At 41.4% G+C, this 144,179-nt stretch overlaps 2 protein-coding genes and 1 pseudogene across 4 annotated transcripts; 1 reads left to right on the top strand and 2 right to left on the bottom strand.

The window, feature by feature from the left end:
• Window positions 1–29,415: 29,415 nt before the first annotated feature.
• Window positions 29,416–30,919, bottom strand: LOC111174680 (G2/mitotic-specific cyclin-B1 pseudogene; annotated as a pseudogene).
• Window positions 30,920–37,877: 6,958 nt separating this feature from the next.
• KCNAB1 (potassium voltage-gated channel subfamily A regulatory beta subunit 1) lies at window positions 37,878–113,516 on the top strand. The gene is made up of 11 exons (XM_022573785.2): window positions 37,878–39,262; window positions 41,428–41,472; window positions 45,054–45,098; window positions 47,280–47,323; window positions 54,632–54,718; window positions 90,951–91,036; window positions 91,701–91,821; window positions 92,911–93,005; window positions 100,395–100,515; window positions 105,785–105,873; window positions 111,000–113,516. The coding sequence occupies exons 1-11, from the start codon at window positions 39,198–39,200 to the stop codon at window positions 111,087–111,089; spliced, it is 888 nt and encodes a 295-aa protein (XP_022429493.1). The 5' UTR covers window positions 37,878–39,197; the 3' UTR covers window positions 111,090–113,516.
• Window positions 113,125–128,513, bottom strand: SSR3 (signal sequence receptor subunit 3). Of its 3 annotated transcripts, XR_016393099.1 has the most exons (6): window positions 128,198–128,513; window positions 126,864–126,990; window positions 123,016–123,114; window positions 118,295–118,426; window positions 117,058–117,230; window positions 113,125–116,971 (listed from the first exon to the last, which is right to left on the bottom strand). XR_016393099.1 is itself a non-coding variant. In XM_022573798.3 (5 exons), exons 1-5 carry the CDS (start codon window positions 128,328–128,330, stop codon window positions 117,164–117,166), a joined length of 558 nt encoding a protein of 185 aa, XP_022429506.1. In that variant the 5' UTR covers window positions 128,331–128,513; the 3' UTR covers window positions 116,978–117,163. The 3 variants fall into 3 exon arrangements, 2 of the variants coding, with proteins under 2 accessions (XP_022429506.1, XP_089767091.1); XM_022573798.3 differs by lacking the exon at window positions 113,125–116,971 and having other exon boundaries at window positions 116,978–117,230; XM_089910965.1 differs by lacking the exons at window positions 113,125–116,971; window positions 128,198–128,513 and adding an exon at window positions 127,938–128,091 and having other exon boundaries at window positions 116,978–117,230.
• Between the last annotated feature and the right edge of the window lie 15,666 nt (window positions 128,514–144,179).

Genomic DNA, 144,179 nt, shown 5'->3' with positions numbered 1-144,179 from the left:
CTAGTTGTGGCATGTGGGTTCCAGAGGGCGCCAGCTCAGTAGTTGTGGTGCACAGGCTTAGTTGCTCCGTGGCACGTGGGATCTTAGTTCCCGACCAGGGATCGAACCCACATCCCCTGCTTTGGAAGGCAGATTCTTAACCACTGGACCACCAGGGAAGTCCCTGTGTAGTGTTTTGTTTTGTTTTTTTTTTTAATATATCAGCCATAAAAAGAAATGAAATTGAGTTATTTGTAGTGAGGTGGATGGACCTGGAGTCTGTCATACAGGGTGAAGTAAGTCAGAAAGAGAAAAACAAATACCGTATGCTAACACATATATATGGAATCTAAAAGAAAAAAAAAAAATGGTTCTGAAGAACCTAGGGGCAGGATATGAGTAAAGACGCACATGTAGAGAATGGACTTGAGGACACAGGGAGGGGGAAGGGTAAGCTGGGACGAAGTGAGAGAGTGGCATGGACATATATATACTACCAAATGTAAAATAGATAGGTAGTGGGAAGCAGCCACATAGCACAGGGAAATCAGCTCGGTGCTTTGTGACCACCTAGAGGGATGGGATAGGGAGGGTGGGAGGAAGACTCAAGAGGGAGGAGATATAGGGATATATGTATGTGTATAGCTGATTCACTTTGTTGTACAGCAGAAACTAACACACCATTGTAAAGCAATTATACTCCAATAAAGATGTTAAGTATATATATATATAATTTAGTTTAAATAGCCTAAAGAATTATTTTGTATTTGTTCTTTTAATAATCCCTATCCATCAAGTTGCCCTCAAGGAACTCACATTCTAGAAGGAGAGAGACAATACATTTGTAAGCAAATTAATGAAGAAGATCATTAGGTCTGAAAAGCTATGTTTTGTGGGGACACTTTGTTGTTGTGCTGAGCCTAAGCACATTTTGGGCTTTCTAGTGCCCAAATGGAGATGAAAGAGTCTCTTCCCCAAACCACAGGCCTGCATCTGAGGCTCTGCCTCTACCATGGCTCTAGTCAGGAGCAACATCATCAAAAATGAGATTTATACACCTGAAACTAACACAACATTGTAAATCAACTGTATTTCAATTAAAAAAAAATTTAAGTGAGATTTAATACTCCCAGTTAAAATTCACCTGATGAAATGACCATGTGTTGCTTTATTTTTATTCTAGGAATCTTGGAAAATCAGGACTCAGAGTTTCTTGCTTGGGTCTTGGTAAGTACTCAGGGTATCATGTGGGGGTGGGCTGGGAGGTGGGAGATTGGGAAGGATACCAGGGAATGACTGGGGTGTAGGTCAGGACCCAGTCTCAGGTGAGAAGGGACTTCGTGACCAACATTGCCTCATTTCTCCTTCTGAGCCTTTCCTGCCCCACACAGTCCTCCCCTTCTCAGACTCAAGGAGCCACTGTGATCATGATGCCTTATGGGGGCCCATTAAGCAAAAAGAAACCTGATATTAAAGCACATCTTAGAGGAAGGGACTCCTCTGTTATTCCCATTTAGCAAGTGTGAAGAACCTCATGGCATGTATTTGTATGCTGACCTCACCTGCAGCATCATATGAATTTTTTTCTATCCTTATCTTCCCTTTGCCTAATTTTCTCACTTTTTTCTATATTTTAATGTATTTTATGTACTTTTATAATGTACCTTAAATGTTTTAGGGACAAAGTTTTATATATACATTTCCCCCCAGAAGCTGTAAATATTTAAAGAATAGTAAGTAGAGATGGCAATTTTAATATCATAAGAATGAATCTGAAATGGTAAAATCTGAGTGTGAGACTTGGGGTAGCATACAGCTTCCAGACATCCCCCAGACAAGGGAAAAGGCAGCCTTGGTGTTCAGGCAATTCAACATCATCAGAACTATTTCTGTAACCTAAGAGAGTCTAGACCAGGATGGTAGCTGAGGAAGTAGTGAGAAATGGTCAGATTATAGCTATGTTTTGAAGGTCAAGCCTGGCAGATCTTCTGTTGGACTCTATTTGGGATGCAAGAGAAAAGAGAAGAGTCAAAGATGACTGTAAGGGTTTTTTTTGCCTGAGAAACAGAAAAGATGGAGTTGCCAGTAAGTGAGATGTGGAAGAATGAAGGAAGAGAGACTTAGGAAGGAGGGAGAGCCAATTGATATGGGACATATTAGACATCCAAGAAAAGAGGTATATAGGCTAATGGATATATGAATCTAGAGTTTAGAAGAGAGGATGTGAGCTGGATGTAGGATGACTTGAGAGTCACCAACACGTAGAAACTGTTTAAGCCATGAGACTGAATAAGAATATTAAGGGAGTGAGCATAGATATTACAGAAAGCAAAAGCACGTGGTCTGTGACCTGGGAAGTCCATTAAGAAGTTGGGGAAATGAGGAAGAGCCAACAAAGAACATTGAAAACAAGCAGTGGGTATGGAGGAGGAGAACCAGGAGACCAGGGAGTCCTAAGAATCCAGCGTTTCAAGAGGGATGGAGACCAGCCCTGTCAAATGCTGCTCATAGGTCAAGCAAGATGAGGGCCAAGAATTGATCGTTCAATTTAGCAACATGGAAGTCACTGATGACTTTGAAAAGATCGGTTTTGGTGGAGTCAGGGGCTCATGCATGATCGGAATAGGTTTAAGAGAGCATGGAAAGAGAAACACTGGTGGCTGCTCTTTTGATGACTATTTTTATAAAGAGAAGCCTAGAAATGGAATGGAAGCTGGACAGGCAAGTGTGGTCAGAGAGGGTACCTTTACACACAAAAGAAATGACAGTATATTTACATACTGATTAAGAAATTCTTTTGAGAAGGAAAAAAATGGTTAAGATAAGTAGAGAAGAAAAATACCTGGAATGATTTCTTGAGGACACAAGAGGAAAGTAACAAAGAAGGCAGAGTACATGGGCTTTGAGACTGGTAGGTGGGTTGATGGGGTGGCAGTGGCGGTATCTTTAGACATTATCTTCTACTGCTTCTGTATTCTCAGTGAAATCAGAAGCAAGGCCATCAGCTGTTAGTGAGGATGAAAGGGAGGTGTTGAAGGTTTGAGGAGAGAGAGGATGATGAGAGCAGAAGAGTGAATGGGCCAAGGGGATGGATCAAAGTGGCCAGACAGCATTAAGGATCTGCTTGAGCTTCATGCTGATAAATTTGAAGTGAGACCATCTCTATGGCTGTGTGTTTTTCCTCCAGTCTTGTTCAACCATGCAGGTCCAGGTGGGGTTTTTCAAGGGCATAAGATAAGAAGAGAGGCAGAGATGCTGAGAGTTTATGCAGAGGGGTGATTGTAATGGTGGACTTTGGGGTTGAAGCTGAGCAGGGAGGAAAATGAGGACTGAAGCCAGGAAAATGAGGAGGCAGAGGGACAGTGAAAAGTGGGCAGGATCAGTGAATTGTACCTCCAGAGGCCCAAAGGATTGTTGGAGTAAGATCAGCAGAGATAGTAAGTTGGAAGAATAGAAAGTGGTGGTTTGAAAGGGGGATGCTTGAAACTGCGGTCATGGGGGGTTCAGCTATTGGTAATGACAAAGCCTAAGGCATGTCCATTGGGGGAGAGTGGCTGAGGTTGTGCTGAGTGCAAGATCAGTAGACCAGAAGAAAGATAAAGGTTCAGGGAAGGATTACTTTGGGGGTCATTGAAATCACTAAAACATATGGCAAAACTAATATTGGAGAGAGTGACAGTGAACCAGAGCTAAAATTTTCAGATGAGAGGGATTGACTAGGGATGGGTGCGTGACTACAACATGAGGGGACTGATGATGTGAGATCCAAAGCTAGTTGGGGGGAGGAATTGGGAGGAGGGTTTCTTGAACCCTGTTGAATGGAAGTGTGGAGACCAGGGAAGGGATGGTAGTGAAAGAATAAAAGATAGTGGCAACAAAAAATAAATAAAAGACAGTGGCAACAAGTTCTGCCTCCTTTTACAGTATTGCAGAAACATTGAAGGCTAGTGATGCCTGAGTTTTTCTGATTCTTCTTAATGATATGATTTGGGAGGTGAGGGTGGCCTTTGCTCCCCATAAGACTAAGGGAATTTGACATTTGCTTAATTTATGGCTTTGATTTTGTTACCACTTACTTGTATTTGAAAGACCCTGTAGATTCATTATCAGGGATATTCTAACCTTAGCTTTTTTTGAGAGTGCTTAATGGTAAATAACTATTCACTATTTATTATTGAAAGAGATTAAGAAATATAGCAATTTAAGAAAATATGAATTAAGAAATATGGTAATCATACACAATTATCTCATAGAATCAGTATCTATGGTGGAAAATAATTTCATCAAAAGTACTGAGAAAATCAACCAAAAGCCCTAAGACTATAAAAAATTCAGGTGCCTATGAAGTGCCACATGTAAATGAGTCTCCAGAGGGCAGACTACAGTTTTTTAAAACTGTGTGTGAGCTGTAGCTATTTTGGTGAACTTTGAAACAGACTTGATTCAGGAGCAGAAAGTCCTGATTTAACCTTCAAGTTTTTTCTAAGAGCTTGAATGCTTGTGATTAGACACTGCATGAAAAATTAGGAGGAAACAAGGAAGTTCATGGGATTGACTGGCTTCATTCAAAACAGGTAACAAAGCTTGAATAAGTATTCTTTGAGAACTTTTCTGAGCTACCTCTGTAAACCATAGGAGACCAAAAAAAATCATAGAAAGGAATAATGCACCAGGCTTAGATAATTTGTCAGGCTCTGCAGACCTCAGCTCTCAAGTCCAGGTGGAGCTGGGTTTACTGTTATAGGCTTGGGATATCAGTTCAGATACAGCCCGTGTTCAGCTGAGGCTTTGAAAATTAAGTATTAAATATTCCAAGCAATCACACGACTACAGATGTCTTTTATTGAAGTACCTTAAAGGTCATATTAAAGCTAACAATTCTGACTTTCTTCTCCACCAGAGAAGGACAGGCTGGGAATTTCTTGCCCTGCCAAGCTTCCTTTTGATAAACTAAGAGCATATGTAAATGGGAGCAGAAAGGTGAAATAACCCAAGGACGAACTGAAGATACATCTAAAGGAACACAGTTCTGCTAACAAAAGAATAGGGGAAAAAAATAAAGTGGAAACCTGCCTGTGGGCTGCTGTGGCTGGACTGATTTATTAATACACTGACCACTGCTATCAAGACCCAAAGTCAAAGAAACTGATGGGAAGGGAGAAAATCCACCAAAGAGTGATTGAACATCATCTCAGTCTAGTGGGAAGTGGGATCATCTTCTGAGAGAGGAAGAGAGAATTTATGTATTCATTCATTCATTCACTCATTCATTCTCAGCAAACATTTAGGAAGCCAGGCATCATGCTGGTTGCAGGGGATATCCAGATGAAAGAAGCAAGGGCCCTGCTCTCAAACTGCTCACAGCATAGTAGGAGTCAGGCACACAAAAATAGTGCATTGGACGGATGCCATGATGGAGAGTACAGGATGAATCAAGCATGAGGAAGGTCTTTTGGGGCATCTGGAGCAGCTTCACAGGGGAAGTGCTGCTTGAGTTGAGACTTGAAGGGAGTCATTAAGTAGAGAAAGAGGGCGAAGGATGCAAGACAGAGGAGGCAACACGAGCAATGGCCTGGAGGGAGACCCATGGAGCAGGAGGTACTGTGGGAAACACTAGTGTATGTGCAGCATATTTCGAATGCAGGGTATTAGGGAACCACAAGAACCGAGCCTGGAAGGAAAGCTAGGCCTGATCAGGAGGGCCATTGTTTGCCTTGCTAAGGCATTGAGCTCTAGTCCTCTAGGTCTCTGGTGTTCCTCCAAGTCCTACATCCCCAAGGTCTCAGGGAATACTCGGGGGATGAGGCACGGACAGGGCTCCACCTCTCCCTGCCCTCCTCCTTCCATTGCCACCACTTCCATCAATGTAGCTCCACTTTTTCTAAATGAAAATATAAATATGACTTTTAGTGTAAATTTAAATGTAAAATTTTAATGTAGTATGTCATAAATGACTTCATGTTTTACAACAGGAGTAGGTTCACAGCAAAATTGAGCAGAAAGTGCAGAAATTTCCCCGTACCTCATATGCACACAACTTCCCCCACTATCAACAACCCACATCAGAGTAGTACATTTGTTACAGTCCTGCACTGACACACCATTATCACCCAAAGACTATAGTTTACATTGGGTATATGTATAACTTTGGTGTTTTACATTCTATGGGTTTGGACAAATGTAATGACAGGTATCTGCCATTATAGTATCATACAGAGTAGTTTCACTGCCCTTAAAATCCTCTGTGCTCTGCCTATTTATTTCTCTCTGACCCCTAACACCTGGCATCCACTGATCCTTTTACTGTTTTCATAGTTTCGCATTTTCCAGAATTTCATATAGTATGGACATCCTACAGTATCTAGCCTTTGCAATTGGCTTCTTTTACTTAGTAATATGCATTTAAGTTTCCTCCGTGTCTTTTCATGGTTTGATAGCTCATTTCTTTTTAGTGCTTCATATTACATTTTGAAGGAAAATAAGCATCCTTCTTCCAAAAAAAAAAAGAGTTTTAAAACCCTGCTCCAGCTTGTGAAAAGCCATTGAAAAACTTGGATCAGGAGTAGGACATGATAAGATGTATTAGAATTGTTTTCCGGCAATGATGTGAAGGCTAGATTAGAGGGGAAAAGGGTTGAGACTGGAGTCAAGATGATGAGATAGTGATATTAAAGATGTACAGGAAGAGGGTGATTTTTTAGGAAGAAAAATAAACAGGACTCAGTGACCTTGGGATGCAGAATGAGAGGTCTACCTGAGCAGGGGAGGGTGCCCCAGTTCCTGGGTTGGGTGTGTAGATGGATGGGCTGAAATCTCAGAAGAAGGAGATGCAGGAGGGAGCAGTAAGAGGAAGGAGAATGGAGGAGAAGCAGGAGCAGTGTTGGGAAGAGGAGACCCGAGAGCCTGCCAGCTTCAGCCTCAGATATCCAGGGGGCACGGGGAGGGCTGGAGAGAGCTCCAGCTGGAAATAAAGACCCAGGAAGTTCTAACAAGGCTGAACCCATGGTTGTCACTGAGGTCACCTGCAAATACAGAGGACTGAGGTATTTGGACAGGTTTAGGACACCTGCCTTTTGGAGTCTGTCAGATTCCATGCTCCCAGAGATCACCTCTGTTTTTTCTACACCCCTATCGTACTGTCAGCAGATCACAGTATCTAGCAAGTAGTAGGTGTACAAATATAGTTATTGAATGTATGACTGGGTACGTGGATCAATCTCTAAGGAATGACAAAATGCACAGTGGGTAATAGTGAAGATCCAGGGAAAGTCAGAAATCATGAAATGTTGCGGTCCAGCCAACCTGGTTCTTTGGCTTTCTCCAGTAACGTATCAACACAGAAACTGAGAAGGCCAAGTGGAGGTGAGAAGAGGGGATAGAGAGAGGCCCAGCATCGAGGGTTATCCCCAACGTGAGTCAGGGACCAGGGGCTCTACTCTATACACAGTGACACGAGTCTAGGCTGGATTGGGGCTCAGGGTATGCAGCAGGGCTCTCACTGCTGCAGATGGAAGGGGCATCTACCCACACACATTAGGAGCAGGGGCCGCTTCTGATTCATGCCACTGGAGGTGACACCCCACAGCAGGCAGCTGCTCCTACAGGTGCTCAAAAGGGGCAGACTTTACCCTGTGCCACTCACTGTGGGATGTACGTGCTTCCCTCCACATAAGAGGCTTGCAGGAGGAAAGGCATGTGATTGTTAATTTTATGTCAACTGTGACTGTGCCACAGGGTGCCTGAATTGGTCAGACGTTATTCTGGGCGTGTCGTGAGGATGACTTTGGATGTAATGAACATTTGAATTCATAGACTATGTAACGCAGATTGCCTTCCCTAATGTGGGTGATGGGCCTCCTTCAGTCAGCTGAAGGCCTGAATAATGCAAAAAGGCTGAGCCCCCTCGAATAAGAGGGGACTCCTCCTGCCTGACTGCTTTGAGCTATAACATCAGATTTTCCTGACCCTTGGACTCAAAATGAAACATTATCTCTTCCTGGGTCCTGCTGGCTTTTGGACTAGAACTTACACACCATCGGCTCTTTTGGTCCTCAGGCCTTCAGACTCGGACTGAATCTATACATGGGTTATCGTGGGTCCTGAACTGCAGATGACAGATCTTGGGACTTCTCAGCCTTCACAATCATGGGACACAATTCTTTACAATAAATCAATCTCTCTCTCTCTCTTTCTCTCTCTCTCTCTCTCCTCTCTCTCTCTCTCTCTATATATATATATACTTAATTTCTCTCTATGTAAATATATTTTATTATATATTATAATTATATATAAGTATAAAATATATTTATATATATATAAATATATAATAACAAATTTTATAAGAAATTATAAGGTTCTATTTCTCTGGAGAACCCTAACTAATAAAAGCATTTTGCTACATTTGTAAAACATTGCACAGGTATATGTGGCAAAGCAAACAGTCAGGTATTTCTAGGGAGTGAGCAAGGTTATGGGAAGGTGGGAGGAGCACAGATCAGGGGGTATGTGGTCACTTGCTCATTTTTCAGCTGAGCACATATGGATCCTCATGTAGAAGACCATCATCCCCAAAGGAGTCCTCCTGGGCTGTTCACTGGTCATGAGGGCATGTTACGTGTTCCTGCCAGACAGGGCTGGGTCTGGATCTAGCAGTGAAGAAGGGAAGGAACACCCTGTGCCTTTGGTGCCTGATTTCCATAAACCTCAAGGCGGTAGTTCCCAAGTAGAGCAAACTGACTCCACGATCATCATGTCCTGTGTTCATTCAGGCAGGCCTTTCACACTTCATCCTTGAAGGAATGAAGTCATAAAGTAAAATATTTAACACCTTGGAGACACTGAGTCTTTCAAGAGGTGTTGCTTCCCAACTCTGGCTGCACAGCAGAATTACCTGTGGTGCTTTTTACAAAGCAGATAACCAGTCTCCACCCAGACCTTTTGAATAAGAGTCTCCCAAGGCACAGGTGTTTTAAAAAGACTGTCCCGATGATTCTGAGGCATAGTGGTAGGGTTGGAACCCGTTGTCCTCACCAGGTGGAAGGAGATGGCAACATGTGTGGACTGGTATCTGGTGAGCCAGGTGCTGGCTGCGTTTCTATCCTGGCTGCTGCCTCCAGGCCCAGGCCCTGGAGCTGGCTGAGGCATCTCCACCTGAACTGCGGTCACCAAGAGGAAAACCTGCCCAGCTCAGAGTTGTCCTCGGGGTTCTCTGGAGCCAGTGTCCTGGGAAGGCTCCTGGGGTGGGCAGATTGAGCTCACCTCCCCTTCCATTCAGCGCCTGCCACCTGGGCCTGTCTGCCTTGTGCCCTGCCCTAGCCGAGGGAACCTTCTAGAGCAAAAGCAGTGAATCTTATGATTAAACTGTGTGGGCTTCTTCTTAATGTGTTGCATATGTGCAGAATGTACTCCTGGCTCATCTCCCTCTGCCTTAGAGATGCTCTCACTGCACTAAATATTTTGACACTGGGAAAACATGACATTAAATGTTTAACATGAATGATATTATTTTTGACACCCTTTGTGACTCTCATTCTTGTTGCTAAACCCAGTGTAAACTAGCCATCTCTCCTATTATTATAATAACATAACAACGACAACATTAAGTATTTATAAAATGCCTCTGAGACACGAGAAACAATTTTAAAAGGGCAATTTCTTCTCTCAGAACGTTTACCAATTTTTTTGCTTAACACAGAGAGAACTATCTTAAGACCAGGATACCCACAGAATTTAAATCGTGCATGAATATTAAACATATAACAAGAGAATTATAGGCTTGTCACTTTTCCTGGAACGTCTACCTTGAATAAATGCCATGGTGCATACACATTAAAAATGAAGAGGCATTTATATTTTTATAAAATTGTTTTAGAATATTTCTTCCTCATTTTCTACTTTGATGGATAAAATCCATCTTCAGAATTGCTGACAGCTTGGTTGCCCTCTGAATTATCAGTGGCTGCCGGCCATGTGCCATTGCTTCCCTCATAGAGGGTGTCAGGAGCTGAGACACAGCTGGGTGACAAACGGACAGCCGGATGCCCCGCACATTGTCAGAGTTGGGTTCAGGGAAGAACTGGAGAAGAGGAAGCAGAAGAGTCTACACAACCTCAAGTGTACATACACACACACACACACACACCCCCTAATCTCCCTCAGTGCAGTTATAAAAGGATGAGTAGTCCTCATTTGTTAATCTGTGATCCAAAAGTGAAACAAGTAGTTGCAAAACCATCAGATAGTGGGGGAGAAAAGGTTTTCCCCAGACCCAGATATGGGCAATGTGTTGGAAGTGATGACAGTTTGTAAACATGGTCTCACAGCTGTGAGAGGAATTAGTCTTTGCAGTCATCCCCGCCTTTACAGATGAGAAAAACAGAGGCAGGAAGAGGGGACATGTCTCGTTCAAGGCCAGTGGTAGAGACGACAAAGCCCGCATCTCCTGCCCCTCCACCAGCCGCCTGTTCCCCGCCATCCCCCGCCTCCAGTCTCCATGGGCCCACAGCCACTGCCCTCTGCACCTCTCTCCTCCTTGAGAAGTGAACAGCTGGACCAGGCATGTAAGGCCCCCTCCAGCTCTATCAGCCGTAATATGGGCAACAGTCAAGTTCACTAAGACTCCAGGGTGGCAGCTGGGTGAAAGTGCCTTTACTCTACTTTAGAACTAGAAAATGTCAGAGCCTAAACAACTCCTGGCATCGCTCTCCAGAGTAGGGTAGACAAAGATCCGTCCAAGCTCCACAGGCAGAATGGGGGCCAGAATCTGTGACCCTGGTGCATGATCAGGTGAGCTGTCCCCGTAAGAGATTTCAAAGTGAGAAGGCAGCTGAGTGCAAACCTTTTGTTTCTGTGTGGATGCCCTGAATGACTTTCCCTCCTGTGCATCCCTGAAGACCTAAAGACCTCATGAAGTCCTGCCATAGCTCCTATACTCAAAGAAAAAACATACCTGTGTATATGCAAGTGTATTCATATTGTTTACCCAGACTGTGCCCCATACACACTCTACATTTATGAAGAGTACATTTATAAGATTATTTTCCTATACCCCCTTATTTTTTTTAAATCCAGGGATCGAACCCGTGCCCCCTGCATTGGAAGGGCAGAGTCTTAACTACTGGACTGCCAGGGAACTCCCTCCTATACCCTTTGCAATATAAAAACCAAAATGAAAGTTTCAATTTCAATCAACCATGCAATTGAGCTACTCCAATAGTGAGGCTAAAACATGAGGGAACCCGATGGGGTGCTGTCCTCTCGTATGGTTGGGGCCATGCCTCTGGTGTGCTTGGCTTAAGTGAGGCAGGGCCGTGGGGAGCCATTCCTGGAGGGCAGTATAAATGCCTGAGGGGTAGGCTGCTGTGGGTTAACACACTGAGGGGAAATGTATGGAGATTTGTATGTAGGCCTTTGAGGCCTCAGCTGGATGAAGTTAGGAATAAAATCCCAGTTATTTTTAGCACTACTAAACCAACCAGGAGCCTTCTAGAGTCAGTGAACAGAAAACCCAGTTTGAAGCAAAGCGAAAGCATCAGCTTAAGCAGAAACAGAAATTTTTAGTCTCATAGGGACAGTGGACCCAAATGGCTTGATCCAGGGATCAGACTATGAGCTCTGCAAGCTGGAGGCTTGTCCATTCTCAGGCTGCCCTCAGAGTGACAAGATGGCTGCACATGCTCCAAGCCGTATATCCCATTGGCTCTGACTGCCTTATATATCCATCTGTGAATCAGTCACTGAAGAACTGCCGGCAATCAAGAACCACCCCTGAAGCTGGGGAAGGGTTTAAATCCACCCCAACCACAGAATGCAGATTCCTAAAGGAAATTTAAAGCACTCTTGCTTAAAGTGCCCTGAGTTTCTCTGCTCTGAGTTAAGAAGAAAAGATATCCCTGGATCCTGAAAGCCCTTCCCCCACTTATTTTAGCTTATCTGAACCTTTTCTGTGTCTTTGGTAGCCAAGGTTTAAAATCAAAATTCTCCCAGCCCTTTCTGTAGCATGAGGTATGCTCACAGTTTGCTGAGTCAGCTCATGCTTACCTTCTGCTTCCTCAGTTTGCCTAATGGGCAGAATTTTCCTCAGCAGGATAAACATGTAGCTTTGCCTTTTTAATACTTCCCCATCATGTTGAAGGATCAGTGAGACCTGAGTCTCATTTGCAAATAAAAGCTTCATCCTAACACCTGGAATATGCAAAGGAGGACCTCCAGGAGAGCAATGCAGAAAATACCATCAATGCTCACTTTATATCTGACTGCTAATTAAAATGAGAGGAGGAGGAGGAGGTTACCCAACATGCAGTTACAGAAAATGGGTGATGAGGTAATGAGCTGTAACTAAATTAGCACTGACAATCTAACCACGGGGATTTCTTCAGGCTGAAGAGAAGGAAACAGGAGATGAAGGTCCTGGCTTGGCTCTGCTTGCAATTACTAGAAACAAGTTTTCTGGGGGAACTTGTCATGTTTCTTCTTAGTCTCTTACTCTACCTTCCTTCCCGTTTCTCCACACTCTGCTCTATGCCACCCTTTCCTTTGGCCCTTTCTGAGCAGAAACTGTAGCCCAACTCAGCCAACCTGCTTTCAGTGGTGATACTTAACTGCTTCTGGCTGAAGACAGAAGGCAAGACTGGCCCTGAGACTCATTTCTAGGGGTGACCCTCTGTCTGGCTTTGTTACCTGTCACACCATTCCAGTCACCCTTCCTTCCAGCGCCTTTCTGGGAGGGCTGGTTGGCTGCCCTGGTCCTGCTGGTGGATGGGCTGCCTCTGATGCCACCCATGTCTCAGTTTGAGCTCTTAGAGGGTAGAAACTGAGGCTGATTCCATCATCCCTGGAAAGCACGGGATCAGCACTCCTCTCCTTCATTTGTGTGTCCAAAGATTTCACAAGATGTGCCAGACGGCATGCTGGGGAAACAGGAGAAAAAACACTCCAGAGCACCAGTGGCCACCCTCACACAGCCCACAAACGGGGAGGCGGGGAGGGGGCAGTGACCTGATTCCCAGGCAAAATGAGATCCTTGGGCTGTGTGCCCCCAGAGGACACCTTGCATTTATGTTTGCTGGTGATAGCTTATTAGTCTGACTTATTACCTGCTTGATTATCAGTTCAGAACACATGCCTAGATCAGAGAAGCTGCTTATATATACTCATTTATAGAATGAATGAATGAATGAATGAATCACAGTGTGACCAGGGCTCTGAGAGAAATATGAGGTGCATGTGAACACATATGAGGGCTGCCTAAGAGGAGATCATGGAAGGATTCCTGGGGCAAGAAATATCTGAGCTGAGTATGAAAGGATGAATAGGGTAGGATAGAGCCAGGTCAAAGAGAAAACAAGGAAAAAAGCAGTTTAACAATAATAGAGGTAGAGAGACAGAGAGATAGAGGTATAGGACACAGAAATGGCACAGGTGATGAAGCAACCACCTCTTCTGGGGAATGAGGAAGGTGCTGATAGGGGCGGTGGGGTTTTGAAGGATGGATAGGAATCTGTCAGGTGGATAAGGAAAAAAAGCCACAGGCATTCCTTTTAAAGAAATTTCCTACTTACCCTTCACTCAGATCTAGGTTTGATGGTTACTTTCCTGACATCCACGTCTAGACAGAGGCTTCCTGTTAGTTCTCATCACAGCCCCTCTTACCAGGATGTGGTATTTTTCTGTCTTCCCCACTGGACTGGGAGCTCCAGGAAAAAGACACCGTTATTATTATTTGCCATTTTGACCCCACCATCTGGCATGGCTCTGAAAAATTATGGGGCTCAATAAGTATTTTCTAAATGAATTGATAAATAAATTTCAGGAAGAGAAGCCTGGGAGTCTAAACCGGCATGGCCTGGAGAAGGAACTATGTGGGAGAGAAAATGATGAGAGATGACTTTGGGAAGATTATGAATAACGTTGGAAGCCATGCCACGAAGCTTGGAATGTATCTGTTTTGTGATGAGGAGTCGCTGAAATACTTCACTCCAGGTGTTGCTTGGCCAGATGCATTTTAGGAAGCTCACTCTGGGCACTGTGGTCACACCGCAGACAGCAAATTCAAGAGGACTGGGAATAGAGGCAAGGAGACAGGCTGCAAACGACTCAAATATTCTCACTTTTACAGAAGATTAAATGTAACAGTCAGTTAATTGCCCACTAACTGTCAGCCCAGTTGATCACACTGTGAGCGTATACACAGATCCTGCGCAGAATATGTAGGGGGACTGTGAGGTAAATGAGGCTTGACCAAATTAGCAAAAGACTGGTAAAATACAAAAGGAAGTGTTTTTAAAAGCATAAAATATCTGAAGTAAAGAACTAACATAGGTGTCAGTGTAGTAAATTACAAAGTTTCAGAGATTGGGTTAAAAAAAAAAAGTTCCTAGATACCTTCTTTAAGGAAGAGGATGGAGATAAATGGAAAATTTTTAAACAGGCAAATAAAAATCAGACAAATATGAACCAAAAGTAAGTGAAATGTGGGTGTAAAATTAATGAAATAAAGTGGGGGGTGGGATGGATGGGAAGATTGGGATTTATATATATACACTACTATGTATAAAATAGATAGCTAATGAGAACCTACTGTATAGCACAGGGAACTCTACTCAGTGCTCTGTGATGACCTAAATCGGAAGAAACTCCAAGGAAGAGGGGTTATATGTATACGTATAGCTGATTCACTTTGCTGTACAGCAGAAACTAACACAACATTGTAAAGCAACTCTACTCCAATAAAAAAAAAAAAGTAGAATTCAAGCAAAAAGAAGATGCAGTAATGAGAGATGATAATCAATGGAGTGAGGGCCCTGAGAAGGAGCAAGGAGATGGGATCAGCAGAGAAACAGCCTTGGAAGGAAAAGGGACATTCTTCCACAGGGACAGGAATAAAGGAGGAAAGGATGGGTGTTGTCTTATTCTGTGCTCCCTTACCTCAGAAGCCAGTGTTGAGCACACACCCACCTGAGGGTGAGGGAGGTGGGCTGTTCTCATACCAGAGGCAGCTGGAAGCCCACATGGAAATGGGCAGTCACATCTGATAGTTTGATAGCTTTGGTAGCAGGAAGTAGAGGGGTTTACATTTTATTTCTTTTATGTTCTCTGTGAAGCAGGAGGCAGGTTTATCTGGTGACATTAAAGAAGGAGGAGGTAGGACTGAGGTTGAGAAAAGCAGGGCAGGTTTGAAATCCAAACGGGGTGGGGGGAATGATTAAAAAGCAGAGGACTGGTGGGCTCTCTGTGTAGTTACTGTAGGTCAAGAATTTACGATGCATGTTTCTCTGCAGTCCGTGATTTTCTCCAACACAGCTCAGCATCTTGGTTACAGGTGATGAGCAGCCGGACAGTCAGACTCATCCAGGTGTGAACTTTTGCCAGGCAGGTGAAGTGAAGGAACAGTGAAGTAATGGAGCTGAGAATAGGGCAAGAGAATCTTCTAAATGGTGAACCACGTCATCCAGCTAGCCTAAGCTCCCTGGTTAAGGAAGGAATTGAAGTCAGAATAGATAGACTGGAGGAAGGTAAAGAGTTTGAGGACAACGTGTGTGGGAATGTACCTACACAAAATCTGCAAGAGTGACAGCTTGTAGCATGCGAGGGCTTATGACCTGGTCATTAATGCATATATTTGGAATACAAATGAGGCACACCTCCACCCAAGTTCTCTTGTTTGCAAGTTCAGTTCTATTTTTCATGGCACTGTTGTGGTCTTCTGTTTCCACTCCATCAACCTTTACTATGGTTTCTTCTGATAATCATTGCCTACATTTTCTGAAACTGAGTTTTATACTTGAGAGTTTGCAAATTCCAGGGTGTGCTAAATGTAGTTTCAGTACCAGTGTGACTTTAAAAAGACTGGGCACTTTATTCGACACTTTAGTGGCTGCTGTGTTGCCCTTCCAGTTGAGCCACTGGAGACAGACATGAGGAAAAGACAGTGGACTCTCAACTACCTCTGATAAGAGAGGGGACAGTGACACAGAAAACTGAACATGCATTTACGTTTGTCTTTGGAGTGAACTTTGTATTTCTTTTGAATACGGGTGCCATAGACATGAAAACCTGTTAGTGAAAAATCAAGAGTTGTCTTAGAGGTAATAAAACATGTAGGAACAGTATAATGATCTCATAGCCCATCTCTGACTAGGCTTCAGCGAAGCTTTCAACTTTCCATAATGAAGTAATCATTCTATATGGCACCAGTGGGAGAAATTCCACCCTGACCCCATCAAACTGATGTGTCTAACTTGTACCCTATTCTGTTAGGATTGGTGGCCCTTGTAATCTTGTCCCAGAAAACAAGACTGCTGATGCTCTTTTTTATTCCACCCTTTTTTATTTCCACTAAGCTATTTTTGCTGCAGTCATTTACTGCCCCTGGGATTTTTGCAGAAGATTAATAGTACTAATAAAATGAAGGGCAAAGTGCCAAAGAGAGCATTTTGAAAGAATAGTCTGTAACCCTTTATGTGGTCAGGGCTAAAGACCCTAAAAAGGCAACTTCCACCTTCTTTGTTGAATTGTTCTTCAGCCTCTGGGCCCAGTACGTAATGTCTCTCTCCCTACCACTCTGGGGCTTCCCATCAAACTGGGAGCTTGCAGAGGGATTAAGTTCATTCAATGACATCCTGACTGCTGCCTAGACCAGTTTTCAACTCTGGCTACCAGTACAGTTGCATGGGAGCTTTTAAAAAATACCTGTGCCTGGGCACTTCCTCAGATCAACCAGACTACAATATCTGGGGTGGGGCAGGGTATCAGCTCCCAAGTGGTCCTACTAACTGGGCCAGAGTTGAGGATAGCTGGCCGGCTCGCCACCTGAGTTACTTGCTCATCAGATGGCTGGGTCCACCATGGAGGCTTTGAGCACTTCAGAGATTTGGATTCCCAGGCAGCATGCAGGAGGCACAACCAGAGAACAAGACGGATGCCACTTCTGGTGCCCAATGAAGAAACAAGTACCATGTGGGGTGTTTGTCTTTCATCTAGCTTTAGTCCAATTGCAACTCAGAATTTAGCAGCATTTTTGACGTTTTAGTCCATTCATCACTCTCCGTGTGTCACTTCAGAATGATCTGTAATAAATAATAAATCTTCCTGAGCTTTGTTGAGACGACTAGACTGTTAGAATTGGTGCATTCCACTGTTGACTTTGGCTTTCACTGCCATCTCAGGAAAAGTCATTTATCTTCCTATGGAACTTCTGCTGCTTCAAATAGTATCTCTCGGGAAGATAAGAAGGAAAGTAACATTTAGTGAGCACCTGTTGTATGCTCGGTACTGTACTAGACACTTGGCATGTACTACTGAAATTGTTGAGGGTGTGGACTGTGGAGTCACTCTGCCTGGGCTCACATCCCGGCTCAACCACCCCCTCCCCCTCCCCAGCAAATAAACTCAAATCAGAGTGGTCATGAGTTCCAAATGAGATCATGTCTATAAAGTGTGTAGCACAGCGCCTGGCACAACGTAAGTTCTCCAAAAAGTGTTCATCGTTGTCTCGTTTAGTTCTCACAGCAATACTGGAGTAGGTATCAGTGTCTATTTTAGAGATGAACCAGGTCTCAAAGGTGAACCTATTTAGCCACAGACATAATGAACCTCAGGTGTATCTGAAAGAAAATGAAAATACCTACCCTTCATGATTTTTTGAAAAATAAGAGATGATTTTAGAATGTGTTGCATAGGACATGTGAGATAGTTGATCTGCAAAACTCAAATCTATGCTAGGTGTTGGAGAGGCAGTGATGAACAAGACAGAGAGATCCCCTGTCCTTGGGGAGGGTAGGCTGAGCTCTCCACCCAGCCTTCAGGAATCATGAGGGGTTGTACACACCCAACTTTTTGGTAGCACACTCTTCACTGCCGTTAGGTACTCTTTTTCTTTCCTAGTTAACAGCAGGTTCTGATTTCTTCATAGTGAGTGATCCTTAAGGTTCTTGACTAACCACAAAATGATCAAAGATGGAGAGTCACCAGGTTATCTTTGCTGCCCCAGCAGTCCCTTCTGGGCACACCCTCCCTTGCTTCCCCAATTCAGGGCCCCTGGTGCTAGCAGAAGAAGAAATAGATGCCATCACTGCTTTAAGATGGCAAAGGCAAGTGTTATTTCTACCATAATGACTCCCTAGATCCAGGCCAAGCTGCCAGCCACCCTTCAGAATGTTCTTTCACTGTGTATATCAGTGTGGTGGCTGATGGGTACCCAGGTCACAAACTCATATAAAGGCCACAGATGGATTTATTCATATTTACTCATTTCCAAGCAATGAATTAATGAAAAGAAAATCAGCAGGCAATTAAAGAGTTTATTGAGCACCACTTCTCTGAGGATCACTTCTTCTCTGCTGTTCTTGAATTCATTCATTCAAACACTCAATAAGCCCCTCCTATGTACCAGGTTTTATGTAGTCTCTGGGGATACAGAGATTATCCCAAGATGTTAGTAGTTTTGAAAATGTCTCAAGAAGGGCTGTCCTCTGTGTTTGAGAACAATCCAAAGTATTGTTGACATAGCAGTATATTTTTTATATTTTTGATGCCTCTGGTTTTCTACATTTAACTTTCTATATAGCATGTTAGGAAATTTCATTCCAACCTGTAAAATCGGACTATGTGCTTATAATACTGCCATTGCCTCAGTGCCAAAGCCTGGGGGCTCCAGTGTCCAGATGAGGCTGCCAGGAGCTGTTCTGGGCTTCTTCCATACCCCAATTAAGCTTTCAGTATAATATAAAATATCATTTCAAAGGTGAGTGACTCTATGTAGAATTTGAATTAAACGGGATCTCCTAAAACTAAAGATATACCAACATGGTTTTATGATTTAGTATTGCTCTGTTTTCTTCAACATGATAAATTTCTACATACATTTACTGAAAGAGGAAGACCTTTGTAGCTTAGTTAGAAATAGAGAAAGAGTGCATAAAAAATTTCATGCATAGTTCTATGGAAAATGCTAAAATACCTCCTAATTTTAATCTATAATGTTGTTTTCCTAATTTTCCATTAGGAAAACGACATTATAGATTAAAAAGAAAAAGCTGAAATCATTAACAGCTACAGATAAAATAAGCTAATCTTTGTATGTAAATATATAAATCCACAGGGAAACATGGGAATTGGGTTAATTTGAGTGTAATAGGGTTGGGAACTTTTAAAAATCTTTAGGTTTTTGCTAAATTATCCCTTATATATTTCCTCAGTTTTAATTTCTCTACATTTCAAAAACTTCTAAGTCAAAAAGTATGTGAAGCACTTTGTATTCCAACTTTGAGTTTTCATTAGTGATATTTAATACAATAAACATCATGAAACTCACAGCACAAGAGGGAGAATTTGAAAGGACTGTTAAAAATTTTTTTCATTCTTTTTCACAATATATTATCCCTATCTTGTTTTCACTAAGTAAGTTTCTTTGCCTCGCCATGGAATTAAAATTTATTTCCCAGTATATCTTGATAGTCCTATGAGCACAAACTGTTTTTTACGTACAGCTACACCAGAGTTATTCAAAATTATTACTGTTTGGGGGAGAATAACTCACTGAACTATCAAAGAAATATATCCCTGCACAAAGATAAAGATTTGCCGTGAACTTTTTAAAGATAAAAGTAAGTGTAAAGGAGGTCACCTTGACTTTCAAACTTCTTGACAGTAGTGTTTTTCCAGAGAGTTCTTATTCATAGTAACTTACTATGGAAAGACAAGAGATAAAGCCAAAAATAAAAATATGTATTTGAGCACATACTGTGTTTCAGGTCCCATGTTAGGAGTTCACAGAAAAAGAAAAAAATATATATGTATATATATACTTTCAACCTTAATGATAGATTCCATTTTAGAATAAGATATTGAAAATATCTGAATTTGTTTAAAAAAAACAGAAGTTGCCATTTAGTCCTAGTATCCCATAGTGTCTAATTTTATTCCAACAGTGTTATTTCACTTATGTTAAATATTCTGTACATTTCTTTTTTTTAATTGAAGTATAGTTGACTTACAATATTATATTAGTTTTGGGTGTACAACATAGGGATTCAATATTTTTATAGATTATACTCCATTTAAAGTCATTATAAAATATTGGCCGTAGTCCCTGTGCTATACAATATATCTGTGTAGCTTATTTATTACATACATAATGGTTTGTACCTCTTAATCCCCTACCCCTCTCTTGCCCCTCCTTTTTCTCCCCTCCCCACTGGTAACCACTAGTTGGTTCTCTATATCTGTGAGTCTGTTTCTGTTCTGTTATATTCATTTGTTTGTTTTATTTTTTAGATTCCACATGTAAGTGATAAAATACAGTATTTGTCTTTCTCTGTCCTACTTATTTCATTCAACGCAATGCCCTCCAAGTCTATCCATGTTACTGCAGATGGCAAAATTTCATTCTTTTTTATGGCTGAGTAGTACTCCATTTGTGTGTGTATGTGTGTGTGTACACACACACACACACCACATCTTCTTTATCCATTCATCTGTTGATGGACACTTAGGTTACTTCCATATCTTGGCTCTTGTGAATAATGCTGCTGTGAACATTGGGGTGCATATATTTTTCTGAATTAGTGTTTTCATTTTCTTTGGATATATACCCAGGAGTGGAATTGATGGTTCATATAGTAGTTCTATTTCCAGTTTTTTGAGGAGCCTACATGCTGTTTTCCACAGTGGATGTACCAATTTACATTTTCACCAACAGTGTGTTAGGGTTCTCTTTTCTCCACATCCTTGCCAACGTTTTTTATTTATTGTCCTTTGGCAGTAGTCATTCAGACAGGTGTGAAGTGTGAAGTGGTATCTCATTGTGGTTTGGATTTGCATTTCCCTGATGATTAGTAATGCTCAGCATCTTTTCATGTGCCTGTTGGCTATCTGTATATCTTCTTTGGGAAAATATTCAGGTCTCCTGCCCATTTTGTAGTCAGGTTATTTGTTTTTCAGGGTTTTTTTTATAGTGAGTTGTATGAACTGTTTATATATTTTGGATATTAACCCCGTATCGGTCATATCATTTGCAAATATTTTTTCCCATTCTGTAGGTTTTTTCGTTTTGTTGATGGTTTCCTTTGCTGTGCAAAAGCTTTTAAGTTTAATTAGGTTCCGTTGTTTATTTTTCCTTTTGTTTCCTTTGCCTGAGGAGACAGATCCAAGAAAACATTGCTAAGACTTATGTCAAAGAGTGTTCTGCCTATGCTTTCTTCTAGGAGTTTTATGGCTTCTGGTCTTACATTTAGGTCTTTAATCCATTTTGAATCTATTTTTTTATGTGGCGTGAGAAAATGTTCTGATTTTGTTCTTTTACATGTCCAGCTGTCCAGTTTTCCCAGCACCACTATTCTGTTCATTTCTTATAGGAGTGCTTCCAAAGAACAAAATGAATAAGGCACCTTAATGATGCATGCTGGTTATAAGTGCCCTGGAAACTTTGTTGTAAGAAATAATTTTCAACATGTAAATATTAGTACGATAAAACATGAGAAATTTGACCAAGAAACTTAGGACAAAGTATTAACAAAATATAAACAGTGCCTCTGCCTCTTTTTCATGTTCAGGAAATAGGAAGAGTTGTAATTTGTTAGAATCCTTGTTTATCAATGGATTTCCCAGTAAAGCAATACGGATTTTTTTTTTAAACTTTTGCTTCTTATTATAAAAGTAGTAATATTCATTCCAATATTGTGGGCAGAAAATTAAAACACCCTAGGAAGAAAAACTCATCAAAGAATTTTTTGGCTTTATTTAAACTTTTCATAACAGGCTAATGGTGCTAAATCAACCAATTCAGGAGTCACACCTACATGAGGAAATGTAAGAAGCTTTAGCCATGGATTTACATTACTATGTATCATTAATTCTAACATCTAAATTTGGGCAGTGGGTCATTCATTGCTTTCTGGGGGAAGATTTAAGGCAGTGAAATTTCATTCCTATGCTATGTGCGCAGCAGCTCCTCAGGGGACTGTCAACCCTGGCATTCTGCTTTATAGAACGAAACTGCCTCTTCTAAACTTCTCCCCCAATCCTTCATCCTACTTCTGTTACTACACTGCCTTGTCTTTAAACTTTACTGATCAGATTAATGGAGAACCAGAACAAAGTGGCTCCAGGTAGATTTGCCCTGAAACAAATCTTAAGACAAAATGGAGCTAGCAGTATCCCTCGGAATTAAAAGTACATAAAACTTTAAGTCAAAGAAAGAAGGAAAATATCAAATATTTGTACATTCTCTATAAGGATCACGAAGGATGTAATGTCAGTCCTAGACGCTTAACCCTCAAAACCGCCAGCCTTCAGACAAGTATTAGAAGAAGGTCCACAGGCTTTTCTGGAAGACCCAGCCAGCCAGCTCTACGTTGGCCTTGCCTAATCTAAGACCAGGCTCCCCTCTGCCACTGCCTTGCCCACCGGTACACTCTGCTCCTTCATACACCCAAGAATACACCCAAGAATTCCTTCAATGACAGGTACATCTCATTATGACTCCACTCTCAGTCCTGGCTCTTAAGGGTTTGAGAGCTTAAAGCCCAGGATGGCTCTGTGCATGAGGTCTCATGGGAAGACAAGATAAAACCTGTCCTCAGGTGGAAATGGGAGAATCTGGGAGCAGGGAGGTGGCCCAGAGGAGTGGCCTATTCTTCATCCATAGACAAGGAAGTTTGTGGGCAGAAACAGATGTAAAGCTTATCATAAGGAAGGTTCAGTCAGGAGGCATTTGGCAGAGGGAAGAAAGTGCGAAGATTCATGAAAGCAAGATATTGTTACAAGCATTCGGAGCACACGCTAGGCCATACCATTTTGGCTGGAGCAGAGTATGTGGGGGAGATGGGGAGGCATCATTACCAGAAAACAGCACGAGGGAGGAGACCACGGCCATGGAGATCCCACCACTAACCACCTGTGGAAAGTCATTTCTCTACCACTTCACTTCCTCATCTTTATATACATGGAATCCTTCAGCTCTTGCAGAGCTGCCAGTGAATGAGTATACTACTTGCACTTCCCTTGCCTGAGAGCCCACTTTTATTCTGCATGGCCTTTACCACTTCCTTGCCTAGTTGCATTGCTATTTCAAGCTCTTTTATAAAGTGCAGGTGTGAAAGCAGCCCTTCATTGCCCCCCTCCCTGCCCAGAGTTTAAATAGTATTATTGGCTCTTGCAAGAAAAGGTAACCAAAGTAAAACAGTAAAGGCTAGGCTGTTATCACTCCTGTTATCTCAGGCCAGATGCTCATTAGCAATACACTAGTAGCCAAAAAACGAGAGACCAGACTGCAGCTTGGATCCAAAAATAAGTGCCAGGCTCGGTGGAAAACAAATACAAACCAGATATAAGAAAGAATGCTTTGTCTGTACCATTTGAAAAAGATAGAGCCTTGAGCTATGTCCCACATGCCCAGACATAGGTCTACATCCAGTTCATCTACAGTGGCCACAATGGGGTTGCTCAGAATGTTGTTTTGCTACTTAGCCACTCACTCTGCTGCATCCCCAGCAGGAGGACAGCTCCATTCCATGCCCTTCAAGAGGGCACCAAGGGCAATAAGCCAATTTCTTCACCTCTGTCACCTGTCTGTACATCTCAATACCATTTTCTGAGACTTTCTCTCAGGCCAGATTTCTAGGTATCTGCTTTCTGTTTGTTTTGTTTTGATCCTGCATCAATATGAACATTAAGGTAACTGTGCAACTCTCCTATCTTACTGAAAGAACAGCAATCTTTCCATACCATACTGTGATTAAGAGTGTGACATTGGTTAAATCCTGGCTCCAACTCCACCAATTACTAGTTACTTGGACTCTGGGCAAGTAACTTAACCTCTGAAAATGGAAATGGTGAAGTAACAGCTGAGTATAAGAATTAGAAAGGCAAGTCAGAGTGTAAAGAAAAGGAAGAGGTACTAAAATATCAGTATGTGAAGAATCTAGAACTGTGGTCCTCCAGTTAGTCTTCGACAAAAGAGGCAAGAGCATACAATGGGGAAAAGAGAGTCTCTTCAGCAAGTGATGTTGGGAAAGTTGGACAGCCACATGTAAATCAATGAAGCTAGAACACACCCTCACACCATATACAAAAATAAATTCAAAATGGCTTAAAGACTTAAATATAAGACAATACACTATAAAACTCCTGGAAGAGAACATAGGCAAAACATTTTCTGACATAAATCGTACCAATGTTTTTAGGTCAGTCTCCCAGGGCAATAGAAATAAAAGCAAAAATAAACAAATGGGACCTAATCAAACCTATAAGACTTTGCACAGCAAAGGAAACCATAAACAAAATGAAAGGACATTCTACGGACTGGGAGAAATATTTGCAGATGAAGTGACCAACAAGGGCTTAATTTCCAAAATATACAAACAGCTCCTACAATGCAATAACAACAACAACAAAACAAACAACCCAATCGAAAAATGGGCAGAAGAACTAAGTAGACATTTCTCCAAAGAAGACATACAGTTGGACAATAGGCACATGAAAAGATGCTCATCATTGCTAATTATTAGAGAAATGCGAATCAAAACTACAACAAGGTACCACCTCCCACCAGTCAGAATGGCCATCATTAAAAAGTCTACAAATAATAAATGCTGGAGAGGGTGTTGAGAAAAGGGAACCCTCTTACACTGTTGGTGGGAATGTAAATTGGTGCACCCACTATGGAAAACAGTATGGAGTTTCCTCAAAAAACTAAAAATAGAGTTGCCATATGATCTAGCAATCCCACTCCTGGGCATATACCCAGACAAAACTATAATTAAAAAAGATGCATGCACCCCTATCTTCATAGCAGCACTGTTGACAATAGCCAAGACATGGAAACAACCTAAATGTCCATCAACAGATGAATGGATAAAGAAGATGTGATATAGATAGGTAGATAGATATAGATATAGATACATATATATATATACACACACAATGGACTATTACTCAACCATTTAAAAGAATGACATAATGCCATTTGCAGCAACATGGTAGCACCTAGAGATTATCATACTAAGCAAAATAAATCAGAAAAAGACAAATACCATATGATACCACTTATATGTGGAATCTAAAATACGACAGAAATGAACATATCTACAAAACAGAAACAGACTCACAGACATAGAGAACAGACTTGTGGTTGCCAAGGAAGGGGGTTGTGGGAGGGAAGGATTAGGAGTTTGGGATTAGCAGATGCAAGCTACTATATATAGGATGAATAAACAAGATCCTGCTACATAGCACAGGGAACTATATTCAATATCCTGAGATAAACCATAATGGAAAAGAGTATGAAAAAATATATATGTGTATAACGGAGTCACTTTGCTGTACAGCAGAAAGTAACACAACATTGTAAATCAACTATACTTCAATAAAATTAAAAAAAAAATAGAACTACGGTCCTCAACCCTGGCTGCAATTAGGATTATCTGAAGATCTTTTAAGAATTCTGATGCTGGGGGTCCTGTTCCCAGAGATTCTGATTTAACTGGTCTGATGAGAGGGACCAGGTCATTGAAAGCTCCCCACTATATTCAAATGTGCAGCCAGGCTTGAAAACCTCTGATCCAATGTAGTGAATCAGGGAAACAACCAACATGTTCTCATGGTAGAGACATTTCTCACAGGGCTGGATGCCCGAGTTTTTTTGTTTTGTTTATTTTCCTTACTTTTTTGTCTGTGTCGGGTCTTAGTTGCGGCACACAGGATCTTCGTTGAGGCACGTGGGATCTTTTGTCGCAGCTCACAGGCTTCTCTCTAGTTGTGGCGCGCGGGCTCCAGGGCGCATGGGCTCTGTAGTTTGCAGCACGCGGGCTCTCTTGTTGAGGTGCACGAGATCAATAGTTGTGGAGCACAGGTTTGGTTGCCCTGTGGCATGTGGGATCTCAGTTCCCCGACCAGGGATCGAACCCACATCCCTTGCATTGGAAGGCGGATTCTTTACCACTGGACTACCAGGGGGAAGTCCCTGGACACCCAAATTTTTAAAGTGTTTATTTACTGATTCAGCGAATGATTATTAAACACCTACTATGTGCCAGGCTTCACTTCAGTGGCTAGAATTAAAGATTTAGATTAAACCTGGTCCCTCCCCTCAGGAGATGCAGTCCGGTGAACAAGTCATATGTGAAAAAAAAATTATGTAGTTACAATGTGATATGGTTGGTGTGGTAATAATGCTTTGTTCAAAGTGGTAGAATGGTATGAGTTCTTCACCCTTCAAAGCCCAGCCACAGAATCACAAAATCATAGAGATGAAGGAAGCTTAAGGTCCCTAATTTTGTGTGAGGAAACTTGAAATCAAGAAGTTGAGACTTCCCTAGGGTCATAGAGTTAATGGAACAGAGACCTACAGGAGAGGAAGTGTTAAGGAACTGGTCCAGCAGCACTGGACTCTGAGGCTGAAGTTCTGGGTCCTGAGGAATAAGTAGGATTTGGATGTAAGGTCATGGGGAAGAGTTCCATTCTCAGAAGACTCAGCCCAGAGCTAAGAGGGGAAGTGCACACAGTGCACTTGGAATGTGCAAGGAATGCCCTGGCCCTGGTGTCAGGTAGTGACCAACAGCTTAGTACTTCGTCCTCCAAGTCAATACTGATTTGGGCTACACTCTGTTTCCTGCTTTCCATGGAAATTGGGGGGGATGCTCTACACTCTGTTTCCTGCTTTCCATGAAATTTGGGGGGATGCTCCCACCCCCAGTTCTACCTCTCTCTGAGAATAATTCTATTAAAATGAGATGGTGAACACATTAATTTTGTGCAGTGTGTAGTCTAAGTTCACTGAGATCTGGGGTTTGAATCTCCAACCTTAAATTCTTCAGTGATGTAACAGATGAATAACTCTAAACACCAGTAGATTAAATACCTCTCGATCATTTGGTCAGCCTTGACTACATTAACCTGGAGTCAATGTGTGCTCTATTTACCAAACTTAAAAATTGTTAAATCCAGAGTGAAGTGTGTTGAATTGGCTCTCTATTCTCCCCCGGTTCTGACCTTGATGTTGTACTTGAAGTCTCACCTTCTCTCACACCCTACATCCTTTTAATCAGCAAATCTTATTGCCTCTCCTTCAAAATCTATCAGAAACTCAAGCACTTCTGACCATCCTCACTACCACCACCTCAGACCAAACCACTGTCATGTCTCACCTGGATTTACCACGACAGCCTCCTCACTGGTGCTGGTGCTTCAGCCTCAGCCTCAGAGGTGTGCCGTCAACACCACAGCAGAGGTTCCTTTTCAAAGAGTGTCAGACTGTGTCACTTCTCTATTTAAAACTCCTCTCCAAGGTCCTTCTTATGATTGATATCACCCCATACAATCTGTTCCCCATTACCCCTCAGACCTCATCTTCTCTTCTCTGGCCACACTGGCTTCCTCATTGACCTTGAACATGCCAAGTAAGCCCCCTCCACATTGTTTTCCCCATTTTCCCCGTTGAAACGTTCTTCCCCAAGGTAACTGCATGGCAAGCTCCTTTACTTTCTTTGGGTCTTTTCTCAAAAGCCACTTTCATTGTGAACCTTATCTGGCCACCCCATCTAAAATCTCAGCCCCATCCCCTGGCATTTTACCTACTGTAGCCCACCTTATAAACATGACTTTCTTTAACACTCATCAATCAACTGCATTTTATATTTTATTTATTGATGAAATTAACATTCATAAATAAACACTATGTATTTATCTTATTTTTCTTATTATTTATTATTTCTTATTATTTTGTCTTTCCTCTTAAATCTGCTCCATGAGGGGAGAAACAATTTTCTCACTGTTGTATCCTGATAATTTAAGTACAAGGCCTGGCACATGGTAGTCTCAAATAAATACTTGTTTAATGAAAGAATGAAGAAAAGTTAACTGTGGCATAATAAATATTATAATTGCATTTTTATATTGCCTTCTTGATAGTTATAAAAAATATATCCAAAACATAAACAAGTCAAAATACAGTATAGAAAAAGAAGTCACCAAATCTATAAACCTAAAATGATCCAAACCCTAATTGAGGGACATTCTATCAAGTACTTGATCAGTGCTCTTCAAAAGTGTCAGACAAGGAAAGACTGAGGACTGTCACAGATCAGAGGGCACTAAGGAGACGTGAACATGAAATGCAATGTTGGGTCCTGCCTAGGATCCTGGAACAGAAAAAAAGGACAATGAAATTCAAAACAAAGTCTGTAGTTTAGTTAACTAGTACTGTACTAGTGTTCATTTCCTGGTTTTGATAATTGCACTGTGGTGATGTGAGATGTTAGAGGGCCAGGGAGGTAGCCTACCTGCACAAACATTATTACTTATGAATATCTAAATATGTCTTCATACAGGCAAGGGGATCATTTAAATGATATGCATGTTTCCTTATGCTTAGCAGTTACCCGGTAAACCACCACCAAGGTAATTAAGTAACCAAGATAGGTATGTGTGTGTGTGTCAGGGTAGTTTTCTTTTTCTTTTTATGTTTCACCGATCATTTTCTATGCCCTGGTAGGTGTATGCCAAGGGCCTCAAACAGAGGTTTTCAAAGCATATATTACTTGGTACATGAAGGAGTTTCAACAGAAGACACAATAACAGTTCAAAGTTCTCTTTATACTCCCTCTGCTTTTAAAAGGTTAGAAATAACAAGTGTCAGTTAAGTAAAATGATCTTCTAAATGGCATCCCACTAATTTGAGATTTCACAGTGAAATAATCACATGCCATCCTGTGTCTCAAGCAGGCGTGTTCTCATTAGAGGGAGAAAAACGATCAAGAAAACTGCCACCAAAGGTTTTTGAGAATTGTATTAATTAATAAACCACGTTACATCTTGTGGAGGGGGGTAGTAGAGATAAAATCGTACAAGCAGAGTTCCCTTGTCTGGAAAGCTGCCACTTGATCCCTCTTCATCCTGAAGGAATATGTCCCATTTTTAAGTGGCAACTCATCCTCATGGGTGGCGGTGGACCCTGCCTACACTGTGCCCTCACCCCCCCACCCCCAGGCCTTCCAGCCAGGGAGAAGGACCTTCCACCTGCCCTTCTCCAGGAGGGGGCACTGCTGCGTGGGTACCAGAGGATGAGGAGAAACACATCAATCTCATAGGGACTAGAACTGAAGACTATTGATGAGTATTTTTCATGTTTCTATAAATCAAAATAAATGTTTATTTGGTGGGAGACTATCCCAGTGTTTTGTACATTAATGATAGTCAAAAAGCCAATTCAATTCAATTTAACCAGATAATTACCAACCATCTACTAAGGACTCACTTTCATTCTAGGGCTGTGGAGGTAAGAAGATAAATAAAACCCTAACCCTCAGATAGCTTACTCTCTAGTAAAGGATATAAAGTTTGTAAACAAGTAACTATAAAAAGATATAAATAACAAATGTCTAAAGGGCCAGGGATGTATCCTACCTAAACAAAGTAAGCTGAATGGAAGAATGACAAAATCCCCAAAAGGAACCAAACTCTTCATTTTTACTACATTATGGTGTAGGCATATAACTTAATGTAAATATATATGATAGCCATACTCTTTTTTTTTTAGTAAAAAGGACTACAACTTTATTAAAAGTAAATAAATGTAACATATAATGTGTACAGATGGCACATGGTGCCAATTTTATTTGCAGATTTTATAGTATTCCAAAGTTTGCAAGTTACACCTTTGCCACAGCCTTGGCTAAATCTTGAACTAGTGCAGAATTCAGCTGTGCTAGAGTGCTGATCTTAGTGTGCTTAGACGCGGCATACTTGTTCTTGATAGTCATGTGCTTTGTAAGCCCACGATTCACCATGACTATATTCTTAGCCAGGTGTTGCATAACAACAAGAAGGGATTCTTCAGTGTATGACAGGTAATGCTGTAGAGTTGGTGTCCATTCACCATTATTAAGAATTTTCAGTGCTAAGCAAAAAGCTCCCGCTGCAACCTGAGAAGGAGGAAAGTGCACCATATGGTAGTTCAACATAGTTAGTTCCATCAGATACTTGGCCAAAGTATGTAGCTCAACATCAACCTCTCCAATCTTAGATGCTCTCCGAAGGGAACGCAGGGGTAGAGGGCGACCCAGACTAAAATTTAAAGCTCTTAGAATCTTCATTTCCATCTGTCTGATTTGGTACTTAGTGTAAGTGTTGTCAGTCACAAAGGCAAAGTCACCAATTTCTGGAGGGTACATTTCCTCGTATTTGCTTGCAATAAACATGGCAGTGACACCAACCAGCTGCAGCATCTTCTCGGGCACACAATTATCCTGCATGAACCGATCAATAATGGAAACAGTCATGTACATGATCTCCTGGAGTAACCTGAATTTCATTTGAACCTGCACTAGCCAGTCAATTAGGATGGCTCTCATGTTTCCAGTCACTTCATGACCCAGTAGGTATTTTGGTCTGACTGCTTGCTCTTCCTCAAGTTGTCTCAGATAAGCATAGATATCTTTTACATCTTCACTACAAAGGTTTGGATCCTCTCCATCTTCTGCATCCACATCACTCACTGTAAGAATTACATCAGAGAAAGCCTGACACACATATTCTCCTGCAGGGGCACAGCCAGGTGTTTCCATGGGGCTTGGAGAGGGAGTATCAACCAAAATAGGCTCAGGGGGAAGTTTCTGTTCTTTAACAGGCTCGGGTTCTGGCTCTGGCTCCAGATCCGGCTCCAGCTGGGGCTTCAGCGCAGGTACAGGTGTCTTTTCCAGAGGTTTTGGTAGTTTTTTAGCAATAACTTTTCCAGCAGCTAAAGTTTTTGCTTCCTTTTTCAGGGGCAGTTTGGCCTGTGGCTCTTCACTGACTCTGTTACCGATGTCCCCACGAGCTGTTCTTGGCCTCAGCCCGGGCTTAGAGGCTGCAACAGTGGCCACAGGCACTCACTTTGCGCCTGCCATACTGACCTTCACCTTGTTTTCAGCATTAATGTTCAGTTCCTGGTGATCCAGAGCACCATGGCTTCCTCTGCACCAGGCAGTAGCTCAGTGGGGAGAAGCAGAGCACGGGAGACCCCAACCAGCCAGGGATCTTGAACCCACCACAGGCCAACAGCCATTCCTCTGCAGCACTGATATCCATATTCTATTTTATATTTAAACTTTTAATCTAAAACTGAAAAAGAAAAGCATTTATTATTATTATTATCATTACTTTATAATTCATTACTGCTTTGACCTGACATCAGAAACCTAATGTCTTTTCTAATGTACCAAAATGTCAGTCAGGCCCTGTGGTTTGCTCTGTGATGTATGGTATGCAGCCTTAAATATGTAAACTGGGGTTGGTAAGTAGTTTTTTCAGATTAATTTTGGAATAAAACTGTTCCTAAACATAAGCTCTTCCCAATGTGGATAGGAAGATTATTTCCTCCAAGATGAGTGTACAGTCCCAGCTTTCAGTGTTGTCATAGTCTTCAATACCATTTTGTAGTACAGTTTGATAACTTCATAGCCCTGTGTCTGTACTATCAAAAATCAATTAAGAAAGGTAAGCTAAATAATACCAGTTTATTTTCCTAAAGCATGCAATCCTGTATTCAAAAGCCCCATTTCAGAGAATAAATTTCAGGCTACCACTTTCATATCTGGAAACTGACTGCAATGTTGGAAGATGAACCAAATTATTCTTTAACAAATGAATTTTCCAAAGACTTTGTTGTCAGTGCTGAGAGAAGCAAATGAGACATTTGTGCAAATACTTCTGAATGCCCCAATAGAAAAATATTCACAAGGTGTCGATGAGGCATAATGTCAGCAAGAAGCTTGGGACTTTGAGCCAATCTTTGCTGCTAAGTGGAAATGGGACTATCTCCTTTGATGACATGAACAGTTAAAAAAAATTCTCTCCAACATCACAGCACAAGTAAACCAGCAAATTCATTAAGCAAACACTGACCTGATTTTGCTCCAAGATGTAGAAGAATAGCTGATTCATGATATTAATTAGTGAATCCATGGCCTGTTTCGTTTTAGCCCAAAGCAATTTCTGATGAATGAGGAAATTAATGGATTTATGCATAGTGCCCCTACAAAATACTGTCACCTCTGATCTGTCACTTGATGGGTCCAAGGTCAGCCCCACCCTTTGTGAGAGCCTGATCTGTAGTAACACTAAAATTTGGAACAGTGCCTTCTATATCCAATGGTCTGAGACCCTTCTCATCACAAAGTAATTTTGCCTTGCAGAGACTTCTTGTTCAAAAATTCTTTGACCCCTCCAAGATTCTCAAAACATCGCAGATAAATATAGCTAACAGTGTGCTGTTATTTATATCTGTGTGCTCATTTGCTGCAATGGAAGACGCCACCAATAATTTAACTTATCCTGAAAGCTCTCAGCTGTATTTATTTAAATTAATTAATGTATTGGCTGTGTTGGGTCTTCGTTTCTGTGCGAGAGCTATGTCTAGTTGTGGCAAGCGGGGGCCACTCTTCATCGCAGTGCGCGGGCCTCTCACTGTCGCGGTCTCTCTTGTTGCAGAGCACAGGCTCCAGACGCGCAGGCTCAGTAGTTGTGGCTCACGGGCCTAGTTGCTCCGTGGCATGTGGGATCTTCCCAGACCAGGGCTCAAACCCGTGTCCCCTGCATTGGCAGGCAGATTCTCAACCACTGCGCCACCAGTGAAACGCTCAGCCGTATTTTTAACATGCTGAGCGACAATGTTTCTGATTATACGAACATTTGCAAGTGCTTGTTTATGCTCTGGACACAATTTCTGCTACATTCAAAAGAAACTCTTTTATAAAAGTGTTGTCTGTAAAAAGGTTTAGATGCTGAGGCAATTTTTTCACTTAATAGAGAACTGCATTTCACAGCAGATCATTTGTTTTATTCTCATTCAAAACAAATGCTGCCATTTCTTCAGTCCATTAAGTTTCCCAACGCCCATCTTTTCTGTATACCAGTCATGGCTTGTTTAATTATAGTGCCTTAAGTTGTAATTTTTCTGTTATAAATATTTTTTGTTTGGATATTCTTCACATCCACCAAAAAAAAGTGCACCCCTATTTTTTCTTGAAATACTAAACTTTGTCTTTTAGGAGATGCACAAGTCCATTTTTCTCTAAATTTTACAATAAGAAAAATAGCAGTAAACACGTGGTACTAAATAACAACTGCCAATTAATTTCAGTGTTGGAAATACAAAGGAAAGTGTGTGACCTTTGACTAAACAGGGAGGGTATAGCCCTTCCACAGAGGGCATTGACCCTCAGATTTAGGGGATGTCTGCCGTGTGGGGCCACTGATCTCTGTTGTTAAGAGAAGCTAGAAATCAGACTTTTAAAAGAAATATCTACTAAGATTAAGGAGATTAATCTCTTAAGTTATCAAAATGTTGGTAACTTATTCCAAGTTTATTAAAATATCAAGTGGGTCAACATTGTTCTTGCCAAGCAAAACAAGTCTGCAAGCTGAGTGCAATCTGTAAGCCACCCATTTTCAACCTCTGGGGGTGTAGAGTGTAACAGTAAAATAACCTATATTCTACGTCTGTGTAGTCCCTGAGAACTAAGAAGAAAACAGGTACAGTTACATCAGCATGCTTCTATGGAATATGAATTCAAGTGCCATAATTAATTTGGAAGCTTGCTGATGAGGCAGCAAAATGCAGTGGAAAGGAAGCCCAGCATGTGTGGGAATCCTGAGTGTATCACTTATTAGGTTGGTTGATGTTAGAGTCCTCATCTGGAAATTGGGATAATAAAATTGCCTTGTAAGTTTGTCAAAATTATTAGAGATGAAACGTCTTATACACGTTTCTCAGTGTACTGTTGGCATTTGGAAGATGTTCCATAAACAGTAGCTATCCTGTTATTACACACCACAAAACTAAGTTTCCAACCATATCTCTTCGTTGCCCCCACAAACACGAACGGTGCCCAGCCACCTCCTGCCACCCCTCCCTCTCCACATCATGTTTCACTCCTCGGAGCAGCAGCCCACGCCGCGGCTCATCAGCCCACTCAAGTTTTCTACTTGCCTTGCCCATGCTCTTACCTGTACCTGGAATGCCTGTCCCTCCCCTCTTCATTCAGCTCCTTCCTTTGCAACTCAACCAAAGTGTCACCTCTTCTGGGAAGTCTTTCCTGAGGGCCACCTCCAGTCTGAGTAGAGCACTCCCTCCCTTCCTGCCTTGTGTTTGCCTCCGTCATAGCATTTGTTGATAGTATTGTCAACTGTGAGCTCCTGAGACAGAGGAGCTGGGGCAGTCACCTCACTGTCCTGAGCACCTGGGTGCAGTGCCTTTGCCTGGCATGTAATTAGGGCTCAAAAAAAAAAAAAAAAAACAGATCAAGGAGAGAATTATGAATACGAATGAGGTGACTATAGACTGGAGTGGAAACAGCCCACTCAGTCTCTGCTTCCCTCTTGTTTTACAAATGCAAATCTTTGGCTACTGGTTATGCCTCTCCTCCTTGCCTTCCCAAACCTCATGCTGGCTACTGCCTCTACCCCACCCCAAAACCAATGGCAATTTCCATTCTGGAGTAGCAGGTCATAAGAGAGAAGATGCTTAAGTGTCATCTCCTGGGGCTTGGAAGTGGGGACTGGAAGGACCCCTGAGAGGGTTCCTTTTGAAAGGGAATAGAGAACACAAAATAGAGTCCCTCACTGGAGGCAAAGAAAGGGAGAAATGTGACCCAAGGTCTTACCTTCACTTTCAGAACTGATAACTTCTTAGCTAAGCTGGAGCAAGAATAGGTGTGCACCAAAATGGGCTTGGGGCTTCTTGCACAGCAGCATACATGGTCCTACGTCAGAAGAAAAAGAATTTAGTAGACAGGGCTGCCATTAGCATATACTGGGCCTTTGAATGAAGAAAAGGCATCCAGAGGGATGCAGAGGAATACAGATCCCTGTTGGGGAACTTAGCGACAGGAGGAGGATGGGCAGGACTTCAGCCCCCAAGTGCCCCTCATCCAAGTACCTTCATGAACAACCTACTGAAGTAGCCCTGATGTAAGAAAAAGTGTTTCCCTTAATGGGCAATATTAGAAAAATGATTAAGAATAACATGCAAATATTTATTCTTTTCCAGGAACATGGGTGACATTTGGAGGTCAAATTTCAGATGAGGTGAGTTACTTTTGGCTTCCATTATGCTGATTGGAGAAAATGCAGAGCAAACTATTTTACAATACAGTTCCTGGGATTCTGGCATTTTACAAGGATAATAGTTTAGTCACGGGAAATGGCTAAGACTGACTTAAAGATTATTTTCCATTTTATCTTGTTTCCCCTTTATAAAGGTAGTTCTTACTATCATTCCTAAGGAGATGCTTGGGGAGATAAAGGGTCTTTTCCACAACTCGCAAGGTCACCATGTTATTTAATAGGTCCATAGGAGTCTTTTTTTTTGCGGTACGCGGGCCTCTCACTGTTGTGGCCTCTCCCGTTGCGGAGCACAGGCTCCGGACGCGCAGGCTTAGCGGCCACGGCTCACGGGCCTAGCCGCTCCGCAACATGTGGGATCTTCCCGGACCGGGGCATGAACCCGTGTCCCCTGCATCGGCAGGCAGACTCTCAACCACTGGGCCACCAGGGAAGCCCTAGGGAGGAGTCTTATCTGCATATTTTTATCTGTCTGAATTTCTGTTCCCAGTATTGGGCATAGGTCACCACAGAGAGCTTGTTGCAGAGTGGAGTCCTTGGGAAGCAGACCTCTGGTGGAAATTAGCATGCAGAACAGTTATCAGGAAGTTGGGTCATGATGCAGTCTCAGCAGTGACCTCAGCTGACCCCATGGGGAGCTCTGAAGCTCAGATGGACCTGCAGGGTTGTCCCAAGTTGGGGCAAGAGGAGTTGAGTGTTTATATCCCTTGTATGACCAGTCGTTGGATAGAGGCAGCCCTGGGAGGCAGGTCTGACCTTGGGGTAGGTGACTCGCTTTAGCCAGGTGCCTTCTGATGGCAGCATTCCTACGAGCTGGGGGAATAAGTCCTTGAGCGCTGAAGGAGGACCAGGGTGGTCATCACAGGCTCCACTCCAGGGCCCTCTGACTGGCATCAGGAAGGGTGAATTGAGGAGGCACAGAGGCAGATCCACAGATATCAAAGCAATGGCTGCAGACTTTAATCAGATGGACAATAAACGACAAGGAAGAAAGGAGGTCTAAAGTTAATAATCCCCTGTATCTAGCACGTGCATAACCTTTTACTGCCTGGTGTGGTTTTTGGAGCAGAGAAAGACAAATACATCTTCCCTTTCAGAGCAGAAGGATCAACTATAAGCATATTATTTCCCCCTTCATCTTTGCTCTCCCCTTGAGAGTGTCTGCTCCCTGCTGCAGTGAGCCCAGCTTGCCCAGGTCAGAGTATGCAGGGCTGGCCTCTGAAATAAATCATTTCAAAATTATGATTCTAAAAACTACACAATAAAGCTGTTGTGAATGACTGCAGAGGCTCTCACCTCAAACGCAGACCAAATAGCGATTGTCCTTCCCAAGAGCAGCTGTGGCTTCCCCCCAGGGCCCGGCAGAGAGACTGCCAGCAAGGAGGAATGAAGGCACAGCCAGACCACAGTCACACCCATGGCTGAATTGATGGAGCTCAACTATTTCCATGTGACAACGTAGGCACAAAGCAGATACAAATATTGGATCCCGGGATGAGCACACCGTAATGTGCTGAGTGACATAATCATTAGTGCCACCTTGGGAGGTGGTGATGTCCCCATTATTGGGAGAGTTCAACCATTTATTGAATAGCCACTTGGCAGGAATATTATCGAAAGGATTCAAACTGGAAACTAGATAACTGTGAGGTACCTCCCAAAGATGATTTGGCTTCATCATAAAACCAAGATAGATGTTACTCACGTGAATTATAATACTTTAAAATAATGATAAGAGTATATTACCATCTTATAGCACTTAATTTTCAGAGTTTTATTTATGTTTTCTCATCTGTGACATAGTTAAGCTTCCTTCATTTGCAGGTAACAGTAAACTAAACTGAAATTGGCTTAACCAATAAGGGAAAAGATATTTTTACTTTTAAATTAGAAGTGCAGCGATAGAGCAGCCTTCCAGGTTGACTCATTCAGAGCCTCCACTCCATTTCCTAGTGATTCTCCTGACCCTGTGTTCCTTTGTATATCAACTTCATCCTCAGGTAGCAGCAGGAATTCTAGACCTCAGTTAGAATAATAACTCCAGGGAAAGAGTGTCACTTCTAGAAACTCTGCAAGCAAGTGTTCCCAGAAGTCCTCAGCCAATCTCCTCTCACATCTCATTGGCCCAGATGTGTCACATGACCTTCCCTGAACCATGTCAGACCCACCAGGCCCCCCTTAGAGGGAGGTAAGGTCAGCTTCCCCTGAGACCTGTGGGCTCCCTAGGGGGCCTGAACAGAATCATCCTCATTTTGCAGATAAAGAAACTAAAACACAGAGAGGTCAGATGATTTATGTATCTAGTAAGTGATACACTCAAGGCCAGACACTGATCCTCTGACTTAGTTCAGTGATTTCTTTTCATTATTCCACATTCGGATCTTCAAATCCCATGACTGGGAAACATCTCAGCAATCATTTAGTTCAATTCTCCATTCAGAATTCTCCATCTTATCTTAAAATTTCTCCCTAGATAAGATTTATTATAAACATTTCCCAATCATAATCTACTAGTATGTCATGTGACATAACACAAGGATGATACACAATACAAGCAAGCAAAATAATTTCTAAAATATAGGGACTTCCCTGGTGGTCCAGTGGTTAAGACTCCATGCTTCCACTGCATGGGGCATGGGATCGATCCCTGGTCAGGGAACTAGGATCCCACATACTGCACGGGGCAGCCAAAAATATTTAAAAAATTAAAAATATATATATATGGCAGTCATGATGGAAAAACTATACTGTTCTTAACTTTTAACTTCTACTTAGGAGAAATGTCATAATGGTAGCAAATTTAAAGCAGTAAGAACATTTTTGCTGCTATTATTCTAAAGGATTTGCATGGAGTCCATTGTGCTAGCCTGACAATTTTCTTGGTATGCCAATTTAAAAAACAACAGGAAAAGAGTTTATCTTGGAAATGCTGATGAAGCACCTTTAGCCCACAATGAAAAACATAATGGAAAAATCAATTTCAAATATTTGTGACGTGTGTAATTTTTCAGTTGACTAATAAGTCTATCAGCAAAATGAAAAAAATGTCCTTTCTCCAGTGTTATCGCTGTCCCTCCAGCGCCATCCCTCAAGGTGTGGTTTATAGCTATTCCCTGTGCTCTTCTGTTGCACTTGCCACTCGTGTTCAGCAGCACGAAGGAAGGAACAAGGAGCTTGGAGGTCTTAGGCTGACCTGTGAGGCACCGGTGCACTCACCCCCTCCTCTCCATGTAGTGTCAGTGCGGCTAGTGGTCGTTCTGTGATGGTGCCTGGGGTGGTGCTGAGCTGTGCGTGGCGGGAGTTTTCCAACAGTCCCAGCTCCATGTAACTTTTGGTTCATCAGTACAGTCTGCTAAGCCTCCAGGGAAAAATGTTACAAACTTTTAGGTCAGGAGTCACCCAGCTGCCAGAACATGTTGGCTTGGGGAAAAGAGAAAGAAGAGAAATGAAGTCACCAGGGATATAAATGACCCTCTTGGTCAGTGAGATTGCAGTGCCGCAGAGCATGTTGTCAAACCACGTCTTCCAAGCAGAGTGAGAAACACAAGTCTCTCCATCTCACTGTGTTCCTGGTAGCTGACTTATCCCAGCGCTGAAGGAAATCTCTCAGTGCCCAGTATAGGTCTGAGGGAAGGGGTACTTTTACCCTATTCAGGCCGGTTGAATCTTCTTTCTTCTTTCTTTCTTTAATATAACTGAGAAAACCAAGAATGGTCGGTGAAATTTCCATGTTCATAAAGACCACCAGAGGATTCCAAGTTGCTTTCCAGCTTTAGAAAGTATTTGGCTTTTATGACTGACCTTTATTTTCTTTAACATCTTTATTGGAGTATAATTGCTTTACAATGTTGTGTTAGTTTCTACTGTATAACAAAGTGAATCAGCTATAGGTATACATATATCCCTATATCTCCTCCCTCGTGCATCTCCCTCCCTCCCACCCCTCTAGGTGGTCACAAAGCACCAAGCTGATCTCCCTGTGCTGTGCGGCTGCTTCCCACTAGCTATCTATTTTACATTTGGTAGTGTATATATGTCCATGCCACTCTCTCACTTCGTCCCAGCTTACCCTTCCCCCTCCCCGTGACCTGTGCATCCTCTTGCAGGTTGCTGAACGGCTGATGACAATTGCCTACGAGAGTGGAGTGAATCTCTTTGATACGGCTGAGGTCTACGCCGCTGGAAAGTAAGTCAGTGCCTGATGTGTCTCTCAGGTGTCATTTCTGGAACCAAGAGACTCTGCCTAGACCATTGCTGACAAGGGTCTGTCCTCCCCACACATGTTGATGCCGCTGCTTTTCTCCCTCCCTCTCCCACCATCACCAGAAGTGGGGCTATTGACCATCTCTGGGCCCCTCTGCCTACCTCTGGTCCCTATATGAAGATATGAAGAATGGACTGGAAGCAATTGCCACACGAGGGGCAGAGGTGGTTGAGATCAGAGTGGTGGCAGTGGAGATCTATAAATATTAGCTGAATGTAATTAACATAAGTGAGCAGATTCCAGCGTGGTGTTCCAAAGCTAGTCTCATAATTTCATAACCACACCTCGTAGTTCCTCAACCCCGAGGGAAATGGACACATCCTCTCTGCAGGGAAGCAGGCCTGTCCCTCCACTGGGCATTACAGGTAAATCAGAGATTAAAGGAGGGACTCCCAAAGATGCCAAGAAACCCAATATCTTTTATAAGAGGACATTTCAGACCCCATTCTAAGGACAGAGAGCGCTGCAAAGAGGCCTTGCTTCTTTTGCTGGAGAAGTCACAACTAGCTATAACCTTCTTATGGACCTGAGAGCAGGTTTGGGGCTCTAGGATAGGGCTCACTGCTAAGTCAGAACACATAGGTGCTGTGCCTTCAAGGTCCATGCCCTCTGTTCCTGCACAATAAGCACATTCAACAGAAGTGGAACGCCTTGGCCTCCTGCTGTGAACGTGGATGCAGGAAAGAAGCTAAACATCTGGACAGCTGCTTGAGCAGCTCTGCAATTTTCTAACAGGGCTGAGGAGTGTAATCACCTGTACGCCTAATTCCCCCGCTTCCAGGTAAGAATAACAGTCAGACTGCTGAATCAGGTTCATCACTGCTTGATAAAAGTGCATTTTCCTAGCCTGGATTTCCTCCTTTTCAAGGGCATGTCTATGTTTAAGGACCATCAGGGAGGTTCAGAGCCCACATCCTTAATGTTTTCTATTGAGTCCAAGGAGAGAAAATACAGTTGACGAGGCCTTGTTCCTTTCCACATCCTACCCTATCTCAGCATTTTCTTCTTTTGTTAAATCCTGCTTATTACCAAGTGGGCCTAAGGCTGAAAAAGGGGGAGTGATTAACAAGTCTTTTAGAGCTATGTTTGTATTCCTGTTGTCAAGGATAATCGGTCCTGATTAATTATTGATTGATTGTCCTTGTGTAATGAGACAGGTTCCCACTGTGAAATGCAAGGTTGCAAGAGAGTCTGGGGAAAGAACCCAGAAGTAACATTCAACACATATCTACTTGGGGCATGCCCCACAGCTAACCCCCGTCATGGTTTATTGCCAGGCTGTACACTCCAACAGAGACAGATGCTAATGGATAAAGTGCTGATTATATTGATGTCACCATTCACAAAGCCTGAGACCCCACCTACTTCTTACAATGTTGGTCTGGCTGGGAGGAACCTAGAAGGAAGTTTTGGTCTCCTTAAGCTTGGGTCCCAGCTGGGGTAGGTGGAGGGGGAGAGGATGGTGAGGGTGTCTTCAGTATAACTCTCCACGACCGGAGTCAGCGGCAGGGACACTTCCCTACGACTTCTTATATCCTTCTCCTATGACAACGCTTGTCACTGGAATCCAGGACATTCTCTATGTGGGCTGCTGCATCTACAATCCTGGCTTTGGGACATCTAAAGCCACACATAGGTTCTTTTACCCTGCAAGATCGCCTAGAGTCAGTATTTTCTGTCTGAAAAGCATGAGGTCTCATTGTCCTCCCCAGTCACAACCGGAGACCACAGCCATTAGAAAGAAACCCTTGACTCCCTTTGGATACCGCCAAAGAGGACAGTTATATATGGGATCATTGGTTCAAAAACACCAAACTGCCAAGTGACTCTGCTGTTTCCTAGTATCAGGACTGCAGGCGGTCTCCTGCCAGTGTGTCAGGATTTGGCAGGTGCTTCTGGAATGCTCCAGGAGCAGGATTCCGCAGGCACAAGCAGAAACAGTGGAAACTGCTACCAGCCGAGAGCAGCTTCTATTTTCGGGACATGTAGGCACTGAGAGTTCAAACAAGGAGGGGATCTGGTGTTTTGGATTGACTCTTGCGTTTCCAGGACACTGTATCCTAAGACATTATCTGTTTCCTCTTCAGGGCGGAAGTGATTCTGGGGAGCATTATCAAGAAGAAAGGCTGGAGGTAATGCATTCACCGTAATCATTTACTTGCCTTTAAAAAGACTGTTGTTTTTTTGTACCAGAGAAGAGAAAATAAAATTGCATGACAACTGACCAAAAGGCTGTCAAAAAAAGTCAATTCTTAGTAAAGAAATGATTTACAGCGCCTTGAAAATAAATATTAGCGAGCTCATTACTTGTGCTTCAAAAATTATTGACTTGTCATTGATCACAATGAATTACCATGGGTTGAGCAGAGAATGTTCATGAGATATTTGTGCGTAAAAGAAAGTGGCATTTTCATGGTTTCTGACTGCCATTTGTGGTAATCTGGTGAAGGAAGCCAGCTGACAGAAAACTTATTATCTCTACACACATATTTATGTTCATTGTTCATTTTATTAACAACTCTGGATGCAAAGAAATGATGAAACAAGAAACCCTTGGGATAAATATCCCAAAGCTTTCTTATCTGAACACAATTAGCCAGCATCTCTCCTGTGCGCTGGGAGCCCTGTTATCTGGGCATTCAGGAAAGTGCTTCATCTGCTATCCTTGAGGGGTCCTGTTGCATCCCATCACCTTCTGGAGCCAAAGCAAGTAGTAACGAGTGATGCGATAGTGGTGGCGGGGTGGGGGGCCAACCCCCTCCATCTCACTACACCTGTCAGCACCAGTAGCTGCTTCTCCCCCAGCATGAGTACAGGATCAGGCCGAGTCCAGCCAAGGCCACAGGACAAATCTGGAGTCCTCTTCCGCTCTGGTATAAGATCTGCTGACGGCCAAATAAATAACCATTCTATAGGACGAGTGGAAATGGAGACCCAGAAGTGTATGGCGATGTGAACAAATAAACTTTGGTGACCTCTTTCTCCCTCTCCCTCTCCTCTTTCCCTACTCCAGGGACTGTAAGAGTGTGAAAAGAATATCGTATTCAACCTTAAATACGGAAAAATATTCACATCCCCACCCAGTCCTCCACCTTGCCTGAGTCACCTTCCTACTTAGAATGTTGGCTCATCCATCACTGCTCAGATAGGACTGTATCACTTTCTTAGGGCTGCTGTAACAATGTGCTACAAACTGGGTGGCTTAAAACAGCAGTAATTTATTCTCTCTGTTCTGGGGTCCAAAAGTACAAAATGAATATTTGGGCAAGGGCATGCTCTTTCTGAATCCTTCTTTGCCTCTTCCTAGCTTCTAGTGGTTGCTGACCATCATTGGCATTCTGTGGCTTACAACTGCAGCTCTTCAACCTCTGCCTCTGGCTTCATATGGCATTCTCCCCTCGTGTTTCTGTGCGTCTTCTTATAAAGACACCAGTCATATTGGATAAAGGGCCCACCTTACTCCAGTATCACCTCATCTTAATTTAACTAATTACATCTGCAATGACCCTATTTCCAAATAATCTCACATTCTGAGGTACTGGGGGATAGGATTTCAACATACCTTTTGCGGGGGACACAATTCAACCTATAGCAGAGACCTTGGAGATGAGTCCACTGATGTCCAGTGAAATCAACAGCGGGGTGTCAGCTGCCAGAGTACACCTGGGATGAAGGGGAAGCTTCGGTGCTGTAGTTCTCTTCCCCTCTGCATCCAGAGAATGTCTACTCATCTCTCACCGTACTTTGCAAAGCTTCTTCTACACGTTTTGTAGAAAATAGATTAACACGCATCTTTCACAAACTGCCTTTCTGTCTTGCAAATAAAAACTCAAGCTATCCCCATGCTACAGAAAATTGATATCAGGTCATATCAGTTCACAGCTGCCCACCCGAGATTGCTGAAAAGATAAACCATAACATCACAGCATGGGGGCTACAAAAGCAGTTTCAACCAGCATCCTTGCCTACTTGTCCCAAGACCACCGCTTGCTAGGTGTGTTGTCCAGGGCAAGTTACTTCTCTTTTCTGAGCCTCACTTTCCCCACCTATAAAATGGATGGCATAACTGTTCATGGAGTGTTGTGCTGATAAAGTGAGATAAGGTGGACAAAAGAATATTGAAAGCTGTGCTATATCAATATGAAATACTCACAATATCATTCTTCACCCACTCAGAAGAGTTGCTCTAGATGCCTCCGTGAGGTCAGTGATGATTCATCAGGTTGTTGTCTACTCTTGCTATTTGAACATAAATATTAGTGTGCACATCCATAGAGGCCAAATATTTTACAGAGAGCCTAATTTTGGAAAAATGTGCGGCCTTGGCAGGCCCAATTGCTCTGAATAATCCAGAGGGCTGCACTCATTTTTTAATCAGATTCCATCCAGAGCTTTGTGTTGAAGCTCTGAAAATGTTTGCTGAAGGAGACCCAGCTCCCCTGTGGCAGATTGCTATTATACTACGTATCACGAGGTTGATGGACTAACCTGGAAAGTGCATCAGCCCTTTTGGGGTGTGTAATCTCCAGATGCATATATTTGCAGACCTTCTGTTACAGTGATTCAAATTACTTTTCGGGGAATTAACTTCAGGGGGATGGGGTTACTGACATTTTCTAAAAATTTTTCTTGTTGCAGCCAAGTTGTCAGAGTTGTCACCGCCATTCCGCATTGGTTATCATTAATCATGCTAGGCTTTTACATCTGAGGGCCCCAGGCATCGACTCCACAGCTGAATTATAAATGCCTTGTTTCAAATACTCCTGAAGTTTGGTCTTATCCTTTGAATCTCAAATGCCTTTTTTTTCCTCGACCAGTTCAATTGAATTATATACTTGGAGAAAGTAAATTACATTGAGATCTGCCTCCCAATTTTAAATTATATGACTATAGTTCTCAAGACATATTCATATTCCACAATCATAATGGTGTGATTGCATTTCCTGCCCTTGGGTGTGGTTTTGAGGAAGTAATGAGTTTGCTGACAAGATTCCCACATTTCATTCCCTTAGGAATAAAGCGGTAAAACTTTGAGTTAAGGATTTTTAGGATTGTTTTTCTAAAATAACATTTCCATTTAATAAGACACTCAAAGAAATTTTATTCCTATTTATTGACTAAATTTATTCGTATTTCCATGTAGTCAGTTCTTTCCTGTGAATGCAATTGGTTGCATGACTCTTTCCAGTTGGTTGGAAAGAGTCATAACTCAGAGACACTAAGGTCCATTGTCCTTGGCAGAGGGTGGATGTACCCCCAGGAAAGTTCATGATCAATCAACACTATGTCAGATGCTCGATGAGTGTTAGTTGGTGACTGTCTATTTGAGTTCCTAATGCAGTCCATGCTTTAAGTCTTCTTACTTACTCTTCTCACTTTCCTTTCTGACTCTCCATGCCTACCACTCACCTTTGCTTTACTACCACCCAATCACCTGTGTGTTGTCACAGCCCTCCTCCTCCTCATCTGGCCCCTCCAAGTAAAGTTCCCTTCCCTTCAGAACTCTTTCTCTTGGATCTGACTTCAAGTCCCCACTCATCAGCTTCCCTTTGTCCTTAGGTTTCAATGACATAAATGAACAAATTTATCTCTTCACCAGTTTCTTTAAATGTGAGGTACAATAAATTCTTTCTGGTGCTATAATAATAATATGACTCAGTACTATAACCAGCAATTCATTTACTATTTCTCTGTGTGTTTGTTTAACATACAGGAGGTCCAGCCTGGTCATAACAACCAAACTCTACTGGGGTGGAAAGTAAGTTAAACACCTTTTATTTCCTTGACAAGAAACAACTAGTAGTTCGTGCTTTGATCCTTTTAGGCAACCATTTTACATCTAACATACTAAAATTAATTGGTTTGGAAAGAAAGATTTATTTTTTTTTTCACTTGAAAGAAATAGCAATTAGCCTAGGATTCAATTTTAGCTAGATACCCCCAAAGAAGTTTAGTGCAAAGCATGTGGTCACTTGTTACTGAGTGATTCATGGAGATTTTCAAATACCAACATCATACTTAGAACCATTTCCAAAATAGAGTTCAAATTTCAGGAAAAGAAAATAAGCACATAGCATCACAGAAGAAAAGCTACTCAAATCTGCCAAAAACTCAGAGACTTCTACGGAAAACGATGATAAAAATATCTTGTCTGGCCCCACGTGTAAGTCTCTGATCATTTCTGCAGAGGGCTCTGAAAATGCTGATCAAAAGGACCATTTCATCGAAGAATAACAGAAAGCTGCCTGTATCACTCTCTGTCAGGCCAAATAAAAGAGTGGTCCTCTCTCTGTTGTGGGATGCAGAACAAATTTCACAGGATGAATTGGCTTCTGATGGGCCTACTGGTATTTGAACTGGTACTTATATTATTCAGCAGGACTTAGAAGACTGGCCTCTTTGTCAAACATGTGAGAAAACAGCAAACTATTCCCTATTCTTTTTCATGGAAATCTCAACGATCTCCATGGAGTTCTAACAAAAAACAAAGACAAACACAAACAAACAAAACCTTATTTATTTCCCTATAATTCATAAGGAATCGTTAAAGATAAAATTGAAGGGGAATCTTCCAATCAAAATGTATATGTGTATACACACACTCATATTTTAATGCTGACTTTGAGTTTGTTTATGATAAATATGAAGAAAGAAATATGAAACTTAGATTTTTATACCTATTGTAGTCTATATGAAAATAAAGCCGCATGGTGCATATGAGAAACGTAGGTTTATATTGTGTATACTCTGATTCATGGTGCCATTGCCTGGTGCTATTGTCTGTGATTTAGTAGTACTCAAAACCTTGCCTATGATTTAGAAATAAACAGGAAATATGACAGTCTGAAAGAACCATTATGTAATAGAGTACTACATACAGTATTATCTAATATACTTTTAAAAGATACAAAATCACCAAAGGCACATGATAAACTACCACGTTTTAAAAGGGGGTTGCTGGGACTTCCCTGGTGGTGCAGTAGTTAAGAATCCACCTGCCAATGCAGGGGACACAGGTTCGATCCCTGGTCTAAGATCCCACATGCCACGGAGCAACTAAGCCTGTGTGCTGTGCGCCACAACTACTGAGCCTGTGCTCTAGAGCCCGCGAGCCATAACCACTGAAGCCCGCATGCCTAGAGCCCATGCTCCGCAACAAGAGAAGCTACCACAATGAGAAACATGCACGCCGCAACAAAGAGTAGCCCCTGCTCACAACTAGAGAAAGACGGCATGCAGCAATGAAGACCCGACGCAGCCAAAAATAAAATAAATAAATTTTTTAAAAAGGGGGTTGCCAAAGGCATTGGTGTTAAAGAAGTATTTCATCAGTACTTTAAAACTCAAGGACCACATTTCTTTCTAATTGGCTAGAGTCTGAGAATGGTCTGGGCAGGCAAAAGTCCATTAAATATTCATCTTCTTAGGAAACTAAGGAAGACTCGGTACATCACCTTTTAAAAGAAAATAGTTGTTTAATTTCTTTTGAAAGTCAAAAGTCACTTTCAGATTTGCTTCCTTTCTCAGAAAAGCCAATGTTGTCAGTAGCCCGACAATCTTATAGTAAGCTCGCAAACTTACGTCAAGCTTTTGTTTTGTTTTGTTTTGTTTGGCTTGGGATTGGTTAAAAACAAGGTGGGAAGGTTGAGCCATGTGTCAAGTGTCAAATTATATATGGACAAGGTGTGCACAGCTGAGTTGTTATTTACATGGTATGATGACAGTGATGGTTAGTTTATCTCCTGGGGTCTACAAAGAAAAGCCGCTAGGTGTGCTGCCCACCAGCCTTCTCTCCCCAGCCTGCAGTGGTGCAGAATTTGCTAAGAACAGGGAATACCATTAACAATTCAGTCTAGAATGATTATTCTGTCCTTTTGAAACAGTGATTTTTAAAAAAGCACACCTCCACTTAAAGTCATTTGCTTCTTTTTCTTGTCAGAGCTGAGACGGAAAGAGGGTTGTCAAGAAAACATATTATTGAAGGTGAGTATTGCTTCCATTTTATTTTTGTTTGTCGGCTGCCGATTCAAGAAAGGTATCAACCAAACAAGTTCAGAACACATTGGAAGGGGAAAAAAATTCTCTATAAAAAGAACCACAATCAACCACGTTTCTTCCTGGGGTTGAGTGTGGGGAGTGTAGTGATATAGAGGGGAAAATGAAAACTCAAAAAGACTGGATTCTCTAGAACTCTTCCCTTTTACAGCTATGCTAACGTTAATAAGGCACTTTTGTAAGATTTTTTAAAAACTTTATTGAGATATAATTTATATACCATAAAAGTTTACCCATTTAAAATATACAGTTCATTGGCTCTGAGAATAATTACAGAGTGTGCACTCATCGTCATAATTTGATTTTCAAACACCTTCATCTCCCCAAAAAGAAACCTTGTACCTACTAAGAGTCACTTCTTATCCCCTCCTTACCTACAGCCCAAGCAACCACTAATTCACTTTCGTCTCATTTCATACACATGAGATCATACAATATGTAATACTTTGTGACTGGCTTCTTTCACTTAGCATACAGTTCATCCATGTTGTAGCATGTATCAGTACTTCATTCCTTTTTGTTGCCAAATAAAATTCCATTGTATGAGTATACCACAGTTTGTTTATCCAGTCATCAGTCGATGGACATTTGAGTTTTCACTTTTTGACCATCATGAATAATGCTGCTTTGAACGTCTGTGTACAAGTTTTTATGTGGACATATGTTAAGACTACTGTGCTTTTTTAAAAAGAGCATCTATGCATTAAAAGAAACTGGTGGAAAGTTACTACTAGGTAATTGATTCACAGTGCCATTGCTTTTGCAATGGTACTCAAAAATGGTATCATTTAGAAATAAACAAGAAATAATACAGTCTCCAAGATCTATTATGTAGTAGAGTACTGGTACTCTACTGTAAGGATTATGAGAATTGTGAGGAATTTTTTATTTATTTCTTGCTTGTCTATATATTACAAAAATTTTATGCTTCTACATTTTGCAATAAAGGAAAAATGTTAAAAGGGGCCGCCATATGTTTCTAACATCTTTACACTAGTTCATGAACAATTCCATAAAAATTCAAGATTTTTATAACTTTAGATCCATAATTAATCATTGAGACAAATGATTCTTCTCCATTTTAAAACTAATTTCATTTATGAAATACCAGAGTCACCCAAAACATAAGATGTACTCTAATCCCACTACTTTCAAAATAAATATAGTTGAAGAAGTAAATTCCTCCCTTTGGTCACCTCATCTCATTCCACACTTTGACAATACAGTGCATAGCCTTCCCTACTTTTCCCTGTAGTGTCACTGATTTATCTATCTACCTATACACACTTACTTATAAATACAAAAATGTATGTATTAATCACTAACTGTTTTTAGTATATTTGTAGGCTTCTGGGCTTTGAAATCAGAAAAATATTGGTTCAAGTTCCAACTCTTGTCATTTATGAGCTGGGGGACTTTGTGCAAGTTACTTAACCTCACTCATCCTCATCTCCTGGACTCTGAGATGGGCTATCAATATCCTACCTCACAAGGTTACTGTTCAGGGATTGAACTTAGATTGTTTACATTGAGCACAGTGTCTGTCATATAATAAGCATTTAATAAATGTTATTTTTGTCATCATCACCATCATCATCGTTCTTAATAGTGTAACTACCAGTCTTCTTCCTATGGATAAGGACACTAAGTAAGTAATATTCTGAGGCTGCCACAATGAATGACCACATTCTAGCTCTTGAGAAAGCTTGCAAATTCCTTACCCAAGCAAAATCCCTCCCCAGTTCATAGTATCCAGTTTGACATTGTACAGTCAAACCCAGCCTGCCTCCCCAAACTGTTACCATTCCTGCTCTAGCATTTGCCCTGTGACTTTTGTCATCTACCACAAAGTTTGTCAAACAGAAAAAATCCAAGTCTTTGGCTTGTGTACCAAGCTGAACAAACATGGTGGCAGTGTGCTGCCTAGAAAGTTCTTGTTTTTCTTTTCTTTTCTTTTTGATCTAATTGAGTCAAAAAGAGATTCAGAAAGTGATTTACACTAGCTATCAACAAAGAAATAGAAAAATTGATGAGAAAAAGAATGGAGAAGTTGTGCTACTGTGCGTTTCACTGAATCTCTATTGCTTTAATATTTACCAGTGTGTATGCATAATTTCAGAACTCTCCTTTTTAAGTCAGTTTTCTTCAAGCCACATACAACTCAATAGAAATAAAATTCTCTCTCCTTTTAAATAAGTCAGAAATCCTCTTGGGAACTAATCTCTCAGGATGGATAAACCAGTTCAGCTGAAATTCAAATTGACCCAGATTCAAGCTAATACAAAATTTCAAACTTTTGAGGTTGAAGAAGAATTGGGATCAATTATTATGTTGTTACTGTTGGTGGTATTTTGCAGTTTATAGTTTCAGCCAAAGACAAAAATACTCATGACTGCAAGATTCAGCTCAAAGGATATTTCTAGGCAGGCTGAAATTAGGGAATTGAGTGAATTTTACAGAAAAAAAGAAGGGACGTGAGATTTCTAGACCCAGAATAAATTTTGAAAAAGTTTACAAATCATTATCCTCAGGTTTCATTGGTACTTGGCCTGTGATGAGGATGACTTTATTCAACATTGGATTTCATAGGCACATTAAATTTGAGAAGCACTGTTAAAGAATGAGACAGAAGTCCAATTCATGTAGAGTTCAGGCCACTTGTGGGCTGGGTGACCTTGGCCACCTGAGTTAGTTTTTAGAGTGTAAAATTAGCTTGATTTGGGCATAATGCAATTTTGAAAAAAGTCATATGAAAGACCTTTTCAGTGAGCCCAAAGTCCTTGACTTAGATCCAGCTAGAAACAACATTCTCCTTAGATTAATAAGGAGGGAGTAGAAATTTCACTAATAGGTTTATTATATTCATTTGGAATCACAGGATCCTCCCAGGCTCTGAAAGTCTATTTATCCATTCAGCCATTCCACAAACATTCATTAAACCCAAATTTGTGCCAGTGTTAAAATTTAGCAGATCAAAGCTCTTTAGTATCTAACATGAAAGAATGGAAATAGTTTGGTAAGTCAAATTGTAAGCATAAGTAAATTGTTTCTGTGATTTTATAGGCAAAAGCTGTGTTTAAGTCTGTATTTGCCTTTCAGGTAAACAACAGTTTTGTTATGTGATTCAATACACAAACCCACTGTCCTTGTTTTAGGAGGAGGAGAGGAAAATAATCTGAGAAAGCTCCACTTGAAACTTTTTAATGAATGGCAGATATTAAACCCTACTATCTGAACTTTTTAAAAAAGAGACAATTGATGATTTTTCAATTAAAGAATAAATTTCTTAACAAATGGATTCACCACAGGATTCCTTCCCAGTGCAGCATGTTCATGGTAAACTGAAATCACCCACCCAAAACAATCATGTTTCATAATGGGAGGTGTAGCCAGTTATATTATTCTAGTGCAGGGCAGTCTTTATAAAAAGAAGCATGTCTCAAATCATGACTGAGAGGTCTGCCGAGAAGAAGCTGGAAAATTATATTGGGAAGCAGTGTACATTATTTAAGGCAACATTTTTTTTCAAGCCTGATCGGGAAACAAATATGCCATAGGAGTAGAGGATGATGACACGGCCTATTTGAAGAGAACATTGCAGAATTTCCAAACTGCTCGTGGCCTTGTTTCTACAGAGTTAAATCTGCAATGATGAACACATGTTCCACCTCTAACCCTGCCAAAACTGCTTAACATCTGGAATGAACATATTCCTTTAGACGCCTATGAAATAGGCTTAAATTGAATCAATTTTCACCTTATGAACAATACAGTTCCTGTTACACTTCAGAACCTAAAAGAGAGATTAACTTAGATTTCTTTTTACTATAGTCACTTGAAAGCTATTTTCTTTACATAATTTATTCTCCTGTGGACTTTTGAGGACTTGCCAGTTAACATCTAGACATCTCCTCAAGAGCAGGGAACGTTTCTCCTGCTTCTCCTGTCTTCACTCCCACAGACACTGGGTTAGCACCAAGGGACAGGCCAATGTCAAAAGTGCCTTCAGCAAGTGCATTCGCTGCACGGGATCACTTACCTCCTTAGGTCATGATTAGCCATTCGGATGCCGCTCTGGAGCCAAGGTTAATGCATTTTTGCACATCTACTTCAACTTAAAACAATACTTGGCCCCAAGCCAATGATCAACAAACATTTGCTAAGTAGAGGTAGAATATGACTATTTGTTTATTGGAGATAAACCCTAAATGGCTCTCAAGGAGACACTTGTTAGCATGTCTTTATGTTGCTACAAGATTAAAGCATCCAAATAGAAAAAGCCAGGACTACCTGATTTGTTTTGTAGTCACATGAAAGATCAAAACAGAAAGACCATCTAGCTCCATTTTGTCTGTGGACAGGTGAGGCTACTAAGGTCCAAAGAGGCTAAGAGACTGGCAAAGTCATTGAAGCCAGCGCGATTTAGTACCCTGGATCCCAAGGCCTGTGCCGCACCTGCATGAAGACCTCTCCTCTGAATGCCAGACTGGTCCATCCAGCAGCCAAGAGCTCCGTGGGGTTGACTGATGTGCTGCTCAGACCCATCATGGCTCCCAACACCACCACCAATCTGCTTCTCCCGTGACTTTCTCATTTACTAACAGTCACTTAACTTCTCAGGCCAAACGTCTAAGAGTCCTCCTTGATACCTCTACCTCCACACTTTATATTCAGTACACCAAGAGTCCTCTTATTTCTACCTATACAACTTGTCCCGAATTTGAACACTTCTCATCAACTTGGTCCAAGCGTTGTCTACTACAGTGACCTCCTCACTGGTCTCCCCTCCCTGCTGTCACTCTCGCCCCTGAAGGTCACTCTCAGCAGGCCAAGAGATCAGTTCAGAACACAAATCTGATATCATCATTTCCCCAACTTAACTCCATTTCTTTACCTCCCAGCCCCTCACCAACGTCTTTCCATCTCACAAAGAGTAAAATCCAAAACTCGTGCCATGGATTACAAGACTTTATGTGATTGAGATTTTCAAAGTGAGCAGACAGTGTCTCTTAGGTGCACAACCTCCTTTTACTCCACTTCAGAGTCAGAGTAGAGACCTGGTGGATCATTGACAGGATACAACACATCATTTCTTATATTCTCACGTGAATACTCTTGAATCTTGGCCTAAATATCAAGAAAAAAGGCTTTCCGGAGAAAGAATTGAGAGATGAGGAATGACTGAATACAATGAGACTGTCATTCTATCAAGTCCATGTCATTATTTATGGGTGCATACTATTACCTTGAACTATGAACCTTTGCCAAGAGATGCTCTCAGTATGTACTGTTTGGTCCCTGGAGATAAATACAAATACCATGTCCATGCATCTTTAACCCCCCAGAGCCCAGCACAGCTTCAGATCAAATTGGAACTCAGTACTTGCTTATGGCATGGAAGAGGAAAGGACTTACGTTGTGACTGATCACACTGCATTCCAACAGGTCAGAGTTAGTCATAGCTCCTTCTAGTTTCTCTCAGCCCACACTGAGCTGTTCAGAAGAGCACAGAGGGAGAGTGCCATCATCAGAAAGGAGGACACTTTGTTTCCAGTGCCAGGCATGGGCCAGAATGTCTCCCTTTAAAACCAGGAGGTCCAGTGAAAATCTTTGGCATCTAGTCTTTGGCACCATTCATCTTGAGTCTTTCCAGATGTGAGCACCACTGTTATAACTACCGCACTTCTATAGACTGTTGCACTTACCAAGTGCTCACCAACTGATTTTATCTGCTCTCTGGAGCAGCGATCCTGAAGGTTGTAAGTATTGTTATCTCCACTACAGGTTAGAGAACTGAGTCACACACAAAAAGGTCAAATAACCCAAGTGGGTTCACATGCTAGAGTACAGATTTCCAACCCTTCAGACCTTGGGATACCCTATTATTGTTTGCTTAATTATCTTTTCCTCTCCTTACCTCCTCCATACACACAGCTGCTTCCAAAGGTGGCTCATATCATAGTGCTTTTTAAGCTGAATTTAATTTCAAGATGCCCATTGAGATAGCTGGTAATACCCCGAGCCTGAAAGCCAGTGGTTTTTTAAGAACAGGCATTAGACTTTACAACACCTGTCTGCCCTAATCTCTTCATCAGTGCTTCTTTTAACAAGCTACCATCACAGACAATCCTTTCTCAATTAATGAAAAAATATTTCCAGAACTGTATTCAAGCACTCCATCTTCCTGTCAGAAAAGTAATTGTGGCTGGCTGATAAGCCAGTTTGAAAAATCAAATTTAAATGAGCCAAATTTAAATTTATAAGAGCCTCATTTAACATGCAATTAATTTTACGCCTATAATAAAAAGAGAAAAACCCCCAGTCTTCCTGTGGAATTAAATAGGCTGATAAGGAAATGCTGTGCCTCATAGAAATGAGAAAATAATTCTTGAACACTGTCATCCTTTTGGTTGCATAATACTATATACAATATGTTCTGTCTCAGGGAAGTATTAATTTTACTGAAATTAAATATTTTTTTCTGCATAATCATAGGAATGTGACTCAGTGGTTAGGGTTGAGACATAGATTATTGGCTCCAGATTTTTTTTTTTTAAGCTCTCACTCTTTCCTTTATATTACCCCTTAAATCTTTAGGGCTTCTAGTGTTTTTGTTTCTTCTCAAAAGAATGGGGAATAATAGAAACGGTAGGGCTCAGCTATATTTAAGGTTCTTCGAACTTTTGTTTTAATTAGTAAAATGTTGAGCGAAGCCTTCATTTGCCAACCCTTTTATTCCTATTAAAACCCATGTGTACATTAAGATGGGGTTATCAGTCACTTATTTATGACTTACACCATTTTATTGTTTTTGATATGCAATAAATATATCTCCATCCCATTATAAGCCCATTAAGTAATTCAAAACATGACATTAATTTGCATTTTTCAAGAAGAAAGAAGTTAAACTCAGGCTGCTTTTTATTACTTTGCTTCTAGACACAGCCACACAGGAGCCACTGTGAAAAGTCATTACCAAGTGTGGATTTCCAGTGGAGCACTAATACCATTGAGAAAGTTCTAAGGCTTTTCTTTGTTGGGGACAACGTCAGCCCTTGATATATTTTTAAAAGGTTCTAGGGGCCAATAAACACATCACAGTATTCAATGTCTTTTTTGAAACTAATCCAATGCTTTTTCTTTTTTAAAGTAAATTCTTGAAGGAAACCAAGCTTCAACTATTTCTAATAGTGCTCATATTTAGATTTTTTGAGGTTTTCCTGCTTCTGTTCCCAGGACTGAAGGGCTCCCTCCAGAGGCTGCAGCTCGAGTATGTGGATGTAGTCTTCGCAAATCGACCAGACAGTAACACCCCCATGGAAGGTGAGTGAAGAAATGTAATAAAAGACTCTAGAGTTATTGATTCTAGCTTGACGACTTATTCCACTCACAGTAGGAAATGAAATATATTCAGACTGATTTGACTGAACGTGAAAAATAAAAACCTTTCCAGTCGATGTCTTTCAGCCTCAATATTTACCCACAAAGTCAGTGCTCCACATCCTGCATCTTCATTAATTTTTAAGCAGTTGCAGGCGCCGGGAGTGTGGCTCCTACCATTACAGTGCTCACTTTCTCCAGGTTCCTTTCACTTCTGTGATTTTGTCAACTAAAACAATAAACGTAATTGGAAGGGGAATTTATAACCCAGCCATCATTATTTTGGAGTGAGTTCTCTGAGGGTATTCTTACTTTATAATGACTCTAGGTCAGATTAGTCTCCAATCTGTGGTGATAAGTGCTAAGTGCTACCATGAGCAGAGGCTTTACAGGAACGACTACTTGAAAATGTGACTCTTCGTTGCAATCTGGTTTTTGATTCTCAAAGAGCTGCAATATTTTATCTCCATTGTGTTAACAACTGTTTAAAGACAATTTAAGTATCTCCCTGTGGAAGCTTTCAGAATGTTCCTAAAACCAGATTTTCTTCAATCTGCATTTATTTATGGAAACTACCTAGGATGATTGAAGATAGTTTGGGAGGAAAAATTTAAAAGAAGGTTCTAGTTAATTGAGATTTATAATCATATGGATTATCATATACCTGAGGTGAATGAGAATGAAGATATTTGGGAAAAAGAATGAAAAAAATAATGTTTTGGTTATTTGAGATTTACTATATGACATGGATTTTACAAATTTTTAAAGAATTAGAATACTTGACATAAAATTACACTAAGGTAAATTTAGTTTTGATGATTCAAAAGGTAGTTCAGGATCCTGTAATAAATCAGGTTCTGTAAAGGTTTGTTCTTGCTAGAGGGTTATAGAAGTTATAAATGATTGCAGTGTATATAAATATTTCTGTAGGCTGCATTTCTGAAAATAAAAGTTGTGGAAACTATTTTCCTTGCTATTTATGTCTTTTTCAACCACAGAGAAATGGTTAAAATATATATTTATATATCTAATTTTCTCTTAGAGTTTTCTGCTTTTTTGATTTGAGTAAATTAGGAGTTTATTATAAAGCAATATCAGTGTTGGAAATTCATAATAAGAAATTATCCATGGAAATGACATAAAATGCATATTTTTATCAAAGCAAAGAATAGGTGTTTGATAAAGCAAATCATAAACATTTTATTAGTGTAAGAAGTGCTTATTGCAAGGATAATATGATGTCACACTATTCTCAATGCCACATTAAAACAGAGCACTGAAGCTATCGCGTGAGCACAATCGTCAAGTAAAATGCCATTCAGTGGCGGCTGTGAAAGACTGAAATTGCTTCCCATTTTAAGTGCCTAGTGACTATTTTCCTCTTTGGAAAAATGTCCTTTGCAATTATGCTATGTACAGGAAAGAAGAACATCTGGGATTTTTCAGCATCTTTTTTTTTTGGCTCATTTTCCCCATTCTACCACTATCTTTAATCTGAGGGATATAATATAGAAGTCTCTGAAACAGAAAACATTATAATTTGCATTATATACCTACAGAAGGAGAAAATTCTCAATTAGGAGCCAAACTATGTGATACTGATAAGATAATGGTACCTCTTATATAAAGACTAATTATGTGTTGACATTTATCAGAAGGGAGCTTCAAAACATAGAAAACGAAAACAAACCAGATTGCTACCTGGTAGAATGTATAACTGCAGCATTAACCAGCCTCCGCTGGAATCAGAGAATTTTTACATTTTCTCTGAGTTTCTTACAAAAAATACCACAAAGCAGAATAAGAAGCTGTTTTTTGGGTTTTTTTTTTTGTAGTACGCGGGCCTCTCACTGTTGTGGCCTCTCCCGCTGTGGAGCACAGGCTCCAGACGTGCAGGTCCAGCGGCCATGGCTCACGGGCCTAGCTGCTCTGTGGCATGTGGGATCTTCCCAGACCGGGGTTCGGGGCATGAACCCATGTCTCCTGCATCGGCAGGCGGACTCTCAACCACTGCGCCACCAGGGAAGCCCTGGAAGCTGTTTTATCATGAGTCATTGTCCAAGTTCAGAAGTCTAATGAAGGGTGTCAAGTAGAGATTTGTACTTGTTGATAAGGTCAAGAAACATGGCATTTCAAAGCTCTGCGGCAACCAACCTCCTTATGCTGGAATGTAGCCTTCTCTCTCCCACCCCCAGCAAAGGGAGATCCACTCCTGCCTGGCACATAAGACTCCGAGGCTTATTCCTCTGGGATGACTTAGCAGGTTCACACTACAGGCAAGTCCCCATTTAGGACTTATTCCAGATTGAAATAGCTTCCCTGTGATGTCTCCCTAGCTTTGCAGAAAATGTGTATCCTCAAACAATATACTCATTTGTTCCAAGGTGAGCCAGATGGAAGGGCCAGTTTGGTATTAGTCTCTAGAAACTCATTCTCTATATTTAGTCTTTCCTTCTTTACTGTAACAGAGGAAAGGACTGATCTGGGCAACAGAGAGAAGAAGAAATAGGAAATAAGAAAAAAATAAGAAATAGACAGGGATTTCCAGGTAGCCTTGGGTTCATTTTCTCTTCTAAAAATGAAAAAAAAAAAAAAAGGTGTGTAAGCTATGTCTGGATTCCATGTTGTTATTAAGTTTCATTTTTGCAATGATTTTGTGAATCATATATGTGTGTATGTGAGTGAAAGTTCTACCTTAGGAAGGCTATTAGGGTTTCTAAAAACAATAGAAAACTAAATGTTACGTATAGTCAAAATTACCCTTGAAAACCCTATAGTAATGACTTGTTGTCAGTGTTACTCTATAGCCTTTAATTACTCAATTTCTTCTCCAAATATAGTGACAAAACCATCACTAGATACTTTCCCAGACACCTTTTTTTTTTTTTTTGGTAACGGCCTTAATATCATTCACATACTTTTCTTACTTTAGCAACTCACATTGGCAATTTTAGGCTCAACTGCATCCATTTCTGTCTAATATAAGAGATGGAACAGTGGTTGCCAAGTGCATATTGCTGAATTTTCCTATATTAAATCTACATATGTTGGCACTGTTCTTTGTATGTGTGCCTCACAGTAAACCCTTAACATTTGTAGATCACCTTTATTGGTTTCAACCATTCCCGTCAATTCCATGGACCCACAACACACCCTAACTTATGATTTTGCCAAGGCACCTATATTAAACCCTGGGGAGCTAATGAGAGAACTTAGCCCAGCTTTCTAAGACTCATTTTAAACAACTTCGATTTAAATTTATTAAAATGCCAACCCCATCCTCTTGATTCGCACCATGAAAGGATGTTAATTGGGAATAAACCAACGTGAGTTTCATCCAGTTTCTACATATCAGATGACAACAAATTGAGCCAGAAAAAGATTAGCAGTAGCATCTTCATAATATTGGCATCATGTATCAAATTAGTTGTTGCCTTCCCTCCTTCCTTAGAAAGCCACTAGACAAAAAGTGAGTCCTTTCAAAAGAATGGCCATAAATTCCCAAAGTGCAACCAATGGAGAAGGAGGTGAGACTGCCTTTGTAATCTACAACCCTGTGGAATGCAATTAGACATTTTACAGCTATGGGAAGATGTTCCTGACAACAGAGGGGAACTTGTATACTTTTTCCTCTGTCCTTCTTGTTTATTTTTTCTGGCTCACCTAGTAGTAATTCATTTTTCTTTCACAGCACCTGCCATGCCATCTGTCTCTGCTATAATATCTGGCGTTGATGGCATGTTTTCCAATTCCAGAAAAAATCAGTCCCATGTCCCATTTCTTCTTTCTTATACTTCTGTGTTCTTCCCAGTAGAGTCACTGACAGTTCCTTGAGCTCCATGATACTCACATTCTTAAGTCTCTCACTTCCATAAATCCCCAAAGTATATTTCAAAATCTTCTCTTAAGCTCATTAGTCAAAAGAAAGTTCATTCCAACATGAATCATGTTGGACATGGATAGACACAGAGCATTTGTGTGTCTGAGGACCTGCACTAGGAGTTTTTGGTGTGGTTTTCTGTCATTCACAAGTGCTGGGCTAACTTCTCCATCCATACTCTTCTCATTGATCCAGAGAGGAAATAACTGAGCATGATTATGGGCATGAAAGGAGGCTATAAACCATGTACCACTTGTGAATAGTAGAAAAAAGAGGGGACCCATTTTAGTTTATGTAGCTTTTTAAAAAAGGAAAGAAGAAAGGCCACTAAATTCATTGATCTGAGAATATGATGATTTTAAAATTAAATTACATTTTAATTAAGTTTTAATTTAAAAAAAGTTGGAATTGAGTCCTCTTTTATTTATTTAGAATTTTTTGCCAAAACTAGTTAATCTCGCAAACTCCCAGAGTCATTAGATGTTATTCTCAATCTAATTACTGTTCAAATTATTTATTTTTTTCCTGCTACTAGGTCAATGCAGACATAAAACAACCCAGATGTCTTATTTCAAATAAGAGAGACAAGATCAAAGTTAGCTTCACTTAATTCCCATAACATCATCATGTCAAACAACCTATTCCAAAAGAATTTCCTTCTTTCTAAGCCATCTTTTTACTGTCCACATATGCCAGCAGGAATCTACAGATATTCAGGAATCTAGGACATCCGATGACAGCTCAGGAAATACCAGAGAGTGGCAAACATTGCAGGATCCCAAATTTTCTACACTTTCTCAATTCCAGAACACTGGACCTGGATATTTAGCATCCAAAGTAAAGTTTTCAGAACAAAAATGTAATGATCCCCAAACCTAGAAATATTGTCTAACCACCATGGATCATCCCTTCTGCCTTTGTATTTTATTTTCTTCCCTGAAAAACCCCCTAATCTGTCCCCCGCAAAAGAACATAATAGGAAGAAATCTTCTGCCAATAGGCTATAACAGTGTTGTTGCATAGAAATATTTTGAAAGCCACATATGTATTTTCAATTTTCTATTACTTACATTTAAAAAGTAAAAAGAAACAGGTGAGATTAATTGTAAAAATATATTTTAATTTAAGCCAATATATAAAAAATTATCATTTCAACATGCAATCAATATAAAAATTACTGAGGAGATATTTTACATTACTTTTTTTCATACTAAGTCTTTGAAATCTGTTATGTATTTCACACTTATAGCACATCTTAATTTGGGCCAGCCACATTTCAAGTGCTCAATAACCACATGTGGCTAGTGGCTACTATTTGGCCACACAGGTCTATAAACTCTAGTTCAAGTCTAGCAGAGCACCAGACACATACTAGGGGCTCAATAAGTATTTATTGTGTGGATGGATGGATAGATAGATGGATGATTAGATGGATGAGTGAACAAGTTGTTCGATTGAATGAATGAAGCTCTAACGTTCAATAGATCCACCATCACCTTTCTCTACTTGAAAACCTATTTTGGTTTCCTAACATCTATGAACATTCTGGTACCTGATCTGGTTCAGCATATTTTAGGGTGATACTAAGAAGGATAGGTTGCTGGCAAAGGGCGCCAGGACACTCTTTACATCCCATTTCTCCTCATCTCTCTTTAACAGCAGCATCCAGATGCCAGATCTCTCTCCAGAAATCTAGCTGATACCTAAATGAGCAGAAACGAATGGAGGCATGATTCTTTTGCAGTTCAGTTGCCCCTGAGGATTACTATACCAAATATTAAAATTATCTAACCCATTTCATTTCTGACCCTGGCCAGGATGCTCTGAGGGCCTCTGGTGTTCATCAGATCAATCTAACCTCCTGGCTTGAAAGGCTAGGACAGCTAGTTTTCAAGAAATTAATTTGGAGAAAGTGATTTTCATATCTAAGAGGATGAGCCAAACCCTACCAAGCCCATGGCAAAAAAAAAAAAAAAAAATTGTGTTCCTATTTTACTAAATCAGTTTTATTTCCATTTTAACTGTGAATTCACCAATTTACTGCTGCTTTAGACGTATTCAGCTGATATTTTATCCTTTACAGAACACCAAGTCATGCTGTTAAAAAAGAAATTAATTTCATTCATTCTAAGAAATAACATGGGGGGATGGTTGAGTTCATTTCGTGTTCTTTCAGTCTCTGGTGTGGTTTTTTAGAAAAATCTCATGTTTCTGTCATCGTGGGCCTCCTTCTCATTAGGACAATATTTCTATAAAATGGACTGGGAAGGCATCAGATAGACACAGCTTTAAATCCTGGCTTTGCTACCTGTTAGACTGTATGCCTAGGGCAAGTTTCTATCCTCACTGAGGCTCAGTCTCCTCCCCTGAAAATGGAGGTAACATATAAAGTGGTTTCTGAAGGAGTTAGCATTGTGGGTACAGCACCTCACTCACAGCAGGGGAAGAAACAGAAGCCTCATTTCTAGAACGCCCCGCACAACACACATACACAAAAAACTCCCTTCTCTCTGGGTCTCTCTCAAAGGTAAGCATAGGAGATGACTAAGACTCTAAAATTATGTGATGAAAATCAAATGAAGGTAGCCAAGCTGCAGGGTTAGCCAGGGTCTGCGGTGAGGCCATGTAGAATCAAGGTACACGGTTGGTAATAGAATTATTTTCTAGCTCACATTTTTCTCCTTGAAATTTTTGCTCTGAAATTCTCCATGCCCTTTAAAATTGTGTAATTATAGATTTTCCAGGGTTAATCTATTCAGTCAAAAGGTGATCTTAAGCCTGTGATTTTATTTCAAAAGTGTATCTAGAAAAAAACTCAATAATAAGATTCACTCATTCAATTGATATTTTTTGAATATCTGTACCAGCAGACAGAAGGTGCCTGGGTCAATAGCTCTATTGGAAAGACTCAGGGACAAATCCACCTAGCCATTAACTGTAGTTCACCAGTTAGTCTGATGTGCAGATATGGACTCTTTGCATTTCTTGCACAGAGGATTTTTGAAGCCAGAATGGGGTCACCAGTGGGTGACTAATTTAAGACCACACTTGACAATGAAAAGTATACAAAAAAAGACTTTGAGTCCTCATATGGTTCATGTATATTTAGTGTATCTTTTTTCTTTAAATTTATTTATTTTACTTTTGGCTGCATTGGGTCTTCGTTGCTGCGTGCAGGCTTTCTCTAGTTGCGGCGAGCAGGGGCTACTCTTCATTGCAGTGAGCAGGCACCTCACCACGGTGGCTTTTCTTGTTGCAGAGTACGGGCTCTAGGCACACAGGCTTCAGTAGTTGTGGCACGGGGGCTCAGTAGTTGTGGCTCACGGGCTCTAGAGCGCAGGCTCAGTAGTTGTACAGCATGGGCTTAGTTGCTCCGTGGCATGTGGGATCTTCCCGGACCAGGGCTCAAACCCGTGCCCGCTGCATTGGCAGGCAGATTCTTAACCACTGCGCCACCAGGGAAGCCCTATTTAGTGTATCTTGAATGTTTTGTGTTTCATGTCATAGGCATAAGGATGCATTGTGAATATCATCACCCTTCCCTCAATGCTCAGTACACACATTTTCTACTTTGTCTATGGCTACCATGACTCAGAGCTTACTAATCCACTTAGTCTTACTGTTATGTGAACTCACACATTATGTGAATTCTGCCTGTCTCACAAGCTTCTTGTTTCTCTAGCCAGTTTCATTTATCCTCCTTATTCACTTCTCTCACTTTCTTGAGCAGAACTGAATAATCTTAAGTAACACAGCAAAGGCACATTACAGAGTTCACCACCCTTACTTGTTGGCATGCTGTCTCAGATTTGCAGAGTCAACTTCTAGGGCCATTGGAAAAATTTCCAGAGTTTGGAGCATGGATCACTCTGATATGTATCTAACAGGAACAGAGCCCTGGTTAACAATTTTCATTTTCCAACTAGATTCCATAGAGAGAATAGGAGTTTTAGAACATACTGAGAAGTTAAGTTTGCCAAGGCTAAAGAAAATATGTGATAAGCTGGCTTTAAAGGAAACAATATTCCCGATAATAATTTGTAAACATTTATGGGTATATTTTGTGCTTTCTATGGAAGCCAAAGATTCCTAACCTCATTTCATAAAATCCTTTTGGAAGGGAGGATCCTGGTAATATTCTATGCAATTTACCTACTTCCTCTACTCTCTCTCCCTTTTTTCCCTTTCTTCACATCTTCAGTCAACAGTGAAGGCAGAAGGGATACAACTGCTATCACTAGTAACACACAAAAGGAGAAACAACGTGGGCCATGTGTCTGGAGGCCCATTGTACCTCCTCACCACAAATCTGTGGTCTTCACCAAGCTCAGAAAGGGTGTTTTTTTTTTTTTTTCCTTAAGTTGTTTTTAATCAAGAATAAAAAGAGAGAGAACGGAGACGGCTTCTGCTCACCCCAGCTGTCAGGTGGAAACAGAATTGCTTAGTATTCTGGGGCTGTGGGTTTGTGACTCATGTGAGCTTCCTTCTGTGTGAGTTATCTCTCTGAAAGTAGCTGGAGTTGTGACAATATTCACCTCCATATTCTGAGGGGATGTCAACTCAATCTCAGGGGAATTCATCTTTTTAAGTTCCTCATTGTGCTGTAGCTGATCTGCGGTGACATGGGGAGACTAACATTATCCAGCTCTCCAGCCCGGGCAGGTGGGGCTGTGGGTTTTAGCTGTCTGTCAGAGCAGCGTCTCGCTCAGGGTTTACTAGTATGTGAATTCAGTGGGCTGAGCAGAGCCACCTGTGGCATAGCTAATCTGGAATTCTCAGACAGTGGGGATAAACAAATACCCTTAAGACTCTCTCTCACTTTCTGTAAAAAATGAAGTAATGAAAAGCTCAATGGCTTTTTAAAGCCCTCCTGGATGTTGAATATGTGTAATGAAAAAATACAGGATCTGCAATCAGAGGACGAGGATGCTAGTCTTAGGCGTGTGAACTTGCTTGAGTTGCTCAGTTACTGCTGCTCCGCTTTTCATTTGGAAAATGGGAAGAATAGAAACAGTACCTGTTCTAGCTATTTCCAAGATTGTTGTGACAATAACGTGAGATAAGTGGGAACGTTTGATTCTTAATGCCCTGCACAAATATTTTGAGATTGTTATTGTTACGTGTGTGTGTGTGTGTGTGTATAATACATATATTAAGGTGTCGTAACTGAAGTTTCAACCAGGCATGGAGACACAGCTGAAAATTGGTGAATTTCAAAGAGAGATGTCAAATCTTCATTTGTATATAGTAAGTATCCTACATACGAACGAATTCTGTTCCAAGAGCGTGTTTTATGTCCAATTTGTTCGTAAGTCCAACAAAGTTAGCCTAGGTACCCAACTAACGCAATCACCTGTATAGTACTGTACTGTAATAGGTTTATAATACTTTTCACACAAATAATACATAGAAAACAAACAAACACAAAAAATAAATAAAACAGTTTTAACCTTACAGTACAGTACCTTGAAAAGTACAGTAGTACCAGCTACATCACCGCTGCTTTTACGCTTGCTTCCGGACATCCTGGGCTTGAAATAAAGATACTGTACTCTATACAGTACTGTACAGTAAAGTACACAAAAGCACAACCACTTGTAGAGTATGCACACACGTGACAGTGTACACCAGACACATGAACTAACTTAGGTGATTGGACATGCGAACGCACGTTCCCATCTTTGAAAATTTGCACCTTGCAGGTGCATATGTAGGGGACTTACTGTACTTGCAAAGGAAAAGGGCCAGAGCTGGCTCTGTGTCTCTTTCTTCCCCTGACATTTTATTTTGAGAAATTAAAAACCTACAGAAAAGTTGAAGAAATAAACAGCCAACGCTCTTTACCTAGATTTACCAAATTGTGCTGTATTTTGCCTCTATTTTGCCCTCTCTTGTTCTCTTGCACTGTGACCTTTCACCCATAAATACTTTCTTCTCTCTCTCCTGAGATGCAGCATTCTTCCACAAAAGCATCATGCACTCATCACACCCAAGAACTTTAACGTTGATACACCACTGTTGTCTACACAAGCCATACTTAAATTTCCTAAAATGTCCTTTTTAGGATTCCGTTGTTGTTGTTTGAGAGGGAGATGAGTCTGTGATTGAATTAAGAGCCCCACATTGCACTTAGTAGTAATGGTTTTTTAATCTCTTATAGTCTAAAATCGTTCCTCACCTTTTTTTTCTCTTTAACAACACTGACATTTTTTTAAAAAATCCAAGCCAGTTGTTTTGGAGCATGTCTCTCAGTCTGGATTTGTCTGATTGTTTTCTCATGATTATATTAAGATCAAGCATCTTTGGCAAGAAGATACACAGGTGATGTTGGGTCCTTCTCAGTGTGTCTCTCTGCGGTCCCTGGAGGGTCACTCTCTATTACTGGTCATATTCAAGTTGATCACTCGGTTAAGGTGATATCTGTCAGTTTTCTCCACTGTGACGGTACCTTTAAGACTTGGTACCATAGTGAATAAATATGCTGGGGTGTGATTCTTTGTGACCATGTGAATAGCCTGGTTCCTCACAACCCGGATTTGGCATCCACTGCCGATCCCTGCCTGCAGCAGTTATTATAGTAGGGGGTTATTACAATTACCTTCCCCCATTTATGAATGGGCATTCTGCCGCAAAGACGAACTTTCCCTCACTCTCAGTTCTATGCCTCGGGAGTCCCCTCACCTTGCTTTAAGAAAATAAAAGTTGAAAGAGAGAAGGAGAAAGGACCTAGTGAGAAGGGCGTATCTGGAGAAAACTATGCTGTGACCCCCATAGTTGGGGAGTAGATAGGCTTGGGAGCTGACTCATGTCTGGCACATCTAGAGCTGGAGAAGTGGGCTGAATCTCTACGGTGTAGCCTCCCTGGGGGTGACCAGAAGGGCAACTGTGAATGTTTGCCGTGTGGGGTCATCTTGGGTCTGTCCTCTAGGAGGAAAGCCTCCTTGGAGGGTGTGGGATGGAGCTGGACACCCAGAGCCACTAGGAGAGGGCTCAGGGGAGAAGCGGAAAGTAGAGGAATAGAGAAGCCAGCCATGCCCCATCTCACTACCCACTGCTGCGGGTGTTCAGCCCAAGCAGGTCCCAGCTAGGAAAGGGAAAGGAATTTGAGTTTGGGGCTTTGACTGAGATCTCTAGAGGCTGTGTTTACAATCTAAAAGGGTGTCAGGACTGTCTGTTACCCAAGAGTGGGCAGAAAAGCTGTGGGACCAGTCTGAGTTTTCATCAGGGCCAAGTTTTCATTGTCCCTACTGAATGTAAAGGGCTAGCGGGAGATTAAAAAATAAAGCTGGGTTGTAATTACATTATAACGAGTATGCTTGTTCCACATACTATTTACATATGTTTAAATACCTAATTTTAAATTGATCTGACTTAAATTACACATGAAAAAATTAACTCTTCCATTAATTTCAGAAAACAAATTTGTTTGCTTTATAATACCATTATGTCCAATATAATTGGAAATTCAGGAAAACCTTGTGTGCTAAAGATTCAGATCTCCACAAATAACAAAATAACGCTCTTGGTCACCAGTATGAAATGTGTACACTACACACAGACATCCCTTGTACCTCGCAAACCCTCCCGAGGTATCTGAGGACTTTTGAAAGTGTCACTTCTATTTTGGGGAGTAATTGTTTGTCAGTGTTCAAACACTAGAAAAGATGATAAGCCACAAAACCTCGACCTCTGCAGTTTGAACTTTATCCATCCTTTCTAAATGCATTTTTATGTTAGGTTTTATTTATTTGTTTTAAATACTGAAAGGTGACCAGTGTGACTAGCTTCAATGAAACCAATCATACAAAATTAATAACTAAATGAGATCCTTTTAGACAACTTTCTGAAACCCTAGTAGAGTCAATTCAGAATTTACTTATACAAGAAAATTCATTTTTTGTTGTTGTTATTTTTTAAAGGCCAATGGACCAGAAGGTCTGGGCACAGGAAAGCAGTAGAAAGAAGAGGAAAGTTTAGTATTATCAATATCTTCCTTTACTTGCATGAAAAAAGAAAATGTATCACTCGCATGGAAAATGGAAGTATATTTGGTGATGGAATGAACCGAATTACCCCTAGAAATGAGTGCATAATAAGACAAGAGAGAAAACAAAATGACATAAGAATGCACACAAAACTTAACAGAAAGCAAAAAGAGGAGATATGGGGACCAAAAAGAAAAATTGGGGAAGGGAAAAAGAAGGAAATTTTATTTCTCCCATCCATTTCCCCTACTTCCTTCTCAAGCACAGTACAAATCTCACAAGCCCCTCCTCAAAACATAATGTCATCATACCACACTCAGGATGGCCCAGAAGAGAACATTATATAGTAAAAATACTCAGGTCTAAAACCTGCCTCATTCATTTATTCATATTCAACTAATATTTTTGAGTGCCTGCTATACACTAGACATTGTTCTTGGTGCATGGGATAGACAAGAGAACAAAATAGACAAAGATCCCCATCCCTGTGGGACACAGTCGTTCTAGCAGGAGAGACAGGAAATAAACAGTAAAACAATAAAAATTAACTTATATAGACTATTAGAAGATGATAAGTGTCATGGAATAAAGAAAAAGTAGAACAGCGTAATGAAAATGGGAATGCTGGGAGTCAGGAGTGGTCACTGAAAAGGTAGAGACTTGAAGGAGTAAAGTGAGTAACTGGGAGGGAGATAAAGATAGTGTTTCTGGCTGTAGAAACAGTGCAGAGGCCCTGAGATGGGAGCAGCCTGCTGTTTTTGGGGAACATCAAGGACACCAGAGTGGCTGCAGAAAGTCAGGAAGGAGGAGTGTAGAAAAAGGTGAGTTTAGAGAGATTACAGGGTCCAGATCTTTTGGGACCCTCCGAATTTTGGACAAAGAAGTGATGTGATTTGACTTACAGTTTTAAAGGATCCCTTTGGCCTGGAATTAAAATAAATTATAAAGGGGCAAATGTAGGAGCAGGGAGACACGTTAGGAAATAACTTTAGGGATTCCCCTGGCGGTCTAGTGGTTAAGAATCCCTGCTTCCACTGCAGGGGGTGTGGGTTCAATCCCTGATCCCTGGTCAGGGAACTAAGATCCCGCATGCCGCGAGGTGTGGCCAAAAAAAAAAGAAAGAGTTGTAACAATCTAGGTGAGAGATGATAATGGCTCAGACAAGGGTGCTAGCTGTGGAAGTGTAAAAGTGGTCTGATTTAGAGAAATATTGAATGTAGAGCCAGAAGTTCCTGATGGATTAGATGTGGGTGTAACAGAAAGAAAGGAGTGAAAAATGATGCCAAGGTTTTTGACCTGAGTCAACAGAAGAATGGAGCTGCCAGCAACTGATACGGGGAATACCATAGGTGGAGCTGGTTTGTGGGGGAAGATCGGGGGTCTGGGTTTAGCCATCTTGAGCTTGAGATGTTCATGAGACATCCAAATGGAGATGTTGAGTAGGTAGTTGGACACTGATTCTGAAACTCAGGAGACAGTCTTGGGCTGGAGATGCAAATTTGGAAGTTGTCCGCATGTAAATGGTATTTAAAGCTTTGAGAATTGATAAAACCACACAGGGAGTAAAAACAGAAAGACAGAAAAAGCAATAAAAGGACATAGAAAGAAAGGACCAAGGACTGAGCCCTGGAGATTCCAGTATTAGGAGGTTGGGAGGAGGGGGAGAAGAGTGTGGTGCCCAAGGAGCAGGTAAAGAAAACATATCAAGGAAGAGGAAGTAATCAACTGTATCAAATGCTACTGATGGGTCAAGTAAGATGAGAACTGTGAATTGTCCATTGGTGTTAACAGTGTGGAGATCATCAATAACTTTGACAAAGAGTGGTTTGGGCGAAATAGGGAGTGAGTGAGGAAGTGAAAGCCATCTAATCTCTGAGTCTCAGTTTCCTCATTTGGAAAACAGTGAGGAAACCTCTTGATTTAGGATGACCAAGTAATATATTTCTGCTCCTTTCTCTTAAAAAAAAAAAATAACATACAAGGAACAGAAATAGAAACTTCCTTTCTGATGAAAGTAGCAGACAACTGGAAACCTGGACCAATATATATGAAAGTGGAAAAGGGATGGAGGAATGGTAAATGACTTAGCAAAACTGAGGAAAGATTTATTTAAAGTGCCCACAAGAAGCAAGTTAATTTGTACCACACAACCTCCGAATGGTTAAGGCATGAGAGGCACAAATGTCACAGAAGATGGGGGTGAGGTGGGAGCTAGAAACAAGGCAGTTTTTCAAAAAACTATACAGAACCATTAGAGCTCCATATCCCCAGGTCTGCAGGCAGGGTCCTGCCTTTCCCCTCCAGTGAAGGAGGCAAGATATACATTACCTCGAGAAATTGGGTTGAGAGGCTCTAGACTGAGGGGTACCAGATACAGAGGAAGGTGAGACCAGGCTGAAAAAAAAAAGAATTATGAAGTTTGAGATCCCCAGACCTCTCCTCTCACTTACCTCCAGGTCACTAACAGCCAAGTTACACTTTCCCCAGGCAGAAAATAATAGAATATTTCTCTGGAGAAAATAAACTATCCCAGAAAAAAAAAAATCTACATTGTTGTGGAAGAAAATCCCAGTGGGGAAAGGTGGCAAGTGCCCTAACTTCTCCCACAGTGACAAATGCCGTCCACGCACAATTTTAGCACTTTATTCTTAAATGTGAACGGAAACCCAAGAATCACCTGACATTCAAAGAAAGCTACTGATGAAAAAAAGAGAGCTCTCAAGTAAGTAGAAGAAAAGAAAACAGACTAATGCAGAGAGATATAAGAATGTTCAAAGAAACTATAATTAATATACTTGATGAGATAAGAGAAGATATGGCATCAATTAAGTAAGAACAGGATGAAAGAGAGAGCAAGAACAGCATAGAACTAGAAAAAAAAACCTTAGCCATTAAAAAATATAATGGCTAGGGCTTCCCTGGTGGCGCAGTGGTTGAGAGTCCACCTGCCGATGCAGGGGACACGGGTTCGTGCCCCGGTCTGGGAGGATCCCACATTCGGCGGAGTGGCTGAGCCCGTGAGCCATGGCCGCTGAGCCTGCGCGTCCGGAGCCTGTGCTCCACAACGGGAGAGGCCCCAACAGTGAGAGGCCCGCGTACCGCAAAAAAAAAAATAAAAATAAATTTTAAAACTGGGCCAAGAAAATAATATGTACATATTATTGAGAAATGTAGAGGTTAATATCAGAAAAAACAGCTACATATGTTGGAAGTGGTTACCACCTCTGGCGTGCAGGCAAAGTCAAAAGACTGCTGCTTTTTGTTACAAGCCTTTTGGCATCGACTCTTTAAACACTGCATGTGTTACTTTGACATGTGTTACTTTGACAAAGCTAGAGATTAGAACAATAACCATACATACACACAAATGAGATAAAAATGCCAGTGGTATTGAGTTGTCAACATTAACTATGATATCATGGCTGTCCAAGTCCAGGCATAGTCCTGGGGATTTAGAAATACACAATCAATACTAGTTTTCCTACCCCAGATTCCATGATCAGAAGCCAACCCATTTCTCACTGCAGCCTTCCAAAAACACGCCAGCACCAGAGACCCACCCACCATTTCCTAAACTAGCTGTGCTGAGCCAGACTCCCTCCCTCGGTGGCCTCCAAAGCAGGCTGTGCCAGATAACCCTTTGCAGGATGAAAAGAAAACATAATTTCCACTTATTTTATATCATTATTTTTAAAGTTTCTATTTGCTGTATATGTTTTACTTTTTCTTTTTTTAAACTATCCACTGGTATAATTTCAGACATTAAAAAGTAGCAAAAATAGTACAAAAGACTCCTATATACCCCTTACCCAGATTCCCTGTTAGCATCTTACATTACCATTGTGTAAGTATCAAAATCTGGAAATTTACATTGACACAATAATATTGTATAATCTATGGATCTTATTCATATTTCTCCAATCATCCCATTAATATCCTTTTCTGGCCCAAATCCAACTCAAAATCACATGTTGCAGGTCACTGTGATGTGTCTTGGGCTACTTTAAGCTGGATCAGTTGCTCATTCTTTCTTTGTCTTTCATAATTTTGACACTTTAGAATACTATTAGCCAGTTATTTTGTAGAATGTCCCTCAGTTGGAGTTTTTCAGACGTTTACTAGTGATTAAATTCAGGTTAGGCATTTTTGGCAAGAATACCACAGAAATGATGTTGTGTCCTTTTTGGTGTATTACATCAGGGGGTGCATACTGTCTATTTTTCCCATTAGTGATGATGTTAACTTTGCTCACTTGGTTAAGGTGATTTCTCCATTGTAAAGTTACTTTGTAAAGTTACTATTTTTCCTTTAGTATATACCTTTTCCTTTAGTATGTATTAGGTATGTGTGTGTATTCATATATCACTCCAATGAGTATCTTTGGGGGAGACACTGCAAAATTATGCAAATATCTTATTTCTCATCACATTTTGCCTACTTGATTTTAGTACTCTTCAATGATTCTTGCCTGAAACTAGTACTGTGGTGTTTGCCAGATGGTGATTTTTCTATTTCCATCATAATTTCTGCTGGCATTATACTGTAGGGAAGAGAGTTCCCTTCTCCCCATTTATTTATTCAGTTACTTAATAATTTTATTCAGTTATTTATATCAGTATGAACTCGTGGATTCTGATTTTTTTCCAAAGATTTATGATTCATTACTATCATTATTTTGTTGCTACAGTTATCCCCAACATGGCCATTTGAAGCATCTTTGACAGGTCTTTTGTGTTCTTTTGGCATGTCTCCATCTTTTTTTTTTTTTAAGGACTTATTTTGCTTCCCAGCACAAGGTGTTCCAAGCTCACCTGTGCTTTCCCCAGCCCTGTAATCAGCCATTTCTCTAAGGAGCCTTGGTTCCTTTTAATTGAAGCCAAGATGTGGGTGCCATTATATATATTTTATAACGTATTAGCTTGGTAGTACAGGTACTTACTTTATATATTAACCAATGTATCTTTGTTTAATTGATTGGAAAGCATAATAAATATTTTTGAAAAGCAGTGCTCTTTGTTTAAAAAACACTGCTCATTGCTTCCTTAGCCTGGGAAGCCGTGGTGGGATTAACAGTTCTCCCTTCTCACCTGTACCGCACGATCGATGCCTCTTTCTCTATTTAGCACTTACCTTTTCCTGCCGTATGTCGTAGATGGTAGTTTACTCAATCGTCTGTGTCTATCCTTCAACTTCCTATATTGAAGGAGGTTCATATGTAAAAGTTGAATGGCAGTGAAAGCCAAGCAGGGAAGAGAGACTGTCCATAGTGTTGCTGTGTCCCAGAGGAGCACCAGGTGGTCACACACACACTGGGCAGCCACCCATATAAAGGGCATGCTCTCAGAAAACAGAGAAAGCTTTCTGTGGTTCCCAAAGGAGCCCGGTAGTTAGCATTTAACTTCATAAATGTAACTGTGATGCTCTATCAGGGCTTCCGGGTCCACCTTGCTGGATACAAGTCTGTCATTTATAACTTGCCCAAGTGTTCTCTGTGGTTAAAAGCAGAGGAGAGGGACTTCCCTGGTGGCGCAGTGGTTAAGAATCCGCCCGCCAATGCAGGGGACATGGGTTCGAGCCCTGGTCCAGGAAGATCCCACATGCCGCGGAGCAACTAAGCCTGTGCGCCACAACTACTGAGCCTGTGCTCTAGAGCCCACGCGCCACAACTACTGAAGCCCACGTGCCTAGAGCCCATGCTCCGCAACAAGAGAAGCCACCACAATGAGAAGTCCGCACACCGAAATGAAAAGTAGCCCCTGCTCGCCACAACTAGAGAAAGCCCGTGCGCAGCAACGAAGACCCAACGCAGCCAAAAATAAATTAATTTATTTACAAAAAAGCAGAGGAGAGCCAGATTGCTTACTTTCAAATCCTGACCCCGACACTTACTAGCTGGGTAACCTTGAGTAATTTACTCCCCTTTGTTGTGCCTCAGTTTCCTCATGTGCAAAACAAGATAATAGCAACAACAGACCTATGCTATAATAAGATTGTTGTGCAGATTAAATGAGTTAATATACATAAAGTGTTCAGAACAAAACCGAGTACATTATACCTGCTAAATTAGTGTAAATTATTGTCATTAATACTCCAGAAGACAGAAGACCTTTATGTCTATGTGAGGGAGCCTCATAAAATGTGGCATGGAAATATATAAAACTTCAGGGCGTAACAAGGGCTCTGTGTCTAATTAATGACCAGTCCCCAAGAGGGACAACTCATTCCACCTTTTCAGTCACTGACCCCCTCTCCCTGCTCTTTGCCTCACAGCCAGGCATGCATTTCCCCTGAAGCACAGGAAGTGTGCTGTGTGTGGATAAGGTGGCTGTGGGTGGCTGAGGGGAGTCGGACAAAAGCCACAGAGTAGACAGGAGACTTTCTTTTCTTGGCAGTTTTACTCAAAGATTTATAAAGAAAAATATTATTGTTTTAAAGCAAATGCTTTATTACGGTATAGAATAGAGATTTGCATAAATTTCTGTGGTAAAGCCAAGCCTTCTAATAACATATGCTTTTGTGTCCACTTTAGTGGGTCACATGATAGGAATGTTTAAGAAGCACCATCTTACCGTGAAACACATTGATAAATCTTCCGTCAGCATAAAATTGTAATGGAGAAAATAGGGAGAAACAGCCATCTTTGGGTAGGGGGGTGGAGAAGAACCTCAGAAATGGGAAAGCCCCCCCCCAAAAAAGAGATTAAGAGTCCTAGATACAAGCAGACAACTGTGGAACAGTGAAGCAGGTACTAGGAAAAGAAGGTGGGTGTCCCTGTGGACAGGGCAGCCTCCTCTACAATGGCTCTTGCAGTGAATGTTGCCCAGCCACTACTGGGCCTGCCTTACATTTGAACATAACAGAGCAGAAGGTGCCTCATTTTAAAATATTAACAGAGTGAGTAGCTCCTCTTTTTACCAAGTAGTTCACTGTTGAAAAGCTGAGAAAATTATTCCACTCTACCATGTCAAGTTTAAAGTTGCCTTTTGTTTAGTTACCAGATACCTGGCAAATACAGATAAGTGCTACGGAGCCAAAATGGATTTGGGGCTGCCAGTGAGTTGCATCTGCTGTAGGGTAGAGGTTTTAATATCATTAAGATTAAGACAGCATCTCCTTCCAGACGCCTCCCATGGTAGAACCAGGAAGTAAAGCCAGCTCTACACTTTCAAAGAAGCAATAAAGATTGCCTCCTGTTACAGCATGAAACTGGATTTGCCAGTAGAAAGTCTCATTAGGGTAAATATTTTTTACTCTTATCAATCCTCTGCCAAGTTGGCTTGCTTTATTCTTTCCTCCAGAAGATAGAATTCCTTTCAAAATAAAGCCTGTCCCAAGAAGCTGATACACACTTGTATAAATAAAAAGCTCCAGATAGTATAATAGAATAAGAAGCTACATGTCAACTTTCCACATCTGTCTGTCTGACCAATGAGGATGACAGTCACACAGTTTAAAAGATCAGAAATTCGGGCTTCCCTGGTGGCGCAGTGGTTGAGAGTCCACCTGCCGATGCAGGGGACACGGGTTCGTGCCCTGGTCCGGGAAGATCCCACATGCCGCGGCGCGGCTGGGCCTGTGAGCCATGGCCGCTGAGCCTGCGCATCCAGAGCCTGTGCTCTGCAATGGGAGAGGCCACAACAGTGAGAGGCCCGCGTACCACAAAGAAAAAAAAAAAAGATCAGAAATTCGAGGCTTGAGTCAGGTAATCTACAATGCAATGACAGATGCTCCCAAATATAAAAACAACCACTGATAATGGATACAGAAATATTAGGCACCATGTAGAATGGGTGGATTTGGGTTAAATTTATTTTTTAGTATCTCAGTGAACATTTAGAAAACTATTCTTTATCGAGTGTTTTGCATAATACATTTCCTTTTGATATGTCTATATAATTTATGTACTCAAATAGAATCAAAAGAGTGGGCATAAAATATACAAATATGGATGAAAAAGGGAAAAAGGTATTCTGTTTCATTTTGTTTGAGCATGGGGCTGGTTTTAGAGGAAATGTGCAAACCTGGCTTCATCAAGTTTTTAATCTCTTTGAGCTTCAATTGCTTCAAATGTAAAATGGAAATGTAATAATACCACCGCATAGGACTGCAGTAAAACTCGAATGCAGTAATGTTGGTAAAATGCCCAGCATGGAGCCCAGCACATAGTAGGCACTCAATAGAGTTAGGTCTCTCCCTGGGCCCTCTGTTGTTGGTGTGCCCAGCAAGACCCTGTCTGAGCATAGTGAAAATTGTTGGTTGTCTGCCCAGCAGACATCCCTCCTCAGGTATCCACATTTTCATGTGGGTGATGACCCTTCCCCAGACTGCCAGTTGACCCAGAGGAAGGCTGCTTCCTTTCCTTTTGCTGGACCTCGTTCCAAGGTGGGCTCTGGGTTGTGTTAAACTTATCAGCCCATCTTTTCCTTAGCTAGAGTCACTGGTTCGTGTGACCAAAGCAGCCTAATTAGAGTGATTCTCAGGGGTCTTGGAATACTGAGGCAAAAGGGCCCTGCTCAGTATGGATAAAAAACCACATGGCCATAAATACTACTGAGAGCCACCCTAATGCGACAAGGGAAACCAGCCTGGGGATAGCAGAGCAGAGAGTTAGAAAAAAGCTGATCCTCAACAACTTGGTTCTCTTTTATAATTTAAGGACTTTCAACTGAGTTTTCAATAACTTACTCCATAAAAAAAGCCCTGAAACCTAATTGATACACCAAGAAGTTTGAAACATCCTCATTTCTCAGTGAGGAAAGCTACAACCCACAGCTCAAGAGGATTGCAAAATAAAAAGCTAATAATTCTCAAATCTTCAGACTTTTTATATATTATAGCTGACTGAAGGGTATCTGTAACTTCTATCATATCTTTCTATGTGTTGCTGATATGTTTTATTGTCATATATCAGAATTAACGTCTACCATAATTGTTTCTGATACATAAGAATCACTTCACTTTAGCTATTCTAAAGTTAGAATAAATTGGTTCTATCAAATAAATCTACAAGGCAGATTAATTTCCTTGTTTATTTCTGCATACATTTTGTAGATCATTCATCCTGGTACATTCACTGGAAAAAAATCAGATGTTCACGGGAATGTCATCTATGGAAAGGATAAGCAGCTAGTAACAACTGCTTTGAGAATTTCCTAGGACATTGCTGTAGCCTGAATGTTTGTGTCCCCGCAAAATCCATATGTTGAAACTTAACCCCCAAAATGATGCTATTAAGAGGTGGGGCCTTGGTAAGTGACTAGCTCATGAGGGTGGAGCCCTCATGAAAGGGATTAGTGCCCTTATAAAAGAGAACCCAGACAGCTCCCTCACCCCTTACACCATGTGACAACAAAGCGAGAAGGTGGCCTGTCTATGAACCAGGAAGAGAGCTCTCACCAGATAACAAATCTGCCAGAGTCTTGATCTTGGACTTCCCAGGCTCCAGACTGTGAGAAATGAATGTTTGCTGTTTAAGCCATCTATGGTATTTTTGTATTTTTGTTACATGTCTATGGTATATTTGTTACTGCAGCCCAAATGGACTAAGACAGCCATATTCTATGATAAAATTTGTGGGACTTAATTGACAAGAGCAAAACGTTAAAAATTTTAGAAAAAAGAATCTTTTTCCAAATTTTAATTTTTTTAATTTATGTCAGAGGGATATAAATTAAATGTGGGATATCCCGCATTTGAATATGGGGAATGCTCATATTCAAACTACTAAGCCTTTTTTAAAGGTTGACTAATAAGATTGTCAAAGGAAATCCCAGATGTCAAAGGAAACAAACCATTGATGATGTAACTTTTAGCTTCACAGATGAATATATAAGTGAGGTATCTAGGAAATATGCTCAAGCCTGGAGTTTTATAGTTCATTTAGATTTCTTTCTTTAAATTTGTTTGTTGCCTTACTCCAGACAAAATTTAAGGCAACGGGTTTACTTATTCTCATTTTGAATGTTTTTAAATGAATTGGAATGCATTCCCCTGTTCACAAATCCTATAGAATTTGACCTATGCAGGAAGAGCACTGTACTCTCTGCTCCTCATAAATGCTGCCTCCCTCTCATCAGGACAGAAATCACCTCTTTAATTACCATTTAGTATTAACCAACAGAAGAATTACAAACTGATGGGTTGGAATCACCAGGTTTTAGCAGGAAATAGTGGGCACCATGTTTAGATTATGTTCAGAGAAGAGGTGCAAAATTTTTTTTAACATCTTTATTGGAGTATAATTGCTTCACAATGGTGTGTTAGTTTCTGCTTTATAACAAAGTGAATCAGCTATACATATACATATATCCCTATATCCCCTCCCTCTGCGTCTCCCTCCCACCCTCCGTATCCCACCCCTCTAGGTGGTTACAAAACACCGAGCTGATCTCCCTGTGCTATGCGGCTGCTTCCCACTAGCTATCTGTTTTACATTTGGTACTGTGTATATATGTCCATGCCACTCTCTCACTTTGTCCCAGCTTACCCTTCCTCCTCCCCGTGTCCTCAAGTTCATTCTCTACGTCTGTGTCTTTATTACTGTCCTGCCCCTAGGTTCTTCAGAACCATTTGTTTTTTAAGATTCCATATATATGTGTTAGTGTACGGTATTTATTTTTCTTTCTGACTTACTTCACTCTGTATAACAGACTCTAGGTCCATCCACCTCACTACAAATAACTCAATTTCGTTTCTTTTTATGGCTGAGTAATATTCCATTGTATATATGTGCCACATCTTCTTTATCCATTCATCTGTCGATGGACACTTAGGTTGCTTCCATGTCCTGGCTATTGTAAATAGTGCTGCAATGAACATTGTGGTACATGACTCTTTTTGAATTATGGTTTTCTCTGGGTATATGCCCAGTAGTGGGATTGCTGGGTCGTATGGTAGTTCTATTTTTATTTTTTTAGGAATCTCCATACTGTTCTCCATAGTGGCTGTATCAATTTACATTCCCACCAACAGTGCAAGAGGGTTCCTTTTTCTCCACACCCTCTCCAACATTTATTGTTTGTAGACATTTTCATGATGGCCATTCTGACCAGTGTGAGGTGATAACCTCATTGTACTTTTGATTTGCATTTCTCTAATGATTAGTGAAGTTGAGCATCCTTTCATGTGTTTGTTGGCAATCTGTATATCTTCTTTGGAGAAATGTCTATTTAGGTCTTCTGCCCATTTTTGAATTGGGTTGTTTGGTTTTTTTGATATTGAGCTGCATGAGCTGCTTGTATATTTTGGTAATTAATCCTTTGTTAGCTGCTTCATTTGCAAATATTTTCTCCCATTCTGCGGATTGTCTTTTCATCTTGTTTATGGTTTCCTTTGCTGTGCAAAAGCTTTTAAATTTCATTAGGTCCCATTTGTTTATTTTTGTTTTTATTTCCATTTCTCTAAGAGGTGGGTCAAAAAGGATCTTGCTGTGATTTATGCCATAGAGTGTTCTGCCTATGTTTTCCTCTAAGAGTTTCATAGTGTCTGGCCTTACATTTAGGTCTTTAATCCATTTTGAGTTTATTTTTGTGTATGGTGTTAGGAAGTGTTCTAATTTCATTCTTTTAAATGTAGCTGTCCAGTTTCCCCAGCACCACTTATTGAAGAGCCTGCCTTTTCTCCATTGTATATTCTTTCCTCCTTTATCAAACATAACGTGACCATATGTGCGTGTGTTTACCTCTGCACTTTCTATCCTGTTCCATTGATCTATATTTCTGTTTTTGTACCATGCTGTCTTAAATACCGTAGGTTTGTAGTAGAGTCTGAAGTCCGGGAGCCTGATTCCTCCAGCTCTGTTTTTCTTTTTCAAGATTGCTTTGGCTATTCAGGGTCTTTTGTGTTTCCATACAAATTGTGAAATTTTTTGTTCTAGTTCTGTGAAAAATTCCATTGGTAGGTGGATAGGGATTGCATTGATTGTGTTGATTGCTTTGGGTAGTATAGTCATTTTTACAATGTTGATTCTTCCAATCCAGGAACATGGATTAACATCTTTAATTTCGTTCATCAGTGTCTTATAGTTTTCTGCATACAGGTCTTTTGTCTCCTTAGGCAGGCATATTCCTAGGTATTTTATTCTTTTTGTTGCAATGGTAAATGGGAGTGTTTCTTTCATTTCTCTTTCATATTTTTCATCATTAGTGTATAGGAATGCAAGAGATTTCTGTGCATTAATTTTGTATCCTACCACTTTACCAAATTCATTGATGAGCTCTAGTAGTTTTCTGGTAGCATCTTTAGGATTCTCTATATATAGTATCATGTCATCTGCAAACAGTGACAGTTTTACTTCTTCTTTTCCGATTTGGATTCCTTTCATTTCTTTCTCTTCTCTGATTGCTGTGGCTAAAACTTCCAAAACTATGTTGAATAAGAGTGGTGAGAGTGGGCAACCTTGTCTTGTTCCTGATCTTAGTGGAAATGATTTCAGTTTTTCACCATTGAGAACGATGTTGGCTGTGGGTTGTCATATATGGCCTTTATTATGTTGAGGTAAGTTCCCTCTATGCCTACTTTCTGGAGGGTTTTTTATCATAAATGGGTGTTGAATCTTGTTGATAGTTTTTCTGCATCTATTGAGATGATCATATGGTTTTTCTCCTTCAATTTGTTAATATGGTGTATCACATTGATTGATTTGTGTATCTTGAAGAATCCTTGCATTTCTGAGATAAACCCCACTTGATCATGGTGTTTGATCCTTTTAATGTGCTGTTGGATTCTGTTTGCTAGTATTTTGTTGAGGATTTTTGCATCTATGTTCATCAGTGATATTGGCCTGTAGTTTTCTTTTTTGTGACATCTTTGTCTGGTTTTGGTATCAGGGTGATGGTGACTCGTAGAATGAGTTTGGGAGTGTTCCTCCCTCTGCTATATTTTGGAAGAGTTTGAGAAGCATAGGTGTTAGCTCTTCTCTAAATGTTTTATAGAATTCGCCCGTGAAGCCATCTGGTCCTGGGCTTATGTTTGTTGGAAGATTTTAAATCACAGTTTCAATTTCAGTGCTTGTGATTGGTCTGTTTATATTTCCTATTTCTTCCTGGTTCAGTCTCAGAAGGTTGTGCCTTTCTAAGAATGTGTCCATTTCTTCCAGGTTGTCCATTTTATTGGCATAGTGTTGCTTGTAGTAATCTCTCATGATCCTTTGTATTTCTGCAGTGTCAGTTGTTACTTCTCCTTTTTCATTTCTAATTCTATTGATTTGAGTCTTCTCCCTTTTTTTCTTGATGAGTCTGGCTAATGGTTTATCAATTTTGTTTATCTTCTCAAGGAACCAGCTTTTAGTCTTATTGATCTTTGCTAGCATTTCCTTCATTTCTTTTTCATTTATTGCTGATCCAATCTTTATGATTTCTTTCCTTCTGCTAACTTTGGGGGTTTTTTGTTCTTTCTCTAATTGCTTTAGGTGTAAGTTTAGGTTGTTTGAGATGTTTCTTGTTTCTTGAGGTAGGATTGTATTACTATAAACTTCCCTGTTAGAACTGCTTTTGCTGCATCCCATAGGTTTTGGGTCGTCGTGCTTTCATTGTCATTTGTTTCCAGGTACTTTTTGATTTCTTCAGTGATCTCTTGGTTATTTAGTAGTGAATTGTTTAGCCTCCATGTTTTTTTCCTGTAATTGATATCTAGTCTTATAGTGTTGTGGTCGGAAAAGATACTTGATACGATTTCAGTTTTCTTAAATTTACCAAGGCTTGATTTGCGACCCAAGGTATGATCTATCCTGGAGAATGTTCCATGAGCACTTGAGAAGAGAGTGTATTCTGTTGTTTTTGTCCTATAAGTATCAATTAAGTCCATTTTGTTTAATGTATCATTTAAAGCTTGTGTTTCCTTACTTATTTTCATTTTGGATGATCTGTCCATTGGTGAAAGTGGGGTGTTTTTAATGTCCCCTACTATCATTGTGTTACTGTTGATTTCCCCTTTTATGGCTGTTAGCACTTGCCTTATGTATTGAGGTGCTCCTATGTTGGATGCATAAATATTTACAATTGTTATATCTTCTTCTTGGATTGATCCCTTGATCATTATATAGTGTCCATCTTTGTCTCTTGTAATAATCTTTATTTTAAAGTCTATTTTGTCTGATATGAGAATTGCTACTCCAGCTTTCTTGTGATTTCCATTTGCATGGAATATCTTTTTCTATCCCCTCACTTTCAGTCTGTATGGGTCCCTAGGTCTGAAGTGGGTCTCCTGTAGACAGCATATATACGGGTCTGGTTTTTTTATCCATTCAGCCAGTCTATGTCTGTTGGTTGGAGCATTTAATCCATTTACATCTAAGGTAATTATCAATATGTATGTTCCTGTTACCATTTTCGTAATTGTTTTGGGTTTGTTATTGTAGGTCATTTCCTCCTCTTGTGTTTCCTGCCTAGAGAAGTTCCTTTAGTATTTGTTGTAAATCTGGTTTGGTGGTGCTGAATTCTCTTAGCTTTTGCTTGTCCGCAGAGGTTTTAATTTCTCCCTTGAATCTCAATGAGATCCCTGCTGGGTAGAGTAATCTTGATTGTAGGTGTTTCCCTCTCATCATTTTAAATATGTCCTGCCACTCCCTTCTGGCTTGCAGAGTTTCTGCTGAAAGATCAGCTGTTAACCTTATGGGGATTCCCTTGTATGTTATTTGTTGCTTTTCCCTTGCTGCTTTTAGTATTTTTTCCTTGTATTTAATTTTTGATAGTTTGATAAATATGTGTCTTGGCATGTTTCTCCTTGGATTTATCTTGTATTAACTATTTATAGTTGATGAACTATTTCCTTTCCCATATTAGGGAAGTTTTCAACTATAATCTCTTCAAATATTTTCTCAGTCCCTTTCCTTTTCTCTTCTTCTTCTGGGACCCCTATAATTTGAATGTTGGTGCGTTTAATGTTGTCCCAGAGGACTGTCCTCAGTTCTTTTCATTCTTTTTTCTTTATTCTGCTCTGCGGTAGTTATTTCCACTATTTTATCTTCCAGGTTACTTATCTGTCCTTCTGCCTCAGTATTCTGCTACTGATCCCTTCTAGAGAATTTTTAATTTCAGGTATTGTGTTGTTCATCATTGTTTGTTTGCTCTTTAGTTCTAGGTCCTTGTTAAATGTTTCTTGTATTTTCTTCATTCTCTTTCCAAGATTTTGGATTATCTTTACTATCATTATTCTGAATTCTTTTTCAGGTGGACTGCCTATTTCCTCTTCATTTGTTTGGTCTGGTGGGTTTTTATCTTGCTCCCTCATCTGCTGTGTATTTGTCTGTCTTCTCATTTTGCTTAACTTACTGTGTTTGGGGTCTCCTTTTCACAGGCTGCAGGTTTGTAGTTCCTGTTGTTTTTGATGTCTTCCCCCAGTGGGTAAAGTTGATTCAGTGGGTTGTGTAGGCTTCCTGGTGGAGGGGACTGGTGCCTTTTTTCTGGTGGATGAGGCTGGATCTTGTCTTTCTGGTGGGCAGGACCATGTCCGGTGGTGTGTTTTGGGGTATCTGTGACCTTATTATGATTTTAGGCAGCCTCTCTGCTAATGGGTGGGGTTGTGTTCCTGTCTTGCTAGTTGTTTGGCATGGTGTGTCCAGCACTGGAGTTTGCTGGTCGTTGAGTGGAGCTGGGTCTTAGCATTGAGATGGAGATCTGGGAGAGCTTTCGACAATTGATATTACGAGGGGCCGGGAGGTCTCTGTGGACCAATGTCCTGAACTCGGCTCTCCCACCACAGAGGCTCAGGCCTGACACCCAGCCGGAGCACCAGGACCCTATTAGCCACATGGCCAGGTACGTTTGGAGTTTCTTGCCTTTTGGGAAGTCTGAGGTCTTCTGCCAGCATTCAGTAGGTGTTCTATAGGAGTTGTTCCACATGTAGATGTATTTTTGATGTATTTGTGGGGAGGAAGGTGATCTCCACGTCTTACTGCTCCGCCATCTTGAAGGTCTTCTCTCCAAACTCCGGAATTCCACACTCCAGAGGCCCTCCTTTCAACGTGCTGCCCCTCCGCTTCTGCCTAAATGACGAATCTTTATTTACTTTGCCACTCTGTTCTGACAGCATGTTACAAGTGGAGTGGGTACTGAGGGGTGTAGCTGGACCCCCAAAATCCCAGCATTCCCTTCGGGACTCCACCAACATGGCGGCACCCATGTTGCAGTTCTTTACCTCAGGCAGGTGGTTTGGTGCCCCAGGTCCTTCAGGAGTCTTGCCCCTGCGGCTGCTGTGTGAGGCCCACTCTCAAGAGGTGCAATTTTATGATCCATATTCTACATTATTTCTTGGAGTGTCAGCAGGTGAGAAGCTGGAAAGACTTGACGTAGTGATAAGAGGATTACAGAGAAATAATGAGGATAGTGAAGTATTGAAAGATAAGAAAGCTATTCATTGCCTGAAGCAAGTCACTTGGCCATTCTTATCTAAATGCAAAATGAACATTTGCTGTCTTGCCAGGATTAAAGAGCACATGTCTGGTGCAGGAAGAAATAATATTAAAAGTATACAGCATCATGTAGCCTCCCCCTCTGTAGTGGGGAGCTGAACAAGGAATGAGCAGAATCCCCAGGACAGCCTGTGTTTGCCTGTTGGAAAAAAAAGCACAGCATTCAGATCTTTACTGCAGGGAGCTTTCCTTATTTGCAAGTTCTGCAAATGGGATTTTTAGGTTCTGGAGTTTTATTCAGTTTGAGACAAGGTGAAAGATGGAGCGGGAGGGTGGCATCACAGGGGAAGGTAGGAAAATGTCACAGAACTCAAACAAGTCCAAATAAATTGTCTCTCAACCCTCACCTCCACCCACTGATTCTTTTAAGATAGGGATTGAGCTAAAGACGGCCAAACCTTTTTTAACCAGTCCTACACAGGTGGCCTAGTACCTCACTTCGGAACTTAGGGGTACTTACCAGCTACTGCTTTTGTTCAGGACCTTTGGTCTTTAGGTAAAAGTGAGGCTAAAAATGTCCCACTTCAATAACCTTTTCTATGTTTCAGAAAAAGTTTCGGAAATCACATCTGGGCAATTTCAAAGGCTCAGTTCAAACTGTCGGGTCAGGGAAAACCAGTGTGTCAGAGCAGGGAGGCTGAGGACCCTGTGCCCTTAGAGAGGGTGTTCTGGGAAGCTTCAGGGTGAGGTTGGTGTATTGTCCTTGGAGACACACAGCTCTATTCTGGGGTGAGAATTTGGAACAAGGTTTAATTTCTCCAGATAGGAGAGGTTTTACTGACTTGGCTTGGTATGTGTAATCCTTCCTAGTCTCTTGAATGTGGTTTGTTCTGATAGAGAATCATTTTGGCCATCGCCCTGATCCAGAAAGCTTATTCCTAGCAAACTATCTTGGGAAGACCACTCTGTTTCTAAGCTTCAACAGGTCACACACAGACTCAAACCCATTTTTTGGTTCTTTTTTCAAAGAATCATCAGATTTGAGGTCTTTCTTCAAGGAAGCAAAAAGATAGCTCACATTTCCCAAGTCATTCATATACATCATGAACTATAAGTCATCGGTGTATGAAATGCAAAGGGATGGAGAGACCCACACACAAGGCATCGTACATTCACAAATACACAATGAGGTCAATTAAGTAAATGCCCTGTTATTTTTTCGTCCCCAACCCACCTTCTTCCACAGTGTGCTGTGCACAAAGCCTTCCAGGATGACCACTTCTAGCTTCAAAGCTAGAAGTGGCCTTACCGACTATCTGCTGAGAAGCTGCCCAAGTGGCCTTTTTGAGTCTCAGGTTCCTCATCAATAAAATAAGGATTAAGATATTACCCACCTAAACAGTTATTATAAAGATTACCTATATCTGAATTAATGTCAGTCTGTTCATTTGTATTGAAGAAACTGAGATTCAGCAAGGTTGAAGAACATGTCCAAGTTCATGACAGTGATAGGACAAAACCCAGAGTCTCCCGTGTGGTCTGGAAGGCAGATGGAGCCAGGCTGTCTTCAGACAGTCGGCAAACCTTTAAGGATGAACATGGCATGACTCCATTTATGGTTATGAGTTTCCATTCCAGTGAGAAAAGGTGGTCCTCTATCTCCAGATAGAGGAGCACTGAGAGAGGATTCTCCACAGCCATGATGGCAAATGACTGATGAATATCCAAGAGGAATCCTCTAAGCCACAGAGGCACAATTATAAACCACCACCACCACAAGCTTCCGAAGTTAAAGTAAATAAACAGCTGAAGTTAGATAAATAACAAACAAACAACTGGTCTGGAGTAAAAATTGTACCCGTGTCTAGACGTGTTTTTATTAGTGTTTATGACTCCTCTGTTGAAACCAAGTCTCTGCATTCTACCAGTGCCCCAGCCTCCACATGGTCCCCTCCCAGTAAAAAAGATCAACCATTTTTGACCTTTAAAAGTGGAAATTGCGTTTAGTTAAACCTAATATTTGTGAATTAACCTATAACATGTTAGTGTTTTAAAGTGGTGCTTTGCTGTGTTAGGGAATCTTCTTTCTTTTTTAAATTATGAAAGTATGATAACACATTTACAGGGGACTTGAAAAATATAGAACAAAGTTACATACAGTTCCACTACATATTACAATGATTATTTTGTCTATTTACTCTCAGGATTTTGTAAGCATATCTGAAATATTTACAATTGTTAACAATATTCAAGTTTTTAATTATTCCTTAAAACAATGAACTCCTAGCCTGTTTCCTTATCTAGAGTAAGAGGAAACTACACTGAATTATCTCTAAGGTTTCTTTTGTTTTCATCATTTTGTGTCCATGTGGCCAGATTAACTTGAGTACATTTGACCTGATAAAAACACTCATTTCTGCATATTTGTATCTTTAGTCCCTATGATTTATTGTTCATGCAGTATAACCACTTGCGTACAACTTTCAAAGTTCTAGGGAACGTTTCACATGTAAAAGGCTTAATGTGAGCAGCCATTTTTTTGCATGAGGGCCAACTGAAAAAATAAACAAGTTTATCAACAAATTTCTTTCACTCAAAATAAATAGTTTTATTAAGTCCTTTCACATAAAATACATATTTTTAAACAGATGACCTATGTTACTGAAAAGAATATCAACTTTTTTTTTTTTTTTTTGGTAACTAAAATGTTAGAATCTGAGCTTATTTGAGAAGAAACAACCAGGGCCACATCCTGCTTACTTGTTACTCAGTTTGTGTTACTCTTTCAGATTCACAAATTGGTCTTCTCATATCATCTCATGTCAAGCTTTGAAAGAATTACACAGGATCAATACAGATTCACTTTACAGATGGGAAATTGGGATACTCAGAGAAACAAAGTTGACTTGCAGCTTTTATAGAGGCCAGCTTTCTGACAGGAGTCCAGGGAATAAGAGAGAGCGCAGGCTGCCTGGGGGCTGTGGGTTATATAATAATGATTTCAACCTGGAAAGGAGTGCACAGGAAGGATTTAACCAAGTTTTCCCATAGTTTAGAAGTGTTTCTCAAACACTGAGATTTGAGAGCTAACGAACATAATACAAAGGCCCAGGCTCATTGAAGTAGACTAGAACTTGGACCTCTGCATTTTCTTCAAATTCCTCTAATTCATACTAAAGTGTGTATGGGCTTGTGTGTGTGTGTACATGCATGCATGCATGTCACAGTGACTGTTTGCACATGTACTAAAGCAAATAAAGGTTAAAGTATAGCATGAAGCGCTAAGATTAGATGACAGAGCAGAAGAGGAAATATGGGAGGAAGTTGATACTCACTGACATGGCTTACTTGGGGATGATATAAAGCAGTGTTTCTCAACCTTTAGCCTGTACTAAAATTGCTTGGAGAGCTGCTTAAAACAGAATGCTGGGCCCTACCCATGTCCAGAATTTGTAATTCTGTACATCTGGAGTAAGACCCTAGGATATGCATTTCTACCGGGTTCCAGGGGTTGCTGCTGGTGGTCTAGGGGCCATACTTTAGGACCAGCCGTGTAGACAAGCACAGCGAGCGGCCCTGAACCCTGGCAGCACACTGGAATCATCTGGGATGAGACTGATGCCCAGCCTCACCCCCAGAGATTCTGATATAATAGAACTTCCGTGGAGTCTGGATAGTGTAGTTTTCAAAGCTCCCCAGGTGTTTTAATGTGTAGTCAGGGTTGAGAACCACTGGTGCCAAGGCTTCCTGGAAAAGCTGGCGAGTCTGGGCTCCAGGAGCCACATTCAGTCCTGAGTTGCCGGATTTAATCAGTTTGTCTGCATGTCCTTTCCCAGGAGCAGGTGAAAGCAATGCACTAAATGATCTTCCTAAGGGCCTTTTCCCCACTCAGTATCGAGGCTCTGACTAGGATGCTTTAAAAACGCATTTCCTTGATGTACAAGTAAAACAAGCATTTAAACTCCGTTGATTTTTTTCTTAACAATGCTGCCCTCTAGTGTCCTTTTGGTAGAATTATGTTAAAAACCCACCTCAGCTATCAGTACAGTTATTTCCTATTATGTTAGATAGCTAAAAACTTGGGGGATTTTTCTCTGACATTAAAAAAAAAAAAAAAAGAAGTGGGAATTCCCTGGCGGTCCAGTGGTTAGGGCTCCGCGCTTCCACTGCAGGGGGCACAGGTTCAATCCCTGGTTGGGGAACTAAGACTCTGCATGCCCATGTGAGAAAAAAAAAAAAAATTGAATATGCATTAAATTCAGTTTTACTTTGTGGCAACGTGAATCTCTAACTGTGGCCTCTACATTCTCTGCATTCCTCCCTGCATTCCGTGCTGCAGCCTCCTCCTCCCAGACTCCTTTCTGCATTCCACCAGCCCTTTCCTGCAGAGTCAGTAGCCAAACAAATCACGGAGCAAAGAAATTACCCCTCAGCTAAAGTACCTGGGGCATGAGGGCATCTTGCATAGGCTCTTCCACGCTCAGAACTGTTCCTTCTCACCTTTTCCTCACTTCCCACCTCTTTTTCACTTGGTTGATAGTTTATTGAGAATTGAATTCATCAAACAGGGGCTCCCCTGTCTTCCTATGATGAGTTCTCCAAACCTCCTGAGGTCCCACCATCTTGCCAGAAGTGTCCTTCCCACCCCCAGGAGTGTTGTTCTCCTCCATCTCCCTGTGTCAAGTCTCTCTCCCTCCATACTCCCCAACCCTCTAGCCCACATCCTCAGTAACTCCCCTATCTAGATCACTCCCAGTGGCATACAGGCTTACTCTTACATCTTCCAGTTTTAAAATAAAACTCTCCTTTGACTCTAAGTACCCCTTCAGCTGCTGCCCTCTTTCTCTGCTCCATTCATTTCCTAACTTGAGTCTACCCAGGTTGTCTCTAATGCCTTCCCTTCCCCACGCCCATTCTACCACTGGCTCCAGCCTGGCCTTGGTCCCAACGCACCACAGACACTTACAGCACTCTTTTCATGGTCTGCAGTGACCTCCCTGTCACACAGCCAAATCCTGTGGACGCTGTTTTGTGCCCTTCAGACTCGAATGCTCATGTGTTCCAGTCCTCGGGCACAGCTCCTTCTGCGAGCACTCCCTATTCTTGATTCTGAACTGTCCCCCCATCTGGCTTCCTTCCTGCCCCTCTGGCTGCAGTGACCTCTCCCCGACTCCTGCTCTGGCTCTTAGAACCTCTACTCTTTTCTCTGGGCAGACTTCCCTTTTATAGTCTCATCCACTTCCATGGATTTAAATACAGTTAAAGACTGGTAATTAATAAATAGCTCGCTTCCAGCCCAGGTTGTTCACCGTGTCATTATCCAGTTATCTCCACTCGACATCTCCCCTCAGTTTCTCACAGTCATCTCCATTTTTGGCATGTCCAAGGGGAGACCCTGGCTCTTCCTCCCAAACCTGTTCCTCGCTCAGTCTCCTGCATCTCGGTGAATGGCCAGTTATCTGGGAGATCGCCTTCATTCCTCCTCGTCCTCACTTGCCACGTTCAGTCCATCTGCAAGTCTAGGGGATACTACCCCCCAAACAGATTTTGATCCATTCATGCCTCTGTCTTTGCTACCACCTCCCGATTCCAAGCCCCCTCAATTCCTGCCTGGAGTACTGCAATACCTTCCTAAAGATCTTCCTGCTTCCTCCAGCCCCCCTCCAGCCCCACAGCACAGTCAGATAGTGTTCTGAAATGTTCACTGCATCGTCATTTCCTTACCTAAAAATGTTAGTGACTTCCCATCAAGCCCTGAATAACAGACAAATAACACGGTTTGCCCTCTGCCAACTTCATCCTGTAGCCCTGTCCTCCTTCCTGACTCAGCTTCCATGGCTTCCTGATTGCGGGAACTCACCAAGCTCTGTCCAGCCTCAGGGCCTTTGCACGTGCTGCTCCAGTGGCCTACAATCCTCCTCCACTGTTCTTCCCCTGACTGGTCCCTATTTATTTTTTGTGCCTAAACATTACTCCTCAGGGAGACCTTCCTTAACCAACTAAAATCGGTCTTCCCTCTTATTCCCTATCTCAGCCCCCTATTGGTTTTCTTCATAACATGTCACATTTTGTAATTACCTACTTGTTTACATCTCCATGTTCTCCACTCAATTCAGAACTCAAGGAGCTTTGTATCTGTTTTACTCACAGATGAACCCAGTGCCTGGCAAATATTAAGTTCTTAATACGTGTGTGTGAAATAAGGGAATGAAGGTACAGGAGGAGTACCACCTCCACTCCACCCTACCTGCTCTTGCCAAGGCCTCGGGAACTGCCGCATGGCCAAGCCACTGGCCAGTCCTGTGCTCATCTCACGTGATTACAGAATGGAGACAGGGGAGGCTCTCGGGCTCATTTTATTCTGTTAACCTCCTCAGTGTTTACCAACGTGTTTGATTTGCCCCAATATCCCCAACCCCCAGCGTAGCAGACGCCTTATAAATCCTGTTGACTGGATGAACATCTCAGCTCTGGATGAAACAGGATGTGAAAGGAAAGGGAACTAGCACAACGATGGAGATCTCCAAAGAGAGAATACTTTGGGGCAGAGATTTAAATAATGGCTTTAGACTTCCAGAAATTTTAGCACAGGTACTCATTTCCATTTGTATAATAAAAGGAAAGAAAAGGTTTCATACAACCTTTTGTATCTCATTTGCTTTATCAAGGGAGATCTATCTTCATAGATTTAGTTGCTGAGTAATAAACTGATATTTAGAAGTCTTTCTCCAAGAAAGAAAAATATTTTCCTTATAAGCCAAGTTCTACCTCTGTTGGGACTCTGGTGAGTAAAAGCATTCCCATCTTCCAAACAAAGAAACCAAGGGCAATTTTAAATGGTTTACATAAGCCAAACAAGCAAGCAAGCTAAGACCCTAACCCTCGCTGTCTCGTTCCAAATCCTGTCCCTGATCAATCAAGACAGTGATTGCTGGTGAGAAATAAAAGAAGAACACATCTACTCAACTTGAGTTTGAGAAAGGATTTGATTCTTCTGAAGGACACGTAACCTACCAGATATTAGTGGGGCAAGAAAAGCCCGTGGCCTGCAACCCCTTGGAAATGTCAAATGACCTAGCATCCTGGGTATTTGGCTGACCTGCTTTATAGAAGAAATCCAACCGTGTCTGTGACTTATCACTCAATTGAACTTGAGGTTCTCCATGCTCCCTGGTTCTGCATCACATCGGCTGGTGCCAAGAAGATTAGCTCAGCTCCACCCCTCTGGGAAGGGGTTCATTCTCCTGTTTAGGAAATATGATGTCAAGCTGAAAGAGGCTGATGAGCAAGCGGGGCGGTGCCACACGCAGGCCCCAGTGAAATGCATGACATGGGTGTGTTAGAATGAACTTTGGTCCAAAGTGGTCAAGGACAGAGTAGCCCATGCGGGCTGGGAGCCACTGTGGCTTTGGCTGTTTGTTCAGCATTTAATATGTTTATCTTTCTGCCAAACACATTGTTGTTGAGTCATCTCTATTAAACAGCCACCCTGAGTGAGTCTTAGCTCTGCAGATCCCACACACAGAGGCAGGCCTTCTATCCCCAATGACCCTCCATTCTACAAAGTCAAAACAAATGCTTTCTCTCACTTCTCACTTTAGTGAGCCCTTAAGGTCCCCATGTTCTGAAAGAGGTGAATCATGTGTTCTTTTATCCAGCCAGGAACCCTGAAGCGATAAAAGTAAAGGAAGAACTTAAAGTGGTCATTCTGTTTTTAATATCATTTCATTTCATGTTGTTGCTGCAATCTGAAAATGGAACGTCAGTTTACCCAAAAGTACCAACCACCTCCAAACTATCAATATTTTATGTTAGACTATTATGTTACCACCAGTGTCAAAGTAATTATATTAATCCAACAAATAATTGCATTAAATATCTAAGCTTTGGGCAGGAAAAGGAAAAGAAAGACTATATAACTTTGAAAAGTATATGTAGTGCTAACTATTTGGCTTTCCATAGAAATCGTTCGAGCCATGACACATGTGATAAACCAAGGAATGGCAATGTACTGGGGAACCTCCCGCTGGAGTGCCATGGAGATCATGGTAATTTCATTTCTATTTTTAAATGGCCATCGAGTACCTATTATTGTTTGTTAGATATCATGTGTAAGTTGTAAGATCTTTTGCAAACTTTCTTCACAATCACATGGCACTAGAATTCTATGATCAATTCCATCAGTAATAGAGATGGATATGGGGGGTGGATCTCCTCAGCTCAGAATACAATAGGGAGGGTGCAGGTATCTAACAGGAATTGTGCTTTAGCATGTTCTCTGGTAGTAAGAGAGTAAATTTCTCAGCTAACGAGACATATCAACACAATATTCCAGGTTTTTTTTTAATGTATTAAATAATGGTACTGTTCATAACATGCTAATTACAGATCATTTTTATATTATTATATTAGTTAAGTTTTATTTCTTTAGGAACCTAGAAATAGTCAAACTACGTTTTCTTTGTAATAGTCCATAATTCATACTTTGACTAATTTTCCCTGGACCTTACTCATTCCAAAACCTCTCAAAGAATAATAAGGATTTCCTGCATTGGTATTTCTTAGTGAAATTGATGGTCATAACTTTGCTTACTATTTGGCAATCTACATTCTTCTTGGTTTGTATTGATTTCACCAAAATGAAATTTTTTCATGCATACAGCCTTATTTCTCATCAGCTATAAATTCAGTTGCACTTGTATTTCTCCCTAGGAAGCCTACTCTGTAGCAAGACAATTCAACATGATCCCACCAGTCTGTGAACAAGCTGAGTACCATCTTTTCCAGAGAGAGAAAGTGGAGGTTCAGCTACCAGAGCTCTACCATAAAATAGGTAATCTTCACAATCAAATTTACTGATTATTTTTAACAACAGGATGATCAGTGATCCAGAAAAAAATGTTACTGAAATGCCTTCCTAAATGTTCCTAATTAACCTAGGGGTTGTCAGCACTATGCATTCCAGAGACTGGAAGAATCAAAAGTGCCTGTATGTAACCTCCAGAGTATCACTCATGACAGCCAAGCAGAGCTGTAAACTGTGACTGGTGTACAAGCTGTACTCAGTAGGTGTTCAAAAAATGCATATAGAATGAAGGGAAGAAACAATGAATAAACGTATTTTTCATAGGGTAGTTGCTCTAGCCAAGAATGCATCTCTGAGTGGATTATGACTGCCTTTCCCAAAAATTATGGATTTGTACATCTGTATCTCCTACTTTGCTTAGAACTGAGTCAGAATGGGAATTCAAGAATGGCTGACAAGCCAGGGACACATGTTTTTGTAGGTAGACATAATGACAAAGAGAGGGAAAAAATATATACACAACATGTACACGAGAATTTTGGACATCAGAAAAACCTAAGTAAGCCACATTTTCAGGCGTACTTATTAAAACAGATTCCAGAGATAATTTTCTTCATAAGAAATGGGGGTTTACACGAGTGGGAAAATGCTGGGTAAGAAAAAAAGGATTAAAAAGTTCAACAACAGCAATAACAATGGTTGTTATTGCTATCACTGCGTGTTTACTGTGCAGGGGGCGTTGTGCTCCTGCTTTGCACCAGGCACTATTAAGGCACTGAGTGAACAAGCGAAGAGCTGGATTTCTGTGCAAGCAAAAGTGTTTATCTCTGAGTGTAAAAAGAAACATAAATTTTGGTCATCCGAAAACTATGGATAAGCCACATTTTCAGGCTTGATTATATGGCCTGTTCCCCATAACCAACAGTGCACGTTTGGTAGGTTTATAAAAATGAAGCACGATTTGTAGATGCCTGAACTGTAATGAAAAGATTTATGCTGATATTAGCTCATGTATCTGGCCAGTTTTCCCCACAACTAACCAAGTCCTTTCTAAACACCCCGACACTTTTGATCCCAGTTTGCAGAAGTAACTTTTTAAGGTTTTTTCTTCTGTAGGCGTCGGAGCGATGACATGGTCTCCACTGGCCTGTGGCATCATCTCAGGAAAATATGGAAATGGGGTGCCTGAAAGTTCCAGGGCTTCACTGAAGGTATTTTCCTCCACCTCTAGGAAAGAGTCTGGGGATAGGAGCAAGGGAAAAAAGGAGATTGAACAGAACAGTTCTGCAGCAGCCTGTGGCTCCCTGGCTCAGGCCGAGTGTGGCCTTGGGCTGGCCGGTGTTCCCTGGCCAGCTCCCCAAGCCCTCTGGAGGTCTCTACTTCTGGTCAGGCATCAGTGCAGAAAGTTCTCCTCCTCTGGGGACCGGGGGAGATGCCCAATGACCTGGTTGGATTCATAGACTCGAATTCCTACACTAATTCTTATATTCAAGAAGGCATTTCATTCCTCCTTCGAAACTTAGGAAACGTAAAATCCCTTTTCTATATAAGAGGATCTAATTTTACTTTTCTTGACAAAACAAAATTTAAGCCATAGAGGTTTAATCCACATGTGGCAAACCGGTTGTAGTTGAATAGGTTTGAGTTCGGTTGACGTTTTTTAATATGTGAGGATGGGGAGTAAGGAGGGAGGGTTTGGGAAGCAGATACAGAGCCAAGCCTCTGTCACGGGGGCTCAGGGCTGGCATTTGCAGAGATCAACTCCAGCTGCTGAGTCTTGCAGCTTAATTTCTTCTCTGAAGCATAAAGATATTTAAGATCATTGACATAAAGTTACCTCCATTCAGAAGATCTTGATGATTAATTTACTGGAGGGTACTCCAAAATCTCTCCTTGTTAATAACAACATGTCTGTTTTTTAAAACTTGAGAGAATGTGTAATAACATTAGAATCACAAATTACTCTGTAATGTCTAGGGAGAGAACATAGGCATTTTCAAAATTCACACATGCCAAAGGCCCCAAAGAGGAAGCAGAAGTCTGACACAGCCTCTTGTCTCCATCAGCACAAAGTCAGCACAAGGACAACTCAAGTTAAGCCCAAACCAGCGACCTTTTAATCAGTATGGCTGGAACCACCGTGTGCTTCCCTAATCAGGACCTTCTCCAGACTCTAGGTCTATCACTTTTCTCTCTGCTGTATCAGTTGACCTATTAGCTTGTTTGTTCTCTAAGATAATACAACATAAACATTTCCTAAAACATGGTGACGTGGTCCTGCTTCTAGTTTTGCATTATTACACTAATTATCCTAGAATATTATATAGGGTCTTGTTTCTGAAAAATGGAAGGTTTTGAATAAGTCAGCAAAGAAAAACGAAAAGCATCTTAGGAAAGAAGGGATAAAAGGTGGATGGCAAGAAAAGAGTGAAGAAAGAGAAGCATTGAAAATTGTGATTTTGCTGAGCACCTACTATGTGCCAAGCACCGGGCTAAGTGTTTTTATTCATCTCCTTTTTTCCTCACAAAGATAAATGGATACAGATGGCTTTTAGCCAGTTGTAGCCAAGCATGTTGTCTTACAGTCTTTCAGAGACTTTCTGAAAAACTCAAAGTGCTTCCATATATACCAGCTGTTTGTTCCAGACTATCCTTATAAGAGGGTAAACCTTTTCCAGATGCAGAAACTGAGCACAAAGAGATTAGATAACAATCCAACAGCATAAACTCATAATAGAAAAAGTTAATAGTAGAACCCAGGTCTCCTGGCTCTCAGTGCATCTCCCTAAAGGCATTTTTGTTTCCCTTCAAACTCAGGTTTTTAAAGGAGGAAGAAGTAGCTACTACACTGTATTTGAAGTATATGATTGGCTGATCTCCATCACTATTTGAGAAAAGCTTATAAACAGCTGAAAAGCTTTTAAAAATGCACTAACGAAAGGAGGAAAAGAAAAGGAGATGCAAAATATTTGAAGGTGACTAAGCCCAAAAGCAACCGGAAAAATATTTCTGTTGTTGACTTTTCAGCATCTGTTGAAACATCCTTAGCAATAAATAAGGACTCTCAACAGGTGAAAGGCAGCCAGTCACAAAGCACGCTTCTTTAGAGCTCCGCAAACCCTCAAGGCTTCTTAATTCATCAGTCCAAGTGCTTTCTGGACTAATATATGTACACTTAGAAAAGCCACTTGAGTAACTAAAGCAAAAAATACTACTACTACTAATTATATACATATACATACATACACATATATATATATATATATATATTTCAACCTTAAGATTGAATGAGAATTCTAATAGTAAAAACATTTTTTAAAAAATAAAGACCTAGGCAAATAGATAAATAAGATGGCAACTTTCACCTTCCCCCAAAATAGAATAAATGGTTGGTATTTCACACTGGCTGTTTTAAGTTACACCAATAAAATAAGGTTGCTAATACTTTGTTTCTGCTATAAATATTGAACTAGATTTGAAGGATAAACTAACTGAGTGTGAAAAAATACCTATCTTTTAGAAAGTAGTACTGCCCAGGGGATTTTCTGGGAGGCTGCATCTGGCCCACCGCTGTTACAAAGACTTCTAAATCAGTGTCATCGGCACTGACTCACCGCTGAGCTAAACACCACTACTTCTTCGTGCCTATCAGACATGTCCACGTGGCTGTCCCATGGGCATCTGTCATGCCTAATGGAATCTGTCCTCACTCCCCAGAATCTACTCTTCCTTCTCATTTAACAGTGCCTCCACCCATCCATCTGGTCATCCCAGTCAGAAGCCAAGGCGTTATCTCAGCTGCCTCTTCTCCTCCCTCAGTCTTCTTCAGCAGGGCACCAACTCCTCCAGTCCACATGCTGACGCTCTGTGGTCCATTCCTTGTACCACCCTTGTTCAGATCTTCATCATTGCTTACTTGGTTTGCTGCATTAACCTCCCATCTGGACTCTCTGATTCCCCCCTCCCTTTTTCAGCTACCCACCAATTTTCTATTATCTATCTCAATTATGTGACCAATTATCTTTCTAAAAGATTAATCTGACTATATCGTAACCCTGCTTAAAATCCTTTAATGACTTCCCAATCACTGATTATAGGACAAAACCTAAAACCCACAAAAAGCATTCAAGGAAATACTCTTGAACCCGTTTTTCGTTCTTGTCTCTCCCCAAATCATATTACTTCATTTTTCACCCAAATGCACTGTACTCTTTTTTGCCTCCCCAAAATGCCCTTCTTTACATCCTGCTGTGGAAGCTCTCCTCATCCCTAAAGACAAATCTTGGTTGTCTTCACTCTGTGAAACCTGTCCTCACTTTATAAAACTCAGTTATTGGTACTTTCTTCTGTCATTCCATAAACACTTCTTACAGAGTCTTAGAATCCTCTGGCTGCAAGCAATAGAATGCAATTCAACCTAATTTCATCAAAGAAGGGAACGCATAGACAGACACTCCCTGGGAAGGATGGAGTGGGATGGCCTCAGGGGTGACTCCATCCATAGATTTGCACATCGTCAGGACTCTCCATCTCCTCTATTTCTCCCTGCATGTGAGTGTCATTTTCTTCTACTACAAGTGGGTCTTCTCCACAAGGCCAGGAGCAGGAATGCTGGTGACTGCAGGCTTACATCCTTAAAGTCATGTAACCTGAGAGAAAAGAGACTTTTTCTTTATCAGCTTCAGTCCAGAGAAGACTGGCCAAGCTTGGGTCATGTGCCAACCTGATAAACCAATGACAGTGGCCCAAAGGATAAGGTGCTGTGACCAGCTCACGTCATGCACCTATGGTGACCTATTTCCCATAAAGAGGCAGTACAAACAAGGCTTCTGAGGAAATCATTGAGGGGGCAATCCAACTAAAAACAACACTTCTCAAGTTACCAGACAATGATTTGTGAGTACTTATAGGACAGAAACTGAAACTCACGTTAACTCATCACAGAGCCTGGCACATGCTAGGTACTCAATAAATGGTTCTTGCATGAGTGCAATGAGCCATAACTGAGGATCAACAAAGTCTGATCAAGAGACCAGGTGAGCAGCTTTTAAATAGAAATTTTAAATAGAAATGAAAAGTGCAATAAAATTTATGGACAGCTCTTCCCTACTGTTGGGAAAATACCTTATAGAAAAATCATAAAAATATGTACCCTTCTGTCAAAGGTAAACAGGAAACATGCAAACTTACGTAGATCAAAGTGGGTGGAGAGGGGCAGTCCAAGTACTCCAGGTGTTCACATTAAGAAACTAAGGATATTGCCCATTATGGTAACAATTTCAGAAGGAAATTTTTTAGCTCCAGCATTTTACCTAGAGATTTTCACCTCAATAGTGAAGACTTTGCTGCTCTTTTGAGCCAAAGACTTCGATGTTTAGATAGAAATAGTCAATGATCTTGAATGCTAAATTATTCTAGACAAGGCCCAGTAATGAAATGTGACTGATTCTGTCCATGGCTTTACAGTTGCTCCCTGAGTTCTAATCTACAATTAACTAACAGGCAACTGGGGGATTTGGGGCTGATCTCACAGACTAGTCCCACCCTGTTATGGCTACCTGTAATATGGGTGTCACACAGATAACGGTCACAGCAATAGGAGATGGCAAAGAAAGAGGCTTTTGGAAAATTTAAAGAATTTTGTGACATGTATAAAAGCAATAGCCCACTAATCTGTGGAGAAGAGCTCATTCAGTTGTTCCTTTGGCAAATATTTACTGAGCGTCTACTCAGTGCCGGGCCCTGTGCTGAGGGCTGAGATACAGGGACAGTCTCAGTGTAACTCAGGGACTTGCTGGAGACAGGCATGAGAAGGGGTGAATTATGACTATAATCCACAAGCTGGAATCGAGTAATCCACAAGCTGGAATCCACAAGCACTGTGGAAGCACGCAGGGCTGCCAGCTGAGTTGTACTTCTTTAAGGAGGAAGTGTCTGTGCTCAATCTGAAAAATTGAAGAGATCTATCTTTACCCTGTGGAACCCTGGTTTCTCAGATCCCTTCCTCACCACCATGTTGGCTGAGCCCCTCTGGGCCAACCACTGTGTCAAGACTGGAGATGTTGAGATGAACAAGAAGCCATCCCTGCCTTCCACTAACTTAGAAAGAACAATCAACATGTAATCAAACCACTGCAGGAAGAGGATTAAGCAAGTGGAATGGAAGATGAAATTTCATCTTCTGATTCGTGGATTACTGCCCACAGTCAACAAGTTGGGTTTATTATTGCATACAACCACACCCACCACCAACCTTCTTACCAAAAACACTGTTTCACTTCCATATTTAATTAATATTTTAGTTAAGCCTCATCTCCTCCCTATGCTAACATTTTCCTACTTGTAAAGCAGTTAAAGTTATGTATTTCCAAAACACATTTGTTTCCTTTGGTATGAGGAAAGCAGTAGAAATACTATGCATCTACTTTTTAAAAACCCTAACCTAGGGGCTTCCCTGGTGGCACAGTGGTTGAGAGTCCACCTGCCGATGCAGGGGACGCGGGTTCATGCCCCGGTCCGGGAAGATCCCACATGCCGCGGAGCGGCTGGGCCTGTGAGCCATGGCTGCTGAGCCTGCACGTCTGGAGCCTGTGCTCCACAACGGGAGAGGCCACAACGGTGAGAGGCCTGCGTACCGCAAAAAAAAAAAACAAAAACAAAACCCTAACCTGCTTATGTTTTCCAGTGATTAGAGTGAGATTTATGTTGAGGGTGGGAAGAAAGGTACTCAATAAATGAATGTTTGGTATTTGTTACTTTTAGAAATCTTCCTAAAGATTGATGAATCAGTCAATCTTCATGTGTGTGGTATATGTTGAAACCTCAGGAACTCTCCTAGTTCTAATAAAAAGCAATTGTTCAAGAAGAACTTGGCTATTGGTTTTCAACCGTGGTTTTTTTTTTTTTTCATTTGAATAACATTCAGAGATACTCGTCCTCTGAAAAATATTATGAAACTAAAGTGCGGATCGGTGATGTTTTTCCCCTTGAGGACAGTAGAAGTAAGTTCAGGGGCTCTCTGATGTACCCAGCATGCTGCCAGGGAAGGCTGCTCGGCCCCCATCACGGTGCTCATTGCTCCTAACTGTCCACCTACCTCATCACCACTGGCACCAGCCGTCATCTCTGGAGAGATGCTCAAGGCCACACTTCCTCCTGGAGGAAGCTAAGGTCTCCGGAGCCGAGACTGGGAAAACTCTTGGCCATCTCTCTAAGCAAACTTCATGTGAGGAGCCAGACCATAAGCCTCTGAGATCTAGGAGGAGAACAGAACTGGGGCTGCTTGTTGTTTTTTCTTTTCATATCTGCAAAATCATTCCAAAAATCATAACAAAACATAATGCGGTTTTTTTCTTTGGAAATACTGTCTTAGAATGATGAAAAAAATACTTAAAAAAAAACAAAAGCCAGCAGCCCATTGAAATCATATGGGTGGAGATTTTGTGATGATTGCCCAGCTTTCCACTGCCTTTGAGAAGGTAAAGGTCTGTGGTGGTAATTATGTCACGAACGCATGCAATGGAGAAAGTCTACGTTGCCACACAGGGAGATGGTTTTTATTATTGTCACTAAAACAGACTAACCAATTCTTACAAATATTCTTTTCCTTTGGGTGTTGCTGCATAGTGCTAGCTTTGTACGTAAGGGTCTATTGTTCCTTGTTTCATAGTAAGAGCAGAACCTTCTGAAAAATAGGGCATTGAGAAATTCTAAAATATTCTTTTCCTTATATTTAGGAAATCAGGCTCACTTCATAGTCTACATCAGGGTCAGTCTCTTCTCAGAGGTTTTAAAGATTAGTTTCTCATTTACCTTTTTAAGTTCCCTTGCCTTTTTAACTTTCAAACATTATACAAAAGGTAATACACATTTGGGAAAGTGTTTATCCACTTTAAAACTTTAAAATGGGACTTCTCTGGCGGTCCAGTGGTTAAGACTCTGCGCTTCCACTGCAGGGGGCACAGGTTCCATCCCTGGTCGGGGAAGTTCCAAATGCCTCATGGTGTGACTTTAAAATGTACTCGGTACCTATCACTTACACCATTCACATCTGCTTCTAGGAAGGAGCAGAGAAAGCTAACAATAAAACACTATTATAAGAATACTGAAGAGACTAGGAGTAAATTGAAGGCAAGAGGGAGAAAGATAGTTACAGCAGGAAATGTAAGATAATGACTTCCTTTGAGAAGACAGCCTGGCACCCAACTTCCTAGACAAAAAGGAAACATAGTAGACCCTGGTGAAATGCAAATGCCTTTTTTCCCCTACATTCTAAGGGCTATTGCAATATGAAACATCATGTCCAGATGGGATCTAATTGATTATATGTTAGGATTTTAACAACTTTTGTGCGTGTCGATGGATCTGAATCGTGAGTTTTAGTCAAAATCAATCTGTCTTGAATCAGTAAACAAGGAAGGAGACGGTGGGGAACATTTCCTTGCATGAAGACATAGGCATCCTTGTCACCATCAAACAGAAAGGTCAGAGCCAAGAAGATTGAGGAATTCACCACGAGGCTCTTACATTTTATTGAATTAACAATCTTTGCATCAAACCCTTACCAGACATTAATATTTAAATGTTCTTCTTATCTCTAGTGCTACCAGTGGTTGAAGGAAAGGATTGTGAGTGAAGAAGGGAGAAAACAGCAAAACAAGCTGAAAGACCTTTCCCCGATTGCGGAGCGTCTGGGATGCACGCTACCTCAGCTAGCCGTGGGTGAGAAAGTTACTTGGGAGGGGAAGCCTTGCTGGATCACGGAAAATGAAATCATTCTCTATTGCTGCTCCACATCTCTTGCATGATAACATACCTATTGCAGGGGCAGATGGTCTCTGAAGCATAGACTCCTGGTTCATACTATCTAAAATGAGACACAGCATTAGATAGGTTTTTCAGAGTTCCCTAGAGTGGTTCCACATGCTGAAACACTTTTCTTACTTCCTTCTCCTTTCCCTTATAACACAGTTTAAACAAGAACACGTCAGTGAAAACGCACACATCCTCACAGTGTCAAGGGTGAGCACCCCTGAGCTGTGTAGTGACATCCGTTGCTTCTGGTTCAATTTTCCATCCCCGTCGAAGGTAAGGCGGGGTTGGTGAGTGGCTGAGGAGCAGGGCTGCGAGCGTGGCCAAGGCTACTGCCACATGGAAGGCCTATCCCATGGGAGCAGCGTCACCGTGAAACTTCCTGAGCCACGACAATGGCTCTTCCGACATAGTGGAGTCAATGAAAGGTCACGGTCACGGGTAACAATTGAAAGCCACGTTGCACCAGAACCGTCCTGTAGAAATATAATGTGCACCATGCGTTTAATCTTTAAATTTCCAGTGGCCATATTAAACTAGTAAAATGGAAATAGGTGAAATTAATTTTTAAATGGATTTTATTTAACCCAGTATAGCCAACATATTATCATTTTTAACATGTAATAAATATAAAAAGTTACTGAGATATGTCACACTCTATTTTTCATACTAAGTCTTCAAAATCCAGAGTGTATTTTACACCTACAGCACATGTCAATTCAGGCTAAACACATCTCCTGGGTTCAATAGCCACAAGTGGCTAGAGACTAGGGATTAGACAGAAAAGCATTTAAACTTTCAGTTCCCTTGCTGGAGAGTATCTGCCAGGCTCTGTGATGAGCTCTTTAATGCTCATCTTGTCTCCTTAATCGTGGGTCCCACGAGGTGTATACTAATCGAGGTGATACTAATCGTAGCCCTATCTTACAGATGTTAATGGAGTTTTGCTACTATTATCTCCACTTTACAAATGAAGAAGAGGCTGAAGAGAAAACAATTCATGTGGTAGCTATGAGAAAAGAATAAAATGGGTATAGAGTCTAGAAAAAACTCCTAAGGATTAAGAAATAGCAGGAATTGGGACAAATCAGATACAGTGAGCCAACGAGATAAAAAGCTCAAGATAAGTTCTATGCAAATAAAATAAAAGAATATTTGTTAGATACTTGACTCTTCTGAGGCTGGAAGGCAGGAAAATGGTAGCTGCAGTTAATAGTCACAGAAAGATGGAAATGGGAGACGGTTTTAGGAGGGAAATACCAGTTACCTAAGTATATGTGTAACTATTGCTGTAATCCTTTCTTCCAAAAAACAAAAAAACAAAGATTATATTTAATGTGATTAGTTAGCATCGCTGCTACTGTGGCTTTAATGAGCCCAGTAAAAGGTATTAGCTGTCGACCATTAGCAAGTTATTTAACCTGATTATCAATTTTCTCATCTGTAAAATGGGTATAGTAGTATATATCTTACAAACTTGTTGAGCAAAAGGAAATTATGTATGTAAAGAAAAGAGTAGGTGCTCAGTAACTGGTGAAGATGAGGATGAAGATGATGGTGTTTTTGCAAAGAATTAGACACCCTCTGCTGAAACTCTGTCCACTCCTAGCTGTCATATATGGTCAGAGGCACAAGCACAAAGAGAAACACCTATTCTTAAACCATAGCCATAAATACAATCTTTAGGTGGTAACAAGAAAGCAAGTATTGAATCTAGCTCTGAAAGAGATAGAAGAACACTGTCTTTCTAAAGAGAAAATCTTTACAACATTTAGACTTTCACTGGATGTCAGATGTACATGACTCTTTACAGAGTCTGAGTTTAAATTAAAACATGCTTTGTTTCTCCTTTTCCTCCCTCTGTGCCCCCAGATGTCTTTCTCGCCTGTCATTTTTTTCTTTTCTTTGTAAACAGGTAGTTTTGTTTTTAACCACAGAACTCTCAAACCAAGAGGGAAATTATTTCCAGGCATATTACCTTTGATCTGCTAGAAGCGTGTCGGGGGAGGGGAGATCCTCGGGCAGGAAACAAACTACTTCAACCCAACTGTGGGCTGGTGCCCGTGTCTCACGCCTGCACAGGAGCCAGCATTCACACCTTGCTCATAGACACTCTGGATGTGCCTGTGGGGGACACTTGAGTAGATGCTAATAATCTGGAATCATCTACGTTACCTCTGGCATTGGCCAGCTCTACCCAGTGGGTTCTCCTACATGGCCCAGCAGCCCGTGGGGGAATCATCTGTTGCTGGCATCAGGTAGTTTATGGGCAATAATTCTCTCAGTGCCCTGCTTTGCCCTCAGAACTTCCACTAGTGCCAAAAAAGAGTTCTAAGTGCAAAGTAGGAAATGAGGCAGCCAAAAAAAGAAAATAGAAAGAAAAAGCCCAGGATCACTTGGCTTGTTGCCTTCATAGAGCATTATTTTTCCCACGTGGAAGGATTTAGTGATTGCCTTAAAAGGTCTGAGTGTGGCAACAGCTTAACAGTATCAGTTGACAGCATGGCCTGACCAAATGGGGGCAGAAGAAGAGGTGTTCAGGGATGTCCATCAATCATCCATGTCTCCGTTTATTCAACAAACATCTAATGAGCACCTACTATGCGCAGGTGCTGGGCTGGGTGCTGAGCATCCAACTGCAAATAACACACATCTCACAGTCTGGTGGGCAAGTCAAGAAATTAACAGATAATTTTAATATAGTGTGAGAGTAAAATAATTGAGAAGGGCAGGGTGGGCCGGGGGCAGGGGTGGGGGGTGGGTTTGGAAGTAAAATGTAGGAGCTCCTAACCAGGCCTGGGACTCAGGGAAGGACTTTAGGAGAAGGCGGTGCCCACGAGGAATCCCAGATGATGAGTAGATATTAGTGAGGCAAAGGAAGGGAGGAGGCAAAGGGACATTCCAGACCCAGGGGACCGCTTGAGCCAAGGGCTTGGGGAGGAGAAACACAGCGTGACATTTGGGGCTGGAGAGGATTTACAAATAGTGCTGTTGGAGCACCAAGTTCAAGGCACGAGTGAGGAGACCGGAAGCTGGAGTGGAGGGCTTTCTAGTGAGGTTTGTCAGGGTGAGAAGTGAGAGCTTCACCTCACAGGACCAGGATCCCGTCAGGCACACGCTGAAGAATGTTTAGCAGGCAAGTGACTTGAACAGATTTGTATCTGGAGAAGCTACTGCTGGATGTGTGCGGGGTAGGCAGGGAGAATCCAAACAAGATGTAGGAAAACCAGTTGTGCAGGAGAGACGGTGAGGGCCTGAGGGAGTGGACAGTTGAACCAGAGCAGTGATTCTCCAAGTGTGTTCCCATATCCACACACTGGAATACTATTCCGCAGTAAAAGAAATGATATACTGACCCATGCTATAACATGGATGAACCGCACACAGACATTATGCTAAGTGAAAGAAGTCAGACACAAAGACGTACTCCATGATTCCATTTAGGTGAAACGTCCAGAAATAATAAATCCATAGGGGCACAAAGTAGATGAGTGGTTTCCTTGGGTTGGGGGTAGAAATGGGATTAACTGCGAATGGGTATGAAGGATCTTATTGGGATGATGGGAATGTTCTAAAACTGGATTTTAAATGGTGATGATTGCACACATGATAAATTTATGAAAAATTATTGAATTGTACACCTAAAATGGGTACATTTTACCTCAATAAAGTTGTTTAAAAAAAAAGAGTACCTGTACCGGCTGCATCAGCATCACCTGGGAACTTGTCAGAAATGCAGATCCTCAGGCCCCACTCCAGACGTTCTGGGTCAGAAATGCAAGGTGAAGCACTGAGTAATCAATGTTTCACAGGCCCTCCAGGTGACTGAGGCATGCTAAAATTTGAGAACTACTGGATTAGAGAAATATTTAGGAAGGACAATCAACTAGATGACAATTAAAAGGGAATGTGGGATCAGAAAAGGACAGTGCCCAAGGATAACTCCCAGGTTTCTGGTTTGGGAGGCCAAGTTACTGGTGATGCCACCAAATGAGATTGGTAACCCAAGAGGGACAGGCTTATTAGTTAAGTAGCAAGAAGTTCACAGTGGCTGTGGGGTGTCTAGCAGGGACATCCAGCAGACACTGCATCCCTGGGCCTAGAGCAATATCTAGTTCCAGGCAGGTACAAACTGCAAAGTCTACTTGAACCACAGGGAGTTTCCTGGGCACCCTGGCTTCTGACATGGTGAGAAGAGGACTGGGATGTAAGGGGGATGCAGGGAGTCTCAACTGGCCTCTTACAAGTTTAAGAGGAGGAGAAGGGTAGGGTGGCAGCTACACAGGTATGAAGGGCCTGAGGAGGCTTATTTTAGAATGGGAGAAATTTGATTATGCCTTCTTGATAAAGAGAAAGAGGATAGTAAGAAATCAAACATCCAGGAGAGCAAGAGAGGGGGAGAAATAATGGATGAATCAAATCCAAGAAAAGGCAAAAGGAATGGGACCAGGGCAGAGTTTGGCTTTGAACAGACAGCACCCCATAGCCTCTGAAACTGGAGTATGTGTGTGTGTACTTATGTCCATAGGTGAGTGGGAAATTAAGGAATATGCTACCTGAGGGACTCAATTTTCTACATAAAGTAGGCAGCTAGGCCATCTGCTGAGAGGGAGGAGGCCTGGGTTGAAGAGGGTTTAAGGGTAGAGGTTGCTAGAGGCAGAGGAGGGGTGAGGGGTTTGAGGGCTGGTGAGAGAGATGGTCTCCCCAGAATGAACCTCGCGTCAGGAAGAAAGGCAGGTCCAGAGAGGGCTGACAGGTCAGTGGAGACGGAGGACCCAGGTACCCAGAATCTACACGGACTCTATGTAACAGATGAGGGGAAAGTGAGAGCATGAATGAGATGGAAAAGACAGATGCAAACAGGAATCCAGACGTTCGCCCAGGAGCAGTGTCAGGTGTCTTCAGGAACAAGACAGTGTTCCTGGGCTGGGCAGCTAGACTGGATGCCCCAGTTGCGGGGCAGAGGAGCCCTAAGCCCACAGTTCACGTGCACAGATTCTACTGAGTCCTCCACACAACAGGGGTTGCTGCTGACGTTTTTAATCCTGGAGCATGCTGTCCATCCTCCCCCCAAATTAATATGTTTTGGTTGTGACAACGGAAGCTACAAATGGTGTGTGCAGACTCATCAACAGTCAGAAGTGCTTTGACTTCCTGACCTACTGCTCTCTCTTCCCAGCGTGGTGCCTGAGAAATGAGGGTGTGAGTTCCGTGCTCCTGGGATCATCCACTCCTGAACAACTCATTGAAAACCTCGGTGCCATTCAGGCAAGTACTGCAGCCCTTTCCAACCAACTCCAGGGAATTTCCTGGTGCCTTTGAAGATGCCCCCAGGCAGTGTCCCATCTCCCCACCTCTGTCCTTCATTGTGTCACAGCTGAGTTGCATGAAAGCCCCTAATATAGGGAATAGGCTACCTGTTCCTAGATAGGGGAAGAAGGGAAATGGGGACAAAGGCAAAAGAAGCAACAGAACTTTCACAGTATGTGGATCCAGGGATGTCCTCTTCTGATTAACAGGCAGTCTCCTCCGGGCTCATTTCTCAGGATGGCTTGTGTCTGTGGGACAGTGTATTCTATGACCCAAGCAATGTTACACCTGACGACTGGGTTCCCAGGTCGAACCACACAAGCCTGCCTAATAACCAGCTTGAAATGTAGTAGCCGTAGGACAATATCCACACATCATGTATTTACTTTTTTCCCCACAAATATTTATTGCCAATCTACAGTGTGCCAGCCCCCTCATTTCTGCTCTCCTAGCATCCTGGATCTCTCTCCCCATCACAGCACTTACGACAATGTAGTATAATCGCCTGTCTCCCCTGAGGTCAGAGACTTGTGTCTTTCTTGCTTCTCCACTGATTTTCCGGTTCCTAGACTCTATGGCCCTTAGTCAACACTCAAGAAATACCTATTGAATGAATGAATGTTTGCCACTTTTAAGACAAATAGGCTCAGAATTCCAGGATCACATCTCCCTAACAGCAATTTCAGGAGTGCCCACCCCCATTCCCTCCCCTGCAGGGATTGCTAGGCCTGGAGGGAGCCTGCAGCTGTACCTGGAGAGCCTGTAAGGCAGCAGGAGGGGAAGTGGGAGAGAGATGTTCCTGGGAGTTCTAAGGAGAGGGTGGAGGTTGGTGGCTGTGGTGACCATCCCCTGCCCCCAAAGGTCACATCTCAGTCCTGAGCCTGCCCCACTCTCAGCCCAGCCAGAGGCTGCAGGAACGAGCCCGTCCACAGCTCTTGCCGTAGCTGTATCACCTGCCCAAACACAAGTGCCTCACAGCTTCTCCCCTGTCCATCTGTCCCCGAAACCAGCACTTAGCCCTGTTACCTCTCCCAGAAGGAAGTAGATGGAGGTGGGGACAAGCTTGATTAAACTTAAAACTTTTAAAAATCCTTTTGAAGAATAGCCTCGAATATGCTGGCAGATAAACGGTGCAGACCTCCTTCTCTACCGTCACCTTTCTTAGGGCTGTGCAGCTGGGTAATCATCTCTGCCTCTCAGCTTCTGAGAATTCCTCCCAGATTGTGGGGTTCCCTGTCCCTGCCTGGGGAATGCTCCCTCTTAAGAAAGCCTCCCCACCTTCTCTTATTTTCACTTGTGCTCTGGGAACAGATAAAGGCTCCACAATGACGAGGAGGAAACGGGAACAGTCTATACACAAAAGAACTGAAATGCAACCCAGTGATTTCAATTCCACTAATACTCATTGAGTACTTATTCTGTGTCTGGCACCATGCTAGGCAGAGAGTGTTCCGAGATAAGCACAGGACGGTGCCCTCGAGAGCTCACGGGCTGCCTGAGAAAGCGGGAATTAAGATTCACTCTTCTATCCCGTGGTTCATTCAGGAGATCTCTGAGAGCTTACTCTGTACTCAGCACTGGGGACACCACAGGAAACCAGAAAGATATTACCCAACCTTCAAGGAGCTTATATTCCAGTGGCAGAGGCACATGATAAAGAAACATATAAAATAATTTCAAGTGAGGTTTACTAAGTAAATAAAGATGGTATTGTAATAGAGACTAACTGGGAAATGAGTGAGCCCACTTTAGATAATGTCCTTGCCGAAAGCTCCTCTGGGATATGCTTATTCTGAAGCCTTCAAGTGGAGGATGCAGCGCGTGAAAAGCCCTGGAAGGAGCAGACACACAGAAGAGCAGTGCAAAGGCCCTGAGACGCAGACGCACTTGGCTTTTTCCAGGAAGCACCAGCCTAAGGCGAATGTGGTCAACATGCAGTGAGCATAAAGGATGGTGGGCGCGGGCAGGGGACAGGTCACACGGAACACTAGAGAAGTCAGAATTCTGTTCTACTCACAGCAAATCCTTTGGAGGGTTTTAAGAGGAGGGACACGCTGTTATTTGAATTTTTAAAGATTGCTTTGGCTGTTGTGTGAAAAGCAGAATGAAGAAAGGCAAGGACAGGTTGTCCGGGTGACGGGTGATGGTGGCCATGAAGGTCAAGGAGTCCGTAGGTTTTGGAAAGAGAGGCATGACTTGCAGATGGCTTGGCAAGAAAAAGGATTCCTGTCAGCTAATAGAGTGATCGCTGCCATTCCAAGGGGGGACTCATACTGCCTGGGACGGTAAAAAAGAAAAAAGGTAGTTCCTGGGCTGTGGCAATACTCCAGGTAGCCAAAGATAACATTTCAGAGGAAAACTGAGGCAGTCATCTTGCCAAAGCACTTCCTCCCTAGCAAGGCTCTGGCTGGTAGCACGATGGGGCTTCCATGCTCAAAGGGTAAGAGAAAAGGGATGTTGTCCAAGCAGGGAGGCTGCTACCAGGAGGGTTTACCTTCCCTTTTCCCTTTCTACTCCACCTCCCGTGAGCCCAGCGCCACAGATTCCACCCTTGGCAAGCCGTAACTGGACCCCTTGATGTGGTGAGAGTAGATTGTGTGGCTGGGGGCTCCCTGCAGCAGTTGGTGGGACTGGATAGAAAGAGTGCAGTGCCAGCATCTATAAGGAAAAGAAGTTTCTAATGGGCAAAGGAAGGCAGCTGCTCCAAGGAATGAATGTGCCTAATGTGAGCATAAACTGGAGAGGCATTTATAAATCAGAGCCTCAAGAGATGAGAGACTGGAGAGAAGCCACAGCTGCAGGCAGCCCATCACCTGCACAGGTCCCCATCCTCCAGCCTTAAAGCACTTCTGAGGCTCCCCACCATCCACTCAGAAAAGTCCAGGCTCCTCAGCAGTCGGGCCTTCCCGTCCACGGCTCATCTCCCCTCCCCCACCTTCCCTGGGATCCTAATCCCCAGAATAGTGGCCCTCCTCCTGCAAAGTGTCCACCACCCCAGGCTGGCTAAATCCGGCTCCATCCCCAAGGTCCATCTTGACAGTGACCCAGTCCTGGGAGAGCTCCCCTAATGCCTCCAGCCGGCAACGCTAGCCAGACCTCCCCTCACCCGCCAATTACTGCAGTCAGGATACTACTACACCTGCAGTTTGCTAGCTCATGGGATGTTTGTGTGACCTGCAGGGACGAAAATGTTTTAAAACAGTTGCCAACATTAAAAAATTGGGCAACTTCACATAAAATTCTTAATGTATGGCTTCTCTTGAACATTATTTTTTTTTCATGTTTTATTCAAGTACTTTTATGGTTTCATTTTACTAATGTTTAGATTTCTTTTCTTATTGGTGTAGTGAATGAAGAATTTTTTTCCTCACATGGCTAACCCACTGTATTCTAGACACAAAACTTCCAACCAACTTCTAGATTTGAGTCTCAGTGTTGCAGTCTCACATTTAAATCGCACAGTAGCTGAGATCCTCTGATGCTCCAAGGCTAGTGGGAAACCAAATCTGCTTTAGCTTCATTCGGAGAGGAAAATGTTACCAGACCAGTGAGGAAGGAGCTCTACTACCCTGCCAAACCCTGAGGCTTCTGGGGAGAGCATGTGAGTGGAGACAAGGTCACGCTGGCCAACATGACTGCAGCAGAGGAAGGGTGAGGTGGAAACCTCAGAATCAGTCATCATGAATGTATTTCACCACAGACTCCACACAGGCTCAGACTATTCCTGCAAGAAGCCTGCCTCTGTCCCTTGTCTTATGGTGTAATGTGTGCCCTTGGCCCACTTCTTGCAATAAATGCTAGCTGGCCCTAGATGATCTCATCCTTCCCCAGGGCTTCAATGAGCATGACCGTGCAAATGACTTGCAAATTCTCAACTCCAGTCCTTCCACTGCCACTAAGCTCCACAGCTGCACTTCTGGCTGCCTGCAAGTCACTTCTACATGGGATCCCAAAGGCACCTTCACCTCAACATATCCTACCCCAAACTTAGGCTCCAAACTTCTCCTCCTGTGGTCTCTCAATAATTAATTACCTACACCAGTATCTTCCTAGTCACCCAGTCGTGAGATCACCATCAGCCTCCAAAATGTCCCGCAGAGGCACTCTCCTTTTCTCCTCTACCGCCACTGTCCAGTTAAGGCTCTCAGTGTCTGGCTAGGACTGCAACAAATTTCTAACATGTGTCCCCTTTCAATCTCCTTCCAACTCTTCCTTCAGAATACCTCCATGTGTCTGATGGGGGTCACTCCCAGCTAAGAAGTCCTGAGAGGTTCCCCACCACCTACAGCATAAAGTCCCAACTCCAAAAAATGGCATTCAAGGCCTTCCGCTGTTTACCTCAACTTCCCTTTCCTCTATTCCCACCATCCCCACCCCTCCCCCACTCACTCTACACTTGTATCACCCCGTTTCACGGACTTTTCACTTCTTCATGCTGTTCCATCTACCTGGGATGCCTGTTAACCTGTGGCCATCCTTCACCAGGATTCTGTCCACCAGCTGGACTGAATCTCTCCTTAGTCTCTAGACCTGTGCTATCCACTACTGTAGCCTCTGGCCACCTGTGGCTATTAAAGCTAATCCAAATGGAGATGCGCTCCAAGTGTAAAATGTACCCTGGATTTCAAAGATTTAGTACTTAAAAACATGTAAAGCATCTAATAATATTCTATACTGACTACCTGTTCAAATGATATTTCGAATATAATGGAGTAAAACATGTATTAATTTCACCTGCTTTCCACTTTCATTACTGTGGCCACTAGAAAATCTAAATTTACATATATGGCTCTCATTTTATTTCTATTGGACAGAGCTGCTCTAGATATTCTATATTCTATGAGCCTTCATTTACTCAGTCAACCAATAATTATGAGCACCTACTATGGGCCAAGTACTCTTACAGGCTCTGGAGATAAAGTGTGAACAAAACAAGGTCCCTGACCTTAGGGAGCTTCCTGTCTGCTGGGGAGGTAGCATTCTGGTGGTGGTTTATAAATGTATCCAATTCTAGATGACTTTGCTTAATATTGAGCACAAAGAACAAGTACTAACCACATTCTTTGTTCCTCTCATGCTCTCAGGTTCTCCCAAAGATGACATCACACGTGGTAAATGAGATCGATAACATATTGCGCAACAAGCCCTACAGCAAAAAGGACTATAGATCATAAGGCAGTGCATGAGCCGCAGGAGCTGCATGGGTAAAGCAGCAGTCTATACAGGTACAGAACGGTGTTACTAGCCAGTGTTCTGAATCACTTAGCAGCCCACTGCTCAACCTCTAGTGTCCCCGGATTCTGAGGTTTCTGCTGTCGCTACCACTGTGCACCTGAATTATGAACACATCTGAAAACTCACAACCAGGAAAATCCATTCTATTTTCTTATCTGGGACTGCAGTCACCTGTTCTTACATTGCTCTGTACATCTCATGTTTATGCAAAGGAAAGCATGTGGCGGGGGAAAGATATATTACCTTCAGGCATTTAGTAACTTAAAGAAGGTTGTACAGATATATTTTTTCAAATGAACAACATCCACAGATGCAATGTGGATTGCATCAGAAAGAGTAGGCTCTGTTCACTCCGAAGTCTTGCTTGAAAAATCAGCTGAAACAATTTTACATTTTTTTTTTCTATTTTCACATTCATGTTAGCAAGAGTTGTTTTCACTTGTCATTCAACAGAAGTGAAATGCCTAGGTATTTGCTTTCATTACCTTTTAAATATTTAGTGTTGCTTGGCCTCAAAAATGGCCCTGTATAGCAATTCCTCCAAGGTGGTCTATTAGGATTCTAATGTTATGTCCATTTACATGGAGAGATGGTAAAAGGATGAAGACCCTAGTCTTTAACCAGAGACAGTCTGGTTAACTTATGAAAGGGAGAATTACACTACTATGGAAGCCTAGCTTTGAATAAAATGTATCTGCAATGAAGTGTTCATTTTTACCTACATTTTCCTAAAACCTGCTTTATACTTTTGACTGCTTGTAGGCACAGCTTCTGCAAGTTTAAATATTTGAGCTTTAAAAATAAATATACACATGCTCAGTTTTGTAAGTAAATCTGTAAAATACCCAGAAAGGCAAATATTTGCTGTTTAATTAGCACTGGGATTTTACATGCTTGGTGTTTTTGAGAAGTTATTAACATGAAGGTGAATCATGGGCTTTGAGAAAAATGCTGTCACTACTCAGCATATGCTGGGTGAAGTAACTTGCCCAAAGAAAAGTAAATGTTAAAGAACTTCCTAATTCCATAATCACACTGTGTGCATTAAACTATATGCATGAAAGTTCTCTGCATGGATTAATGGGGCCTAGCCTTGTGGCACACAGAAGCTGAGGTATATCCCGCCCTGCCACTACTTGGCTCCCTACTCTCATGAATATATGACTTGAGAAAAACTGACAGTATACTGCGTGTACCTGTAAGGAGGGAGAAAACTTTTTTCCCCACTTTTAAGGTGTATGTAGAGGGGGGAGGATCCTCTATCTCTATTTGGACACCTGAGCATGTACGAAATTCTGATTTAATTTTCTGGCCAACAGGACCCCATGTAGAAACCACTGAGACTTACAGAAGAAATGTACTATTCAGCTTAAAATGCTATTTTCTGCCACCATTTCCAGATATGTATTTCATGATTAAGTTCTCAAACTTAAAATGTTACTGTGAAGTACCAACAAATTTTCTTTTTGATTACTATTACCTGTATTCTAATAGGGAAACAGTGCGTTTTTTACCCAAGAGTATCAGATTAATGATGGAAATGGATCATTTTTCAGTTGTTCATTGTGCACTCTATCAATCCAGTATGCATAAGTGAGCTGAAGTTGTCTAATTGGAACTGCAGTTTATTTGCTTAGAGTAATAAAAGCATTTGTGCATTTAATCTCACAATTAGTTTTTATCTGATCTATCATTATAAGACTATATATGTATCATTATAGGAGATATATACACACACACACACACCCATCTTCATAAAACAGGCAGTAAGAATCACTTAAATAAAAATAATGTTGGGGGCTTCCCTGGTGGCGCAGTGGTTGAGAGTCCGCCTGCCGATGCAGGGGACACGGGTTCGTGCCCGGTCCGGGAAGATCCCACATGCCGCGGAGCAGCTGGGCCCGTGAGCCGTGGCCGCTGAGCCTGCGCGTTCAGAGCCTGTGCTGCGCAACGGGAGAGGCCACAGCAGTGAGAGGCCCGCGTACCGCAAAAAAAAAAAAAACGTTGGCAGGTAAGCTGCACTGAGTGATACCTAACAGAAATAGATTTATCAAAAGACTTAATTTGCAACCCAGACTTTTTTTCTCTTGTTAATGGAGAAAATGATTAGCTACTGGAGATATTTCTCCTTAGGTTTTAGATATGTTCTGTACTAAGGTTAAAGCTTCTCAAACTCATTTAAAAGAACCTGCAAATTAAAATCAAATACCAACGTTGCTTGGCCGTGGGAACATCTAGTTTTATATACAAATCATCTGCCATGGTAAATGTACTAGATAAATACATTTCACAGTTCTATCCTTACGAAAAATTTCCATGCACTCTCATTTTCTTTTCTTTTCTGGAAAGATTTCCTTGGCAGAGAACATACCATTCCAAAGGGTAACCTGGGTGGCAGCCAGCCACATACTGAAACCTCAGCCAAGAGAAATGAAAACTAGAAGCCCTGTGCCTGGCTTCCCACTTTAAGAACTGCCACTTCATCTTCATCCATAGTGTGCACCAAGGGTCACCAGATAGATGTCAGGGCTTCAAGGGGCCTTCGCCACCTTTGAGACCACCCCACTCCCTGCAAATGAGGAACCCAGGCCTGAAGAGATTAAAGGACTCGCCCAAACTCATACTGCAAGTTGATGGCAGAACCAGGCCTAGAACCCAAGTATTTTGTGTTCCAGTCCAGTGCTCTTTTAGGGGTGATTTTTTTTAGCTTTAAAGCTTTATGAAAAAGTAAGTGTGTGTGATTTTTTAAGTTAAAAAAACTTGGAAATGAATCCAAATTCAGGATCATTTAAGAAGAAGGAAAGGTCAAAGAAATGCAATGAAAACTCATGAAGGCCAATGAGAAGTTCATCTCTAACCACCTCCATGAAAATCAAACCAACCACCCAAAAGACCCGCCTAATCTTCAATGAATCCCCCTACTTGGGAGTCCAAGGAGGTGTGGGAGATAACCCCTTACAGCCCTTACAAGCATTTGATCAGTAACTACAAAAATGTGCATTTACATGCATGGGAAATTAATGGTTAACATGAAATAATGTAATAAAGATGATAAACTTAATCACACGGTTCTTATAAAGAAGTCTAGGGAAAATATAAATTTTACAAAGCAAAACTTAACGATACTCAATAAGCAAGACCTTTTGGGAATTCCCTGGCGGTCCAGCTGTTAGGACTCTGTGCTTTCACTGCTGAGGGCGTGGGTTCAATCCCTGGTCAGGGAACTAAGATCCCACAAGCCGTGCGGTGTGACCAAAAAAAGAAAAAACTTAGTAAGACCTTTCATAAGAATTTTGGGTATAAAGCCAATCTCCACATTTGTTAACTTCAAACTTGCTTCAAATTATTCTATCCAAGTTAGAATAATATACCATATAGGTCAACCAGTAGATTTTTACTGGCTAAGAATAATTTCAACCCAAGTATTAAGTTATAAATGAACTTCTAACTTATCACAAGGGGTGTAAAAACAGGAATTAAATCACTTTGAATCCCAATTACAGCAAAACCCCTTTTATTTTACTGGTGTTGGATAAGAGGCATTTTTTTGTTTTGTGTTTTTAGCGGTACGCGGGCCTCTCACTATTGTGGCCTCTCCCGTTGTGGAGCACAGGCTCCGGACGCGCAGGCTCAACGGCCACGGCTCACGGGCCCAGCAGCTCCGTGGCATGTGGGATCTTCCCAGACCGGGGCACGAACCCGTATCCCCTGCATCGGCAGGCGGACTCTCAACCACTGCGCCACCAGGGAAGCCCGATAAGAGGTATTTTTAAGATAAAAAGTCTCCAGCAGGCTTTTACTAAACTAAGCCAGATCCAGCACATCATAATTCTATGCGCTACACAGTCTTTCTAGGTGACACGGAGAGTGCTGGGGAAAAGGTTCCACAGCTCCTAAGAGTAAAGCACTGGTACAGTAAATCCTTAGTTAAAATTGCAGAACCATCAGAATATGTCTTAAGAACTTATATGTCAGAATTTATCTAACAGTATAGAAAGTTAGAAACTATTATCAGGATTAAAAAGTGCCATAGGAAAATTTCAGGACCAAAACCAAATTTTGCTTCCTCACTTTTCTACAAATTATTCAGTTTATTAACTCAAGAGGCACTCTATTAAGAACGTCACACTGATGCCCCTATTTTGCCACCCCATCTCAGGTATACTGTATTATAAGAATTTTTTTCCCATCTATACAGGCACTGCCACCTAGTGGCAATTTTTTACCTGCAAGTTAAAAATTACAGGTAAAAAATTACTTGACCCAGCTCTGGTAACAAACGGTAGACATTGATCGTTTGTCAAATAGTCATTTTGTCAAATAAGCAAATGCAATTGGTACGAACGCCACGCCACCAAACTACTGACCAGTTATTAATCAACAGAAAAAAAAAGTTAAAACATAATAAAAATAAACTTCTTATGTGCTACACTAACTACTATGCAGGGTCTTTCTTCTGACTTCCCCATTAACCCCTTATTACCCAGTGGTGGCACATGGATAACAATGTACCAGAGAAAAGTAAAGAACTGCAGACTTCTAAAAGCAATGATGAAATCTAATCCTCAGTTGAAGATAATGATGATCTGGGTCACTAGGCAAACGTACTCCTGGCCTGTCTTCCTTCCAGGTTCTTAGATGTGACTTCCCAAAACATCCAACAGCATGGAATTGGAAGATGGACTCCTGGTGAATATCTTTCTATAGTTATAAATGGTGAATATTATTTGCAACATTCACCTTAAATTTAGAAGTGGAAACCAAACATTAAAGTTAACATTAGCCATTGGGAATATATTTCCTTTAAGATATTGTTTGTAGAAAAGTACTGGATGTGGTCAAAAGCTGACAGGAATTATCACCTGTGAGTCCATAACCTTTTAAGTGATGTAGGTTCAAGAAGAGTTTCCCAAACTTTTTCAAATCGTGGCACATAGAAAAAAATAATTACCTGTAAACAAACTGGTTAAAAAATGCAAGAGACTGCTCTTGGCTGGACCCACAAGGTCTAAAGAGATCAATATTTTGTTTACAATTGATAGGAACCTTTGGACTAAAGGGTCAAATTTACGAAAAGTCCTCATGGAAAAATGCTGACCAGCACCAAAACCACTGTAATTTCTTGGAGAGTTCTTAGAATTCCAGAACTAAGATCACAAAAATTACTTTGTTCTTTTACACATCAATATTCAGGAAAGAGCTTCTCTTATTGAACATTCCTCCAGTGATGTGAGACCCTGGTCAAGAGAGAACAATGATTCCATTCTCTTAATAGGTCAAGCCAACATGGTAGGGTCAAGCTAACTTCCCTGGACACCCAGGACCAAAGCTATAGAGCTGAACAGTGTGTACTTTAATAACCACATAGGACAACTCTCATATGCCTAGGCACTATTTTTAGATTATTACCTTGGCTGCCTTTCTTCCTTTAAAAAAAAAAAAAGAACAACTTTTCCACAAGTTTCTCTTCTCCAAGTTGGAGAAACTAATGTTTTAACTTTGAGTTATTTCAAATCACAAATTCAGAGACTTGCAAACATGAAGCTTCTGTTCAATCCCCCAGAGGGAGAGGACTCATTCTGATATTTGTGGTTCAAAAAAAAGTTGTAATATTGTGCTTGGAACACACAGAACCAATTATTAACTTCTTGCTACTATTATAAATAATAACAGCTCAGTCCAGGTTACTGTGACCTCTGACAAGTCAAGGAAACAAGTTATTTTCTCCCCTTGTGATTATAACATATTGCAACACTTTTGCCTTTTAATAAATGTCCTGGTACTCTTGAGTTTCCCTTTCAATTCATTTAATTTCAACAATCTGTCAAAAAAAAAAAAAAAGAGCCAATAAACAAATATTGAATTACATTTTGTTGGGTTTTTCAAACCCTCAAACTCCAGACTTACAAGAACAGCTTGTGTGTCTTCCACCCTGACCACCCTGCTACTTTTCCATATACCACAGGCCACCCATAGACACAAAGCCAGGGCGGTGGAGGGAAGCTGACGTGCTCTACTTGGAGCCAGTAGACAGGAGGGCGATGAGGCCCGACGAAGCACTTATGGACAAAATGTAGTTCCTGTAAGAATTTAATGTTAAGGAAAAATCAACCCCAAATTGGTTTTCAACAAAACAAAAAGAACCCATCTCTTTGGAATGTACTGTTTCCCTCCTGCCGCTGTCTAATGACAATAATGTGCAGTCCCAATGTCTGAAAATGCAATTTACAAGAGAGGAGATTATAAAGAATGAAGAACATTCACAGGAAATGTGTTCCAATTTTAAAAAGAAAACACTTGAGACAGAAACCTAGAACACATGATCACAAATAAAACATGTGAATTCCATTTAACCTGCAGGAAACGAACTGATCAAAGAACATGGGGAGGAAGAAGGGACTTGATTTCCCCAACCCCCCAACCCCCACATCAAGAGCAAAGGAAAAATAAGTCTTCCCTGTCTATCAGTGTTTTGGCTACAACTAGCCTGTAAAAGCAAGGAGGTTGAAAGTCTGCAGCCACTCTCACCCTCAGGACTAGAGTGTTTGGGGCACACCACCCCAGTATTCCCAGGAGATACAAGTTGGAGGGTGTCTGATATTTTATTACATCAAAATCTCCAATGGTTAAAAGTTTGGCTGCACATTCCTGGATAATACCTTTAATAAATTACCTTAACAAGAGAAGACTGATTCTTGCCCAAAAGCTCAATTTAAGAGCAGCTTGAAACACCATTAAGCTATTATGAAATGTGCCAATTTAACTCCACTGCCTATCCACCCAACCCCAAAGCCCCAAAGTACCAGCAGACACAGGGCTCATGCCAGGAGGTAGCAAAGAAGGCAAGTTTGCTTTGTCTCCTTAGAACTTTTTTTAAACTAGGCAGGTACACATCATCATATACGTAAGACTGCTTTGTAATACTTATTTATCATGAAGTCTTAATTCATAAACTTAAAAGAACTTCAAATCAAACCAAAAGCCCGTATTTTAAATGTCCAGAAACTTGCCTGAGGTCATGGTGCTTTTTAAAGGACTGACTCCCTGTGTAGTTTTTTGTTACCAGAAAATACTCAGACAAATCAAAACTAAAACAAACCGTTTCTAGACTTCTAAAAAAGATAATCAACCTTTAAAAGGATACACTGTGGGGTTGAAGTTCTTCAGTATAAAGAAGGAAGCAACAATGACCAAGACCAGAAATAGGGTGTTATTATAGAAGATGGAAAATGTTGTAGCTTCATAATCAGCAACTTCATTCTTCTTCCACAAGATTCTATGGACACAAAACAAGTCATTTAAGTTTTTAAATAGGTACTAAAAATTTTAAATACCACATGGCTCTAGCTCATAGTAAGTTTTTCCTTAAGTGTTCTGGGCAGATCTGTTTTTAATATGAAATTCAGTCAGCATTGTCTCCTTTTTCCTACTGAAAAAGATATTTCACTTTACTGATGCTCAGGAATTTCCCTGGTGGTCCTGTGGGTAGGACTCGGTGCTTTCACTGCTGGGGTCCAGATTCAATCCCTGGTCAGGGAACTAAGATCCCACAAGCCGCACGATGCAGCCAAAAAAAACGAAAACTTTATCCATGCTCAAGAAACAGTTGCTGGGTATGTTACCTTTCCCCAGGCAGTTAGAGCTTTGCAGGAAGGGACTGATTGACATTAGCTTGGTTTCATCAGCAACTGAAATAGGCAGCTTTCTCTAGGTACTCACGGAGAACAAACTTGGTGATTAGCAGCCTGACAGGGCTTCCTCAGCTGTTTGAGGCTTGAGACTCTCTACAGTCTACAGATGTCAGCCTTCAATATTTCGCCTTAAGACAAGCCCATGGACAAAGCTAGCTGTGGCATCACAGAAGCAGACTTGTCTGTGACTCTTTATCCATCTTTATTTAATTCAAACTAAGAATCTGCTTGATCATTAGGAGGAGTTTTTAACTTCTGTGAAACCCATTTACTTTTTATTTAATCTTCTTTACGCATTATGATATCATAGTAATTTACTAGTACTTTATCAACCTTTTCTTTTACCTCTTCACACAGGCAACAGGAAGTTCCAGGGTGCCTATGAATAAGGGAACCTTTATTTCCCTCAGTTAATTAACTTTGTAAAGCAATTTACAAAGTTAAAAGAGTAGTTAGGTTGTGACCCACTAGTGGGACATGAAATCAACTGAGTGGATCTGATGTTCGGGAAAAATTAGAGTGAGTTGAGACCAGCACGTTAAAGAAAAAAAGGAAAAAATAGAAAAGTATCAAGTGCATCACATACAGTAGGGTAATAATTATTGTTCTGTGAAACATTTACATGTGTGTATGTAAAAGTGTATTTGGTCAAAGAGTAAAATATATATATATATTTTTTTACTGTAGGTCATTATCAAAAAGGCTGTAACTCATTGCCATAGATGTTTTCTCCCCCAGAAAGATACATTACTCTGGGGCCAGATAGTACCCCCAACTAATCCTAAGGACAGCACTATGGCTAACGTCAGTACTAACTGCCATGTTTTAGTCACCAAATGTTCTACTCCAAAGTCAACAAGCATGGCTGTAAAGGAGCTAAATGGAAGGTATTAGCATCTTATCTTCGTCAGAAGAAATTTGTGGTCTCTAATACATATGCCATATTTCCTTGATTCTGTAGATACCATCAACTTAATAAATCTTCAATTTGCTGTAAACTTTGGAAGAAGTGAAGGACATTACATTAAATGCAGCTATCAACTATAAAATAGCTTCTGATTTCAGAGAAGTTTAAATGTAAATTTAAAAACTATACGTGACTTGGAATTAATACATTAATTACACCATTCTAACAATGATCAAAGAAAACACCAGCCCAGAAATATCCATAGTCCCAACATGGTTTAATGCTACAAAACACTCAGAACAACTGCCTCTGTTTTTAAGACTCTGGCACAAGACCCAGTGAAGACAGGTTCCTTAAGTAGGCCACTAGCATGCCTTTACTGCTGGTGATTAAATTATCACACCTCCACCGCAGCACTTTTTCCTAACCCCCCATCATGCCCTGAATCAGAACCATCTTCAAGACATTTTTGATGAAAGAGTGGCTTAATCCTTTAGGTTATCCCAGCTCGCAAAGACCGTGTGTTACATCAGGGTATACACAGTCAGGATTGTCTGACAGCTCTCAACTTTTTCTAGTCCACCCTGGTTTATTTTGAAAATGTTTAGGACCTCCATTTGCCCTCATCAGCAATGGTTCCGCAAAAGCTTCACTGGTAGGAAATCTAGTTTGGGAGAACACTTCTCAAGCAGTCATTTTTCTAAGGAGCACTTCCTAAAACAGGAGAAAAATTGAGACCAAAAAACTCAACAACTCTTACAATCTGATAATACTAAATGATGGACCGTCAGTAAGTCAAGGAGAAATAACATTCATACCTTGGGACAAATGTTAATGAATCTGATTCTCCTCTGCTAATTTCCTTGGAAAGGTAGAAAAGTAGGTTCAAAGTGGCATGTAGTCCATATTCCAAATGATTTTAGATAGAGGTTTGAAGATACCCATCTGGGCAGAAAGATGCCGATAAGCCTTCTCTTAGATCTATTGGAAGTAACTAATCCTTTGAGGAAGAAAAATACTGGATCTTAAAGGGAGTCTTGGATCCAGTTATCAGCATCAATAATGAGTACAGACCTGGGTACAACTGTATCCAGCATGGCCTTTGCGAGAGAATTACAAACAGCACAAGTTTCTACTGGTGACAAGAATGAAAATTTTATAATCTTCTGACACTCTGCATTTTATATATCAATAAAACCTCCATTTCATCCTACTCTGAAATACCTGGTCTAGGCAACGGCGAAGAGGTTTCATTTCCAATTCCAACTCTGATCCACTAGTAGAGACTACCTGAATACCACACTGAGAAAGATTCTGAGACACATCCCAGGATCAAGAAAAAGTGCCAGACCAAATCAGGCAAGTCTGTAGTGGGCAGAAGAGACCCATCTACCATCTCTGATACAATTAATCACCTAAAACCTGTAAGACCTGTAAGAGCTTGTAACAAGCATTTTGAAATTTGGGTAACTATGATGTGCATTCCATTTAAGAACCAATGTTCTAATGAATATTATAATTTGATGAAAAGGTTAAAAGAAAGTGGTCTAGATTCTCTAATATCTATCCCTATGCAAAAACTTGCAATTAAAAAGCTATGCAGGGCCTCCCTGGTGGCGCAGTGGTTGAGAGTCCGCCTGCCGATGCAGGGGACACGGGCTTGTGCCCCGGTCCGGGAAGATCCCACATGCCGTGGAGCAACTAAGCCCGTGAGCCACAACTACTGAGCCTGCGCGTCTGGAGCCTGTGCTCCGCAACAGGAGAGGCTGCGACAGTGAGAGGCCCGCGCACCGCGATGGTCCCGGCTCGCCACAACTGGAGAAAGCCCTTGCACAGAAACGAAGACCCAACACAGCCAAAAATAAATATTAATTAATTTTTTAAAAAATGGTCCACATCAAAAAAATCTTTAAAAAAAAAAAAACTTTGCAATTCTAAAAACAAAAGCTATGCAGAGCCAGAGGTCTTTAAAGCTGCTCCATAAAAAATAGGCCTTCACTGTCATGAGTTTAATATTGTGCCTTCAGTTTTATGAAAGATCCATAGGACATAATCATTTCAATAATGTTTTGGTGCCTGTCCAAAACCACTGTAGAAGACACTGTTCATTAAGTTACTCAGTGTCCCTTAAATAAGGATCCACTTGATAAAGTCCTTCCAAGATTCAGTGCCAGGAAAGTTTCTTTTCAGAAGGACGTGCATGCTGCGTCTCATCCAACAGTGAAAGCTGGGTGACTTTGGATGCTTCCTCTGACACTTGGAAGCTCAGAGCTGAGTTTAGTGCCCAACTGCTGTAACTAATGCTGAGGTCCTTGTTCATCCACCTTTTCTTACTTTTAAACGGTTTCTCATCTTTTTAAATTGTATTGCTTTGTTTCACATGCAATTTAATATTGCAAGTCCCCACAAAGTCTTTCTGGAGAAAAGTGGGATAAAAATTCCATTTCATAAAGCACCTCGTAGATACTAAAATTTAAGATCCATGAAAACAGCCTCGACTCATGACTCTATTAAACCATCTGGCAACTCTTAAGCACAAGTTTACTCAATCATTCAGAGACTTCTATTCAGATGTCAGACTGTTTGTTAGCCTTCTAACAGCAGCTGTCAGGAAAAATGGGGGGTGGGACTAACAAATGTGGCACAGAATTCGGCAACAGGAGACAAACCTAATTCTTTTCTTTTTCCCAAACAATGCAGATAACCAAGAACCAGATGTCCCCAGGAAAGCTCAGGAGCAGAAATACCACCACCTAAAAATGCTAACATACAACACAACATAAACTCTTCAGACCCAGAGGGGTTAGGTGATAGCCTCAAGGTCACACAGCTACCAAGTGGCAGAGCCAGCACTGGACACAGCTCTGCAGGCTCCTAAATTCCAGCAGAGCAGCTGAATACAAGCTCTCAAGTCAGACTGGCTGCACTCTTATCCTGGTTTTACCGCACACTAATCTATGGCCTTGGGCAAGGTACCCGAGCTTTCTGTACCTCAGATTCCTCAGGTGTAAAGTGGAGAAAACAACAGTACCTACCTCATGGAGCTCTTTGGAGGAATAAATGAACTGTGTACAGCACAAAGAAAAGTATCTGGTAGTAATAAAAACTCAAAAAGTCAGTTATTATTCTCATTACCCTGACTTCTAATACCAACGTTTTCCTCAGATAATTCTAATATCCACATGCTCTAAGCAGAAACCAAAAACTTATTTTCTACAAATAACCCCCTTTTTGATTACCACAAACACTTTAAATAGGGAGCCAAACCTTTCATCTTTTTCCTTCCGAGACATCTTTCTGTTATCAGCTTCAGAAAGTTTTCGAGTCACTTCTTTGGAAACAGCATCCTCCCTCTTCTGTGCTACTCTGGAAGGAAAAGAAAAAAGGTTTCCACATGCTCCAGGAGTGAACATCACACTCTCTCAGAAACACTCTGTACTCGTATCTTGTATTGGCAACTATATACTTTACATTTCAAGAAAATAAGCTGGACAGAAAGTTCCAAGTTTATTACACTGTGCTAGCCAAAAGAGAGGGAGTTCAAGAAGCTTCCAAGATGTGGTTTATTAGTGATGTGTTTTGATTTCTGCTTAAAAGGGAGAATTTTCCTAAGTTAGGTATTTAATATGGAAATAAAAGTCAAATGCTATTAACACAGTTTAGTTATGAATCATTATAGATCCACTTTGTTTTAACTCATAATTTAACTGTTCCACAAATAAACTTGTTAAGGCATTAGCAAATGATACACGATTTCAATTCCAATAAATAACAGGAGAGAAAACTAAGCTTAACAAAGAGAGAATTAATAGCTGTAATATCTTAAAGTAAAGCTTTTAACTTTACTCCAAAGGGGAATTTCACTAAAAAGAAATAATACCACATGGTTAAGGAGTGACCACAGCACTTTTAGTTAAACAAACTACTGGTTTGAGAGTTGCACCAAGAGATAATATGGAATTAGCTAGAAAAGGCTGGAAGTGTTATTCAAGAAATCAGATCAGAATCTTTAGTGATAAGTCAGATAAAGAAAGAAATGACATAATCCTAAAAAAATCTATGAGGTGAATTTTATCAGATGGGGTTGCTAGTGAAAGATAGGATAAAATTTAACCTGTGATGAAATACAAAAAGCCTCCCAAAGATTAGACATTTAAATTCAACATGATTTATTTTTCATAATATGGGAGAAACTGATTAGCCATAAACATAGAAAAAGTAATAACTGATCACAAGCAAAATATAACAATTACAAAGTCCCACTAAGAAAACATTCAACACGATACTGAGATGTATTGAAAGCAACAGGATGTGCATCATAAAGACAGACATCTGTTCAATCTATGTTCAATTACTCAATCCCTCATTACTATGTATATTAAGTTCTGGTCAGTGGACCAAAGGAAACTGGGAAAATCAGGATGGATTCCTGAAAAGCCCAAGATCATTCAAGGCAATAGTTCTCAACCTTTCTCCAACCACATGAGCTTCTGGGCTACAAATTAAGCACAAATTCAGGCTGGTTTTACCTATATCTTCATCTCTATCTCTCACTCAAGAATCAAGTTAGAAGTGACATTATTAAAAAGAAAACCTTTAGTCAGCTTCAACTGATGTATTTTTCCACAAATTGATAACTGGAGAGAGGAAAATCAGTTTGTCTAAAAAAAACAGGTAAAAGGAAATAAGTTCTGAAACGTAAAGAAAAAGGCAGCTAAGAGAGCAGGTAGCTGCTTTAAGAGATACTTTAAGACACTATAATGTCCAACTTTCCCTGACTTATTTTATTATGTAAAAGTTCAGTTCCGCAGGGCAGAGACTCTCATCTCTTAATCTCTAGCAAATCCCAGGCACTTATTAAGTGTTTCCTGAACTTCACATAAGACTGCTTTTTTCTAGGAAAGGCCAATTGATAAGAAATGGACATGGTTTACAGCAGAAACCTTTCTTAGCGGAACAGAGGGCAAAAAAAAATACACACACACACCACCACCCCCAACTGTCAGGGTGCTAGGACACAGGAATAAACTATTTTCAGAGGAGTTGGCTCTAAGCATCTCTTGGACAAATAGTCAATCATCTGTCCACATGACAAATCTTCCTGAAGACACTGAACCAGATAACTAGTTAATTTCTCTTCTATGTCTACAATTCTATACTTGCCTAACAGAGACATTAACAGCCACACTGTAGGTTTATTACAACTCAAGAAGCCCTACCCTCCATCTCAGTGCTCTTAGAAAACAAACCTCACTCAGCGCTGAATGCTCTAAAACAAAACAGGGAAATCCACGGGCCCAGCTCTCAGCCAACTGAGATAAAAAAAAATCTTTGCAAACATTTTTAAAATCATGCCACCTTAAAAAAAAAAATTCCTATGGGATCTCTCACCCCCAACCTCTCCAACACTGCACACAAACATTTATTACATGCCAGACACCATGGTTTATGTCGCACGTATCATATTTAATCCTCACCATCCCACGAGGTACCATTAGTACTCCCATTTTACAGCTCAAGAATCTGAAGTCTAGAAAGATGAAATGCATGCCCAAGGCTCTGCATTTAAGAGCAGCAGAGCTGGGACTGGAATCCAGACTGTCGACTCTGAAGCCATTCTCTCTACCAACACCTACCCACACTCAGAATCTTGCTGGCTCTTTAAGCCTTAACAAACTTGCCAATCTGTAGGAGTTTTGATGTCAGTAGCAATATTTAATATTATACCAAAACTATGACTAAAAAATAATTCCATTCAGAGAGTGTATTAAGTCAGTAGGTCACTGAAATTTTACTGAACTAAATTAAATGTACCATTAACTATTGTAAGGGAAATAAACAAAAGACATGGCAGTTGCCCTCAAGAAGCCGAAAGGAAAAATGAGGGGAAAGAACATGATTTTTGACTCCAAAAAGGCGAATAAAAATGATATGCAGAACAAGTGAAAAAACACTAGGTCCCAAAGGGACTGAGTTCCAAGGGAATCACAAAGGATGGGTCATGCAAAACGCCCACTTCTGAGGGCTTCGCTATCCACAGATGGCCATGCCTCACAAGAAAGACAGCCCAGGACAGCAGAGGCCGAGATGGGCTGAATCCTGGCATGGCAGTTAGTGAAGAGGGGCTGTCAAGCAGGGAGACAACAAAGATGACCTGGATTTAGCCGTTCTAGCAACAGCCACGCACAACCTGGACTCCAACCTGGACTCAAGAACGACCGTGGAGAGGCTGCTGGGGCCAGTTTCAGCTGCTGAGACCATTTCTGGCCTCCTTACAATAAATCCCTGTTAACTGAGATCATCTCAATGTGTTTCTACTCATCACTAGAAGGCTTAACACAGGAACAATAAGGACAGTTAAGATTTCTCTGGAAAAGATTCCGAAGTCTTGAAATACCAGACATGTAAGAATGGAAAGAAAGGGAGATGATTCTAAATGAGGGAGGGAATGAGCCACGTTCAAAGGATGACACAAAAGCTGAGTCAGAAGATCTAAGGCCCAATCCTAAAAGACAAGGCCCCACTGGTAGGAGGCAGAAGACTTGCATTCCAGGGCCTGGAAGAATCTGGATTTAATACATTTAGAAAAGAGAAGGCCATGAAGAGTTGTCAGGAGAGTGACATGATAAAATGAAGGTAGAAATAGAGGAAATAGAGTAACCTTTTACATTTTCATATTCTCATAAGAAAAATGCAATTAGCATTAAAAATGTCAGTGTTGAATATAAGAAAAAAAGACCACTTCTTTCACGTCCAAAAATTCTACATGGTAAGCCCGGAACAATTCCTTCTAGAAGGAATTCCATTTGCCTTCTAAAATGTTACTTTACTTGGTGGGTTTGTTTTTCTGAACCCCATGATTAAGGATGGTACTTAAGTGTTTTAATTCCACCATCAATACCCACTTCCATAGCAGTGTTAGAAGCACTGTCTCTGCTTTTCGGTTAGTTGCTACTCCTTCATACCATTAATGTGCCTCCCCCTCCAAATATACATACATATGTATCTCAAAATAGTGCTTACTGAAACACACACACACACAAATGGTCTTTAAGAAGACCTCCTACTATATAAAAATGCAACAATATATACTTTCTCTTGAGAAATATACTTACTTGTGCTTGAGAACAAATTTCACATTTTTGTATGCAAAGGCTACCAAATACGTGCTTACTAGGGTCATCACACTATACAGAACAGCAGACTGAATAAGATCCATATGCCATATTCGCCAATATAGCCCTGAATTAAGATAAAAGGGGGAGAGGGGGATACAAAAAGAAACAAAATATTACCAGCCAGTTACAAAAGCCTGCTGAATTAATTATAGCTAAACCTGGTAAAATACAGCCCTGATTAGGGAATCCAGTACAGTATAAGGGGAACTTCAGAAGTGTGATATCCAGTAAAACGTTAGTCTCAAGTTTCCCTAGTTGCGAACACTTGAAAAACATAACCTTTCTATAACTAGTACATTATGAGATTACTGCTTCTAAAATGAGAACCCTGGCTCAACAAAATCACAATTCAGACTTCAAATTTCATTCTAAAGGGTACTATCATGCTAACTACAGGCCATTCCAAAACGCCATGTGCAGCCCCAAACCAGAGTTTACACGCTGACGTGGCTGTTATCTGAAATCAAGGCAGTGCTCAGTGCAGCCAGTGAACCAAAAGGCTCCACACCACGTTAACTGCACGCTGGGTTTTATAAAGCCGAAAGAGAAAATACATCTGGATTTGACTGTCCAACAACAGTGCAGCAATGTGAGAGGAAATTCACATTCGGGAACCCTGAGCTCTAAAAACAACCTTGGCCAAGACTGTATAGTTTTTCCATCCAAGTAAGAATTCCAGAATTGCCCTAATAGGCTTATTAAAAGGGTTACTACACATTGTAGAGCGGGCCCTTGGCAACTTCTCTCGTCAAACTAGGAAAATAATGTTCTGCGTGAAGCAGTTCTCCTAAAGCTACACTTCTAATTCAGTGCAGGTGTTAATGTCTCTCATCTTAATTCATGAGTTTCTCCAAAATAAGTAATAAGTTTAAGATCTCGTAAGAGCAAACAATAGTTGTAGGGAAAAAAAGCAAATAGGCTATATGCCTAAATGTTAACATCACAAGATCTTAACCCAAGCGTTAGTTTTAATACTGATTCGGGGCCACCATCCCGGAACGAGTAACTCACAATCCGCAGGAGTGAGGCCCGGGAACGAGCTAGCGTACTCTTAAAACGCGCCACAGGTGACTCTCCTGGGATGCCGCCCACCACTACCCTGGACCAGATCACGGAGGCCCACAGAGGCTACGTGCTGCCCCCGAGCCCAGGGCAAGCTGGGGAGAGTGCGGGCCCCGGCTCACGCCTTGCCGGTCCGCCCGGCCCTGCCACGTCCCCGCCCAGGCCGACCCGCCGGCGGCCTCCCCGCCCGCCTCTCTCCAAGCGCTCACAAATGGGGATGGCGGACACGATGAAGGCGTTCCCGAAGAAGAGCGCCGAGGACTTGGCCGAGAGGTTGCGGCTGAAATCCTGCAGGAGCAGGTCCTCCTCGGACTGCTGCTTGGAGCCGCCTTTGGGAGCCATGGTGGAACCGCAGCTGCGAGACGAGAGGGCCGAGTCAGGCTCCGAGCCGGGCGCCAAGCCGGGCAGAGGCCGCTGACACCACCCCCGCGGCCACCGTATCCGCTAACGACCCATCAGCGCCGCGCGCGGAAGAGGGACCCGGCGTTGCGCGGCGCGGGGCAAGCGTCCGCAGGATTGGCCATCCTGGCGCCGCTACGTAGGTTTCTCGGCATGATTGGGCGAGCGGGCCAGACTTCCGGATTCCTGGCAAGTCACGTGACTCGTCAGTTTCTAGGAAAAAGCCGGAACTTGTGGTTTAGTGGGTGCTTTTTTTTTTTTTTAATTAACAAAACGTTATTGACGTTACACTTCACAGATGCTGGTAGACTCATGCTTTCCAAGCGGTCGAAATGCCAAAATAAGGAGCTCTGAGTCATATGGTCATTCATTCAACGGGCGCATGGTTAGCCGGCCCTGTGGGTACCTACACTGGGGCGTTGGAAGAGGAAGAGGAGAAAGATAAGTATAGGTAGGTAGCATGTGTTGAGCCCCTTCTTTACACAGCCATTATTTCATTAAATATCCTCAAGAATCCTATGATATGCCCATTCTGAGGGTGAGAGACCAGCAATGCTGGTCTCCAGGGTGTGGGATCTTTTCAACAAAGTAACAGCCTACCTTTGTACAAAAAAGACACTCTTGCTTATAAGGAACTCATGTTCTCATTGCTGAAGATAATATTTAACATGTGTCCAATACATTTACAAATTACTACACTTTTATTACTTTAAAGATTTAGTTGAAATAATGTGGCCTCCAAAGCCATGCTAGGTAAAACAATACTAAGACAATATGTTGGCTGGACAGGCCTCTGAAGTTCAGAAAATTGAATATGCTGATTAAAACAACTAAATACCATTAACTCGAGTTATCACTTTTTCTTCAAAAATTAATCCTCATCCACTTCATTCTCAGCAAAAGCTGCTTTCATCTACTGACAGGCAAAACTTCAACAACCAACTTAACAGATCTGTTAATAGAGATCTTTCTCACCTTCTCCAGTTGTAATTGACCTTCACAGCTTCCGTTCTAATGGAGCTTTCTGTCTTCAGGCTTTTTCAACCTATTCTCTTTTTTAAAAATAATTATTTATATTTAAAAAATTTTTGCATTGGGTCTTTGTTGCTGCGCACAGGCTTTTCTCTGGTTGCCGCAAAAGCGGGGTATACTCTTGGTTGCGGTGCGCAGGCTTCTCATTGCGTTGGCTTCTCTTACTGCGGAGCACGGGCTCTAGGCGCGCGGGCTTAGTTGCTCCGCGGCATGTGGGATCTTCGCGGACCAGGGCTCGAACCCGTGTCCCCTGCATTGGCAGGCAGATTCTTAACTACTACACCACCAGGGAAGTCCTCAACCTATTTTCTGTATAGATACCACAATGAGTTTTCCTGAAATATAAATCCTTTCATAATCTACAGCAAGTATTCCCAAATGCCAGAAGTTTTCACCAATCACAGCAAAATAAGAAGAAAAAATGGACCATCTAGTGAATTTTTCAGAAAACAAACTATTCATTTAAAAATGTCTACATTTATGTCTTCTTTTTTTAATGTTTAAATGTGCTTTCTTTTATTATGTGGTGGTGGTGATAGTGAAGAAACTTGTATTTTTCTCTTCCAAAATATTCCTCTGTTTTTCCTACCTTAATAAATCACATCCGTTTTCACCCATTTGCTAGGGCTAAAATGTTAAGTTTCAACACTTAATTCCTTCCTTTTGCTCTCCATTTGTGACCAATTCATCAGCAAAACCTTTTGGATCTGTCTCTTTAACTAGATTTCTTGCTTGCTATTTATAAATCAATGATATAAAAAGAAGATAACAGATAAAATCAGAAACTGTAAGATCAAAATCAACAAGCTAGTTAAAAGTAAAAGAGGAAGAAAATAAGGAACAATAATGATGAGGTTAAAAATAATTACACCTGAGAAAAATATCTAAACAATTAAAAAAAGATAAAAGTTTGAAATGTTAGTAGATAAAAATTAATGCACTTTGTAAACCAAGAATAGAAACTAAAGGTAATAAATTTAAACAGAAGAGAATCTAAAATAGTAAGAATTTATAATTTATGGGATAAGTATAAGAACTATGATAAGCAATGATGCTTATGACAGGTTTTTTCATTATGTTAACAATGAAAATCATGAAGGTAATAGCACACCTGAAGTACTGGAGCAGTGTTTTGGGGTTTTTTTTTTTTGTTTTTTTGTTTTTTTATTTTTGGCTGTGTTGGTTCTTCATTGCTGTGCGCAGGCTTTCTCTAGTTGTGGCGAGCAGGGGCTACTCTTCATTGAGGTGTGCAGCCTTCTCATTGCGGTGGCTTCTCTTGTTGCGGAGCATGGGCTCTAGGCACACGGGCTTCAGTAGTTGTGGCTCACAGGCTCTAGAGCGCAGGCTCAGTAGTTGTGGTGCACGGGCTTAGTTGTTCCGCGACATGCGGGATCTTCCCAGACCAGGGCTCGAACCCGTGTCTCCTGCATCGGCAGGTGGATTCTTAACCACTGCGCCACCAGGGAAGCCCAGGAGCAGTGTCTTTTTATACCAAATGCTATCTAGTACCTTTGGAAGAATAGCAAGGTCTAAGGATCATCTATATATGGTATATATGTCTGTGGCACATTGGACAAGCAGAGATAACAATCTGCTAAAAAACAAAAAGAAGGGTGGGCAATAGATTCTATCCAAACAAAGATCTGCAATATATTTTTCCTATTTCAATATAGTTCAATTCTATGAAGGAGACAGATAGATGGACTTGATTCCATACCAGCCGGCTTCTAATCTGTGAATTTCAAGCTTAACATTTTCATTATATCACTTCACATTATCAGAATGAAAAAAAAAAAAAAAGAAAAAGAAAAAATTTAAAGCAGTAATATTTATTGCTGGCAGGGATATGGATCATAAATTTCTCTCATCCACTGCTATTGGCTTTGTGGAAGAAAATCTGGCAAGTTAATCTTTCTGTGGCAGGCACTGCAAGTTGCCTAGCCAATAAAGAAAACTACTGCTAGCTTTACACTGGGACATCATGAAGATTAACAAATGGATCATCTAGTACTACTCTAGGGACTGTGGGGTGGGGAAGCTCTCTGTTAAAAAGCCAATTTGCTATGCAACTCTCATTATGGAAATAATTTTTGAAAGAAGAGATGAAATACTTATATTAGTCTCTAGGTACAGTATTTTAAAGTCCCACCTGGGAAACAATTTACTCAGCCAAACTACATATTTCAGGCACTGCTCTGTGATTAATTCATTGCTTCATGAATTCATTCAGCAAGTATTTTTTAAAAGCTACTATGTGAAAGGCACTGTGCTAGACCTTTGGAAGTATCCAAATAACAGCCATGATAATCATGATTATGATAACCAACATTTATTGAGTCTTTCTGTTTTATGTCCAGCTCTATGCTAGACCCTTCACATACATCATTTAATTTAATCCTTACAGCAGCACTATGAGATGTGTGTTATTATTATCCCCATTTGTCAGATGAAGAAACTGAGGCACAGATTAGTACAGTAACTCACCTAAGGTCCCACAACTAGTAAGTGGTAGAGTCAAGCTATGAACCACAGGCAATATGACTCCAGGATGTATGCTCTTAACTGCAATTGAGTTCTGGTCTCCTCTGTACCAGTGACGTCTCAGATTTTAAGTGCTTGCCCCCAAAAGTTCTATTTTGGACAAGCAGCCAAGGGTAGTTTCTTGTGTATCAGTTGCCTTGCAGAGTCATGTCACACACAGCAACTCTGGCCAGCACATCCTTGGACAGATAGGATTCTGCATCTTATCCATAGGGAAACCTCAGTGAGCAAGCTGGACTCTCCATAGTGGATTCTCTGTCTCAGTGGGTTTGAACATAAAATCCCCCGGAAAGCGACACAATTAATAGAGGTGTACAGAAACAGGACAGACTGAGAAGAGGTGGAAAGCACAAACCATAACTCACCAGCAGCCATATATTAGAGAAAGGGTGATTGGAGAAATGCTTGAGGCTTCCTCATTTCCCTCTGTAAGCCCGAAAGAGACCCCCCATCACCTGCAATAAAGCAAAAATGCTCCAAAAATGAAGACAAAACAGATGTGAAGTGCAGTAAAAATAATATAAACAGATATAAAAATAATATAAAATAATATAAACAGATAAATAATATAAACAAACGAAAACGTAGATGAATGATTTTGCTCAATGTAATTTATCAATTTATATATCACCCCTCCCCCAATAAGTTTAAGGCAAAAGTAACAAGATCAAACGCATACAAGATTCAAGCAAGTACCCTGTGACATAATAATTACATATTTGGTCTCTGCCCCGCTTCCTAACAGAGCTCCTAAAATCCTTGGAATTACCTGAGTAATGGGGGTGAGAAAAGCATCTCTGGTTTTTCTTCATAAACCCCTTTCAGCCATCTCTGAGTTTGTGCTAACGAGCTGGCCCTGGGAGAATGGGGTTTGATTGCTGGAGGAAACAACCCTGTGAGGGTTGGAACTTTCAGCCCCATTCCACCCGCCACTACCCTGGGGAGCGGAAGAAGATAAGGGCCCGGAGATGACTTAATCACCAGTGCCCAATGATTTAATCAGTCATACCTGCTTAATGAGCCTCCATAAAACCCTTAAACAATGGGGTTCAGAGAGCCTCTGGGTTGGTGCTGGGAGGGCGGGCGCCCGGAGAGCACAGGGTATCTTCATGCACCTTCCCACATAATTTGCCCCCATGCATCTCCTCCATTTGGCTGTTCCTGAGTTGTAAACTTTGTCATAAGCCAGTAATCATAAGTAAAGCACTTTCCTGAGTTCTCTGATCCATTCTCACAAATTATCAAACCTGAGGAGGGAATTGTGGGAACCCTCGATGTACAGTCATTTAGTCAGAAGCACAAGCAACAACCTGGGACGTGAGATTGGCATCTGAAATGGGGGGGCAGTCTTGTGGGACTAAGCCCTTAACCTACGAGGTTTGCACTGACTCCGGGTAGTTCGTGTCAGAATTGAGTTAAATTGTAGGACACCCAGTCGGTGTCCACCAAAAATTAGAGGCTAGCTTAGGGTGGAGAAACACACACCTTCGGTGTCAGAAATGTTGGGAGTAGTGTAGAAGGAAATAGGTTTTTTCCTTTTATAACCCCAGTGAGTGAATTGTGCCAGGTATAGAACATAAGACATAAGGGATCTTGTAAAGCAACCATACTCCAATAAAATTTTTTTTAAAAAAGAAAAAAAGACAGTGGCGGGATCGATATAACTGAAAAGCTCACTTTGCCAAAGGCCATCAAACTAAGATAGACAGAATCAACAACCAATGTGATGTAGGCCAAATACAACATGTTTGGGGTTGAATCTGCACCATAAACTCCCCGATTTATGGAGACTTAACTGTACACAGAAAAGAAAAAAATTAAGGTGTTATGATGTATTTTTTTCCCATACCTCTAAGCAATTAACTCAATTCCCTGAAACTCTGACCAGGTGTCCCACAAATTGAACTTAATTCTGGCACTATATACCTGACCTGTCAGATTCCACAGGTTAAGGGCTCAGTCCCTCAAAACTGCCCCCCAAGTCAGACACCAATTGCAAGTCCAGGTTGTCACCCGCACTTCTGACTGATCTGGCTATAAATTGGAGGTTCCCGCGACCCCCTTCTAGGGTTGAATTAATTTGCTAGAGCAGCTCAAAGAACTCAGCTTACTCCCTAGTTTATCTTTTTTTTTTTTTTTTTTACAAAAGATATTAGAGGGTAAGAATTGAACAGCCAGATAAAGAGACACAGGGATCGAAGTCTAGCACACAGGAGCTTCTATCCCAATAGACTCTGGGGCCCAGCACGTGAAAGCATTCTGGTTCACCAACCTGGAAGCTTTTCCAACCTTCCTTTTGGGTTTTTACGGAGGCTCCATTGTACAGGCATAGTTGATTAAATCATTGGCCACTGGTGATTGATTCAACTTCTAGCCCCTCTTCCCTCCCCAAAGGTCGGGGGGGGGGGGGAATGAAAGGTCCGACCCTCTAATCAGGCTTGGTTCCCCTGGCAACCAGCCCCCATCCTTACATTACCAAGGGGCTTTCCAAAAGTAATCTCATTAACATAACAAAGGACACCCTTATTACTCTCAACACTTTAGGAAATCCCGTGGGTTTTAGGAGCTGCCTGCAGGAACAATGGACAAAGACCAAATATACATTTCTCATTAAAGTCACAATGTCACAGGTGTAATGAAAAAAGCCTTACCATTTAGAAAGAAAGGTGCCCTTTCGTAGAGAATGCTGGGGAATGTTGGCCCTTAGACTTGTTCAGGCCCCTTCTCCCACCCACCAAACACACACCTTGACATTGACAGATGTTTTCCAGCTCTTTTGTTTTGGTTTTTTTAATATAAAGATAAGGTCTTGAGAATTCTAAATTCGCACTTTACTGTGGAATTGATTTTGAAACCAATTGAGACATTAAAATACTTGAGGGACAAGAATTTGTCTTAGAGCTTGAAGCTTTTATCTTCCAAGATAAATATTTTCCTTTTTTAGGAAATGCTGATTAGCCTGTGTAAGTCAGAGACTATTTCTGAAGCAGACAGAAAATCCTGTTTCTTTTGTGCCTAAGGGAATTTATAAAGTCACTCACTTCTTTATGAAAATGATACAGATCTGCAGAAAATATATTATCTTAATATCCACTGATAGAAGCCATAATACTTTAACTCTCAAAACTCCCCCTGGAATCTTCTAAATGTGAGACTTATCACACATGCATCATCCATGCAGCACTGCAGGGCACAATAAAAATTAAGATTTGCACTAGAAATCAGTTTTCTTTAGTTACACATTTAACCTAAGCACTATGGCAACAGAATATAAGATAAAGTAGGTCATGAATTTCAATTGGAATGGCTTAGTTGATAGAAAAGCTCAGTTGTAATTTGTTGCTCATTTTTTAGGAGTCTTTACATAAAAATCCTTCCATTTCACACACCCCTGCCAATGTAATCTAACAACAACCTCGTAGATAAAAATCATAAGACCAAATTCTTGAATGGGACTCATTCAATCTCAGTAGTTATTTGGTTTGCCACTTAACTAGTAGTGTCCATCTCCATACTCATAAATAGATGAGGAAGGGAATTCCAGGTAAAAGGAATAGCTTTATGAGTGCACAGTCCTGCAAGTGTACAGTATACAACTTGAGATCATTTGGAGGATGATCAAAATCAGACACGAGGGGCTTCCCTGGTGGCGCAGTGGTTGAGAGTCCGCCTGCCGATGCAGGGGACACGGGTTCGTGCCCCGGTCCGGGAAGATCCCACATGCTGCAGAGCGGCTGGGCCCGTGAGCCATGGCCGCTGAGCCTGCGCGTCCGGAGCCTGTGCTCCGCAACGGGAGAGGCCACAACAGTGAGAGGCCCGCGTACCGCAAAAAAAAAAAAAAAAAAAAAAAAAAAACCAGACACGATAAGAGGATTTAAAAAAGGATATGTTTCTGTCACTGTAAGCCTAATGGAATCATAGGTGGTCTCCTAGGAACCTAGCTGGACACCTACACCAGCTACGTAGGCTATTTTTATCCAAGAAATAAAATGAAATTAAGTTCTAATCTCTTTTATAGTATTTTCTGATTCCATCTTTCTTTGCTTCTGGGGTAAATATGTCCCTTGGTCTTACGGACCCATATTTTAAAATTCCAACTCCTCTAGGACCTTTCTGTACTAAATATTCTTTCTGCTTTTCCATCTCTTCCACGCATAGAGCTTATAGGTCTCTAGAGTACGAAAGATCTGTCTGTTTAATCTGCCAGAACTGTGTGATCTTGGGCAAATTACTTACCTTCTCTAATCCTCACTTTCCTCTCAATGTTGCCATGTGCATTAAATGAAACAATATGAAGCCCTATCTGGAGCAGAGTAAGCTCTCAGTGGCAGTAGTTATTCTTCTTCCCCTTCTCTTCTGTCTAGACGTGTTGCTTCCTACTCTACTTATAATGTGCTCAGCAGCCTTCTCACCTCCTGCACACACACACACCCACATGTGCACTCTGGCAAGCACACACTTTCCCTCAACTCTTTCACATGCTTAAACTCTCCACCTGCTCTTCACCGCCAAAGAAAGAAGAGTCTGCTCCGACTCACTCAGTCCCTTACTTCCCACTCATTCCTAACCACACTGCAACCTGAATTATACTTCTGCCTCTCTTCCATATCTGCCCCAGCAACAGTCTACTAAATTGCCAAAGCCAAACAATGTTCCTCAGCTTTTAACCACCTCACCTATCTTCAGCATTTAGTACCATTGGACATCTCATCTTCTCGAAAGTTTCTCTTCTCTAGTCTCCAGTCAGCTGCCCTGACTACCCTGACCCTCCCTGCTTCTTGCGTAGGTTTGCCCACTCAGGCAGCTATGAGTGAGTCAAGGGGTAAAATCATAGTGGCTTTGATCAGAGGCCTCAAAAAGTAGAACCACGCTGGCAATAATTTTGGCAAAATGGAGATAACTTTTGCAGATAAGTCTTAAACTCAGTGTTGCTCCCTAATCAACAAAAACTGAGGAGATTTTTAAACTGCTTCATACCCCAGCAACACAGAACAAAGTGAAGGGAAACCAGCAAATGTGCCCAGAGCTTTACAGTAAGCACATCAGAGAATATCCTTCCTCATCTTTTCCTACACAGATCTATGCATTAGCTGGCAGGAGCAGAAATATCTAAAACTACATGCACAACTACTGAACTGCGTGTGTTTAAAGTCTGAGCTGCAATCAGTTACAGATAGTTGAGATTCTTCTACAATTATTTTTAAATTCCTTGATCCAAAGAGGTCTTCATTTTGCTGTATATCAGTTGTGAATCTCATACAGATGAATGTCAAGAGATGGTGCAGAATCAGATAATTAACAAAGAAAGGAACTAAAACAAGGAACTGAAACTTTTCCCTTACCACCTTTTGCAAGGGTTTCACAGATTCGCAGCTAAGAAGTCATTAGAGTTAATGCAGAAATCATGATGTATATTACCTCAGTGTGTCGTATACATATTGGTTAACAGCACAGGTCCTAGAATAAGATTGCCTGGGTTCACATCCCACTTCCACCACTTATTGGTTGTGTGAAGGTGAAGTTATCGCATATCTCTTTCTAAGACTTTGTTTTGCTAATCTATTAATCAGGGGAAATGATGATACTTTTTTCTGATGGATTTTGAAAAGATTAAATGACAAAAATGTATGTAAACTATTTAGCTTGCATTCAAAATATGTTACGTAAATCTTCCGCTTTCTTTTGCTACATTTTCTGCTTTAGCTCCTCTCTGAGAAATTCTGCTTTAATTATTTGTAAATATACAAGCGTGTGTGTGTGTGTTTGTGTGTGTGTTGTATAGCTAAATTGGAAGATAAAGCGGGGGAAACTTGGCCTCAAGAAGACAGTCACCCCTGGTGGAAGAGTACAAGGCCTGTCTCTACCCAGAGTAGAAATTGACCGCAATCCACTTCTTCCTTAAACAGAGGCAGAGGGGACTTCTGCCCCTGACCTGGAGAAAGGAGGAAAGGTGTGGGGCATCCTACATCAAAGGGGTAGGAGAGAGGGCGAGTTGCCTTCTCAAATCTATTCTCCACCAGAGTAACATTTTACTGTTTTATTATGATTATAAAATAATTCTGATTCTGAAAGCTGGAAAACACAAACACACATTAAAGAAGAAACCAAAAATGAACCCTGATCTCATAGGTCAGAGGTAACTTCTATTAATATTTTGAAGCAATTTCTTTAGTCATTTCCTGTGCATCTATTTGCACATCTATAATTAACATAATTGAGATCAGTGATATATATAGTTTTGTCTACCTTTCCAATTGTTCCATTATGAGCATTTTTCAATGTTACTGAAATATCTTCAAAACTTTCTTTCCAATGACTACAAAATTGTCCTTTGGATGAATGTACTACAATTTATGTATTTATTTTAATAACTTATTGTTTTCTAATGACAAAATAATTGTATGTCCATTTATACACTTAGAAAATATAATATATAAATCACCCTTAATCTTATCACTCAGATATAACCACTGTTAATATTTTGATAAATTTCTTTCTAGTAGTTTTCTATAACTAGCTGTTATTACATACTTAACTAATTGAGGTCATATATTACAAGTATTTTCCCATGTCATTAAAAATGCTCTGGAAATTTTTAGTGCCTATAAGTAATAAATGATATATGTCTGATCTCACTCTCTTACTGGTAGGGAGGAAAGAAATTTCCAGCCAACAAGGATAGAAAATGTCCACAAATAGAGGGAAAAGGATTGTCTAGGGCCATGCCCTCTAAGTCAAGAGTTTCTCTAGAAAGAGTCCAGACTTCCTTGGCATGTGAAGGCTGAACAGTTGCTTCCAAAAACCAAGTTGCCAAATCCAGCGTAGGGTAACTGTTTGAGTCAGAACTCCTTCGGTTACAAGCAACAGAGCCCTTTCTCAAACAAGCTTAAGAAAAAATCAACAACAGAAACAAACAAATAATAGGGATAAGGGAAAAAGGAAGGGAGGGAGGAATGGGAGAAGTTTATTAACTGAGGAAAATAAAAAGTTCTGTCACTGCTGAATTCAGAGGCTCAAACAATGTCTTTAGAACTTGTTTGTCATCTGTCATCTCTCTTCACCTGTGTTGGTATCATCCTCTCCAATATGGACAATATGGACATTTTCCTGAAAGAAAGCTATCCATATGACTCTCTGGCTTATATCTTTATAGCTCTTGATCCCAGAGGAGGAGATAGCAGTTTTCCTGATGGCTTCTGAAGAAATATCAGTGGGGCTCGTGGTTGCCTAAGCTGAATGACTCACTGGGTCAGAGAGATGGAGTATCCATTGGCAAAGCTGGCGTCTGGGAACCACACTTAGCGGGATGCAGGAGGGCCAGTTCTACTGAACTGCATGGTACGAGGAGTAGGGTTCTCTCAACAAGAAAGAAATGCCAGCAGAGTCATGTCCAAGCTAGTAAGAGGTCGATGGTCACATCATCACAGGCAGCAGGATCAGGAGAGGACAGAGAGGAGGAGGCTGGGGGTGAGTCGGGGCCTGACCGGCCAGGTGCCCTCCACCCACTCAGGAGGAGGTGAGGCCCTCAGTGGCGACGGGACACATGGATGCACTTCCATGTATTTAACCATTCGCATGTTGTTAACCGTTTAGCTTGTTCCAGTTCTTTTTTTATCAGTTACTCTGCTAAGAAATACTTTCTTTTTACATTTACTTTACAACATTTCTTCACCTATGACTGTAAAATAAACATATGTTCATGATAAAATGCAGAAGGCTAAATAAATACCTATATTTCTACTACCCAGGGGGCAACCAGATTATGTGTGTGTTGTGTATATATACACATGCACATACAAACATATATGTACACATATACACAATTGATGGCATACTTCAAATAGAATTTTCATTCCTGATTTTTAGTTAACACTGAATTAGAAACATGTTATTAAATATTCTTTGATATCAGAATTCTGATAGTATATGATATTTCGTCATATAAATTATCAAAAATTTTAGCCATTTCTTGGTTTGGGGACACTTAGGTCATACCTATTTTTTCACTATTATAAGCAAACCTATATTTGGTATAAATATGTGTCTGCATCTCTGATTATTTCTTTGGCATAGAGTCCTAGAAGTGGAGACACAGGGCTAAACTATGTGAACACCCTTATGAATACAGTCACACAGACTGGCCTAGGGTCGGCTATATCAAGTTTGACGGAGAAGGGAAACGAGGGCATTCTATGTGGCCCAAGACAATCAGAATGGGGATGGTGGGATGCCGAGAAGAACTAAGCTGACCGTGAGGGCTGTAACTCTGACCTCATGGGGAAAAAAACAAGGTTTGTTTACGTTGCCATTTCACAAGATCAAATCTTAACATAGCCGCATTGGGAGTTTCACATTTTAACTTACACAGCTGTTCCTAGTGGACTGACCCACAGAAAAACAAGCCCTGCTTTACCCCTGACCTCCACTTCACTTCTGCTCTGAGTTGAGCCCACCTGCTTCCAGCCCCTCAAGCCGTCCCAGAGAGAATGATCTCCACCCAGGAATGCGGGTAGAACAAACTGGAGAAGCTTATTTGCCAGAAATGGGCCACACAAGAGTTTTTTTCACAAAACAGTCAGAGGGAGGGGCTCCACTTCCCAGAGGACTCTACAAACTCTGCTCTGTGCGAAGCGAGGGGGAACAGGGTGGGGGAGGAACAGAGAATTCTCCAGCAACCTGGAGCAGCCTGGCAGGGCTGGCAGTTAGGGGCGGGAGTCCTGACAGCCAACTGCAACTGCGAAAGGAGCGTGGAGGTGGAGAAGGACCACTTCGTGGACCAGGGTGAGTAGCAGTAATTTTATTTTTAGGGGCCGCCATGAATACAGATTTTTGGAGAAAAGAACTATGGCCAGGGAGAATTTCTGGGATGCTTTCTGCAAGGTGCCATGTATTTGGTCTGGTTCTTTAAAAAAAACACCCACAGCAGAGATATGAGTTTATCTTTAAGGCTGCCAGACAGTCATGTTTCTTTTGAGTGTGACTCTGTACAGATGCTGGGCCACACGAAACCTGGGAAGAAACTTTTAAAAGCAACCAAAATATGAACCACCATATCCTCCTTAGAGGCACTCACCACGTTTTATACAGGGTCTGTAAAGTTCGTTCACTCTACTCTTTTCCTCTCTGATCCTCCACCCAAATGTTTGATACTTTTCTATTTTATGATGGGATTGACATGCCATGTGGCTGTGGAAGAGGTATTCTGAGGTAAGTTCTGGTCTTCTCGGCTCTGTAATTTTCTTTCCTCACCTTACCACATTCTGCTAACTGATCACAGCTTATTATTATTGCAAGGGCCTTGCTTTACTTGCCCTTGTGTACTCCGTACCCTGGATCCAGAGCTTTACACCTCGTGTTGTAAAATGCATACTCGCTAAGTTATAGTGAAGGCAAGGAGTAACTCTTCCATGATTAAAGAAATCTGCTTTGTCTTCATTTATTCATCAAATCAACACACATGGATTAAGGATTTAATAGAGGAAAACCTCCTTTCTTCACTCTGTTATATAAACTGCTTTTCTGTTCTCCTTCAAGAATGTGACTTTTCATCTGTGGATGATTTTAAAATGGGCTCTAAGCAAAGCACATCCTGGAATGAAGAAGAAAGCAGTTTCTTTTTTTTTCTTTTTTTTTTTTAAAGCAGTTTCTTTTTGATAAAGACCTGGCTTCTGTTGTCAAAGGGCAGAAGAGGTCAGGCAGTATCCTCCCTTTCTAAAGAGTAAGGCACCTTTTTTGTATTGAGATGTTTAAAATTCTTTAATCAAGAAGTGCTCTGGCCTGATAATTAAGGGATGTGTTTGGCTTAGTTTATCTTTTCTGAGGATGAAAGGAGAAAAGAACTGTGGTTTGGGAAGAGGGAGGAGGCCTTCTTACGACACTAGCCACAAGACAGAAAACGGTCTCGGGACCAAGATAGGCCAGAACGGCCTCATCAAAGCAACAGGGGTGGCCAAGGAAAATGGACAGGGGTTTTAGGAGTTAACCACGCGTGGGTGCTCTGCTACCCCACGCTGAGAAGCCAGATGGAGCAGAAGGAAGGGAAGAGAGGAGTTTGTGGTCTCCAAGTAACTCTTAGTCCCCTTTCACCACATGGGCTTCTGGCCTGGAAACTGGCTTGCAGACATTTTCTCTGCTGGTCTCTCAGGCACGGGTCACCAGTGAGCGAGGGAGGGACGGTTGTAGGGGGGAGAGCGTCGAGTGACCAACCCTCCAGGTTTGTCCGGGACACTCTAGGTTTTCTGTTGGCAGTCTTGCATCCTGGGAAACCCTTCAGTTCCTTGCAAAACTGGACACTTGGTTATCCTACTCACCAACCTGGAGTCGTCTCATGGAAAAATCAGGTATTCACGGATTCACGAAAACTTACTTTTTTTTTCACAATTTCAAAATGTTCAGATTGCATGTCCACAAATACCGAGTCACTCAGTCATAAAACCAGAAAGCCAGCGAGTATTGGATTAGACCGAATGTGGGAAGTGGGGAGATTTGTGCAACAGATTTGTAAACAACTCACTGCGAATGTAGGGGAGGGAGATGCTAATGTTTTTAAGCAGCAAACAATGGCAAAAATGTAGAGGATTTAATTTTTATTCATTTGGAATATGTAGAAATGCTGTTGATTTTCTCTTTATTATTATGTTTTATATCAATATAAGAGTTTTGTTTGTTCTTTGTTTTGGATTCAGAGAATGTAACTATTCACAAGGGATGTCATTGGTCTTAGCTGTTTATCTCTGAATCCTCCCAACAGCGGGGTTTGAAGAACGTAAACCTCATGCTTAGGGAAGTACTGTTTCCACATTTCTTAATGTTCTGCTGAAAACCATCGGCTTCACGTACCGCTGACGGTACAAGTCAGGGTCGCTACCCTAAAGCAGGCGCTCAACCTTGCGAGTCCTCTCCATGCTCCAAATGCTGATCTCGTCACCCACCCACCCCCTTCTTTTTCCTCTTAGTGATTCACAAAGAGCATGGGCTTCATTAGAAGGCTTCCATCCTGCCAGCAGAACCTCAATCCTGACCCCGTCCACATTTCTTTCTCTCCCTTTCTCCTGCCGTAATAAAGGAATTGCTTTGTTTCTAAGTCACTGGCCTCTACTTTGCTGACTCCATCCTCACCTCCCTCCCAGGAGCTCCCATGTCAATCACCATCACCTCTGCTTCCATATCTTCAGCTGCCCCTTCTCTATGGCTCCATCCTTCAGCGTTTCACATGCTGAATTTACTCCCATCTTTAAAAGAACTTATTTTCCTATCCCCATTGTTGTCAGCGCTAGCTACTCATTAGAATCACCTGGGAAGCTTTAAAAACTTCACCGTGCCCAGGCTGCCCCTCAGAACAATTAAGTCAGAATTGGCAGGGGTGGGACCCAGGTGTCAGAATTTATTTTGCAAGCTCCCCAGGTGACTCCAGTGTGTAGCCAGGATTAAGAAACACTGACCCAACCTACCTAACCGTCCAGCTCCCCCCAGCTGTGCTCATTCACTGTCAAACTCACTTGCCACTCCTTTCCCCGACCCCTCATTCATGCCTCTGCCAGTGTGACCCTGCACGCCCCCTTCACCCGCCAAGGCACCAAGGCCACCGAAGGGCTTCTCATTGCTAAATCCCACACTCTGACCCAGCAGCCTTGACCTGTTGGCCATCCCTTCCTCCTTGAAGCATTCCTGTCCCCTGGTTCCCACACTGCCCTCTCCTATCTTTCTCCTTATCCCCCTTGCCTTCCAATTTCCTGGTCTCCCTCTCCTCAGATTCCCTCCTTATCCCTTTCTCTGCCCGCTCTTTTTGGGCCGTCTCATCCACTCTCTTGGCTTTTATTGCCACCCAATGTCGAGGACTCCCAAAGAGCCCACCCAGCTTTCTGGACACCCCTATCCTACCTCCTGCTGCCTCCTGCACAGCTCCACCCGGAGCTCTCAGGAGCACCCTCCAATTAAATGCCAAGACTGAACGCATCATCTCACCCCGTACTCCCAAACATGTTCTTTCTTCATTGTTTCCTACTTCTATTTACATCCAGTTGCCCCAGTAATGTGGGTATTGCCCTTGCTCTTGGAAACCTCTCATGCAGTCGTTCAATTCCAGTTTGTGCTACCTCCTAAGTCATTTTAATTCAGCTGTCTTTTAAAATGCTACTCCTCTAGGAGGGCTTCTCTGATGCCTAGACTAGGTTTGGCTCCCTGCTATGTGCTTTGAGAGCACGTGATCCTTGCCCTAGC

Source organism: Delphinapterus leucas, chromosome 4 (genome assembly GCF_059928025.1).
Source record: "Delphinapterus leucas isolate spDelLeu-1000000601 "Yukka" chromosome 4, BTC_Dleu_Yukka2, whole genome shotgun sequence".
Lineage (NCBI taxonomy): Eukaryota > Metazoa > Chordata > Mammalia > Artiodactyla > Monodontidae > Delphinapterus > Delphinapterus leucas.
This window is presented reverse-complemented; position numbering and strand designations above follow the sequence as displayed.

Coding starts and splice junctions, on each gene's coding strand:
- KCNAB1 (XM_022573785.2), top strand. CDS start 39,198: ATGACAATTGCCTACGAGAGTGGAGTGAATCTCTTTGATACGGCTGAG. Junction 45,099..47,279: donor AAACTCTACTGGGGTGGAAA/GTAAGTTAAACA, acceptor TTTTCTTGTCAG/AGCTGAGACGGAAAGAGGGT. Junction 100,516..105,784: donor GCTACCTCAGCTAGCCGTGG/GTGAGAAAGTTA, acceptor CTCTCTTCCCAG/CGTGGTGCCTGAGAAATGAG.
- SSR3 (XM_022573798.3), bottom strand. CDS start 128,330: ATGGCTCCCAAAGGCGGCTCCAAGCAGCAGTCCGAGGAGGACCTGCTC. Junction 126,991..128,197: donor CGTGTCCGCCATCCCCATTT/GTGAGCGCTTGG, acceptor ATCTTAATTCAG/GGCTATATTGGCGAATATGG. Junction 118,427..123,015: donor CGGAAGGAAAAAGATGAAAG/GTTTGGCTCCCT, acceptor TTGTGTCCATAG/AATCTTGTGGAAGAAGAATG.